At 44.3% G+C, this 144,179-nt stretch overlaps 4 protein-coding genes and 1 long non-coding RNA gene across 9 annotated transcripts; 2 read left to right on the forward strand and 3 right to left on the reverse strand.

Moving 5' to 3' along the window:
* Nucleotides 1-2,223: 2,223 nt before the first annotated feature.
* LOC147656637 (uncharacterized) lies at nt 2,224-2,545 on the forward strand. The gene is made up of 2 exons (XR_015294079.1): nt 2,224-2,354; nt 2,440-2,545. It is a non-coding gene; the product is annotated as an uncharacterized LOC147656637 (long non-coding RNA).
* A 3,025-nt stretch (nt 2,546-5,570) lies between these two features.
* LOC100870410 (uncharacterized) lies at nt 5,571-68,547 on the forward strand. Its single transcript, XM_086913975.1, has 2 exons — nt 5,571-8,139; nt 66,738-68,547. Exons 1-2 carry the CDS (start codon nt 6,720-6,722, stop codon nt 67,088-67,090), a joined length of 1,773 nt encoding a protein of 590 aa, XP_086770101.1. The 5' UTR covers nt 5,571-6,719; the 3' UTR covers nt 67,091-68,547.
* Nucleotides 68,548-93,404: 24,857 nt separating this feature from the next.
* Nucleotides 93,405-97,565, reverse strand: LOC100870890 (segmentation polarity homeobox protein engrailed). Its single transcript, XM_003698984.4, has 2 exons — nt 96,274-97,565; nt 93,405-94,614 (listed from the first exon to the last, which is right to left on the reverse strand). The coding sequence occupies exons 1-2, from the start codon at nt 96,974-96,976 to the stop codon at nt 94,262-94,264; spliced, it is 1,056 nt and encodes a 351-aa protein (XP_003699032.1). The 5' UTR covers nt 96,977-97,565; the 3' UTR covers nt 93,405-94,261.
* Nucleotides 97,566-137,918: 40,353 nt separating this feature from the next.
* Nucleotides 137,919-140,412, reverse strand: LOC105735482 (uncharacterized). 5 transcript variants are annotated; one of them, XM_086913971.1, is made up of 5 exons: nt 139,858-140,412; nt 139,426-139,650; nt 138,794-139,340; nt 138,616-138,718; nt 137,919-138,444 (listed from the first exon to the last, which is right to left on the reverse strand). In XM_086913971.1, exons 3-5 carry the CDS (start codon nt 139,327-139,329, stop codon nt 137,989-137,991), a joined length of 1,095 nt encoding a protein of 364 aa, XP_086770097.1. In that variant the 5' UTR covers nt 139,330-139,340; nt 139,426-139,650; nt 139,858-140,412; the 3' UTR covers nt 137,919-137,988. The 5 variants fall into 5 exon arrangements, with proteins under 5 accessions (XP_086770097.1, XP_086770100.1, XP_086770099.1 ...); XM_086913974.1 differs by having other exon boundaries at nt 138,794-139,344; nt 139,858-140,131; XM_086913973.1 differs by having other exon boundaries at nt 139,426-139,653; nt 139,858-140,092.
* On the reverse strand, nt 140,253-142,967 carry LOC105737024 (uncharacterized). The gene is made up of 10 exons (XM_086913968.1): nt 142,731-142,967; nt 142,389-142,574; nt 142,060-142,320; nt 141,866-141,981; nt 141,631-141,696; nt 141,477-141,542; nt 141,314-141,373; nt 140,973-141,223; nt 140,744-140,874; nt 140,253-140,659 (listed from the first exon to the last, which is right to left on the reverse strand). Exons 1-10 carry the CDS (start codon nt 142,731-142,733, stop codon nt 140,543-140,545), a joined length of 1,257 nt encoding a protein of 418 aa, XP_086770094.1. The 5' UTR covers nt 142,734-142,967; the 3' UTR covers nt 140,253-140,542.
* Nucleotides 142,968-144,179: the final 1,212 nt, after the last annotated feature.

The following is a 144,179-nucleotide window of genomic DNA, read 5'->3' on the forward strand; positions in this document are numbered from 1 at the left end:
AAAAACGGGAAAGTATCTAGTAGCGGTAGTGGAAATTAGTTGGCAGGATGGAATAAATTCAAAAAAAAAAAAAAAAAAAAAGGCTTCTCGTTCAAAAATAACGACGCGAATGAAGCGTTTGTAAACGATTTCGTTTACCCAACGATGATACGACGTCCATCGTTATTCCAGCCGATAAACTCTAATCGATAAACTCTCTCGTGTGTAAGAGTAAATACATTTTACCAGTGCAAATACTCGGCGAGCGTAGATAGCGAGCGAAATATGGCGATTCTCCGCGATTTTCACCGACAAGGACAATTTTTCCTCGACGAGTTCTCCGCCCGCGTTTACCTTTGATTAAATCATTTCATCAAACATGGTCGACTGGTCCCCGCTGTGATCTATAATCGAGATTGGAAGAGAGAGTTTGGAAGAAGAGAGAGAGAGAGAGAGAGAGAGAGAGCGTTCGAGTCTGGCCATCAGATAAAATCTGATGGATGCTCCTCGCCAATTCTCTCCGTGACGTATCTGCGGATATAACTCAAGGACTATCGCGTGATTTCGCACGATTGCACCGAGTGGGATAATCAGAAAGTCCTTTGGGAAAAATGCGATCAACAATTCGAAGTTGTTTTTGCTTTTGGAAAAAAGAAAGAAAGTTGCAGGAAATCGAGTCTTTTTAAAAATCAATTTAAAATTTTCTCAAGCTATTTTTCTTTGTAAAACTTTGCCCACGTTTTGCACGAGTTGTAAATGAATCACTCCTAAAGGAATCATAGTTACAACAAGGATGAAGAAAGAAATGGGGGGAAGAGGAAAGAAAAAAATGGAGAAGAATCAATAGAGGAACGTTTCTCCGCGTTGCTTCTGCGAAAAGCTGCTTATTAGAGGCAAATTGCCACCTTCTTTTCCAAGTTGATGCCGCATTGTTGCTCGATACTCGAGGAATCGATACGATACGAACGAGTTATGCTCTCGCCTCGACCAATTATTTAAAAAAAAAAAAAGAAAAGAAAAATAATATCTTTCAACGTGGAGAAAGAAAAATCAGTTCGTGTAAAATAATAATAACGTCAAGAGGATGACGTTGAAGAAAATCGTGACGCATTCGAATTGTTGTAATTTTTCTTTCTGACGAAAAGAGAGACAATTTTTGCTACGAAGAAACGTATGCCCCCCCCCCCCAAAAAAAAACGAGAACGACCCTCAGAAAATTGCAAGCTGTGAAAAATTCGTGGCCGACTCGGCGTAATTACGTGTCACTGGGTTGATATTATAGTTAAATACGAGTTTGAACGTTAATAAGTCGGTATAAAAACATTGATGGTAAAAAATGCCGTTCATAATCAACACGACGATATTTTCGAGTATGCGGGAAAAGTATGATTTGTGGCTTGTCCGCGCTGTTATTAATCGATGATTGCCGATTCGATATCGAGCCAGTTTAAATTACGACGAAATATCGTTTTTAATAACTATCGTGTTATTAAGAGATAGATATTCAAGCTTTTAATTTTTCAATTAAAATGCTAAATAAGAAAAAAAAGGAGGTAAAAAAAAAAGAGAGAACAATAAAATAAATTGAGAAAGAGGAATAAAGAAATTATATATATATATATATATATAAATCGCACGATTTATTTAAATCTCTGAATCTCTATCGTTATTAAATACCACGATATCTATCCAGATTTATTTTTCAAACTCTCGTATTTCGCTAACGAACCGCACACTCTAATTCCGGACAAAATTACTATTTACCACCGATAATAACCGATGCGTTGAAAACTGCAACCACTCATCGCATCACGAACTAATCCATCCACTGCTTTCAAACACCATTACCGCAAATTAGCCGGGAAAACAAACATTTAATCCTCTAAACGAGCATTCTCTCTCTCTCTCTCTCTCTCTCTGTCGTCTGGCTCGCGTTTATCCGGCATACAATTAAAATCTACGGGTCGGTTGATCGGTGTGGCTGGGTGTCGACCAAGAGAGGAACGAGAGCGGTTTGGCTACGAATCGGAATTCGGCTTCGTTTAATGCACCTACGCGGGGATACTAACAAGCACGTGGATGCTCGTTAACGCAGAGAATGCAAGATAGCCCGCGTTAACGAAATTTACGGAGGGAGTCGCCGGGGTAACGAGTTTGGGGGTATCGGCGATCTTGAGACACTCTTGATCATCCACGGATCTCGAGGTTCGATTTCGAGAGGAACGGTGGAGAACGTTCGACGAAGGATTAATTTCTTGATGCTGCGGAGATGACGTGGAAAAAAAAAAGAAAAAATATGGAAAAGGTGAAACGTTACTTTATAATCTGGCGATTTCCGCTCGATGATGAGATATTCATCATTTCACGCGCGAAAGGTGAGATGGCGTTTGTACATTTACTCGCAAGAAAGCCTACTGTCTTTTCTTTATTATACGCATCGCATTAATTATTTTATTCCAGGATCGGAGGAGAAATTGAGAAAAGTGATATATTACTTTATAATTTACAATTCGTTGTACGAATTGATCAGCCGTAAATGTTGCGAATAAATATTCCTTGGACAGTCGCTCTCGGCCTTTAATTTCTATAAATGACGTATAATTTCCAGCGGAGGAAGCCTTAAAAGGTTTTGCACGCGCCTCGCAACACATTGGCAAGATACCATCCTGGTAAGGTTCGATCGGATTAGCATAGGTTTCCGCGTTCTCCCGAGGAAAAGGCGCGTTGTGAATCCGGAATTAGTCGGAAATAAATCGCACTTTTGCCAATGGAGAAAGAATAATAAACGGTTAAAATAATCGATATTGCACGGGGAATCGAGAACTACTTCTACGCACAAACAAATTCCTTAAACGGCCAAATAAAAACAATTCAAATAGTTTCTCTAGCATACTGAATGAAACTATTCTATAACTTCATTAAAGAAACCCGTTGATTATTATCTACCTTGCGAAAGGTAGAGAGATCGAAACGTAAATGGAATTTCAATCTCGTCAACTTAATTCTTCGCTCTAATTCCAACGTCTTGTGAAATTATATTAAATGAAAATTACGAAGGAATGGCGATCGTCCAAATTTCTACCTATCCTCCCCGACAATTTCCTCGAGAGGACCGAGCTAAGAGATCTAAATCTAACGCGCGTGAAAATCGCTGTTAAAACTCGCGAACGAAGTCACGGATCGATGTTGACGCACTTTAACTTAACCCGACCGACGATTTACGAGCCGACATTCCCCTCTCCCTTTCCCCTTCCTTTCCTTTTTTTTTCTCTCCTGCTGCCTCCCTATCCGCTGAAAGATCGGCACATAATGAGGCTTAACGATCAGGCCGAGACCACGTTGACGCGCAACCGACCTCCTCACGAACCCGACGAAAAATGAATACTTGATTCACGGCGCGCATGCACGCCACCGTTCTCCATCGCGGAGGAAAAACCAGCGTGGGGTGGAATCGATATTCCCGCGGAGTTTAACGTCCCTTTCTCCGCAAGGCCGGACGCCTCTGCATCCCGCTCTTCCGCTTCCTGTTTGCACAACTCGTGCTGCGTGACGAATCGCCAATCTTGATCGAAAACGAGAGCCAGAAGAAGAATCGTTTAATCTCGTTCACCAGCGTTCATTGTTCATTGTTCGGCGAAATATTAATCTCGATCGGATCCGAGCCAGAAGAATTAATTTTGTTCAAATGTAGCAGGGGAACAAAATTCGTGACGAATCGCCAATCTTGAATATTTTAATTTCGCTATTGGAATAATATTTTTATCGTGGATTATAGATATTTTGTATATCGACAAAAGGTATTTAAAAAGATATTTTGTGAAGCCTCGATTTGTATTTTCAATTATGCTTCGAAGATATTATAATTATATAATCGAGTAATCAAAAATGTTTTGTGGATCTGTGAATTATTTCTCTGCCGAGATTCTTTTCCTCCAAGTCCCTTCATTAACCCAATTAGTCGCAGTAGTTTAACACTGAAATTGGCCCTATCTATCTCACCACTTGACCTTGATTTCTTTCTACGAGCCTTTAATTAATCAAGATTGATACGTGTGCGCGCATTCCATCGTTAAAATATCCCAAACAAAAGAAATGTTTACCCGGCAAATGAGGTAAAAGGGAAACATTCGTAATTCGAAATTAATCGGAATTACACGGACCGGATTCGAGCACGGAATTCAACAACCACGTTCCTCGTTTCCATTCGATTGAATATGTATGAGAGTAATGAGGAATTGCTCGAAAGAAAAAAAGAGGGAGGAGAAAAGGAAAAAAATTGGCTCGATCCGTGGTCGATTAATAATGCACGCGAGACTAGTTGGAAGGCATTAGCCCGTTTCTCGCCCATAACTCGCCGTTAAAGATGAAATCGGATAGATAGATAGATGATAGGCCTGTACAATGTATCGAATGGGGATTGTTACAACGGTGTATTACCGTAATAGCCTCACGATTGATTTATCCAATGCCCCGAAAACGATCACGAAACAACACGAAAACTTTGGACGGACGCTCTTGGGCTGTCCCCGATCGAGGATGATCAAAGGAATACTCAAGAGAACGAGAGAAGGTACGAGAACGCTGTGCGAAGAAGAAGAAGAAGGGAGAAAGAGAGAAGAGGATCGAATTGGCAAAGACTCTGTAGAGGTAGAGGCCGCCGGTGCGCGAGGAAAGCTGGCAGTTTCGAGCCCGAGAGAAATAAACGAAGTGTATATATAAGAAGGAACCCCGGGGGAAGAGAGAAGCTAAACGTGGTAGGAGCTAAGAGCCGGATCATCTAAGAGCCAGATAGAGGAATCAGAAAGAACAGGCGGAACGTGCTGGAGACAGGAGGAAAGAGAAAAGGAGTGAAAGAATGGAGAGAGAGAGAGAGAGAAGCGAGGAGAGGAGAGGGTTAAAAGTCGAGGAGCGGAGGGACGAAGACAATCTGGAAAGCTAACGCGATAATGTCTGGAGGGGATGAATCGAGCGCGAGGAGGAAGAAGACGAACGCCGTCCGACTGAAAAGGACAAGCGAACACAGGGGCAGCGTACTGGATCACCGGACGAAGCGGTTAGAGGAGCCAGAAGTAAAACGGAGAACGTTCCGTCCAGGTGGAAGGAAGAGGTGGTGGTCGGTGAAGAGGAGGGGAGAGAGAGAGAGAGAGGGTATAAAGGGAATAAACACGAAGAGAGCAGGGGAGAGCGGAGGTCTGCGACTACGGAAGGGGGGGGGGGATATACGCGATACGGCGAGATCGGAGGTGGAAGAGGAAGAGAGAGGATCGGGAAAGGTGTTGGGACGAGAGTAGGAAGGATAAGTTGGGCAGAAGAGGGGAAAGCGAGTCGTGGGTTGCCTATCAGCAGTTGGTTGCACGGAGTGGTGGAAGGTTGGGCGGTTACAGGTTGGCAAGTTCTCATTGCAGCCGGCAGATGTCGAGTGGTCGCGCCCCTAGACAGGGTCTTCACCCCTGAAAAGGTCAGCTCAGGGGCGTAGCGGTCGTGGAATCGACGCCCAGAAACGCCCATCGTCGACCCTCCCGCCGCTTCCTCGCCGCAGACGCTTCGCGGCAACCAACTGGACAACCAGCCCGGCCTGGATCCACAGCGTCGCACAACGGTTCCGTTGAAACCCGCGTCTACCAGCGCCGTAACAGCCGAACACCAACTCTCTCTCCACGTTTCGTCGTCGATCGTCCCTTTCGTCGAGCATCGCGTCCCTCTTCGTCCTGATTCTTCGTGTCCTCGCCACGTTCACGAGCCCCTGGCCTCGGGGCTCCCGCCTCGGTTTCCTCTCCTCGTTCGAACGGTGCGGCGTTTGGTGCGCGTTTGCTCGTCCCGTTCGTCAACCACGACTCGATCCTCGACTCTTTCCACGTTCGACCTGGGTTCAAGGGGCCAAGGAGGGGCGCGAAAGTGAGAGTGCGATGGGTTATGGACGTATCGAGAGGAGTTCAAGGCGGCACGACGGGTTAGTGATGCCTAGGGATCTCGGTGAGGACGATACCACGCCTCGTTCTCGGTTCGACTGTCGGTCGAAGTAATGAACTGGCGGCACCGGTGGACCGGTTCTTAGTGCGTGTCCCGCTCGAACAGGTAGTTTCGCGATCGAGATGGGAGATAAATACGAAACTCATCGTGGCAACCCGTCATGAACTGGGCTGAACAGTGTCCGTCGGCAAGATACCGGGGGAGGAAGAGTTTACGCCTAGTGATTGTAACAGAGGCGTAGAGTAACTGAAACGTGTGTGAAATATTTCCAAGTTTTCGGCAAATGAAAAGAAAAGTGCGTCTCTCTAACGGTAGAATTCTAAAATACTATGCGATACTATGCGATTGAAAAGGTATCCAAGAGTTAATGATCCACGGACGGCTGATGAACGGACAGGTGTCCCGTGCGAAAATGACGATCCCTCCTGGAAACGTGCAACGGACGGAATCCGTTAGGTAGGTAGTAACTTTAAACTTGTCCCAAACTTGTCAAACTTGACAAGTAGAACAAAGGGAATAAAACGAAGGGAGTAAGACGAGAAAGAAAAATCCTTGACCGTCGTGATGGGAGGATCAAAGTCGAGCGAGGCTTAACTACTATTGTTCCTTCTTCTTCTTCTTCTTCTTCTTCTTCTTCTTCTACTACTACTTCTTCTTTTTCTTCTTTCTTTCGATCGACTCGACGAAGGAGGAATTCGGTTCCAAGAGAGGAGGAAGAAAACGCAAAAAATAAGAGAAAGAAAAAAAAAAAAAGATAAACACGTAGAAACATGTCGAATACGCCACCGGAAGCATCCACCTGTTTAGATTCGAACGATCTCCACCACGAGATCAGGCAGAATCACCTGGCGACTCGATTGGAGCTCGACGAGTCCGAGAAACGCGATCAGATACGAGGAAGTGACGGCAACAACCCTGACAGCGATTGCGAAAGCGACACCAGCGAAGTGTTGAGCGTCGGTAGCGAACCGACGCCCACGAGCGTCGTTGGAATCCGTGGTTGCGGCTCGGTCAGGTATGACCAGGAATCGGCGAGCAGCCGTGGTGGTGACTTTCGCGACGAGGAGAACACGAGGACGTCGGCGACACCATCGCCTTCCAGCTCAACGAGCTGCAACGACGCGTTCTATCAGAGGACGACTAATCACGTCTCGGCACCAAGTCCACCGGCTTACAGTCAACCACCTTCGTCGCCCACGGCGTCCTCGGTCAGGTCACCGGCTTCCTCCTCGGCCACCGCCTCCTCCCCGGGTCGGCCCGAGGCTATTCAAGACGTCATAGTGCCCAGGTATCAGTCGAATCATCCGCCGCATTTGTTACCGCGTTATTCGTCCAGGGAGACCGAGATCCCCGATTATCCGGCTCGGGTCCAGCACAGCCTGAGTCACGAGATCGTTTACCCGTCCGTGGAGAGGTTGCACAGGACCCCGATCAGCGTTCCACTGGTCACCAGATTGTCGTTGTCACCACCGTCGGCCATGACGGTTACCGGCCTCCAGGCTACCACCCCTGTCCTCCATCCGACCGCGTGCAGGGATCCACGGGAAACGGCCTCGTTGATGCCGCATCCGGCCCAGCATTTGCATCACGCCAACAGCCACGTCCACCACCTTCACCAGACGTCCCAGGTGCAACACGTGCCCGCCAATTCGGTGCACCAGCACCGACTCTCGGTCAGCAAAATCCTTCAGAGGGAGCCTGGCAGCCCTGCCTCGCCCGGCCCGAGGGAGGAGAACGGGAGAACAGGGATCCACGGTGGCGCGAACGGTGTTCAGAATAACAATGGGATCAATAACAGTAACCATCATAATAATCACAACAACAACAACAACAATAACAACAACAACAACAATCTGCAGCACCAGGCCGGCTTGAAGTTCAGTATAGACAACATATTGAAAGCGGACTTCGGCAGAAGGATCACGGATCCCATTTCGTTGAAGAAGTCCCGGCCGAAGAAGGTGAGCTCGAGGCCCATCGACCTGACCAAGGACTTTCTAGAGTCGGCCACCGAGACGACGGAGAAAAATAGCTCGGAAACTAGCTCGACGACCAACGCCACGTCCGGTGGCGTCACGACCGCCAATCCTGCCTCCAACACGCCCGGCCCACCTGTAACCGATCCTGGAAAGCAGTTGCCTTGGCCTGCCTGGGTCTACTGCACCAGATACTCGGATCGACCTTCCTCCGGTGAGTTCTTGTCTTTTTTTTTTTTTTCTTTTTTTTCTTTTATCTTGTACACGCGTATCTTCGACGAACGAAAATATAACGTAACGCGAAACGATCCTTTTTTTCCCCAATAATCGACGATCGTTGAAAACGATGCGCGAAGACAGATATAGTGCAAAAGTATCGGCTATCGGATTTACACAAATTTTTTGAACAAGCGAAAGTTAAAATGGCCTCACGTTGCGTAACATTCGTACTCGAATCGATAGGAAGAGATATGCAACGTCGATCGGTCAACGAGTTTGAAAGATAGATTTTCCTTTGAACGGTGGAGATAAAGCAAATGGTATTAATCGGCGACGTTTCCTGCCTCTCGTGATTCGACATTTACCATTTGCGAATGTTTACAAAATCGACCGATCTTTCGAGTCGAACGAAAATTAGGAACACGAGAAAACGACTAATGGATCGGGCTGATAATGAAATTTCTCATTAGGCGAAATAGGATAGGATATAACACGATTCATAGTCGAAAGTTCATCGACTACGAAGAAACATTCAACGGTATGAAAGAATAATATATTTCTCGGCCTCGGAAAAGAAATCGTTGTTACGTAATGGTTCTCTCCACAGCGCTCTGTCACGATCTCGACAATTTTATTTAGATTATCGGCAATTGGATGCTTTTTATATATAGCAACGGTTAACAAATTATCCCACGGATTCTGGCAGAATTAAACTAAACGTTCGACATTTCGCCCCAACATAAATAATTCTCGTTCTCTCGACGAAACAACGATTCACGACACAATAAAAGATAACCGATTTTAATTGAGATATTAATAATTTATCCGTGATGGATTGGACGAAACACCGGAGAAAAAGGACGCAACACGTGTGTAACGCACAAGCGTGTAAGAGAGAGAGAGAGAGAGAGAGAGGAAATAAGTTTCCATCGTTGTTGCACGATCGATTGATTAAGACGTACGTTTTAATTAGCGCGACAACAAGACGTATGATTTCACGTAAAAATTACCATTCCATCCGAGTCCATCCCCGCTCCATCAATTTCTATTCCTTGAATATTCAACGAGGCCTTTCCAACGAACCGGCCCCACCAGACCCCCGGGATCCGATCGAAACTTCCTTCCTATTAAACCGGCTAATTAGAGATTTATTTTGTCGCGTAGGGAGCCGCCGTTGGCGGAATTGTTTCCCCGGTTTCGAGCAGATGGATGACCCTTTGAAACGACACAGGAAAACGTGTAATTACTTTACTCGCCGACCGAGTGCCAGCTTGATGAATGGTAGAAAACGTTCCTTCGTGTCACTCATATCTGATATACGCTCATTGTCAGGAAACAATTGTTAACCACTCGGAGAAATAAGCTGCTCTCTGCCCCATAAATCAACCGGCGATATGCAACCAACTATTTCTCTCTTATTTGCTTTCGTATGCGTAACAACAATTTCCTATAGGTCATTCAGTTGTCGTATTCTTATGCAAACCATCGGTAAATAATCGCACCCTATTAGATCGCTTTTCTCTCGCAATGGTCGTCGTCGATGCTCGTCGTCGTCTTTCGTCCTCCCTTTTCGCGCCCCCCTTCCCCCCACCCGTTCCCCGTTGAAAGTTATCGAGCTGTCCTCGGCTCGATCGCATTGTGTTAGAAAAAAATCCACGGTTAACACGATCCACGTTCGCCTCGCCACCCTATTGTATTTTAATGGTTAAAGGAGAACAAGGAAACGGGAATGCCACGAATTTCTCACGGATCATTTTTCCATCGACACACGCACTTTCCCGTGCGTTTGCTCCATATGTCGAGCTCTCTCTCTATTCGAAAGTTGTCCTGGAAACTTTGATCTTCGACATCTCCTCTTTTTCTTGATCTTAATCTTGAGATAAACTTCAACGTTGAGACACGATCATCGGAGATGATTATGCCTCAGGATTAGCTTTGTATACGTTTGTTTAAACATACGTACTCTCACGATCAACTTTACTTACAACTTTTTGTACAACTTTTTAAGTTTATTTTAGGGTCGGAAATGGAAAGGAAAAGAGGTGGCCAGTGAATTGTCATACTCGACAAAGACACTCGTCAAAATTATCAATCGGAAAACGCTTGATGAAAATCAAGACGGGATCTATCGATATCTATCCATGTACTTCGTTTCTCCACTTCGAATAACGATCGATTCGAAGATAACGTTCAGGATAACGTTGCTACTATTTGACCCGAGGAACAGCATGGACTCAGACGGCGATAAATCGAATTCAAAACGTTTCTCGTTACGATCTTCTCTATGAATGAAGTCGTCGTATCACGGCCGATGGAACACGTAAAAGTGCTAAATTCCCGATTAATAATCGGTAGTTTTTCTTTTTTCTTTTCTTCTTTTCTTTTTTGCGTGACCGGTTCTCCGCCACGAACAAACGACAACGATATTGGATCACGTTCCTATTATGTCTTTACAGCGCGTAATTTCGCGGCCGACAGATAAATAGTCCGTTGAAACGGCCACGATAAAGCTTAATCACTGTTATTGCACCGGTCGCGCGGCTATCGCAGGTTGGGGACACGATCACGGCTGTGTACACGGCGGTTCTTTCCGCACCCACGCGCCAAGCCCAATATTCTCTTGTCGGATGTCAACGTTGCTTTTCGAGGAAATTGGAAGGAAAATAAGGATAAATATACGCGAACATACGAAAATAAATGTAACGATAACGGGAAATAAACGTTACGTGAAATTTGACGAACAAATCCTATTCTACAAATTCTAATTAGAATTCACGAATTGTTTCCTTTTTTACGTAAGTTTTAAAAAATATGGTCGAGCGGTAAGATTGATCTGAAGAATGGAAACATAGTGCACGCAGTTTAAAGAACTTTCGATTTCTCGAGGATTAATAAGAATAACAACAATATCGAATCGAGAAGTTTGCGGATTGCACGCTACTTTTTCGCAACGATGCAAAAACAGAGAGAGAAAAAAAAAGGAATGTTTTAATAACCAAAAGCTTGTCACTCGCTTCTCATGCGACAAAATTTATTAACACCGGTAAACGTTGTAACCGACGTTCTTATATAATTCCACCGATAATATTAATTCGATCGTACGACGACAAGATCGTACGACTATCGATACACGCAGCCACTTTATGGAAGGAGAGGCTAGCGCTGTGTAACGAGCGGGATCGCGAGCGGGACGAGCAAGAAATATCGCGTCTGATCTGGTTCTCCACGGTGACTTTATAATTTAACACTTTGCACTCGGGTGAAAAATGGCGGACGGTGTTAATGGTGCTTTATTGCCGGTCAGTCAAATCGAACGAGATACGCTTATGAGGCGGCGCGCCGCGGACCACCTTATCACTCGGATAAATTCGTTATTAATTACCTCGACCGATCGTTTCACGGTCCCCGCGGGAGACAGGAGACACGGCCCTCGAGGAAAGCCGAGGGAACGACCGCCTTGTCGTTAAGTAGAATTAGAATTTTAGTCGAGCGATCGCCTCGATTAAATCGGTGTTTCTCGTGACTCGGAATTATGCAACACTCGCGATCCATACCAAATCTTTTCCAGCCTCCATTAAGCGACTATTAAGCGTGATTATACGATCCTTGTTAATTCCCCTTGTAATTATATCGCACGATCTCAACGGCGATCGATCGATGATCGAACGAAGACAACGAGATGTATATTATTATATCGAAGAATAATTCCTTAGAAATATCGAAAAAAATGTGCACAGCTAGGGAATGGCGAAGTCTTGTCTCCCGAGGGATACGTTCATTACCGCTCTACGCCGATAAAATTGCGAATATCTATACACGTTTGAGAAAAGTTATGGTTAATTAGCTCTCTCGATGTGTAACGGAAGATATTTCCATTAACGAGGAAAAGGGGGAAAAGATGGTTGCTGAAAGTCGTGGAAGAGAAAAAGTAGGGTGTATTCGTAGAGCGGGCCGATAAATGGCCGATATTCGCGACAAATGGGAAATGATTGCTCGCTCGGTTAACGAGGAGAAAGAGTCGCGAGCTTGTTTCGATTAGCGGGAACGGCTTAATGTAATGCGCGCAATTTTTAACGAGACGAAAATACGTTTGGAATACGAGGAAGGAATATTTATTGGAAACGAGGTGGAGGAATTCGCGTACTTTGTGTTTCAACACGATTTTTAATAGCTCGTAAATAACGCGCGCGCATTTCACTTGTGAACAGTGAAACAATAACGGTAGGATAAAAAAAAAATTGTTATTTATCGCAAAGGAGAAATTTTTAATACTTCCATCTCGATAAATCCTGAAGTGTTAAAAATTTATCTGTATTATCTCCCCCCTCCCGACCTATTTATCTACGAATCCTGTGTGTGAAACTCATTTCTGCATTCGAACAGAGCTCATTTCGGGTGAAACGAGGCTGAACGAAATAGCGCGCCGTTTAACACGGCGCATTTCATTCCTCTCTCCGATCTATCAGATCCTAGAAATCAGATTCTCCGATTGTTTTGAGTGCAATGCATTTAACACGGCACGTTTTATCAATACCACTTTTACCACCCGCGGGACAAGACGAGAAGAAGAAGAAGAAGAAGAAGAAGAAGAAGAAGAAGGGGGAGGAAGGATCCTGCGGAAAAGAAAAGGAGATTATTATTAGCTTCGGGCCGCGAATAAGATCCGTAACGGCGTTGCATAATTAAAGGAACGATCGAAGCCGCGGGCGATCGGCCGATAAAAAGGCGAGTCGCGAGGTATATGGCGATAAATCAACCTTTAACGAAATGCTCGCTACGAAATAAAGAGACATTAATTTGCAAGGCTGGTTCGCGTCGCTCTCCCTCTCTCTTTTTCTACTCTTTCTAACTATATATACCCTTGTTCAACTGATTGGACAAGACAACCGATACGTGTACACAGGATGAACGAGAGAAAGAAAGCGGCGAACTCGCGTAGAAATAGCCGGTATGATTCTCGAACTTTTCGATTTTATATTTTCACATCCCTTTCCTTCTCCTAACGAACTTTGGATGGACTCGAAAATCATCAACGATCTAACATTGGATACGCGAGATCCGTTCGTAAATAGAACTTATATTTATATTATATTTATATTCATCGTATAAATTGCATTATATAATTCGTTGCGAACAGTAGATTTTCTGTAACAGTGTATAAACGAGGTACGTATTTTCTTTTGTAAAAATAAAATTTATTTATACGCGACGAAAATTCGTCCACATTTCACAAACGGGGGATGATACTTATAGATGGTTTGAAGCCCAAACACTTCGAAAAAACGATAATGCATAATCTCTCGAAAATATTTACGATCCATCCGTGTTTTTCAATTTTAATCTTCTACGAAGTGAAAAACGCAACAAACGCTATATTTAAGGAACTGTAACGTATACATCTCTGAGAAACAGCGACCTCCGCAGGATTAACTCGCTCGTACTCCTGAATCATCGAGCGGTGTGTAGGAACACGTGTACGTGGATGCGCGATCGATCCGGCCACGTGTGTAAAAGCGAGAGGTTGCTCCATATCGAGGCAGCCTCGTGGGATCCATCCATCTTATTAAGGTTAAATCGAAGCTGCCTCCCGTTTCTCCGCGGTTGAACACGATAACAAAGGCAGGGCGGCACGCACGCACCATCCGTGTGTGCACAATAGCGGTCCTGGTGCGGCCTAGAGGCGGCTGCACAGAAACCTATGAATGGCTTCCGTTCGTTCCAGATATCGTAAAGTGTATTTTCAGATACCGCGAATCGGCTGAAACGATCGTTTTCGTCTCGCGTCGTGCTACAAATGGCGGTATTGTGTTACCCTGCCCCGCGTTCCACGCGGATTTGCTAAGAAACCGGCCTGAAACTCGATGGCCGACACGCGATGAGAAATCCTTCCCTCTTGGCAAACGTGATAATAAATAACGCGAAGATTTATCGATTCTGCTCCACGGCCACTGCTTACGACGGATAACGGGGTGACCGTTAATGGGTCGAACTTGCTTCCCCCCCTCCCCCTCCCCCCTCTTCCTCTCCATTTTCATCGCTCGTGATCGTGAAATCGCGTTATTTCCGCCAGCAGATCGATTCCATGATCGATCACGCGTGTTGCTTTCTTAAACTAGATCCCTTTGATTATTATTCTTTCGTTTACGTTTCATAGTTATCATCGCTCGTCCCTTTTTTATCAACTGTTTCTACTTTCGTTGTACCATGTATGTTCGCAAGTGCGTGCAACAACACTCCACCCAGGCCTGTAATTACAATCGAATTACTACCCTCCCCCGGTCGATTTGCATATCGGCGCAACTCGGTTCAATTTGACGCAATAAAGACGTGTTATTATCAACGTCGAGCTTACACGTTGTTGAATCACACCAACAACAACAACAACAACAACAACGTTTTTCCCCTTCCCTTATTTTCCTTAATAACAAGAATTCCCCGCCTCGCTGGCATAGTTAGCTACGATCTTCTCCTCGAAGTCGAGTTAAAAGTCGAGTTCCTCTAATAGTACGACATTATGGCAACGACACACGCACACAACGTGTGTCGAGGACGCTAATTACCCAAGTTGTAGAAATTCCAATGGACGTCCAAGCGACAACAAGGGGAATATCTTGCTCCTTATTCTTCTTTTTGTCGTGCTCACGTTCGACCGTTAAAATAAAATCACTTCTAACGATGTATTAACGACGCGTGTAATTATCATTCTCGTCTGATCGCGAGCCTTCGTCATCGTATCATCTCGACTCTCCACCCTCTCCTCTTCTCTCCCTTGATCGACGATTATCCGTGGAAAATCGAGATGTGTGTGTGTGTAAACGATGGAACAGATTTAACATTTTTATCCAAGCTGAATAGCTCGTATTCGCGGATTCTTCTGTTATTATTATCTTACTCGAACTTAAGACAATGTTTAAATCTATATTTAAATGCAAACCTAACGCGACGCGTATTACGACGCGAGTCGTAAAATAAATGCAACGTCCTCTCGAAGAAATATTCGAGACTGTTGAAATGGACGTTTGGCGCCATATATCGTCCAAAGAAATTACGCTGTCGTCGATACAGTTACGGAAACGTAATGACACGATAAATACACACACGCACACACACACACACACACACACACACCTGACATACCTGAGATAATTAAGAAGTCGCGCGCGTGTTGCAAACGACGCCATCATTACGCGCAATTACGGAAAATTTGCCAAAACATTTTCTCGATTCGAATTGTTGTTGTTCGATCGACGCGAAAAATACGCGATAAATTGATTTCATCGAACGACTAGCTAGTTAATCGAGTGGTAATCGCGAAAGAAATGGGCGACATCGAGGCGATGTTGATCTGTTGGGTTTCCCTTAGTTAGAGAATCCAGGGGGGGGACATTTGTGCGAGGCAGAACCAAAGCGAAACGGCACGTCCATTGGCCGATTAACAAGCCGGCGTATGGCACCGCGGGGGATCCACTTGCCGGGACCCAGAACGCTGCATCGCCTTTCAAATATAACCTGACTTATGGGCGTAACGCGCCACGGAGCAAACTTTTACACGGTCACTGCGCCGATAAGCACCGCCAACGCCATATTCCCTTCTCTCTTCCTGTCTTCCTTGCCACGAATCGAGAACACGAATCGAGATTATCTGGCATTCGAAACGGTTGCCGTTTGATGTAACGGCCGACGTTGAACATCGTGTTGAAGAGGGTTGGAGGAGAGTGAAATTTAGAATATTTTTTAATTTTTTTTTCTTCTTTTTTATTTGGCGGGGATGATGGTTGCAATTTATTAATAATTAAAAATTCGATATTCGAAATGGCCGTCACATCGAAAGGGAAGTTAAGTTGGAAATTGAGGGTTTTGGAAATTTAAATTAGAAGAAATTGTTAATTTCAACGTTTCAAGTTTCGAAGAAACGATCGTTACTTTCGGCACGGTTGACGAGAAATTGATAATCTCGATGTGGACGAATCATTTTCTTGATTATGTTGTTGTGTTGCGAAAAGATTTTATTCTTTGCAAGGTGATTACACGGTATAAGAAACTTATTCAAGGATTATTATGCATCAACTTACTCGTACATTTCTTATATATACCACGATCTCGCACTACAACATTTTTCACTTGCTTACTTTACAATTTCCTGCATTCTAATCGGACAAGCTGCGCTGGTATTATGCTTCGGCGAAGTATCGCGAATTTTATCAAAAAATCGAAATCAAGAAGTTTAATATGCATAAGGTATAAAGGAAGTTGTTGAAATTTTGATTTAATACCTTCATTCGACTCTTTCTTGGATGAATTACATCCTTGGTAATTGTGATGTATACCCGATCTCAGCTGTTAATATATTATAATTACATATTTCACGTTTCCTCCCATCTTATTGGGAAAACTCTTGAGCCGTGAAATAACAGAGACGGATACATAGTGAGAATCCATAAGAGAATTTCTTTTCGAAATCTCCATAATTTTCTTCTCGTCAACAATAATGGAAAACTCGGAAGATCGACGCGCATTACATTGCATCAACATCTAACATGACTAATATCGCGCGATGATTCGATTCTGCGCGCTTAATGTTGACAAACGATCCGAACAGAGATGGAGGAAGAAGAGAGGGTAGGAAGAAGGAAGCGGATCGGTGCCCTCGAGAGACTCGGACGACTCGAACCGATACAGGCGACTTTGATGAATCAGGTCCCTTCTTTCTTTGACGATAATTCGAAGGTAACAGCGTGAAAGATACGAGCGTAATATCGCGTAATTAATAACCAGCCCGTGTTTCCAGCTCCGGGGTTCCGAAGCATTTAACTTTTAAATTAATAATCGTGCTCGAAACCACGTACGCCGCTCGTGCGCGTCATCTCTTGCACGCTTCGTGCACGTTTTCCACCATTAATAAGCAAGATAACAATAGAGGCGATAGATGAGAATCCAACAGAATTTGCCAACGCGATTCGTGAACGAGCACGTCCAACCGTTTAGAAATCGAATCTTGTTGCGCTGTTCGTCCATCGAGGATCCATTGGTGAAAGGAAGTCGAGGGGGGGACGCGAAGTGGTCGATTCAGGCACGAAGAAACGCGGGGAATGCCGGTGACACAGGTAGAAGGATTACTTCACGATTCGAGTAATATGGCGTGGACGATTATCTCGGCTGGGATTTTCTCCCATTAAATCAATTAACTTCCCTCCTTTAACGAGCTATCGTTTTCGTTCCCTTTCCTCGCCGATTGTTTTCGATCGATTCGACCCCAGCTATTTGCCAATAAGTGATAATATAAAATGGTGGAACGGGCTCGATTTGTACGACAAGTCAGCGGCCTCGTTCATAAACGGCGGTTTCGTTCGAGACAATGATACACGTAATTGGCCAATGATAGGAGGAGCGAAAGGTATCGAGATATTCGTTTACAGGGCATGCATCGTGGGGAGAGGGATTTATGATAATTAGCTTCCGAGAAATTTCAACCGCCCGAGTCGACGAATCGAGTAGGTGGCCCCCGGAAGGAAGTTGATCGTCATCCGTCTTTACGAGCATACGATTAACCGGGCACATCAATCTCTTCGGGGTCACGAATGGGCCAAACCTCGGCCAAATTGATTAATTCTCGCGTATTCGTTGAAAGAGCAATCCTTGACGGACGGATACAAGTCCGGAACAAAAAGTTAATAGACGTCTTTCAATCCTAATTCGAGATACGACGGGTTAACTCGTAATCTCAAACTTATTATAACGAATAATTAATAGAGACGGGTGGAATTTATTAAACAACTATCTTCCCACCGTAATAGAAACGTTATTAAGTTATTTCGATTGGAAAGATGTGCGAACTCGAATCTTGTTCGAGTGGATATGACACGTTGGACAGAATGAAACAAATCAGAGGCACGAGGAAGCGTTTAATCGGCGAATGCGGGCCGGAAGTGGACCTGTCGCCGATGCGAACGACACGATGAACGCCTCTTCCCTCGTCGTAGCGTATACATCTCGAGTGCGCGCGCGGTGATGGGTGTAGGTGTATTATACACGATCCCCGTTGAAAAGAGGGAGAAAGGAGGGCAGGGGACGTTACAAGCGCGTGCGTGGGTGGGCCGCCTCGGATTCTTCTCTTCGAGGGATATTCCCTTAAACCGAGGAGGAGACGACACGTGGCACCGGATTCGGTAAATTATTAACGAGATTCTCTGTCCATTCTCGCCTCCATTTCCCCCATTGACGTCTATATTACCCGGTCGACACGAGGCATTCTCGCTGGTGAAATCGTCCATACATTCCTCGGAGTCAACCTCTTTTCGTTCATTCGTTTCTTCTCTCAGAGATGATTCGTTATCGTACGAAATTATCGTAGCACGAGATCCAACGTATATACGAATTCTTCTATGCAACTTCTATCTCTCCTCGTATTATTTATGCTTTCCTTGATCATCCACGACCGGCTAATCACTTTACTCACGCTACAGACATCTATATTATTATCGACGATATGTAATAAAGAAGTCAATCATCGATAACGAACGACACCATTACGCGGAAGATGGGGAATATTTATTGGAGGGAAGGGAGCAACCGGTCTGGCGACTCGTCTCTCGACGCGGTGTTGAGAGAGAGAGAGAGAGAGAGGAAGGCGCGGAGCCGAGTCAAAAATGTAGGGTGGCCGACCGAGAGGATCCATCGGTTTCATTACGTGATGGGTACACGTGTTGCGTGCGGTATTGTTAACGAGATTGAGGAAATTGTTATACAAGGGGGAAGATACAGTAATCGATGCTATCTTCGTTGCACGCGACCGTCCCTCTTTGCAACAACAATAAAATCTAAACTAATAATAGAAAAGAGCAGCGCGCGTGGATATATTTCTTCCATCGAAGAGGAGGATCATCGTCGTTGGGAACCTAGAATTTTGTTGCGCGGATTCTTTCCTTCTCGAGCGAAAGAAAATCTGAAGTAGAACGATGACGTTTCGTTCTTTTCTTTCGTTTCGATTATTTGAGTATAAAAACGTGGTAAAAAATAATAAGATCGGAAGTTGCCCTTCAATGAGCGCGATCGATTTCTCCTCGATCCACGATAAAACCACGACGCGTTGTCGGAAATCGTGACAAGGTTGGATGAGGTATTCACCGGGGGAAGGGACGGAATACTTGATGGAAAGGAAAGTTGCGATCGAGCAGGTTCGTAAAATAAAAAAAAAAAAAAGAAAAGAGCCAACGATCAGAAATATCCGATCGTTAATCCGTGGAACTGGATGGAAATTTGTTACGGAATCGTGTAATAATGGAATTACCCGCATCGCGTGGATCATCAATTCCAATTCCAGAATTAGATAGCAAATTAAACGCGAAACTCGTGGATTTCAATTTTCAAACAATCGAAAGAATACATCTCCTATACTTCTTTTCCCGTATTCTTGAAATTGAGAGAAAAAAAAGAAAAAGAAATTGCGAAACTACGACAGTATTATAACTGTATTATACGAAGAGATTAAAAGTGAGGAAGACGGTGGAAGAGTAGAGAAGAAAATAAAGATTAACAGTGTTCTGGTGAATTACTTAATAGGAAACACGTAGGCACGTACAAACGTGTGCTTTATGGTTTTATAACGTATACACGTAAGAAGATACGACAGGGCCACCCGCGATACCGGTGTCGAAAAACCGGATGATGCTCCTTCCGTACGGCTATAATTTATCCTGGAATGACTGACTGGTCGTTAGAAGGAGAAAGGGAGGAACGCGAGGAAGACGGAATAGAAGAGAGCACGTGTGTGCGCGTGCGCGCGCGCGTGTAACTCTTGATTGAATTTATTATTAAATATCCGTAAAGAAATATGCTTAATGTAAATGCTCGGTGATATTCAATTCAACAGATGGTGTGGAATATTCGAAGAAAAATATTATATATCCATTTCGTTTAACGCGCAATTCGTGCCATTTTCGATCGTCACACCACACGTCGCCACTCTTGATGCTACTTTAGTACACGCGACGAATAACGAATATTTATCGTGGCACGGCTACGTGTGTATCGAGGAATTCTTTGAAAAACTTATTGTTCTCGCCCCGGCGACCGGTTGTTGCCTATTATTTTCCCGGCAATTCGCCGCAAAAAAAGCATCGAGAAAAGATAACGATGAAAAGAAACACGAGCATCGCAATAAACTAGCGGCGAATGCGATGTATTTTAATGCCCTCGTTTAACCATCTGTTCCGACAATCGAACGAAATTCTTTTGGGCCGCTTCTTTACCGATGTCGCTTCAACGTGTATCGTCGCAAACGTATCGTCGCCGAAATATCGATATCGCGATTCAACATCATCTTTGGCCGCCTAATAAATTCTTGGCCTCGCGCCGCGTCGCCTTGTTAATCGGTAGAACGTATTATCTGATTAAAAGGTACTTTACAGTTAATTACTTTATCAAACTCTTAAGCAGGATTGCGTTCCCCCGAGTCATTCCCGGCGTTGCCTCTCACGATCGACAAAAGCCGTGTTTCAATTATAAGCGTTTGCCTACCGTGCATTGAGATATTAAATGAAATCCATAAATTCATAGACACGTCTCGATTAATCACGTGAGAGAGAGAGAGGGGGGGGAGGGGAGGGAGGGAGAGGGGCTCCTTACACGAGAACCGTGGAAAGTTAATTACACCGAACGAGCCGAGCCGAGCCGAGCCACGGCGCATAAGCGCGCGATTATTTCGCGATTATCTAATACGAATTATCTGCGGTACGATGCCGCAGCGATGCGTGGCGTACACACACGATCGTCAAATTAATTATCATGTCCGTCTCGGTGCTCCGCTCAACGTCCGTGAAGCTCGTTAGGTTTAAGAACTACACGGGGAGATAAGGAGAAATTCGTGAAAAATGCGTAGACGCGCGTCGAGAGCCGTTGCGCGACGAGTGGCTCGTTTGCCAAGCTTGTAAAGAACCAAGCAGATGGTCGTTATATTTTTACGCCAGTCCATAACGCAGTCCCATCTCGTTGCGAGCAATAAAATAATAACGCGATCAACACGCGTTAAACTAGTGTGAAAATTTTATTCGTCGCCTTCGGTTCCCTATCCTTACTTCGGATCGATTCGATTACGACTCGTCGCGTTTAAATCCCTGTACTTTTACGAATTATTCGAGGAAGAGCTACGACGCGCGGCCTCATACCTCAAAGAGGGAAAAGATACTTGCTCTTTTATAAACGATGCGACACATTTTGTCATAATTTAACAAAACTCGATTATTTACATCGAGCATGAAAATAAATAAATAAATAAACAATCTCTCTTAAAATAAGACTCTCTTAAAATACAAAATATAAGGTAAAGACGGGAAGAAAGCGTTTTAAGGGGGGAAGGAAATAAGAGGAGAAGGAGAACGTTTATTAACATCTCTCCGGAGGGGGGCGAGTCCACCCTGACGGTTTATTCGCCCGCGGACCCACCCTCGGCGCGAGGGCCCCCGATATTAATTACCAATTCGTCCCCGTTACCCTCGAAATAACAGCACCGCTCAGAGCGACTAATCACTCGATGCCGAGTGATTGAGAGAGAGAGAGAGAGAGAGAGAGAGAGAGAGAGAGAGAGAGAGAGAGAGGGAGTTGGGAAACGTTTAACGGATATCTGACGAGTTCATTAATAACCCCTCGGTAGGTAGGTGGATGGATATAGCTCTTCAGGTATTCACGTGCTTAATTGATTCTCTCTTACGTAATTACCGCCAACCCTTTTCTCTCTTTCGGGACCAGTTTCGTCTATGCATAGAAACGACCTGTTCCACGATTATTTTCGCCGCGGTTTCGTTCGGTTTAATTCGAAGTGGAATTATTCGGCCGGAATCGAAACGATAAAGTAAATTTTTACTTTGTAATAATAATTTAATTGAATTTAAAAATTTCGTTAAATTTTCGAATATGTCTGTTTAAACAACGAAGAAAAGATTATTATAATTGGAATGTAATAGCATTCTCTCGTTCGAATCTCCGAAGGGAGATTTCCAAGTCAAGGGATACGGATACCATATAAACGATAGATATCGTAAACTATTAAACGTTATAAAGATACTTGGTTGCATAAAACACGCGTCGTGTATAAGCTTCGTCATGCGTTACAATCTACCCTCGAGAATGTTTTTAATTAAATGTTACGTTCGAGAATGTGGCTGAGAAAAGTATGAATACGAGTATGGTATTTCCAGCTTGTAAAACCGCCAACGTTAAAGTGCAAAATCATTTCGAAACTTTTTGAGAAAACAACCGATTTACGTGAAACCTCTATAAAACAAGTTACACGTTTTATATTTTGCAATTACAATTTCTCGGTCGTGTGCAACAACAACCGTGCATGTATACACGCTTCTCCCTCGCCTGGCTAAGACGATTGAAAGATGAGACAGCCGAATGCAAATATCGCGGCTCGAGGCATGCAACCCCTGCGTAAACTCGAGTGATTCGATGTCGGCCGAGAAAAAAATTCTACACGCCCCAGCTCCCTTAGGCATGTTTGGAATTCGATTGACATCGTGGTGGTGCGCGACACGAAGGGTTGTTTTAATGAATTTATACGATCGGAGGGGAAGGTCCCCTAGGGGCAGGTCGAAAAACCCGAGCGGGGATATTTGGGCACCGGTTGGCAGGTCAGAAGATCAGAGAACAACTTGAAATTCTATCGATACGTTGTTTCAAATGTCGGCGAGAGGAATTTTACGCCCGGTCACGCCCGATTAAAGATGATTAAACTTACCCCTTGGTGCGAATCATCGCAATATCGCATAAAGTTTCTTCCTACTAATGTGTGTCTATCCTTCTAGAACAATCGCGCAGCAATAAGTATCTTTGGTAACGAATGAAAACAAATTCGACTGTGGATAGGCCGATAAAAGTATAGAAATATCTAAATAAATGTACATTCTGTATGAAATGTATCGAAGAACACTTTCTTCGATTGTTGTTTTCTTCAGCGCAAACGGTAGGCATAGTCTTTACAAAGGACGATGTAACGAAAGCTGACTAACTTTTCAGAGAAACGAGTTGGAAAAGTGAGTTACCGGATCGTTCAACCCCAAAGTGATGAAATGTGAACATGCTCGCGGCATAATAAAAAATTAATCAACGGTATAACCGGGTTAAGACCCCTTGGAATATAGCACAGGTCGATGATCGACCTTTCGACCAGCGGAGCACCTGTGATAGCCGCTGAATATCCACTTGTCCTTACCTTATATAAACCATTCTCGCGTGATTATCGAGGAGACCGAAATTTACGAGTGTTCGACAACAGGTTGCCGTTCGTCTCGAATTTAAATGTGATTCGTGCCGACGAATCTCTTGATAACATAATCATTTCCTCGACGATCGATCGTTTCTGGATCGATCCCTGCGCCTAATAAAATAACCGCCATCGATTGATTTTTCCAAAGAAGGAAAATTACGTATTATTCGTAACACAACTTTCTTAACCTCGACGCCTCGAAGCTAATTAATTATGCTCGACCCAACGTTATCGCCTCTGTTGCAATTTTTTCCTCGTGGAAATAAGTGGAGGGAAACTGGGCCAATTTGTCCCGAGCGGGGATGCAACAATTTTCTTCACAAACTCGCGATGATAAATGACCAAGGAAATGAATGAACACGGTGTCCATTCGCGTCGCGTTTTTGCCAATACACGAAAGAAAGAATCGCAATGGATCGCAGTGGCATTCGCCTAATTAGAGTTTGTATCGACGCCACCGGTACAACGGAAGCGCGAATAATTTTCGAAATCAAGGCTGCATCGTGATTTATAGTTGGAAATTCGGAGGGTCGCGTCAGTTTCGCGAATTATCGAGCTCGAGTGGAAGGAGGGAGGACGCGGTGAAATGGTAGGGGGACATATCCGCCTGGCGGAGTAGAAAGATTAGTAAATCCACATTATTAGCTTTAATGAGCCGAGACGCCGACCGCCTTCTTGCCTACGGCGAGATGCCGGCAAAGTGTGTGGCGAAAGTCGGCTGCAGGGTGGCCGACTCTGAATACGTCCCTGAATACGTTGCTAATAGATCGATGATCGACGTGTTGCGATCAACGCGCCACCCAAATTTCCCGATTTTTCAATCTTCGAGGGAAAGGGAATCGAGTCGAAAGTCTTCTAGATTTTTATTATCCAACGAGAAGATGCAATGACGAGAATCTACATTGAAAATGTGGAAGATACTTCGTAACTTTCTACTTGTATACCCTAAAATTAGCGCTACTTGCTGGATCAGTGTTTATTTCGTTACGTTCTCCTCTTAGAATTTAAAATATTCGAAGGTTTGCGTATATTTAGGAGGAACGGCCGTTAATCGCACCTGTCCAATGGCGAACGATAAATATCCCGTAAAGAGTAGACGAGGAGGAGACGATTTCATCGAAATAACGTCGAAGGAACGCGCGGTTTTCCAACGAAAAAGTTTTTGCTAAACTACTGCGTGGGCGGAATGCATTCAGAGTCGGGTTGCAATAAAGTAATAAGCCTCTATAAATAGCGGAGCCGCATGGAAGGAACACCATACAGGGAACCGTGGAAGCATGGATGAAGGAGCTTGACCGCGAAAGTCAAGAACATAATCATAGACTATGATCAACCGGGTTCCCTCTCCTTCCACTCGTCCTTCCTTCTCCTTCTTCCCTCAGCTGCTCCCCTGTCATTCCTTTTACGGCCTTGCCGACCGCGATGATTGTTTGCTGAATTAATTCGTGGCCTCGCGCATTCGTTCAAATTTGTCCCCCTTTTTCTCTTTTTTACGATTGATAACGTAACGAAAGAAACGAGCGAAGGTGCGAGAGGAAAAAAAGAAGAAAGAATTGGAAATCCTCCGTAATTCTTCCGCGCGTAATAAGATTTAAAATATTCGGCATCGAAGCCTGTCAATTGTAACGGGACCAACAATGAAACATCGTCCAACAATTAGCGAAGGGGGACAGGTGAGGCACGAAGCAACGCCCCTTCGATGTACGCGCAGCTTAATATTTTCCCTCTTCGCCGGCCGATCATCTCGTCGATCACCGATCTCTTCGTCGAGATAAATCCAACGAATTCCGCTATCGTGATTCACGCCCTCGAAAAAGAAATATTCCTCACGAATAGACAACTTACAACCACGATAAAATTCGTTCTTCTCGTTTTCGCGTGTAATTCAACGTCGTTTCAGGGAGTCGCCATTTTCTTAATTGAAAAGGGAGCGAGTTTAGGTCCGGCCGTCGACTGTATCCACTGACTGGATCGTTTAAAAAAGGGGAGCCTCCTCGTAATCCTCGCAGCGCACGAACGATAAAAACGGTTTCTCTCTCGAGACGATCGGCGGCCGATATTCACAGGGTATATAGCAATAATTATCGGGGGCCGAAACTGACGAGCAAAACTGGCGCACGAAAAACGGAGCGAGCAGCAGCTCCCTTCTTCCGGCGTTGAAAAACATTCGACACCGGGGGAGATCGTGGTTCAAGGAAGTCTCCAATGACAAAGGCCACTTTACGGCCTGCCTCTTCCCACTCTTTGCAACGTAACGAGTCTTCTCCTCGAGTACGCTCTTCGTGTTCCTCTTCGTGGTCGGGGGCTGCTCTCTCTAACGACCAGGTACGAAGATATCGTGCTCGATAATGGTTACTTTGGACCCCGACCTTATATAACCTGTTGTCCGAGGTGAGGGTCCCACCACCACCACGCACGCGTACCAACCTACGACGGCACTTTTTATCCCCGTGAAACGAGAGAACCTATCCCTCTGTCACTCGTACGCTCGGTCATGGTGAACGGGTTTCCCCTCCTGTTCCGGAAAATCGAGACCTCGATCGGGCAGGATTTCATTTCCACTCGTTTGGTGCGAGATCCGAACGAAACGGATATAATAAAGAAGAAGAAGAAGAAGAAGAAGAAGAAGAGGGGAAAAAAAGATATTCATCCTCTCGCGTGAATGATAAATCTTAGGCTTGGATCCATCATCTGTATAATTGATGATTAATGTGAAATGCGGTCGTTACCATGGGAATGTAGGATTAGTAGGATTAGTAATTCCAAGATTCTACTCGAAAAGATTCTTTCCGGGACGTGGTTGGATCCACATTCCTCGGCCCGGGACTGATAGAGCGATTTTGTCCGGTGCACGGTTCAAGTATAGGCTGTCCGTCCGACTTAACCGAATGAAACCAGTCCACCGGCTGACAGTGCAAACAGACCCACAATTTTCTCAATGACCCTGGTACTTAACCAAAGTAACCGTTGGCAATAAAGGACCGCGAGCTGGCGATTAAGCCAAGTATCACCCCCGGGGGTCTTCTTCGTAGTCGTCACTCGTCGGGGAGGATTCGTTCGATCGTCAGGGGGAAAGCGGCGGTGAAACGACGATGATTGCGCGATAATATATAATACCATTCCCCTTCTCGTCCACGGCTCCTCGCGTTCCGATTATTAGCCGTTGATTATTAGCGCGAATTCTTAGAGAACCGATCGGGAGAAAAAGAAAAAAAAAAAAAAAAGAAAAAACCTCTTCTCCGTGCACGCCAACGCAACACATCACGCGGGATAATCTACGACCGACTTTGGACCACATTCCCGCCTCTAAAATTGACCGGCTCTAACGAACGATCGTTAATTTCGCGTACGTAATACTTGGCGATTGGAAACACTTTGACCCACCACCGGTCGCGGACGCAATTTAAACGAACCGGTTCTATTCCCGGGAAAAGAGAAAGCGACCATTAAAAACCGAGGGAAACAATTCTTGGGCTTGAATGAGAAGAAGGAAACGGTGGAGGAAAAACGCGTAAAAAGATAGATGTGTGCCTACGCGGCCTCTCGTACGGAATATCGATGAACGCCGATTTTTCATCCACTCGTTCGAAAAGAAGGAATTTTTTCACCCACTCCTTCGAAAAAAAAGGAGAAAGCGACCATTAAAAACCGAGGGAAACAATTCTTGGGCTTGAAACGAGAAGAAGGAAACGGTAGAGGAAAAACGCGTAAAAAGATAGATACGTATTTATTTGCGGCGTCTCGTACGGAATATCGATGAACGCCGATTTTTCATCCACTCCTCCTCTCGATACTCTTCTTCTCGATAATCGAGGCGGGATTCAATCGATGAATTTCCCACGGATCTTCCATTACACAGTCCGCGCTATTAATAGCGTAATAAACGTAGCGGAGGTGTACGCGAAATAACACGATTCGACCGTCATTATATCATAGATAAATTATTTCTCGACGTGAATCAAGTTCTTGGACTCGAACGAATCCTCCTCCTCCTCCTTCCCTCTCCCTCTCCCGCATTAAAACGACCGACGATGATACAGTTTGATAAATTGTATTCGCGGATGCGAAATAAGTTAAACGTATAATATAATATAATAATAATATATCGGACGAAATGAATATTTCTTATCGCGTGCGTGTATTCTTACGCGTTTACGCTCGACGACGTTCGAAACAAAACCTCGATCGAGTTATAATAACAACGCGATAAGAGAGAAAAGGTTAAACCGCTGTTTCGAGACAAATAGAACAGTCGCGTGCTGGCTTTGACGCGCACTACATCGACTTTTCTCGCGATCCACGATCCAATTAGAGATCCCAAGCTTAATACGACGGGATCATTGTGAGTAGCTCTATCTAAAACGTATCGCGACGCGCTGTTTCCACTATAATTGCACACGTATGGGAGGGGGGGGGGGAAAGGAGCGATGAAAACGTTAGTCTAATTAGAGTTGCAATTACCATTGTTGGTACCAGTCACGAAAACACGGATTAGCTACTGTAATCCGTTTATCTCGTTTTTGCCTCCTTCTCTCTCTCTCTCTCTCTCTCTCTCTCTCTCTCTCTCTCTCTCTCTCTCTCATTCCAATTTTGATCACGATTGTATTAAGCGTTTCTTTGTTAGCTGCGAGAATGGGCCACCGAGTCACTTTAAAAAGAAAGTCACGTTGCGTATGCAACCGCGTTACCCGCCACATTTGTCTTCATTTAACTTCCACCGGTTTTTTTATCCTTATCTTATGCACCACTTCACATTTTGTATCCGTCCTCGAAAACTCTCCAACGCGTTGTTCACGCGTTTCTCCCTCGACAAAGCGTTTCGATTAATCGACGACGTTTTCAAAGTTAACGCGGCGATCGACTCGATCGATGGAGCATCTGGCGATGGCTTATTGTATCGCGTGCGTGTACGCTGTCAACTCGATTAGGCAGATTCGCCAAACTCTCGGCTGAGTAACAGCGGGAGTCATTAGATCGCGACGAAGCACGGCATTCCACGCCGCGTAATAAAGCGACACGCGTGTATATATATATATTGTGCGTGTGTGTGTGTGTGTGTGTGTGTATGCACGCTGTGACGGAGCGTTTAATCAGAGCGTTCCTTCGAAATCCTCGCCGTTGCAATCTCGCGCGAGCTACGCACAGAATCGACCAGAATTCGACTTTGTATCAATACGATTACACAATGGCGATGTCTTCGCTTGTTAATCGGATAAAAAAAATGAATGGGAGAGGACGATTTTAAATATTCAACGCAAGGTTTTTCCTTCTATTTGTATTTATAAATGTATTCGCGAACAATATCGCGATTTGCTTGCTTCGATGATGTATATTTATTCTTTTTTTTTTTCTTTTTCTTTTTCGTTTTTACTACCGGTTTCCCTCGAGCTGTATTTAATTATGATAATTTCGTAAACGGGAATTATAACGTATAATCTCTTTGATCTTTTAGATATTAAAAATATACACGAGCAGCTGGATCGACACTTACACGTGTAAAACTTGGATTTTCACGGTGGTTTTTTTTCTTTTTCTTTTTTTCCAAGAACCGACATCTCTTTATGCAAAGAGACGTATTGCGATTGCAAAGGCGCCGAATTAATCGGCTAACTCGTTTTCACAAGGCATAAAATCTCGTTAACTGTGATGGATAACACACGGCAAACTAATGACGTTACAATGTCCGCAAACGATGTGCTGGCAACACCTGCGCGAGCGGGGCGATCGTCGTGTATTCGTATTTCGCGAAATCGTGGCGTAATCAATTAAATAAGAGACGATCGGAGAAAAGGCGACGACGAGAGATTATACGCGATATTTCTGTGATTAACGAGGGCGGAGTATCGACGATACCCGAAGCGGGTGGTCTCCTCTCAGATCGAAACCGATTTTGCTTACTTGCTCGGTAGATGGAAACGCAAATTGAGGATTGAAATTCAGCGAGGAAAATTCTCGAGTTAACGCTGTTTATATAGAATCAATAAAAATTCCTTTCTTTTTTCTTTTTTTTGTTTTTCTTCGTTCTTCAACTGCTTTCATAAAAAGCGAAACGAAGTATTTTAACCCTTTCGCTACGGGCGACTTGTCCCGCTGAACGAGTCGCCGCACCAAAAACGTGCACGGAGAAAGATCGTCAGCGTTTACGCCTCACTGCAACCCAGTGAGTTGGTGTTTATTGAAAAAAAAAAAAGAAAAAAAAAAGATTGACGATAGAAACAAAATATCGATGCTTACATTTCCAGACAAGGATATACTCGACGTGCAATAATTCCAATCGTCATATCATACGAAGCATGTATACGAAGATTATAGTAATAGCGAAAGGGTTAAAAAAGAACCGAATGCACACGATATTTTAGAAGAGAAAATATTATCAGCTTGATAATCGGACAAATAAAAATCAATCGATTTGGATATTTTTCGTATCGAAGGATATACTTTTATCGGCTTTTTCAAGCAGCGACTCGGGTCAATAAAGCCGGTAAATTGGAGAGCGTTGGTGTAATTGTCACAGTTTGCGGGGAAGCAAACAAAGGGGACATTGAGGCGCGACAACGGTGGCGCGTCTCGTCAGAGCGAGATCGGTTACGCTCGAAAACGCGAGCGATCCTCCGTAACATGCCACCGGGATCGACCTCCAGCGACGAGGCGAGGCCGAAATTTATTCTAACGCGGACACAAATAACGTTAAAACGCTAGTCGGCCGTGTTTAGAGAGTAGTCTTCCTCGTCGGTAAGTACCGGCCGGAATTCAACCAGCTAGATTGAGAGATATTCCGGCCATCCACACACAGAGGTGATGGCCGATGCGTGTACGTACGAGACCGGTTGGCGCGGTGTGCGAGGGGCTGGCGAGCGATAGGGCCGACGGGAGAGACGGAGAGAGCGCGAGGAGCGACCGAGAGGAGAGGTTTTTCTGGTGGGGATAGGCCTCTGCGTGCGGTCCCTTCTTCGACGGACCACCCAAGTAGACCGGCTTACGCCGGCCATGCACACGGCTGTGTGCTCACCTACACCTACACACCTGTGCCACCACACGAGCGCGCCCTCGTTCACGCGCGTCCAGATCCAACCGACAACCCTGTGTGCAACCCGCACGAAAACGATCCCACTTATGAATGAACGAATCCGATCGTTTCCCGCCCTCTTCTCCCGCCGGTGCAAAAGTTGAATTTTTTTTAAGGAAATTCAAGTTTTTTTCCGTGCGATTTTTTGAAAAATTATATATACGAAAAATTGTCCTCGCGAAATTTTTTCACATTTTTATTTGGATTCGGAGAGCGACTAGCAGGAATACGAAGGAAGGAACGAACGGTGAACTCGAGCGATTCTCTGTAACGTTACGTTGTTTTTACAAAAGAAATTCGAAAGGCCGGTTTCTTGGAAGCAAAGCGTCGATTGCACGGTAAATCATTAGCGGTCGAACGGAAATTTCGTGCCGTCTCGTAGGGTACTGGACTTAACAGGTGTTACGCGACTTTATAACGTTCGAGGGAGCCACGTATCCAGCCGGTAGTAACGTACGGGTTTTACACAGGTGACCCCGTGATCCTCCACGCTGGAGGTCGTTGATGAGCCAACATCGTCTATACGACCGAGCGTCCGCTGCTCGGATCCCTCCTTTTTCACAACTCCCTCGCTCCTACACGTTCCGCTTCAACTTTCGTTTCTCGACTCTCTCCAATTCTAATTCTTATTCCGCGCAAAAATACTTTGTATCGCGCGTGTTCGGTTCACAAAAAAAAAAGAAGAAAGAAAGAAAGAAAGAAATGTTGCCGGTGAATGGATACGGGAAGAAAAGGACATACGATAGAAAGGAAACGATCCCAGATGAGGGAGAGTCTTGCCGCTCATTATTGCAATTAGCATGCTAATCTTGGGGTTGGGGCTTAATGAATATGAAAATGAGCGTCGAAAGCAGTGCGACAAGGTGATGCACGTGTAAGCACGTCCGTGAGAGACGTGGCAGTCGATAAAAGGAGAGATGGGTACGCGGCTGGTATACTCGTATATATGCGCCTATTATAATCTTTATGGCTTCATCTTCGCCCGATTCGACGATTAAACGGAATAGAATCGAACCAACCGCGCCGCTCGATTATTAACGGTAATGAGACGCACAGGAGACGCTCGGACAGGCTACCGACACCTTCATCGCGAGAGCAATCGCAGATGAATGCTGCAACAGCTGCTTTCCCGATGAATTATTATATCGATAATTCGTAATTTATTCGTCGCCGAGATAACGTAATTTCGTCGACAAGCTTCGAATATCGCTATCTCCCGGAAGGAGACAAGTTGCTAAAATTATTTCTACTTATTAAATTACCCTTACCCACAATCTTACGTGTACTTCGTTAATATTATTATTATCGCGATCGCGTTTTAAAGGGTACGTGGATCAATATCGCGAACCTGAAAGGATCGGAAGCGTGCAATGCACCGTTGTATGAAGAAGTCATGCAGCAAAAGGAAATTTCACACACGATTGACTCGAGGGTAGGTTGGAACAAGTTGGCGTATTTCATCTTAAACAGATCGTGCGGCTACGTATCGGTGTTGAACCGTATTTTAACACTTTCCGCGAAATTGATCTTTTATCGAAAAATTCTTCCATCAAATTAACGATATATACGATTTAGAAATCGGAAAATTTTGCCGTGTAATATATATTTATCGATTTATTAATTCCACTCTCGAACACGCTATTCGATAATTTCGTTTCTACTTTAATTCGTATAAAAAAAGAAAAAAAAAAAAGAAAAGAAGCTCGATCGTTTGTTAAACTATTTACCATTTCGCAAGAAGCGATAATGGCCGATTACGCCGACAACGAGTTAACGCAATTTCGGTTTGCAACCGGTGTAACGAATTCTCGTGTTAATTATGCGAATTCGGTTGGGCAACCGGCCCTCGCGGAACGGTTATATGCGGTTTAAGGGATCGAGGCGAGAACGTCGTCACGATAATGAGCCATTAAATGATTGTCGTAGCGAGGAACGGTTTTATTATCTCGCGGTCGGGCGAGATAACCCGCTACCGACAAAGCGGCCGCGAGGAACACTTCATTACGAACTTTCGATTGGCCGAAAACGCCTCGCAGGCAATTAAAACCGGTCTTAATTTCGCCACGAAGAACGTTACTTCGCTTAATGGCCACCGCAGTACGGGAATCGATGTTATCCCCGCTCGATTTAATTTTCATCCGTTCCTCCTGAAAAAAGTCGAGAAACCGAATTGTTTTTTTTTTAATTTACGATATGCGAATGATTATCAATCGAGTCGTATCTTATTTCAATTGATTATGATTATTACGAAGCTACCAAGTTTCCTACGGTATATCCTTTTAATTTTATAATCAAGTGTGATTTATACGAGAACCGATGACGATTTCACGGAGATTATTATTATTATTATTATATATATATATATAATCGCGAGGCAAAATACCCGATACGATTATGGTCGTTTCGCGGGTTGTTATTAATTATTACCGCAGCTACTAATTTGTGCTGTGTTGGAGAGATATGTAAATTACGGGTATTTATTTCTTGCTCGTTTATCATTCCTCGTATAATTCCTCGATATTAAATTACAACGCTATTAAGAATAATTTCAATCAATTTCTAAATCGAAGCAAAATTATTAAATACCAACGAAAAGAAGAAGAAAAACTCTGTCGTGTTTCAATCAACCGTGTCAACATCGAGAAGAATATTTCTCGAAATGTTCTCCTCGATCAATCCTCTCGGTTCACTCCTCGTCGGAATCACGCCAATCTCGAGTATCCGATAGAAAAGTTGAGGGATCGTGATAAAAAGTTTTCACTCGTTACAACACTCTTGCGCCCCGTGTCGACGTACTCCGAAGCAAGAAAATTCCGAACGGGAAAGAGGACGGTTGACACACTCGATCGCGTGCTGGGATCGCGCGATGAACTTTGTCTCCGTTTCCAGACGCGTAAGAATGCGTCGTGGGAGTTGACTCGGCTCTCAACAATCGTTCAACATCGAACAATTTCCCTATTCGCTGTAAATATATATATACGCGAATTAATTAAGAGTCGACACGCGCGTTCAACGAAATCCGGTTGCCTCGTTAAAAAAAAAGAAGAAGAAAAAATCGTACGAATCACGAAGAACGGAGGAAACGACAAAGTGGCTGCTCGCGTGTTTTCGTGTTTTCCAGAGAGGATTGGTGGTCGAGGTCGAAACGTTTTTCGAGATTTCGATTCGCGTCCTTCTGCCAATCGCGTTTCGTCTCGTTTCGCGAAATGTCGATCGCATCCGTTCCTTCGCGTGATCATCCCGTCTTCAATTGCGCGAAACGAGGGGAAAAAATTTATCGTGAAATCAAGTTGTCCAATCCCTTCCTCCCTGACGATCATCGCGATAATAATTAACGCTCGCGCGATTCAATTGTACCGCGAGAAAACGTAACAATTGGCAGCGAGCGGGAGCGTCGATGGTTGTGGCGCAATGGGAGAGCTGTTGTTACTTCAACGAAGGGGATAACGCCGAATACGGTGAATGGAATTTACTTTTTCAGATCGTTTTGTAATTCACCAACTTCAGTTCTCAGGCGACTCTTCGAATAAATTTACAAAAGACGTAAATTTACAGGAAGAGTTTTAGGATTTCGTTGGAATTATTTCCATTTCCATTGGGATGGACTTTTTATTTGATCTTAACGCAAGACAAACTATCGTCGAAACGCTACGGTTTCACCTGTAAGCGAAGACCAAACTTTGAATTTCTTTCGACTCGATTTCTTTCGATGGAATTTATTATCCGGTTTATTCGGGCGAGATACGCGTGTAATTCATAAAGCGGCCCCCACGGAACGAGTTCGCGCAAGGTTCGCGGGCGAACAAAGAGAGAAAAATGTTGAAGAGGTCCCTAAAGAGCGGCGCGAAACTCAACCGAGGCGTGCTCTCGCCTTGCCATTCGTCCGATCGTCCCGTTAATATCGCGAAATTAAAAGCCCATAATTTATGGCCCGTTTGAGGACTTGGTGCTATCCCCTGAATTATGGCTCCCTTAACTAGACTTGAGTTACGACGAGCCACACCGGGACCCGTCCGTCCCTCCTTCCACTCCTCTTCTGCTCTTTGAGATTCCCTCCCCCCTCGCCACCTCTTTGGCCCACCGCTCCGCGGCTTCGCTCCTCCATTTTCACCCACCTATTTCCGTCCTGCCACCTTCACCTCGGATACCACCGAGTGCCTTTAAACCGTTTCTCCTCCTCTTCTTCTCCTTTCATTCAACCCCTTACTCCTCCCCTCCCACCACGCTTCTTTTATCGTTCGAAGAAATAAGCCAGCTCGCGTCTCTAAAGGTGGATTTACGATCTTTTCGCGAGTAATGGATCGAATCCCTCTAACCTTCGAATCGAACAGTCACCGATTCGTTTTCCGTTTTCTTTCCGAATCGTTGTTTCAGCGAAGATCTCCCTGTTGCCGGAAGATGACCGTAAATTTCCCGACCACACCCACGAGACCGATCCAGAAGGAAACGGACGTATGCGCCCCCTTTTCCAGTTGCGGCCTCGTGAAAGGTGGAGCGATGAATTTATGGATTTCACCGTCCGAATGGCGGTTAATTATCGTACACGGTAAATCATATCTTCGCGAGTAGCGTAGCAGGCCAGTTGGAGGAGGAAAATTGATTCTCCTCGTCTTTCTTGTATCGTTACAAGAATGCTCTTCCTCAAATAGAAGACCTTATTATTTTCGACCACGATCTTCCTATACGGATATAAATACACGTCTAGTTTGGAGAAAAATGTTAACGGACGAGAGAGAGAGAGAGAGAGAGAGAGAGCACCTATTTCTGGGGAAAGATATACTCCTCCGAGAGATCTCGACCAGGTAGCAATTGTCCTTAAGTGGCTCTCGATATTAGTGAGTCTGTGAATCGATGCTCGACCACTGTACTTAAACGATCGAGAGAGAGCCGGTCCCGCGCGATTCGATGGAAAAGGAAGACGGGGAAATTCGTGGCGGGGCGTAACACGTTTCTATATGTCAACAGTTGGCAGGCTATGCTGGCCTTACTTAACAGATGAGCGGAAATAATGCTCGGTTTTTGTCGAGCCGTACGAACGATATTATATACGGTGAACGACGTTTTCTTTCTTTTTAAGAGAAAGTATTATAGCGTATATATACCGTGAAAACCGCGCTCCGCTCATAATTAGTCCTCGCCAACTCCTCGCTAGGGAAGTTTTCTTCGTGGCATTCCACTTTGTGTAATGGCCACCTTAACGGCCTCGACGTTTCGCTTCTTTTTAAACGTTTCCTCGTTCCCCCCCTCCCCCTCCTCGCGCGCGCTTTTATTCTTTCGAGACAAATTTGATAGCCGCAAGAAACGCCAGTTTCTTGCCTCGCGGTGAATTGCACTTTAGGTAATATTGCTCCTCGTCTCCTAAGACATCTCTCTCTTCTCTCTCTCTCTCTCTCTCTCTCTTCGGAGGAGAAGTTGCGCGAGTCGATCGATGATTACCGATATGGACGGTGCTCGTGAATCAAGCACCTGTAGGTCAGACCCATTTGTGACCGATTTACACAACGCTCTCCTCAGTTGCTTGTTGCACCGTTCGTTTCTTCTAGCGCGCCACGTTTTATACGCGAATATATATATATATATATACACGAGCATTTGCGAGCGAGATTCATTGGACGGTGCGAAACATTATATATCAAGAACAAAGTACGTTTACGATTCTTTGTCCTATTATTGCGCGAAGGTAAATCGTTGGAAACGATAAAGCTGTCGTCGGCGCGAACCGCAAAACTCGAATAGACATATTGTCTTTCGTTTCGAGAGACTTTGTCCGAGACTTTCGCTCGAGAATTTTTATCCTTTCCTTTCTTTCTTTCTTTTTCAAACGTCTACGTCTTCAAAAATTGTCTTTTCGAGCTTTTCATCGTGTATCGTGAGGATTTATTAAAACTATTATTAAACGTTTGTTTTTCTCGTTCACCGATGGATGAAATACGAAGACGTCAGGTTTTTTTTTTTTTTTTTTCTTCTTCTCTCGACCAATAACGATTCCGGTAGCCTCTATCGATGATCGCCTATTCTCACGAACTTAACACGTGTAGTTACCAGGGAGCCGTTTATGCCCGTTTCTACACGACCTACAGTTGCAGACACGCGTGTCTTACGTGGAGGGAAACAAGGGAGACGAAAGAGGGAAAAGAGATGGAGAAAGAGAGACGGGAGAGCGTACGTGCTCGTTGTCATACATTAGAGTTAATTAAGTGTGTTTAATTAAACTCGTTGCTCCCCTTTCGTACCCCACCTTCTCCTCCTGTCGCCACGAGAAAGAGAGAGAGAGAGAGAGAGAGATGCCCCCACACTTCCTCGAGCGAATCGTTCGTTCGCTTCCTTTCCACGTCTCTCTCATTTTCTCATCTCGTTACAATACGATCAACTTAAAAGTGTTAATGATTCCTCGATTCCAGGTACGATTGACGTTTCTCTCGATCGGTTTGCCCATTAACGGACGCGAGCCGGTGCTCGTTTTTCGATACATCGAGGAAGCGTAAACAGAGCCTGTCCCGCCGATCGGCTGAAGAAATTTTAGAAATTCGTATTATATCAGCGTGCCTCGAAAAATAGGAAATGAAAAATCGATCGCCTGTAACGATTAACGATTATTACATATCCCATTTTCTCGTTATTAAATTTACACCGTGTTACGAAGAGTTGCCAATATTTCACGAGAAGAACAAGCTGCCGCTATCTCGCTCGGCTTCCAACTCCTCTACTAGCACACCACACAACCATTAAGAAAAGAGACGAGAAAGAAAAAGAAATCTAAACTTGGAACCACGTCCAACCGACCGTCCGACCGTGCAAACCTTCAACCGCAACGTCTTAAATACCGCGGGTACACGCCCGCAACAGTACGTTAAGCTTCTCGAGGACGGGCCCGATCCTTAGCTACGATTCCCGCGAAAAGTAACCGCGACTGGTTCTCGGAATTGAATTATATTGTCACTCGGTAGCGCATCGCGATTAACAGTTAGCCGTTTTTCTCCCGGCTCTCCTTGAGTGTGCCCGGCATTCCTGAAGAAGCGGTATTGCACTGTCGATCGATATCCGCGAGCGGAGAACGCTGGCACGTACGCGTACACGTTTAACAATCGGACGGCACGAACACGTACGGAAAGAGAGAGAGAGAGAGAGAGAGAGAGAGACGATTCTTAGGAGACGTAATGGCACCCGTTCCATCGCGAGGGGGGAGGAAGGGGGAAATGGGAACGAGGATGTGTAAAAGGCAATTGCCTCTCTTCACTTATGGTCCGACATAGCCGGCGACTCGCATAACTTGGCCTGCACGGCCGCCGTACGTCTTCCACGTTAATGCGCCAAGCGTATCGTGCGTGTGCGTGTGCGTGTGCTCCCCCTCCCTCTCCCCGGATCGTGCCACCTCCACCCTTTTGTCCGCCCAACGGCGCAATTTCGCGGGGATAATTATAAAATACGTTACGCCGCGACCGAGACCTCTTTGTACCTGTGTCCCTGATAGTAAATAAATTCGCGTTTCAACCGGGGATTTAGGTGATCGTGTGCGGTTTTTAAGGGCGAGGAGAGTTATCAAGGAGGAAGAGGAGGATTCGTTTATTTTCTTCTTCGTCTTCTTTTTTTTTTTTTTTTTAGTACGAGATTCTGCGTCTGACGATGTTCGAGAGAGAAGGGAAGAGGATGTTGATTATTTCAATGGAAGGATAAACGTGAACGGATGGATGGTTTTTATGTCGTTACGAAGTGTGGATTTATTTGTGATATAACGGCGAGCTTTATGCAGATTATAGATAGTGGAATGCGTTGTGGAATGGTTGGACAACGACGACGAGATTATCGGTGAATGAATGTTTTGCCAATCAAACGGCGATCGAACGTCGATTGCTCGTGCGACGATAAGGATGCGATGTAGTTATTCATCGGTGAGATATTGGACGATGGGGATGGATAAGAGTATTGCTCGCTCGCTCGCTAATAAACGGTATAAAATGAAGTTGAACGGTATATATAAATAATTTTCTTATTTCGATTTTTTTTTTATTAAAGTCACGATGGAATGCTAAATTTTTAAGTCGATATTAAATTCTTTTTCTATTAACGAGAACGAGTTGTTGAATGCTTGCAACAATGCAACAATGTATCGTATAAGATGGAAATAATTGATCGTTATATAAAGTGAAACGTTCCCCACGAAAAGTCGTAAAACTTCTTTAACTTTTTTATTCACGAGCGAGCGGTCTTCTCATTAGCATACACACACCACGAACTCTCGTTCAAGGTGTATATAGCTTGTTGATCAAATTACAAGATTATTTCTAATGCATTATGCGTAATAAAACAGCGTGCTATCTCCCGTTGAAATTTCTTCAAACGGACAGGAAAGCTTGAAACGTTGAAGTGAAAGCCATCAGATTTCCCAACTTTCATTTTTTTCGAGAACAGTTGGGAAATTCGTCAAACTTTCAACGTAAGGTATTAATAACGCGCTAATAGATCTCTTAATAGTCAATTTCACGTTGTTAAGCACAATCGGTGAGAGAGAGAGGCAACATAATTGAAGAAATTCATCGAATGCCTTTTTTCTTAATTTTCGCTTTGCTTCGTCGTAATTTGAAACTGCATCCGTGTAATTAACCGTGGTAACTGCGGACTAACTTCCGGTTTGATGCGTCGATCCACTTAACGATTTTATTTTATTTTATTTTTTTTTTCCCCCTTTTTTCGCGTGAAATCCGAACATCAAATTTCAAAATCATCCAATATATTGTTGTATCCTGAATCGAAATTTTCTTTTTTTTCTTTTTTTGCAAAACGCCACATTTCATTAAGAGTTTCCTGAAGAGAGAGAGAGAGAAATTCGCTTCCTTTTAAGGGATGTTATTCAGGTTCGCGTGCAAATGGCTTTCGAAAGTCGTGATCCACGCAAAAACAAGGCAGAAATTTTCGTTCGCTGTTTCGGTACGGGTTCCTGTTTCCCGTAGACGAGTTAACTCGTTCAGTGGACCTTAAACGGGTAACCGTGCGTTTCAACCATAACAATGTTGCACGTCGTTAAGTCGATTGCGCTCGGTTTCGAAGCGCACGATCGTGTCTTCAGCTTCTTAATTACGTGTCGACTAATTATATTGCCGTCTTTATAAAATTGCCCCGCTCTTACGTACGTATACGTCCCATCGTTAAGCCAGAAATTTATATACCAATTAAACCGCATAACACGACGGAACGAAAAATCAAATTCAAAATTCGCACGATCCCGAAATATCGATGTCGACATAACAACGCTACGATTTAACATGTTTTCGACCATTATAAACTCTCTATTTATAAAAGAAGATTTCCTTCCTATTTAAGAAAGAGAGAGAGAGAGAGAAACGTTAGAAAGTCTTCGTAAATATTTATCTATTGTAAACGAAGGAAGAAGGAATTTCTACGAAATTTAACGCGTCCCTTCGAAAACAATGGCAACATACCGGGATTAACCGTCGTTAAGACGGGATATATCTTGAATAACGACTCGCGCGAAAAATCCGCTCGCGAAATATCGTCTTCCCTCCACGTTTCCGCGTATCACTCTCACGGAATCGAACTTACGTCGCGAGCGTAACGTAATTCGTAAAAAGGAAGAAGAAAGAAAAAGAAGAGAAGGCCGTTCGACCGCTTGCGAAACCCGCTGCATCGCGAAAGATCGAAAGACGTAGTCATATACGAGAAAGAGAAAGAGAGAATAGAGGAGAGAGGAGTAAAATTTATTCGTCACCGCGTCGATCAGGCTGGCGAAGGAAGAGAGAGAAGAGAGAGAGAGAGAGAGAGAGAGAGAGAGAGAGAGAGAAATATATAACGTCGGACGATTCTCGATTCATATGGGGCCCGTCACAGTGTCGGGCCACCATGTCGAAGGATCGTGGCACCCTCGTGATTTCATCGACGCGGGTTAAAAAAAAAGTGGCATCGACGCTGACGAGTCAATTCATCTCCCGTTCTACTGACCTCAAACGGTGGAGGTGACGTCAGTCGGTGCGTCCAACTCGGGGCCCAGACCGTCCCGATCTATTCGAGGCAACGATCGATGGATCGTGACTCACGTCCGACTCGAAACACGTCGGGCGGGACTGGCAGCCTCGTAATTCCTTTTCCACCCGGGGGATAATTCATTCCCCCGCCTCTGTTTTGACGCACCACCGCTTCGAGATCCGTCGTATCAAATCGAATAGGCCTCGATAGGCGTGCGGTGATCTATGATCGCCTCGGTGAACGGCCAATTGCCGCACGTACACGCCGTTTTCTCAAATTTCTCCGCATCTTCCGTTTCGACTCTCGATTTTTCAATCGAGAGATTTAAACGGAGAGAGAGAGAGAGAGAGAGAGAGAGAGAGAGAGAGAGAGAGAGAGAGAGAGAGAGAGAGAGAGAGAGAGAGAGAGAATTTTTTTCTTTATCTTTCGTCGGATCACAGCGAAATGAAAATCCAACGAAGCCCAGCGAAGCGTTCGAGCGGCGTTGTCGGGGACAGGCGGGCGTGGAACGACGAATTCCACGGCGTAAACCGGGGACGAGCAGGAAGACGAAAATCGGACGCAGAGCGTGTCGGTGCAAAGAAGAAAACGAGAAGAATAGTCGTGGCGTGCCCGGCAGTTCCTTTCGCGGCGTCCGTATCGAATGCTAATTAAACGGGTGTCGACTGTATCAAAATACCTAACGGCTGGCCCAGCTTGGTAGGCTACAGCCCGATCGGTAGAGAAGGGCCACGGTATAGTTTTCGGGGAGCCGTGGAGCCTAATGTATGCCAGTGGGCTAGCACGGTGGTCTCGCGGCACCGTGTGGGTGGTCCACGTTCTCTTGCCAAGGCACTCCCCTATGCTACGGGCACTGTTATGTGCACTATATACCCTTTCCCTCTCGCGCTCCTTTCCCCCTCTTTCCCTCTATTCGTCATAGCGCCTCGTCTTCACAATTCCTCCAAATTTCTCCTCTCTCTCTCTCTCTCTCTTTGCTCGAATTCTCTGATCGAAGTATCTGCGAGATGCCTCCTTCCTCTTTCCTCTTACGACATATCGTTAAATCGGTGTGGGAAGAGAAAGGGTATATAAATATTGTTCAATTACTATGGACCGATCAGGGAATAGAAATAATTTTCAACTTTGTACACGATATACCACCTTTCGCGACGAATGTAACAACGTTCCTTCGTGTGCTCCATCACGGTACGCGTGGGTTACGGACGTCGCGCGTCGTTCGATTACGCGAATAAACACAGACGCTTTATAGACGTTTCCCCACATTGCACCACACCGATCAAAACCTCGTATATGACCTCGTATCGCTTAACGCGCGTTACGCGCACACAACGCGTTGCATTATACACTATTTACACTCGACTCGTTAACCAACGCTTATTTTCGCGTTATCTCGCACGACTCGTGTCCGCGCATACGCGTTTGTTTTCCAATTATACGTGAACGGGCATGCGAACGGGTTCGCAACGAGCCGTCCTTACCCGTACGTATATATTTTATTTCCTCCTCCGTTTCAACGGACGTTTCATTCGTTAATACGAATCGCACTACCTGGACGAGACGTTGAATCTTCCGTTTTTATCGTTTAATTAAATCACGCGGAGGCGGATGTATTCGTTCCTAACGAACGAAGCGGAGTTGGATCGCACGTGCGAGCGGAGGCAGTGGTACGCGGCCCTTTACTTACCGCCGGTGTACGACATGCTTACTCGCCTACCGTGTACTCCTCGAATGGAGCGAGCAGGGAGAGAAAAGAAGGGTTGCTGAGGAGGCGCACGTGTGGTCGGCGACGTATCGCTCAATTGAGCGAACGGCCCCAAACCGGTCCCCGGGTTTCGGTCCCCGGCAAGACGACAGCCGAGTGTCACGCTGTTGCCGCGGCTCCTGCTTTGACTAATTTGCTGCTCGCCCTTCCACCCGACTCCGCTATTAACCCGATTCCCCGCCCTTCCATTTTTTCCCTTCCCATTTTTTATCCTCACTTTCGGTTCTTTAGATTCTCGAAAGACATTTTTCTCCAAGTTCAGATATCATTATCGTATAATTATTCGTTGGTATGAAACAAAGGAGTCTGTCCTCAGCCTGTCCCGATTATCGTCGGGAAATCCAAATCGAGAATAGCTCTGGTCGAGTCGTTGGGGGGGAAGAAAAATTGAACGCGAACAGGAGAGAAAGACGAAGCGCGAAACGCTTATATGAGAATAGTTTCGCGTGCGTAGGTCGCGGGGGGAAAAGAAAGGAGGAGGCTCGAGACGGGAGAGGGAGACGAGAAGAGCGAGAGAGAGATAACTGGGCCGGGTTTTATTAATACGCTTGAGGACAAATTAGCCAGTTGATTGCACGATTTAATTATAACCGTCTCCCTCGGTTTCTCGGCCAGCTTCGAACCGTCCTCTCGAACGACAGAAGGAGAAAGTGAACGAGAGGGAAAGAGACGGCCGCGGCTTTCGCCGGGTTCCCTGTCGAGGAGGCGCGGTATTAAAACGTCCACTTCTTTATTAACAGAGAAGACGCGTCTCCTCTTCTCTCTTCCCCTTCTTCTCCTTCCCTCCACGCGTGAACGAGACCATTCGCGTTATCTGGCCGTAAAAGTAACGGAGGGGCGGCCCTCGAACGACGAAATACGGGACGACGATCTAATTTTCGGATCGAGATAGCGCGAGAGAGAGCCTTCTCCTTTCGTGCGGATTTTTAAACCGACGATAAGAAGGGAAACGACTCGTATACATCTCGATAAACTCTCGGATCTCTCACTTTCGATTCCTCGAAGACTCCGTCCGTCGTCCAAGAGATTGGTACTTCGAAGAGCGATCGGTTGTGTTCATCGACAACGGTGAAGAAGATGGTGAACCTTGGGGAATAAAAATGACTCGAGCAGAGTCTGTACTCTGGTTCCAACCAGCCAACCGTAGTTGTCCGACGATAATGGCCGGTAGTCGAGGAGGGGTATTTTTTCCCTCCTCCCTTCGAAATAGACACGTTCGGCCACGTCGAAAAGCCGGGGGATCCGCGCTCTCGGTCTGTTTGCCGAGCCAAGAAAACATCGTGGAGGGCACTCGATGGTAAAGGTCCCACTAGAAACCTTTCGTGGAGAACAAGTTCGTCCGGAACGGGCCGTGTTTTGCTCCTTTTTCACCACTATACATAGTCGCTATTCATCGTTGCTATATAACCAACGGACCTACACGGTGGGAGAGCCGTGCCTCGTAATGAAGACGTTTCTCTAGGTTAGGGGAAGTTTGACGTTTTTATGGGTCAGCCTTGACTCCTCTTTTTTTCGGCTCACATTCTCTCTCTCTATCTCTCTTTCCGCGATGCACACAGGGGCAACGAGGGCCGGCTATTTCTCATCGTTCCACTCTTTCCGCTTCTTTCCTCTTCTCTGGATCTCGCGTTCCTCGAAGGACCGACCAACCGCTCGGCCTCCGTTATTCACGGGTCTATCATCTCGCTAATTCCGTAATAGGAGGATTTTTCGGGTTTAAATTCGACGTTAACCGAGTTAACGACCGGGCTTACGGTGCCAACGACCTTGCGGCGACCGATGCATTCTCGAGAAACGTTGTGTGTCGATTCGCGCGCAATCTTTTCTTCCCCAGAAGAAAGTTTTTTCCTTCCGTCCGATTTCCAACCGTTTCCTCTTTGTTTTTTTTTTCTTTCTTTTTCTTTTCTTTTATTCAGGATTATTCTTTCTAGGAAATATATGTATAACTGGGAATATATATATAAAACTGGAATCGCCATTTACAGGTTCTCTCAAAAGGTAGAGCATCGTTAGCTTTTTAACAAATTCCCCTGGCTGAACCAGCGTGGACGCTGTTATAATGGCCGCACGGGAGGAAAGAGTTAGAGGGCCTCGTTTCCGCGCTGAAATCGCAATTTCGCGCGCATCAGCGAATCGCTTCTTCTCCGCGAGGAAAAACCGGGATGGGCGTGCATTGGTTAATCGTCGGCTATCTCAAGGAACGGGGGTAACGATGGCGAATCCTCTCCTTTTTTCCCCTAACGAGATCTCGCGGAGAAAGAAACCGTTCATCTCGGATCATCGACCGACCTTTAACGACGACGACGACGACGATGACGAGACGTTAACGATTGAGGGAGAGGGGGATTTTCGAGCAGCAGATTCAAGAGTTTCGCGCACGAGTTTCGAATCGAAGGGATAATTGATACGTCAAACGATATTAACACGACACCGTTCAAGTTTATCGTGCAGGTAATTGAGAAGAGTAGAGGCATTCCTCTAACGATCTACATCCACGTTGGAGAGCGCGTAATTAAATAGGATAATGCTCGTAGATCATACGAAAGAAACGTTGTTGCGTCAACGATGATTTATGCGATCTATCATGGATTCGAGCGTACGTTCGATTAAATGAATAACGATTCGATTGCGTGCAACGTTATTAATCCGGCTAATGACATATTAAATCCTCCGACCGTGGATATGTATACGATTATTGACATGGGAAAATCGATAATTAGGACGTTGATCTTTCAACAGTGATAATGATAACGCCGCGTAACGAGGTAGAGCAAACGCAATGTTGCTCGGGGATAAACGGATTCAAAGTGATTCATAGAATTAGCGATGACGAGGTTTAATTCCCGATCAGAGGCGGGTATACGAGTTTCACGGTACGATAATCGCGGGATCGTGACTGTCGATCGCCAACCAACGGCTTCCAATACGCCTTTTACCCGCGTCTGTGTCGTAACGTGACGCCACGAGAGAAACGGGAAAACTCGAGAAGAAAAGAAAATTTTCGCTCGATTTTCGACGAAAGTTTCGGCCCTTCGTTGATCGAGCGAGTAGTTGGGCGAGGCTGATCGAGGAACAAAGGGCTCGGCGAAGGTGTCGAAACCGCGAAAATCGAGAACGTTCGTTGGTCCTCGAATGAAACCGATCCACTCCCGGAGCGGGGCGATGATGGTGGTCCTCGAGGTGTACAAAGGCCGCTCGTTTAAAGGACGCTCATTTTATTGGTGTCGCGCGATCGAACAGGCCCTTAAAGCACTTGGCTGCATTGTTCGTTAGCGTGGCGCCCGCAGAGTTGACCAGGCCTCGCCAACTTGACAGCGATAAAAAGTTTCGGGGGGAGGGGGAGGGGGGGGAAAGAAAGAAAAAGAAAGAAGCGAAACCATCCGTTTTTTCTTCAAACGCTTCGTCGATTTTCGAAATTTTTCGAATTCTTCCAACACCGTGCCGTATACTTGATCGTATACACGGCTACTTTCAAGGTAATTTCACGCAAATCAGGATATCACCGTTTCGACGAAACTTGCGCAACTTCCACGTATCCGTTACGTCACGTATCCAGCAAACTGGGATTTTTCCAAGAGTAGCCAGTAACAATTGAGAGACAAAGAGAGAAAAATTTGACTCGAATTTCGCGAAAAGTCTGCACTAGTTTTACGTGGAGATTGGATTCCATCACGGTCGTGGAAGATATTGATTCGATTCAAGCTGGTCGGAAGAAAGGAAGGAAGGAAAGAAGGGCCAGCAAGAGGGAAAGAGAGGAAGAGTTATTCGTCCGGTCGACGTCCTCTTCCTCCCATTCTCGACGACAGCTCTTTTTTTGGCTCGTTCCAGGCTGCGTTACGAGGTACTTTGCGTATCGGGAACCGTGTTGGTTCCAAGAGGATGTACGAGTCGGTGACGACCCCTAAGTGGCACGGGTCACCGTCCACCGGCGGTGGACACCTTTCTGCGGACAGGAATTTATTTCGTCGAGGTCGTCGCGGTAGGCTGTCAGCCGAGTCGAGCCGAGGACGTCTTAACTTCGACGCGTGGTTCGCCCCGATCTGTGTTTGCTCTCGAGTCGACGAGTGGAGAGGCTACCGTTCACGGCTACTGTCGCATGAATTTACGTTGCACTCGACGTGCTCGCCGCGGCCGAGAGAAGATGAGAAACGTGTACCGCGGAGCGCACGCCAAACACGTCCGTCCCTCTGTTATAATATTTGGAGGAATTTGAACAGAACCCTCCGTTTCGAAAGCAAATTATGCGCCGTTCTTTTTTCTTCTCTTTTTTTTTTTTTTTTTTTTTTCCCCTTTTCACCAGCGCGAATCGTTTCGATCGAACAAGGAGTTATATATATATGGAAGAGCGATAGGAAAAAAGTTGGCGATAAACGTCGAACGAGTTTCGCCGTTCCCCGAAGATACGGGGGAAAAGAAGGACGAAATCTTTAATGGATTTGGTGCGCCGTAACGCGGCCATAAAAGTCCGTTAGTGCCTTGGCTGTAGCAGAAATTCTTCGAGGCGTCCCGTGGCCGCAGCAACCCCGAGATTCCACGGGAATTCCAGGGACCACGGTCACCTAATACGCCGGGGCTAATCCTCCACACCGAGTGTGGAGCGTGATCGACGAAAGAAGATTAGGAACGAGACGCTTTGAAATTATGCCGTTGCGTGCTATAATATTTTTACTCTCGCGCGATCTCGAATTAACGTCTCGCGCGTTATAACTCGACGAAAGGTATTTAAGGTCGCTCGTTTCTTCGGTTACGGTGTGGCCAAACGGTTTTGAATTTAATATCCTGTATAAATACGTGATCCCTGAACGAACTATTTTTACCGATTCGAAGAAGCATCGAATACTTAGCCTCGGAATATTATTCGATATCGAAGAAAATACAAGAGGAGAGAATAAAGGAGTGATGAGAGAGGAAGAAGTAGTAAACGACAATGGACAAGTGTTTGAGGAATATAGGCTTTTGTTGCATGGGAATCGGGAGGAGAGAATAAGCGGTTGGTGGAAACGCATTTGCGTGCGGTACCAAGCGGCGTGTGGCGCCGTGCGTTTGTGCGTTCATGCGTGTCTCTGCTCGTAACCGAGGCTGCTCCAATTTGAGGCCCGCGCCGCCTATGCTGCGCTTCCGTCGACACGCGATATAATGTTATCCGGCATGCGAAGTCAACGTGCCGAGCGATATTCTTTCGCGTGCTTCTGTCGCTGCACGGCCTCCTATCAACGTGCGCTACGCTTCGACGACGAGACTCGCCATCTCAAATTGCCGGTGTTTTCCATCGCCGACCAGTTTCTCTTGCTCTTCGTTACGATCGACCTCGCGTCCCGTGAATTTACAAATTAATTCGTGGATAATTGGATTGAGAACAGAAACAGAAAATGGAAAAATAACGATCTTTCGTGAATTTAATTTAATTTTACGCGTCGATCATAAATTAATATAACGATATATATATATATATTTCTCGTGTAAATACGAGCTCGTAAATCGAATGTTCATTCGCCTGTATCGAAAAATATCAGGTCGGGTATGCAACGGCGTAGCGTTGATAAATTAACACCTATTCGGATCGTGGTTAACAAATATTTTCAGTGTGAAAATTTTTCCATCCTGTCTCTTTCACGCGCACCTAAGTAAATCTTCTGAAGAGTTTTTCTAAAAATTTAGAATGAGGAAAAAATAACAACCATCAAACGATTTCTTCGTATGTCTTTCGATTCATCGTCGATTCTTTTTCTTATTCCCATCGCGCGAATCGAGTCGATCTCGAGTTTCACGTCCAAGGTTAACTCGAAAATCCACGTAGGACGAGTTCGTGGACCGTCGAAGATAAATCTTGGAAGACTTGGAGTTCGCCTCCCCTCTCCACGTTCCAAACGCGGCAACGTCGGCGTATATATTAAATTCACCGTGGCCTCGCGCGAGGCCACGAAATTAAGCGATTTCGCGGCGCTTCAATTAAGGGAGCACCGACGGGATTATTAATTCCGGATTAATTCGCCGCGACAGCGTATATTTCCGCTCCTCCTTGGAGGGGATCCCCGGAAGGAAAAGCGGAACGGAACGTTGGCAAGATGTGTCGTGGCTATTTCTATTTAAACGCGCAAAATTGGAACGAGCTGATACGAGGAGGAGCCGAGACAAATTGACGGAGTCGAGGGTCGATTATCTTCTTCTCGGATATAATTTCGCGCGAATGTTCGTGCGAAATAATGATAAATGGGAATTGAAAAATTCGAGCTTAGTAGATTTTTGCGAATTAATCGGATTGCACAAAAATATTTTGTAATTATTTAAGAGGAGAAGGTTCAGCTTGTTTCTCGCTCGAGATATTAATTTTTACGATGGGAAGATATACGATCGTGCGCGATCAAATCGATATCGGTGAAATTATACAGAGACAAGGGTTAAATTCTCGTTAAAATTGAGTTATAATCGTACGGATCGTTGGTTTTAATCCCATAAAATGGTACAGGTTAGGCAATTCAACGGAAACTTACAATCTCGTTAGTTTCCTCCCACTTTATACGAATAACATAGTGCAACGAGATCGAACGTTCCTCGAAATCGAGTTCCCTAATCGTCGCGATTAATTCTCGCACGAAAGACGGAACGTTACGGTCACAATATATCTCGTTGTTCCACGGTTGGAAAGGGTTCCAATTCCGGAAAGTCGTCTCGAAATGAAGACGCTCCTCCCGAAGAGAGTGGAGGAGGAGGGGCCGGGTCCAGTTGTTGGCCGAAAAAAAACTGAGCCCGTTGCAAGTGTGCCGTGTAACAGGAATAAAAATGATATAGAGGCAGGCGTTATTGCTTTCCTTTTTATTCGGTGGGGGCCGACAGTAGCCTGACTGTCAGATGTTGTGCGGCGCCCCTCGTTGCAGGGGACATTATTTGATAGCGGATCCACGGAGGAATCTCCACGGTGTTGGTGGTCCACGATGGCGACTCGAAACAATGAATTTACTTCATAAATCTCAATTCAGCCGGGTCCACCGGCCAATTAAACTTAATCTCACCGACCACCGCCGTGGGGCCATTTGCCTAAGACGTATCGACGCGGAGGAAAAATGGAGGCCCACGTTTCGATATAATTGCCGCTTCCGACAAACAGCTGACGCGATCCACTGTATTTCATACATGTCTCTTTCTCTTCTTCGTATTTTTTTCCCCGAATCTTCGCCAAACCTTCTTCGTCTTTGTCCCGCAAAAACATCCTTCGAAAAGAATTCCGAGAAGGAAGCACCGCGAAACATTGTAACGGAGAGTCTCTGTCTCTCTCTCTCTCCTCTTACGTGTTACGTAATCGACCCGATTTCACGAATTTCACCAGCAATACGCGTTACGTGGCCAATTAGTTAGTTGAAAAGTTTGGTGAGAAGGACGCGTATCGAGGAGGACGACACGTCGATTGCCGTACACGTTCGATGATCGGATCGGATGGGTATGGAACCAATGTTTCGTAATAATTGGTGATCTTTTCGAAGCAACGGAGAGAGAGAGAGAGAGAGAGAGAAAGAGAGAAACAGTCTCTCTGGGCCGAAAAATCCGGGCGACGGGTTCCAGGAAACCTCTCCTCCCCGGAGTCGGTCTCGTGGAAACGTGGCTTCCACATATTAGCGAATCGTGGGATTTCACCGACCGACACACGGAAACATACCGACGACACGTGTTACTCTTGCGACAGACACCGACCTCTCTTCGATATTTTTGTCACTTTGGGAAAAAATTGTATAGAGTCGTAATTATATCGGTCTTTTGTGGTCATTCATCGTTCCCTATCCTCGTTTGGACACGGATAAATACGTGTTACACACGATCGTCTGCTCGCTTCATTGTGTTCAAGAATATATTCGGCATAGGAGGAGAGGAATAGCGAATATTCGAAACGAAAGAAGAGCGAGGTTTGAATGGTGTACACGTGAATTCGACGTGAGCGAAAAGCGCGACAGTAGCTGGAGGCGAGGGCAGGGATAATTAATAGCTTAATTTCGACCTATCAGGAAGTCGTTTCTCACGCGACCGCCGGCGACGCTTCGTTTCGGAGCTGGCTAAACGTCCACTTTACAGATATCGCCTCGACCCTCGAGGATACGGGTTTTTGCGTATAAAAGAAGAAAAAAAAAAAAAAAAGGAAAGGAAAGAAAGAAGAGGTGGAGTTGAAGTGGATCTTTTTCATTCTCCTTCAATGATAAATATCACAATTCGCTCGATCTTTGGAGCTTAACGCGGAGAAGAAAAAGCGAGAGAAAGATTGGACGATCGAAAGTTGGAAGAGAGTTCACCTCTTCGTTATCTATCGGCTGGTTAAACGAGCGAATCCTTCCGCGCGAGGCGGCGGTGCTTTTGGCAGGCAACGGAATTAAGATGTATCGTCGGAATCTGGTGCGGGTAATTTGCATCCGTCGCGACGCCTACGCGGCTTTCCGCCTCCGCGCTCGGGCCCACCCGTCTGCGCGGCCTAAACACACCCATTCGTTCGATTGTTCAGCAAAGTCTTTGAAATCGCGACCGATGCGAGCCTTGGATGGAGGGAGGATCCGCCGTTTAAATTGTTCTTCGTATTACAATAACGTACGTATGGGATTAAAACGATCACGGATCGTGAAAAATTGTAATGCGAATCGTGATGTTGTTTGTGTGAAAAATTGAATCGTCTGAAAGAGGAAAATAAATCTATTTGTTATGACAATAAATTTGAAAGGTAGATTTCGACACGATGCGAATCGTGATGTAGTCTGCGAAAAATTGAATCGTCTGTAAAGAGGAAAATGCAATTGTTCGATCGAAGATTGGATACTTTTTCGAAGGGATATTAATATTCTAATAAATAAATTTGAAAGGTAAAATTCGACGATGCGAATCGTGATGTTGTTTTCGAAAAATTGAATCGTCTGAAAGAGGAAAATAAATTTATTTGTTATGACAATAAATTTGAAAGGTAGATTTCGACGATGCGAATCGTGATGTAGTCTGCGAAAAATTGAATCGTTTGTAAAGAGGAAGATGCAATTGTTGGAAGATTGATCGTTTGGATACTTTTTCGAAGCGATATTAATATTAACATTAATATATAAATCTGAAAGATAGATTTCGATGATCGAGAATCGAGAAAAGAAGAAACGAAAGTTTTCGAAGAGCGGATTACTCGAATTACGGTTCGAGGAGAATATTTCCCGCTCTCCCTTTATATAGCTCGGAAATAAAAGGACGCAACACGACCCGGAACGCGACAACCGGATGCTTCAACCGAGTGTTCCGGCTCGAGAAGTGTTCCCCGTCATCGTCCAATTTGTGAGCCGTGATTTTTGTAGATAGAGCACGCGTGTCTTGCCGGATCACGATTTAATAGGGCGATCACCGTGATGCCCGGTGACGGATTTAAGAGCGGACAAATTTAGAGGGTACGTCACGGGCACCCGTCTCGGAGGAACGCTCGATATTTATTCTCATTTTTATCTCCGTGCTCCGTGGCCAATCCCTGTGTCCGCGTCTGTTGCATTGCATAAATAACACGACGAATTTAGAAAGATACGGAATGAAATTAAAAACTTGATGAGATGTAACAATGTGATTGTTCGATCATCGTGATCAAATTTAATTGCTCCACGGTATGTTTATTTATTTTCGTTTGTTTTCGAGAAACTAGATACGAGTTTTGACGAGAATTCGTAGAATTGGAAATTATTAGAATTATTAGATATTTGTTTGATACAGCGTAGATTAGTAGAGATTAGTAGAAAAAAAAAAAGAGAAAAAAAGTGGTACGTGTATATTCTTCTTTATTAAATTTTATCTTTATGCAGAGTCAATTTATACCACTTTTTTTTTTTTTTTTGATAATATTGCTTGAAATTACTTAGCGAGATGTTCATTCGTGTGAATTATAGACCAACGTACGGACATAATTTTCTTGTTAGGGAAGAAAGATTTGTTTCTAGAAGATGCTCGAAGCGTAAATAAAATTCCGGCAAACTGTTGGCTCGTTCAGGCGGTGAAGTGTTACATCACGGAGAACGATAATTCTGTAAAATGATGATTGATGCGTCGCCGTAATCTCTTCCATAGTGACGCGAAAGACAAATCTTGATAGCGATTTCATGTAAATGCGATTCATGCAAATTGGCCGGAATAATTCGCCAACTGCTACTATCTCGGTGCGTCGTCGACGAAAAACGGAAACAAAAAAAAAAAAAAAAAAAGAATCGAGATGTCCTCGTTTCGACGACGATGCACTTCAAAAACATTCATGCGACTCGTAAATGAAACATTTTCGAATTCCAACGCGTTCAAATAGTTATTACTATTATTATCGATTCCAGCGATTATTAAATTCACTTTCCCCTTCGTGCTGTCGAATTTTTCAAAATGGGCAAAATTATCGAGATCCACGATTATTAGATAAACAAATTGCATAAAATTGCATTCGTTCGTTACTTGCGGAGGAGGACAGATGACACGTAACACGGTAAACGCGTATCAGATTGTTTCCTGCAAATACGACAAATAATTTTCCCGCAACACCTGTCTTCGCCTCGCGTAAAATATTACATCCGACAATGTGTCGAGCTACATCCAATTTTCATAAAACGGAAATTCTAAAATAATCGCCTCGTACCTCCTTGAAGATTTCTTACGACTGTTCCAAGAAAGAAATATCGCGTATCGATGTTCCAATAACGATGGACGATGGATGAGAAATTAAATTCGAAAATAGAAGAAAAAGAAAAGAATTCGATTAAAAATATTCAAACACACCTGGCCGTCACGAAATCTCTTCTCTCTGCAGTTTTACGATTCTTATTCCATACGTTGCATAAACAACTCGATGACGACTCGAACGCGACTCGTCGTGAACGTGTTTAACCCCCATGAATACAATTGCGGCGATTCGAATCGGTGGATGGAATGGTGGCGTGGATCGGGTGGGTCGATTTTATGGCCTTGGCCAATGCGCACCGCGCCAGGGTACGTAGGCGCGTATCCGCCAATCCCCCCATACGTTATATTAACACATTAGGTCCGCTCGCGTGCCGAAACCCCGTAAGCAGTAAGTAACAATAAGCAAAGGGGGACCCCGTGGTCCCCTCTCGATGGCCGCGAGATGAGGATCGTGCGCAGAGAGAGAGGGAGACTTTCCTCTACACGCGTGTGTTCCTCCGCCTCCGCCTGCCTCTGTCGTTTCACGCCACTTTTCCTTTCGGCACTGATGGCTTGCCTAGGTTGGGAGTAGGCGCTTTGGGGTGAGAACCGGTCAGGGAATTGGAACGTTGGTATATTTAGAAAACGGTTTAGTTAGCCGTAGGACAAGTCGAATATTAGGTTAAGTTAACTTGCTTTGGGTTTGTTTCTCGTTTAACGATTCTTCTTTTCGAGATGAATTAGTTTGTTTGTGTAATAATCAAAACTACCAGTATTCGCAATACACAAACTGAAGCTTGACGGAATGAATTTCTGGAAACATTCTCGAAAACGCGTTTGGAAGTTTATCGTGCACGCTCGTTGTCACTATTCAACGCAGCCGGCTAATGCACCTGCCGTCCATCTTCCGAACCATTCCTCGAAACTTTGCATCTGACGCGCGTATACGCCACTTTCTCTCAACCCTGACGAACGAACGAACGAACGAACGAACGAAGAAACCCTTCGAGGACCCTTCGAGGATACGAAAAAAAAAAAGAAAAGAAAAGCGTCAGGAAAATTTTCGCTGTGACGAATGAATCGCGTCGTCGAATGTTCCATATTTCGCAAATAACGATGACTCTCTCTCTCTCTCTCTCTTTATAAATCTCGGCTCTGGTGAAACGAGAGAGGGAAGAAAGCGGCGGTTGAGAACCGCTTTGACCACACGCACACTCCTCGGTGGCTCCAATTAAGCGGGCAACATTAATTTCAACCACCCGGCCCGACCCCGCGGTTATCTCCTTCTCTCGTGCACCCGCCGTTTACTCGGCCCTCTCCTTGTCTCCCTTCTCGCCTCTCTCCTCGTCCCACCTCGCTTGCCGTCCCGGCTCGCTTCCACTCTCGCTCTTCCGCACGCACGCGCGCGCACACACGCGGAGAGAGACCTGGCTCACTCGCCGCGCATTTTTGCCTTTGTTAATAAGTGGACGTTGATAGTTCAATGCGATATCGTTGCGTAATCGCCTCGCTTTGTAGTGGACTGGCTCAGTGGTATTCAACGAGCTTGTTCCATTGATAGAACGGGCGGAGGGGAGGGGGATGATGAATAATTTTGTTTGAAAGGGAACGATTGTTGCGGATAGCGATCGAGTCAGTTGTACGCGGAAATTAAATATAGGCATCTGGGATAAGAAGAAAGTTTACAAGTTTCGGGAAGGGGTTGATAACAGGAACAGATTGTTATGCCAATTTTTATCTTCGAGTAAAATATTTATATTTGTGTATTTTCTCTTGCGAGAAAGTGATGTAATCTCTTAAGTTGAAGGATAGGTTAAATTTAAATTTGCTCGATTTCAAGTACGATCGAATGATTCGAATGATGCCAATTTGGAAAACGTTCTCGCTAAACAATTGCACCGAGGAAAACCACTCGACAAGTTAACCGAGCAAAAATACCAAACATAGCTCCTCCGCCAGTTCTACCCACGAGTCGAGTCGAGTTGAAATGAGTTACTCGTTTCCGGCCACGGCTCTTTCCCAGCTCCTCGGCTCGGGCGGAATCGTTTGAATGAAAGCGGTTAATAAGCGCAAAAAATTCATTGCTCCTTTATGCCAATTTGTTGGCGAGTTTTCTCGTTTGGGAGGGGGCCGCGGACGATTCCCGGGAAGCGTTATCGCGGGAAACAAATCCCCGATGAAAGGGGAAAAAAAGTTTTTCTTTCGCGAGAACCGTTTCCAGGTGGCCGATTCTCGCTCGAGGAAACGTTTATTGTTCCAACGAAACTTCTATATTTATCCATCGGTAAAACGAAAGCCTCGTATTTTGTTTCTATTCCCGTATTCTCCTCCGTCACGTCTCATTCCGGTTTTCCGTTTCTTTCTCTCTTTTCTTTCCTTCCTTCCTTCCTTCCTTCCTTCCTTCCTTCCTTCCTCCCCTTTTCTTTTTCTCTCCACACGTCCTCCTCCCAAGTTGAGCCGCTTTTGCGCGCAACACGAAGCCCGATACTCGCGATTTTCGCCGAGCCTCTCGCTAATTCGTCTCGGTCGGGTCGAGCTTCTGTACACAGAGGCGGGAGTGGTTTACTTTGTCTCGACTTTGGATCATCGACTTCCTCGAGACAATTCTCTCGAGGGAAAAGGGAGAGAGAGTATTATTGTATTTTCGAGTGCGAGGATGAAGTTGATTACCTAATGAGACTCTGGAACCTCGAATGGATCGTCGAGAAATTCGATCGAACTTTCATGTTGGACGGTGCGTCGTTCGAGGATCGAATGCGTTTGGAAGGAGGGAGAGGTGGTTTCGAGACAGGATGACGTTTCTAATGCTGAAACGGAGGAACTGGTCGCAAGCACAGTCTAATGAGATACTAATTGCACCGCATTCCTATGCTATTGACCTGACCGGCCGGGATCAGATAAGTCAGTCCTCGTTTAAGGGAAAGTGAAACGCGTTCCAACCGATGCATTCGCGAGATTCGTCGAAAATGTTGAGGAGTGAAGAGGGAGGGATCTGTCGGCGTGGCTTGATTCGGACAAGCCGAGTGGGGAGGCAAAGCCGTGATTAGTCGAGATGTTTGCCGCTTCCTTCCGCTTCCGCGCGGAAGGAATAGGAGCTATAACTCGAGGTACGATCGAGCAGAATTCGTGGTTGGTCGATAAAATTAGAGCGCCATAAGCGCGAATTAGAGAGAGGAGTGTGAGCTATTAATTTGGAGCTAATTTTGTCTGCTTCAATTTTCGATTTCGTTTGAAAATGTTTGTTTGTTTGTTTGTTTTTTGTCGAAATTGGACGAGACGGTAATTGGCCTTTGATCTTTTCTGGAGAAATAATAATGAGAAATACGACAAGGGAAGAGAAGAGCGAGGTTCGTGATCCAGGTCCTTCCCTTGATCCATTTAATCATCGTGATGGATCGATCCGTGGAAAATCTGTATATCCTTGGATCGTGAAAATCGTAATCGAGCTGTATCCATTTTCTAATTATTTCGTACGATTCCGTGCAATTCTTCCAAACGTTTTCATTAAAACGTCCGCTTATGTACACCGATCGTAATGTAATATCGGTTTCGCGCGGAATAAACGTGATTTATTGCGCGTTAATCCTATTAGACGGAACCGGTTAATTAACAATAATAGACGTTCGAACGAAGAACGTATTTATTTATCGAAAAGCCTGGATTGAGCCATCAGAGGACCATCGACCGAGCGCGATTTTGACGTCCAAATGGCCATCGTCCAAAATATCTGTTGTATTCTTTGAAGTCTCTCTCTTTCTTCTCCTCTATTATACAACGTGCTTATACATTAAGAAAGGATCGTCCGAATATAAGATCAATCGATCGAACAAGCAAGCAACGAACGAGTTTCGTGTCACGCGTCTCACGTCGCGTTTATATTTTATATTTCTCGAGTTCTTGGAGATCGTGCAAGATTTTTGAAATCTTGCGACGCGAGAAAACCATACATCGATGCTGGTTTTTCTTTCTTTCTTTCTTTTTTTAAGAATAATCGGAGGATCGTGAAATGAAAACGATCGTGGATAGAGAATTTGAAAGTTTTGAAAGATAAGAGGAAAATATATATCGTGGATTAATGATATAACGAGTGTTTTTTTTTTTTTTTTTCAGAACGTATATTATTTATAGAATAACCTAATAGATTTCCGTAAAAGCGAAAGCGCGAGCAACACATGCCGTCAACAGGCATGTCGGTGTCTCCTGCACGATTTGTAATTGTAAACGCGCTTAAATGGCCAGACGACACGTGTACACGTCACGAGTAAATGCATCACGTTATGAGGTACTCAAATTAACGACGAAGCGGTTAATTGATTTGTCCACGTTCGTCCACAGAATTCGATTTATAAAGTCGATGCTCGTACGTACGGCGCGAGTTGCATCACTTTATGCATTTCCATTATCGTAATAATCATTTTTATCTCGCGTCCTATGCGGTTAACTATTTTAAATCTCTGCGTTAGCCTGTGTAAATGAATCGTTAACGACCCGTTCTCAAGCCTCGTTTGTGCATTCGCAGATCGTAATTACGTTTAATCGCTATTCACGAAGAAATAAAGACTTTTGAGTTTTTTTTTCTTTTCTTTTCTTTTTTTTTTTTTTTTTTCTTTTCATGAAATTCTTCAATAATTAAACTCCCATCTTATCTGAATCTTCTTATATAACCATTTCAATTTCGATAGTTTTTCAACTTTTATTTCGAATAATTTCGCGTGTGAAAAATTTCAAATTTTTGAGGATCCCCGCTTTAAGAGGGGATACCCTGTATACCTCACCGTCACTCGATACGCGTGCGAATATATTTCGAAAAAGGAGCTATCTTCAACTCGAGAACTCGTCATTCGCCCCAAGATGGTATGAACGAGCGACTTGGATCGGCGAGCAACGCCCTTCAAACGTTAGGATTATTGAAAACGACGACGTTTATCGTGGGAACGGGTATCGGCCGATGTCGAATGGACAGCTATTCATCGTTCACGGAGAACCGTAATCGCTATGGATGATGGTTATTAATATCTTGGCTGGATAACTCGAACCGCATGATCGACGATATCGGTATGCATTATGATTTAGAAATCGGCCGTATCCCGCCATGGGATACGCGGGTAAAAGAACAATTCGATCGCGTGAAACGATCGAAAAGAATTTTCGATTCGATGTGGAGATAATACGAGTTTACGAATAAATGCATTCAAAAAAAAAAAAAAAAAAAAGAATAGAATATCTCTGAATGAATTCCAAAAGGCAAACGAAAGGAAGAGAAGATTAATAGAAGAATTACCTCAACTCGTCGAATAATTGGATTAATTTTAATCCAATATAACAAGGATAATTCGAATGGAAGCACGACACGTAACACCGATATCTTTTTATCGAACGATCAGATAAAGATCAGATTGTAACGATTCGTTGGACGATAACGGTCCAGTTTTAACGTAATAATTAATAAAGAACAACGAATCGAACGATTTCGCATGCATGGATCGAAACAATGTTGAACATCGTGCAACGCGTTGTGAATTGTCCGCTCTTTTATCTCTCGTATCTTTGATATTCGTCGCATACGGCGACGAAAGATCAACGTTCCGGCCAATCGATTTCAATGATACGCTCTATTTTTAGACACTGCGCGCTGTGTCAGCTCGCTTGATCGAACTGCGTCAAAACATCACCTCGAATTCCAAAGGGATTCTAAAGAGTTTGAAAATTCGAAATAAGGAATTAAAAGAGTAAAGAGTTTGTTCTTCTACTTTGAACACACACGCGCGTATATACGGTAGAAAATCTTTGAAGGCGGTTCGCAGTGGATTTCACACCGGAAGAACCGGCTCCAAGAAGCGGAGCCAAGAATGAAATCATTAATCGTCCTTTCGAGCAATATATTATTTACGAATTTCTATTCATCATCGTTCTTAATGTATGCCCGCTAACCATCTGCCCACTTTAAACTGCGAAATGGTTCTCGCGATCGCAATCGTTCCTCCTCCCCCATTTGTTACGTGTAAACAAATATCCGCCTGCCTCCGCGTTGAAATTGGCAGCCTCGCGAAGACGTGATTAAGCCGCCCGCCCCGATATTTCCGCGCCAACGATCGTACAAGACAATAACTAAGAGATCTAAAAATACTTTTTCCAATCGATAATCCCGTCCTTTCACCGATTTTAGAAACCCATATTTTCCCTCGTTAATTCCTTCTTCTCCGTTTCAATTCCATTCCCCTTATCTCTTCCCAGCTAATGGGTAAATTTACGATAAGACAAAATGGATTTTTATCACCCCGTTAAATTCAAATTAGCTAAGCATCGGTTTAATTTATTCGAACTAACGGGGTCGAAGGAAGATTTTTCACGGGGAAGATTATTCTCGATAATATTCGAACGAATCGAGCGTTGGCGATAAAATTGAAACGAGAGAATTAAAACGCGCACGAGCTCGAATTCCAAGCGTATTCGAAGTGGGGAGGAGGGGGGGGATTCGCGAGATAGATTACTGGAAAGAAAAGGCGAGGTTTTGTTATCCGATTTTTCTAAGATCGCGGGGAGAGGATTCGTTTGATCGAATCTTTATCGGCTCGAACAAAATGGAGGGAAACGAACAGAAGCGAGACCAAGGGAACCGCGCCTTAATGGAAACGAACTAACGACCCGTGGAAACGTAAACGCAGTCACGTAGCGGCGGGTAACGATCGGCCGGTGACCAATCAATGGTCATTATTTATGGTTATGGGTACGATCGCGGGGCACGACTGCTTTTCGTACGATTCCACGTACGACCCCCGCGTATTACGCCTTAACGAGTTGCCGTGTAAAAATGTGAGCGATCGCGTGGAATAAAATCGGCGGTTTACCCACCGTTTCCATCAAACCGTCCCGTTATTATTCCACCTTGGACGACAATGCTCCCGCAGCTAGATTCCAACCATTTGCGTGGAACGCGACTTTCGTGCGATCGAATACGCAGCACCGGTTTTTACCCGATCCTGATTCAACCTGTGTATCAAAGCAGCGAGTTTTCGAGTGTTTCTCCAAGAAACGAAGGCCAACGGCACGACTTTTCCATTCGTTATCATTATTTCCTCGAAACGAGTTGTTTCGGAAAGAAGAGAACGCAACGATCGAAACGGAGAAGGCGGGATCGTTGCCGATCGACGCGAAACGCGGCCAATCGTAAATCATTATCGTCGTTCCGTTAATTGACGTTAGGGCCGATAGGAGGTACGCGATAAATGCCCCCGCCGTTCCCTTCCCCCGTTCGAGGTTTATCGGCGGGGAACGGAGCGATCTCCACGCGAGAAATGGATAATTGATTATTATTAATGAAATGCTTGTCCACGATCATGCTTTTTTAACCGGTGTGTTTTTTCTTTTTTTGTTCTCAGGACGAAGTAAGTAACGAGCCACGACTGTTAAGAGGAGTGTACGTAAGCTCTCGTACGCTCTCGGCCTCTGTAGGCGGGACTATACTATGACGAAAACGGCACCCGGACGAACGTGAGCTTTCCCGAAGCCATTAATGTTCACGCTTGTTCCTTCAACCTTGGAACGACTATTATACTTTTCACGATCCATCGATCATTCGCGGCCATTCGTTTTATCCTTTCAAGCTTCTTGCGTCGAGAAGAGAGAGAGAGAGAGAGAGAGAAAATTACATCAAGATGCTCGGACAAAGATATATATATATATATATACACATTTATAAAATATCGAAAATAGTTTCTAGAAGCTTAAGTAAAATCGCGTTTCATCCAGCTCGTGAACAATAATTTTGAAAAATAATTTTCGGACGGATTACGTAATTACGCAATTTCGTTTTCAGAGAATCATCTCTTAAATTTTTTCCACCTGTATATATATATATATATATGTATATATATATACACAGTGATCGCATTATAAGATCTATACACAGCGTATACTTAATTTACCGGCCGGTAATTGAACCAACTTTTTTCCACCGCGTAATATTCCGCTCGCGGCAAAAAGCAGCCGACATGAAAATCACGGCCGGGACAGGTGGCCATCAATGGAGAGACGAAGAGATCTTAATTCCCCGAATGACATTTCACTCGTTTCCGCGATGTGAAAACTAACGAACTAACAGGTTCGAATTATCTTCGAATCTGACCTCCCGGATTGATATTGAATAATCTCGATCGGATGCAAACACGTCTCCGTCGAGATCCCGTCGAAAGAAACCGTCGATTCGAAGCTGTAAATACTTCTCTCGAAACGGGAGAAGAGAAGGCCGTGTCGACACACTTAGCCTCGTTTGTCCCGAGCAATAACTCAAACGAGGGCCTCGACTTGTCCGACGTGACGATTAGATTAGATTCGCGGAAACGAACGCGATCTTTCCTTTCGAAAAATCGAGCCAGTCAAAAAAATCCATTATTCATCGCGAGAGCTTGAAGAGTTTTCGAGGAAGGGTCTTGAATCGCGCATCGAAATGATTGCAAATCTGTATTCGATAGAATTATTCTTCTTATTTCTTTTCGTTTTGAACGAAGCATAAATATCCTTGTTGACTTCGTATACTCGGAAGAATCATTGAATCAGAAGCAAAGAAAAAAAGAATTCCCGATCTTATCCCATTCGTGGTCAAGAGAAAAAGGATATTCATAGGAACCAGTTATCCGCTCGAAAATTCCTTTGCGTGCGCGCAGAGATCCATTCTATCGGATTTCCCACGTGAACCGCGCCAGTATTCCCGATATTTCCCGTGCATTCGAATCCCCCCTGCGGCGATCGTTCCTTAATTGCGCGTTTAATTTCTCTCCACACGGGAGGCCAACGAAGGCTAATTAATTTTTAATAAACGCAAGGATATATCCGTTCGTACGTTTTCTTAAATCGTTAGCCGCGATTTAATCCAAACGGATGGAAAATCGGCCAAACCGCATAATCCTCCTTCATCCTTTCCTTCGCCCGATTTCGATTCTTTAACTCGTTCATCTTGCATTATTAACGACGATTATCGATTCGGCCAATTCGAATCGAGCACGATTGAACACGGGATAATACGGGATTCAGCAGAGACATCTGACCAAGGACGAGCGTCGTTTCTTTCGTTCAACAGGGATTCACGTGGAAGGCGATCGTTGGGAAAAAGAGATGGGTGACTCGAGTGGATAGTTTCATTAACGGTGATTTAAAAGAGAAACGAGGAGGCTGACTGGTAATTAAAAACAATAATGAAACTCTGGACGCGACGATCGTTAATTAGAATTGATAATTGCGAGCGAGGGATCGCGACACGCCGCGGGACAACGCGAAGGCTGGCCGGTATTGAGAAACTGTTCCTGCAAGCCGGTCTCTGTATAGAGCCGCGATAAATTTTCCGACCTCTTAATTGATTTCTGTTATAGGCAGAGCAACGTGCTACCTATAACCACCTTCCGATGGTATTTAAACGTTCGATACGAGCTTGTCCCTCCCCCTCCCCCCGAACAGCAGAAGAATCCCCTCTCGATCCAGGGAGGAATGATTTAATTCGAGTATACATTCGAAGATACATAAGAGAATGCTAACATAAACGAAGCACCGCTCCAATATAATCTTTTTTCTCCAATTTTCGCTAATGGACGAATTTCCAGAGCTGAATTTGATACTCGCAAGAAACTTGGAAAAGGGAGTGTTCATCCGTCGACATCGATCCCCTACGGACACCTGCGCTATTACAAAAAAAAAAAAAAAAAAGGTCTTCTTTTCAGAGTCCGCGGTTTCTCGATACGATACGATACCACCTGTCCCACTTCTGCCCCACTGGTACACAGCTCTCTCTCGTTCCACAGTATCGTTTAATGAATTCTTACCGTCCCTCCCTCCCCGCCCATCCGTCCTCGCTGGCAGACGTAATTAAAAGGAACGTGACGCGCAAGTTTAGTGGCGCTTTAAGACCGGGCTCGGATCATTGCACGTAGCCGCGGACCGCGATTCATAGCAGTGTGTACGACTCACTTCGCGCGGCCCCCGTCGATCCTCGCTCGATCGCGATCCGCACAGCTATTCGCGGCGATCGTGCCACTCGATCGTGTCCAACTTACGATCGTAATTATCGGCCGAGCTTTATGGGGTCCGCACGGCGTACACCGGTGGAATTCCAAGTCGAGAGCTTTCCTCTTCTTCTCCCCCGTGGATGGAAATGGAGGAGGGGGGTCGGCCTTTGAATCGCCGATCGACAGGGCAACGGTGACGATATACAATAGAAGTGTAATCGAGGATGGCCGATTACTTTCCATTCACCTTGGGAAAACTTGGAAAAAGCGTTCTGAAACGCTGTCCTCGTAGGTTCACGCCGTTCTCCGCGAGGTTTTGCAAGAACGATCGATAAATTTATGAGGACTCGCTTCGTTCCTCTCTTACGTTCGCTTCGAGGAATTCGCTGTAAACGGTCTCCTTTTCTGCCACGATTATTTTATTTCCCGAGATACGATACCGTAACGTACTCTGCGAGAGTAACGTTTCCAACACGTTCGTTCGTTCGTGGGGTTGGAGGGAGGAGAGGGAAGAAGAAACGAGATGCGTTTCCAAGATTGGCGCATTCTCTTTTTTTTTGGGGGGGGAATCGTGGAGAAAAACGCGGCACTCCTTCGCAAGAATTCGTTCGAAGACAATATTTGAATCGCCCGGTTTTTATCCACCCCCTCCCTCGAGAGGAAGATGATTTCGCTAAATCTAATGGTTATCGATAATGGTTAAGACGAATTATTTCCACGTTCTCTCCCCCCTTTTTCCACCAATCTGGAACGGAATTCCCATCCCGTGACAATCCAACAACCGATCGCCTCCGGACCAATTCGAATCGTGCCCCTCTCTTCTCTGGAGGACTGGCTCGCTCGATACCGGTGCAATTAAAAGCAACGTGACCGGCGAGCCAAGCAGCAAAACTGAAAGAGAACGATCCAAAGGTTTCTACGATTCGTTACGCAAAGGCTGGTTCGGAGGAAACCGAGTGTTCGAGCAAAGAGACGAAGGCGAGGCGCACAAAGAGGGATATTATCGGCCTAGCTGTCGCGGACGTGTGGGTCGTAGACGAAACGCCGTGGCAACGCCGACAAAACGTTCCGGATGACAGGACAATGATGAAGCGGTTTTAATTGTTCCGGACGAGTTTTTCCGCCAATCGAATCGCATCGGTAAAATTGCCGACGCGAATACCTCGAGGAACGTAAAAACCAGCGCCATTGTTCTTCTTCTCTACGCGGTGGTATATATAAGTTTCGATGTTTGCTCCTTTCTTCCTCGACGATTCAATTATCTTTCCCTTCGATCGAGCCGATCTTTTGCTCGATTTCGTCTCCTCCTTCGTCTTCGGACGACTTCCTAACTCTCCCGCGTGAAGACGAACTGCTACCGTTGTTCGGTGGTGACGACGAGTGACGAGAACTGACAATGACCCGCGGGCGTTAATCAAGGGTGGCGTTGAGAAACGTGGAGGAGAAACGACGAGAAGCGAGGTCGCGTCTTGAGCTGACGTCTAACTCAAGGAGATAGGAGGGGAGAGAGGAAATTAGTGTTCGTTCGTGGTCCCCGGTATGCGGGGTACTTTCGAGGGATGTACTCGCTGCCGAGTAAGAGGGCGTCTTAGCGTTATTGGTTTTACCCCTCGAGACGAGGAGGGGTGGTTGTTCCTTAAATGGAAACGGCGAGAGAGCGAGAAGTGGGCCCCCTGAATACCTCTTTCCTGCCACCGACAACGAGACTACTTCGCTTAAGTAATTAGACTGCCGACCGACCGTTCGTTACCTCGCTCATTTCCGAACGGAGAGGAGAACGAGAAACTGGCTTACGAGCCCTGTCGCTCTCTCGATCGCTTCCACGAATTTTTGTTGGATTGAAAAAAAAGAAGCTTCGTCTTTGGGGGGCGAGAAGCTTGAATTAAAGGTGGGAAATTCCGAGTTGAGATAGAGGTGCATAAATTTCATATCACGAAGATGATATGTATTTTCACCACAGCGAGAGAGAGAGAGAGAGAGAGAGAGATAGTCCATCATCATCCGTCGTTTTAAAAAACGATTAATTATAGGGAGAGTAATGATCCATCTTCACGCTAGAATCTGGAATATCTACTAATAAGCATGATCCTCCGGTCGAGGATCGGTAATTCGTGGAGATTTGTATAAAATGCATAAAGAAAGAGGTCGAGAGGCTTAATTATAATTCTTTATTCGAGTACGTACTTGGAGTCGATGCACATAATTTTTCCAGTTCGCGCGATCAAGGAGAGCGAGACACGGTAGACACGTTTAGACGAAATTGAAACTCTCGCGTATATATATATATATATGTACTTTTTCGCTTGGAACAATCAGTCGTTCCGCATGATTATCATCCCAGATTGCATCTCCTCGCCCCGCCCATAGGAATAATAAAAGTCGTGGCTTTCTCGTGTGTGTACGTGCGTGCAAGGTGTATAATCATTACGATATTTACGACGAGTTATTAACGTCGAATGGAAGCGTACTTATATCCCGCTTGACGTTCGATGAGCACGCCTATCCAATCGCCGTTTTGTTCCATTGTCTCGGGCGGCTTCCGATCGATAAATCGTATCGAAAATGAAAGAGATTTTTCTTTTTTTTTTTTTTTCTTTCGAAAAATTCCACGACTATTCACCACCGTGCTAGCCACTGCACTGACTTTTATCCAACGGTTTTCGTACCGTTAATCGGACGAGGAATAACAATTAGCACAGGTGAAAAAATAATTTGTTGCCTCTTACCGAGATACCGATTAATATCTCGAGAGTCGTAACAACACGTCCTAGTCGGTCTGGAGTACAACAACAATAAGGAGTTTGATTTACGATCGTGTTGTCTGTGTTAACTGCGCATGACCGGTGGTGGAGAGTACCGTGAAAGACTCTCGTGGCAAGACTCTTCGAAGACGGACGGAGAAGAAATCGCGTTGAGAAGGATTCGTGGGCCAACTCGTATTCCAACTCGTCGAGCGGACATTTATTTGGCACGGTGAAAAAGGCCACCTCCTCCTCCTCCTCCTCCTCCCTTAAGAACGAACCTCTCTTATTATTATGGCAGCAGTTGTACACTGAACGGGAAAAGCAGTTAAGACCGACTAGACAATAAAAGTTGTCGTAAAGTTTGTCACTAAGCGCGCGCCCATCCTGCCGCCGGTTCGTTAATTCCTCAGATTTATTGGCGCGTAAACTTGTTGAATCAATGTTCTTCGCGGCCACGGACGACCATTATGAGTCGTTACGTAAGAATAATTTTTTTTATATATTTATGTACGAGGAAAAATATTTTGCCCGAGGAAGTTTAGAAGAGAAAGGGTTTACAGGGATACGGTAGTCGACGCTTGTAACGGAAAGTCGAGCTTTTCTGGATGTTTTATTCGAGAGATTCGACGATATACGCAGTCGCTCGAAATATCTATCACTTTGGTAGCAGTGGCAATAATTGAACACATCTCTCGAAGGACGGATGCGACTTTTTATACCTCGTCGTCTCTAAACATAATTTAGCTTTTTCATCGCCTGTTTTTTCCCCTCCTTCATATTCTTTTCTTTTCCCGCTAGTTTCTCTAATTTGATGATATTTCAACGAGCGAGTTTTTGTCCTTTTCACCGATGATTCTTAATTGTAAACAAAGGGAAAGCCTCGAAAACACGAATAAAATAAACGCGTGCAAACGCGTTTAATTTTCAATATTCTACAAATACGCAGCCAACGCATTCTCCTTCGAAGGGATAAGATGGAAATTTTCTAAAATACTATCGGAAGGGATAATTAAAATAAACTCATAAGCTAAATGAATATTCGCGCGTCGCTGTATCGTTCGATTTTGTCCCTCTGACCGCGATTAATTACTAATTCTGCCGACATTTCGACAGATATCAGCTGACAATAGGATCGTACCGTGTTGCAGGTCCGCGCACGAGAAGGGTGAAGAGGTCGGACGGCCGTGGCAATGGCGGCACCCCGGAGGAGAAACGGCCGAGGACGGCGTTCAGCGGCGAACAACTGGCCAGGCTGAAGAGGGAGTTCGCGGAGAATCGATACCTGACCGAGCGGAGGAGGCAGCAGCTCTCGAGGGATCTGGGCCTGAACGAGGCGCAAATCAAGATCTGGTTTCAGAACAAGAGGGCGAAGATCAAGAAGGCGAGCGGGCAGAAGAATCCGCTCGCCCTTCAGCTGATGGCCCAGGGGCTTTACAATCATTCGACGGTTCCGTTGACCAAGGAGGAGGAGGAACAAGCGGCCGAACTTCAAGCGAAATGACGACAATAGGATCGATCGAATGATTCGGTTTAAGAAGATACAGAGTGAGATAGAGGAGAAACTTTGTTCGTTTCGTGATCTCGTGAGAGGGGATGGGATTTGATGATTTCTCGCGGTTGAACCGGTAGTAGGGGATGAAAATGGGTTTGTTATAAGGGAATGAACGTTGGTAGTTAGATAATTTAATAGGTTCCTCCTGTAAACTTTTTTTTTTTTTTTTTTGCGAAGGATCATCATTGATTGTCCAAAGAGATCGATACGTTTTTTCGTTTCATCGATCGATTGAGCGATAAATTCTTTCTTTCGGGTGATTGATTTCATCTCAGAAATCGTTAAATGAAAATTTCTCTTTTATCGATGAATAAATATAATTCGTACATTTATGAGTAAAATATATATATCGAATCGTCCGACGTTTAAATTAATTTTCGGAACGATACACGCAAAATAACTCTGTTTGGAAGAAACACGAGTGAATTTAACGTTCAATCGTTAGATACTCTCGATATTCTGAATCTCGGAAATGATCGAAGGATCGTTTAATAATGATCGGTCCGTTTCTATGCGATATACACGATTCGAGAATAATTTGTGGGAAAATTCAACGCCGCCGATCGAACGTTCAAATTTCATTTGTCTTCTGCAGCTTTAACCCGAGATTCTCTTTCTGGACGAATCGGGAAAGCTCACGAGTTTATCGGTTTCACGAATCGAATGATGGTGATCGTGCTCACGGTGATCGCAACGATAACTATCATTCGATCGACAAGCGAGGGGAGGATGAGGAGGAATCAGCACGCACGTTCCTATGAAACGAGTAAAAATTTCACGTATTTAAAAACCGAGCGATGAATGATGAACGGAAGAATCGCGTCGTTCGCGATTACGCGTGAATCGAGCAAGTCACGGTGAAATGGGTTGTACAGTGCCATTTGTACAGTTTTCTCGCGAACAATAGATCGAAGAAAAAAAAAATAATAATAAAACGAGACAGACAGTTCTTTGATAAAAAAACCCGGTACTCGAGGAATATGAGAAAATGGAGAAAAATCTTCGCTATGAATGCGTGAGTGCAAGAGAGAATGCCTGCGAGGAAGAGAGAAAGGAAATGTACGAAAGTTAGTTTCGTTCCGTTAATTTATTGTAAAAATTGTAAGATATTCGTACAATTGCGATGTGCAATAGAAGACGTTATACATACGAGGTATATGTACGAAGAGAAGTATAAATAGAAACGACTTATGTATAGGTTATATATATATATATAAATAAAAGATTGATAAATCGTCGTGTAAATAAAAACGCAAACTTAGCGAGAACGTCATCTCGATAGACTGTTTAAAAATAACTTAGTTATTTATTTACCTATGCTAATACGGAAGGCTCGATGCAATATCGGGCGCTTATACCTTGTAAGAATTATTTAAAGATCGAATTAAATATTCCCACTATCATGAGCCACGTATCGACGTGTTCACTATGTTCTATCTTTAATATCCATCCTGCTCCTTTGGTCCAGATAATTCGTCCGTCTATATATATATATATAGAGTTCGTTTACCGATCGGGATAAATGTTTTTCAAACATTCAGGCAAAGACACCGACGATGCTGTATGCTGATAAACGGTCGACTAAATAATTACGCGATACCAAGTAATTAACGCGGTTCCGTTCTTCGAATCCAAGTGAGATACGAGATTTTTTTTTTTTTCTTTCTTTCTATAAAATCCCACATTCGAGTTTACTCGAGATAGAAATACACCGAAACTTGGAATTCGATTATAAATTATACGCAAGAAGTTCTTCTGTTCAAGAAATTAACAAGAATGTGTTGCGCACATTGATTTATCGACGATTGCTCAAGTTTCTATCGACATACTATTTCAAAATATTCCAATTTTTATCAATTATTTTCGATTTTAACGATTTCAAAATATTAAACTTTTCCAATCTTCTCTGTAATCAACGATACCACAACACTCCGTTAAATTCCAAGGATTAACGAATGAAGAAGAAAAATAAAGCACAACAATGGAAACAATCAAAATATCTGTTAAGAGAGGGAACGAAATACAGGATGATCGCCGATCTCGGGAGCATTAACGCGATCGATCGCCGGTACTAGACGCGTGCTAATTAACACCGAGAAGGGAATCAATCGAGGCAGATGTTTATCGAAATCCATCGGCGCGACCCGTGGCGGGAGAGAAGGCGGGGGAGAGAAGGACAGTGGCGAGAGGCGATCGGTGTCGGGATAAAAGGTTTCGGGGCGGGTCGATTCGCATTCAGCATTTGGCGCATGCTTCCACCCCCGAGCCGTATTTCAGGCCCGTGCAAACCCCGTGAAAAGCCCCTCCTGCCGGCGTGATATCGATTGATTTACAGTCGAAAGGTGGCCATCGTTGATATCAAACCAGCCACGCCTACGTTTATACCCGTGAACGCGATACGCGTGCGTGTGTTGAACGGTGAGTGGTGTCGGTTAACGCACTTTATACATCATTTAACATTCGTTATTTCAATCCCCTCCCCCCCTCACCCTTATTTCGTCTCTCGCATGAATCGCTCGCATGTATCGGCCGTATTACGTACGAAGAATGAATAATTTGCTCGTATTACGGAATTATCGTTCGGTAGAAATTGAAAATTTCTTGAAAAGAAGATTGATCGATTCGAAAGACTCACCGAGGCAATGTTGAAATTACGTGGAACAACGGCCTTTGTTAGGGTAGGGATTTTGGAAAGATGGAAGATAGAGAAGTTGACTCGACGAATGAATAATTTGATCGTGGAAACCGACGTCCCTCCGATTTTTCACTTTCGACAACGGACTCGTCCTTGTCCTCGCCCCCGAAAGATCGTCCAGGATGTCCAGGGACCGGATGCGCCAAGATACCTGGTAAGTAATAGACTACATTAGTGTACAAGCTACGCGTTAGGATCCTCGTGATGAGTAATAAGGGGCGATTATTTTTTATTCTTATTTTTACAAAAGCTGCTGTTTCGAGGGATGGACGGAAGTTGGTTACCTGAACGAGTCCCCGCGATATTTTATTCCCTTCGAAAGCAACACCGTTGATTCGCTTTGTCAGCAAACGCTGGCGAAACGATCGTGAATAAAAACGCAACAACGCGAATAAAATTTCTTCTGCAATCTTTCCTTCGTAGGGCCAACATTCGTAATGGCCGGCCCACATTAATCGAGGGAGCGAAGAACCGATACGTCCCTGTCAGATTAGAATCGCGCCACTTGACAGACTCGCGCTTCTGTCCGTCCAGAATGCGCGAGGATCCGGCGGAGATTGGTTCGGGTCAAGCGCCGCGCAGGAGGCGTACAACAAACGATTTTTCGTGCCTCCTTTGTCCCGGAATCTTTACAAATGAGATACAAGAAAAGTGGAAGGCACGTGAGAAGCAAACATTAACCCTGTGACCGAGCCTGGTGTTCGACATTCCTGGCCGATCGTGCGCTTTTTTTCGTTTTCGTCCAACGCGGATAAGGAGCCACAAGGAGCTCGTTCGAAATTATGCATCCCCGTCTCGTAGCACACGTTAACGTATGCTTCGGAATAGCCGACGAAACGGACTAGATATCGATCTAGTAGGATTTTATCGATCGGATGATGCGCGTTCGAACATTATGCGAAACGAATAATCGGTGGGATCGTTCGTTTCCGTTTCGTGGGGACGATCTGATCCCCGAACGACACTTTTGTTTCGTCATCCGTTCTTTATGCATGCATGCGGCAAGCTTCTTTTCGTCTCGAACGGCATACAAATTCGTCGGGGATTACCGACGGTCCAGCCTCTGTTTACATACGAGGTCGACTCGGTGGAACGAGCCAGAGGCGGGTCTATCGGGTCTATCTCGCGCCATAAATCGCGAGGGGAAATCGCGCGTGGTCCACGGAACTCAATAAAGTAACGCGGAAGGGAATTATTGAGCTCAGCGTAATCAGCCGTAAATAAACGTGGTTGAATTCTGGCGTGGTTCGCGCGCGCCACGAACGATAAGCAAACCGATGGAGAAGAAAAGGGAAAAAACGTGGAAATAGTTTATAGATAAGGGGACGGTCGCTATCAATCGACGTTGCACTTACCGTGCTTGCATACCTCTCGTCGCGTTCTTGGCGTACCATCGATATATCCCGACTCTTACCCTTTCGTTCGATCGTATCTCAACCAAGTGATTTTTTTTCTCCACGTTATACCTCGCTTATATTCTGCCGTTTCCTTTTTCTCTTTTCTTTGTCCCTCCTCCCCGAGCCTTTTGTCAATGTTTCGTGTCCGTTTCTTTTCTCGCTTTTATCTCGTGAAAGTTGTTTTATCTCGTTTTCTTTACTTTACAAGGAAAATCTTTCTCGATTACGACTGATTTCCCTTTCCCCTCTTTTTCTTTGCGCGCGTGTATTTTTAATTTAATACTTTTTAATTTGTTCGACTCGAAAAAACGTCTCGAAACCGGGATCGGGATAGGTCGATGATCAGGTATGGAGGATTAAGAGGAGGATAATAATTCGTGGCGGCCGTGAGAGATCGGTAGAGCGAGATCTTCAAGGATGATCGTCGTTAGTGAACGGGGCATTAGTCGTACGGTAGCCGATGCCGATGGATACGCTCCACCGTCAGTGGGGAGCCAACGTGGAAAGCAACGTCGGGAGATCTGATGGTGACGGGTATTAAAATTAATGGTCAGCCGTGTACGCTGACGTGTCACCTTATACCTCCATGCGTCATTTTGATTGACCAATAAATTATCTCGTGGAAGGTCTCGCGCGTGCTTGGCCATCGCTGTTCTCGCGGTTCTTTGCTCGTTCGAGTAAAAGTCCGACCGTTGTGCAATTTGTTGCTCGTTTCACGCGGTGAAACGAAAGCATACTTGTACGAGCGCCAGGATTCGATAACAATCTCCTCCTCCCATATAGAAATTTCGAACGAGCGAACACTGTAACTCTGCGTACGAAGAGACGAGTAAAAAAAAAATAAATAAATAAAAAAAAAAAAGAAAAAACGGTGAAAAATCTATTACAATTACACGAAGGATATAAAGATCGAAAGAAGGAGTAAGAACGAATTTTCGGATCGTCGAAATCTCGAAACGAAAGCAAAAAAGATAGCATCGTATACGCGATGTAAATTGCATGCCGTGCAAAATAGCCTACCACTTCGAATAACATGAAATCCGAGGTATTATAGGTAAAAAGGATCGTGTAGAGATCGGACGATAAACGCGTGGCGACCGTTTGGATCGAAAACGGGCCAGACAGAGGGCCGACTTGCTGCGACAGAAGGAACAATAACGAACCCCCGCCCGTCTCGCGAATTTCCCCGAAACAGCTTGAAGCGGGCTTTAATGGCTCAATCCGCGTGTTCCGACAACTCGATGTGTGGGCCACCGGGTCGATGGTCCCCTCTGAAATTTTCTTCTGCTCCCGGTCCCCATGGAAGGCGCGTTACCGGCCACCGATGGGACAAAACTCGAGCGAGCTCCCTTGTTTTTAGTCGCGCCACAGGCCAAATGACCGGGACGCGGCACTCTCATGCATGAATGCAACGTCAGCTGCCATCCCGGGATATGGCGAACTCTTCATTAACCGTGCAAAGGGTTACGGGGAACGAAAAGTCGTCCTCGGTCGAGTGGAATGATTGCCCGATCTTTAATATCTCTACCTGGGCTGTAAATCTGAATTTTTAATTGCCACGCAACGAACACACGGGTTACAGAAAGTAGCAGGTTCGTGTCGAGACGTACGCGCGGTAGAGAAAGAAACCCGATTTCGAGCGAGCCATCCGCGATTTGAATTTCAATTTTGGAAGGTATCGGGTTGGTATCGATTTAACGATTTCCGAGAAATCCGTTGGACGAAGAATCAAGGCGACAACGCGAGGTGACGTTTTCGTATTTCGTCTAGGGATTTCCTCGTGAGAAATCGGGTCCAATTTATTCCGAACCGTCGTTACCATCGATGATCGACACGATCCACAGTGTGAATAGAGAACGAGACGAGACGTAAGACGATCTCGGGGCTGTCGACGATCCCCGATTCGGTGACTTTAACGAAAATTAAGTGAGATAGGTCCGGACGGGCCGATGCTTTTTGACAGCGGCCCGACTCTCCGCGGGAATCATAGGATCGGTCGACCGATATTTAGTTTCCTAGTGTCATGTCCACCTTTACGCGTCCGCGCCTCCGGACAAGTCCGAACTCCAAACATGTCTGCCTGTGGACACTCTCGCGCGTCACAGCTCTATTCGACGATCGGAACCAGTTTTAAAAGCTAAGGCACGCCAAGTTTTATGGATTATAAAGAGGTCGGCCGGGAGAAATTACGGCGAGGAGTCGTTTTGTTTCCAAGAATCTCGATTTCCTTCCAACCATCCCTCGTGGACGCCAACTTTGAAATTGGAGTAGAGTTGATCTTTGTGAATCGGCCTAATTAAAAAATTCTCCAAACTCTCCAGTTAATATCGTAAAATCGAGGCGTTGCAAGAGTATTCTAGTAAAAGTATTCCAATTTTTTTCAAAGACTCTGTTCCAATTTCAAAATTGAAATTCTAGAAAGCACAGAAGCACGATCGAAATACCACAAAATTTGTTTCCATTTTCGAAATTCGATTTAGAGATCATCGAAAAAGATTGCACGAACTAAACTATCGATCGTATTAACGAACCCCGTAAGATTAGCCGTGATCTCGATAGAAATCTGGTTGCGCAAAAATTCGCGTCAGATCGAGAAGCGACAAGGAACGAGGAGGAATTCCCGAATTCGTGGTAGCCTATAGGTGGATGAGTCACCACCTTCGGGATCAAGCGAAGAAGGTAAAGAGCCGCGGCGAGCACGAGAGGAGAAACAAGAGAAAAACGAACACGAGAGAAGCTGAAGAGAACCTCCAAGTGGTGGGGACATCGTGGTAGAGTGGTGGTACCGGGTGGAAAGAGTGGAAAGGGAGAGGTGGGATTCGAACCCCGGGACCACACACGACGCTCCACGCGTCTGCGACTCGGTTACATTGCTTAATTGTAAACGGCCCAGTGGTTCTCATGATCCAACTCTTTCCTCTGTTTACATTTCAAGTGTTCCCGGATTATTTCATCGAGAAAATTTTGGAATTTTTAATTTCTTCTCAACGTACGTCCCTGCGCGTGTGTGTCATTTTTTTAAACGTTCAACAATTTACCGATAATTTTTAATTGGTTTGGAATTATAATTTTATACTAAAAGAAAAATATAAACGTTATAACATTAAAGGAAGGAAGATAAATCTTATCGACGAGTATAATGATATTCGATGGATTAATGAAGAAATTTTAATTGATCGAGAAAAAAAAAATCATATGTCAATGTCGATTCACCGTGTTTATTAATTGATATTGGGAGGCAGGTGTTTATGAAGATTTTAATCATATTTGGTCGGAAAGAATTCGAGGAGAAGTCCGCCCCGTCAAAAATATTCGGGACAATGATTACGAACAAGAGTTCAGAAGTCTGATTTCTTATCTGCGACATCGTTAATGCCATCGATTGTTCCCTTGCGGCGGTTCCAACTAATTAAAACCAGAATCTCATCGAGCTTCCTCGCTCTCCTCTTTTATCTCGTGGCTTCCGCCGCTCGTGTTGTGACCTCTCCCTTTCCTCTACTTTTCGGCATTCCTCAAACGTTGTCCCATCTTTCTTTCTTGGATGTCTAGTGTTCGCTTAATAGGCTTACATAACGCTACCGAAAAAGGTCTCTCGACAAGATTGATTTTACTTTAATACTTGCACGGAATGAAGTATTTATCCAACAACAGCCAACGTATTATTTAAACAATTTAAACAATAACATTTATACACGTCGTATAAAATTATTTCAATTATCTTGACGATAAACAGATTAAATTTTCGTTAAAATAACTTTTGAAAGCAGTGCTAAAATACGACACATAACTTTGAATACGTATGTAAAAATGTTTTTGTAAATGGGAAAGAAAGAACAAATAACAGAGAACTTCTTTAAATCCTCATCCTTCCGTAATATCAAGTATCAACCCGAGATACCTTTCGAATTCCATCAAAGATCCAGTTAACGATTCCCAAGTGACATTTTTTATTAAACGTTCGAAATATTTGGGTACAAAAAACATTAGATTGATACGATATTTTACGATATTCGATTCTTAAAGTCGAAGTCAAATTGAATCCGCGTGATGTAAGAAAAATGTCATTATAGAATCGATAATGACATTAAAGTTACATATTTTATAATGATATTTTATAAAATTATTCGTTTAATAAATGTAGTGAAAAATTTATTTCTATTAAATTGAATTATTATTCGATATATAAATAAATATATAAATACGTATATATATATATATATATATTTTTTTTTTTTCTTTGAATTAAATGTATTATGTTCGATAGAAACAAGAAATAATTCAGTAAATTATTCATTATTCGTTTCTTTAATGGTAGCGTCACGAGGTTATGTCGAAAATTTAATGTAAATAATCATCTTCTTATGAAACTCTTACCTGTATGGTTGAGAAGTAACGTTGATTTTGATGAATTACTTTCGTATCAGGCACTAAAACTTGGAACAACTTTCTTAATTCACAATAACTAATATCGATTAAAGTCTTTCGAACTCGTTAAACACTTTCGCACAATAAATTTCCTCCATGTTTGCTGATTAATATTCTGCGCATCCTTCTGCGCAATTAGAAGCTCGACTTCGCGCCTAAAATGTGGTCTAGTTGCGTCGTCTATAGATGTCGCATTAATTTAACATAGTAGGCATACACGCCTTTACGATTCTGCGCATACTTCCGCGCATTCTTGTGCGCAATAATAGGACAATAAGATAATATTCTACGCATTCTTTTGCGCATAAAGAACCTCGGATTCGCGCCTAAAATGAGGTCTAGTCGTGACGTGTGCAAACATCAGTGTGTTCATTTACATATTTTCAATTATTTTATATTTATTATCATTATACTTATAGTTATAGATTTATATTTGTGCTTATTGTTATTATATATATATATTGTATACTACGCACCTCATCAATCGACGAATCATACGACGTATACCGAATCGCATTCAATTAGTGGAGCAATCGGAGCATGGGAAAAAATTATATAATAAGCAAGTTCGGTGAAAGTGTAAAGACGAGCTGTTAAATCGAGGAAAACTACAACCTGAAGGCCAACACTACCCATGGATTATGGATTCGTCATGCAGCCAACGGTGAGTACTGTTTTATAACCTACTGTTTACTGTTTACAATTTTCTTGACGACTTTACGAGGTAAATACCCGTCGAAGGGGTCAGAAAACGAAGGTAGTAAATATGGCCGTGCGTGCATTTTCACGTACTTTCGGTGTAATTATAGCAACGTTTCGCTTTCGTTTTTAACTCTTCGCAAGTTTACGATAGCTTACAACGTAGAATTTCGAAAAATATTCAATATTGTTCGGTCGATTGAACAATTTCCTTTCATATCGTGACATATTTGATATATATTCTACGCGAACAAATTTCTAACATATTATCTTTTCATTTTTACCTTCGATTTCTTTCTAATCGTATACTATGCTTGTTTCTTATCATATAATAATCATTTATTTATCGATATTTCCTCACACGATAATATTCAAACAACCGAATTTTGAAATAATCATTTTTCATAAGAGCATATACGTGTAGACGTTAGTTGCAATAAATTTCCCATAGTGCCTTGCGATTTAAAAGTTCTATATACATAGATATATATACGTATAGGCGTTAGTTGCAATAAATTTCCCATAGTGCCTTGCGATTTAAAAGTTCTATATACATAGATATAGGCGTTAGTTGCAATAAATTTCCCATAGTGCCTTGCGATTTGAAAGTTCTTATATATATATATATATATATACAACTATATATATACATATATAGATATATATATCTTTTAAATTTTATTTTATTCTTATATCACAATGCTATTATTTCTTTTATTATATCGTATATCATTATAGTACATAAATAATTTATTTATAATATTAATTACAGATCTTCAGAATTATATTAAGAAAAAATAACGAATTATTATATCTTCTCTCATAAAAATTTAAAGATAGGAATAATTTATGTAGATAGTTTACATCAAATTTCACTAAAAACACTTCACATCTTTTTCAATTCCAATTAATTAAAAAATCCTGTCGAAATAAAATTCTCAATACTTTCACAGTTTCATCCTCGTATTGAAAACGATCCAAATCGGCGTAAATCCCTTTGTTGTCATAGCAATGATCCTAACATCACCCAAACACTCACATTGTTGTACAATCCACAATGCTCCCTGTGTACATACGTATCCCCATAAACCTAAACTATCTCTAACAAGATCACTCTGACTATGAACCCGGTTCGGTGAAACGAGAGACGTAGGCGCCGGCGCCCTGGTCGTCAGGTTTCGTCGACGTAGATTCGTCGGGTGTGGGATCGACGAGGGCGTATCGAGGCCGGCGCGGTCTTGATATCAGCTAGGGCGAATGTCTTCGGGGTGGCTAGTAGGTCGCGTGTGACGGGAGGGCCACCCATGTAGCCGTTGTTCGCTCGCATCTATCATGGAGCCACCTTCTTTTCTCGGCAGCTTAAGCCCCAATAAAAGCCCCCGGTTCGGCCTGTGTCTCCGGATCGAGCAAAAAATCGGCCATTACCTCGCGATTTCTCGACCGGAGCCCCCCGATGGATCCAAGTTACTCGGGGACCTATCCGTTTCGATTCGCCCGCCGCGATTCGCCCCTCTCTCTCTCTCTCTCTCTCTCTCTCTCTCTCTCTCTCTCTCTCTCTCTCTCTCTCCCCCCCCCCTAATATTTGGCCGACGATTTTTCTTCTAACGTTTATCGTGCTTCCCGTTCTTCCGCGTCCCTCAACGTTTTTCTCAAAACGTTGCTATCGCGTTCGCCTGGAACGATCTTCGATTTCATCCCACTTGAATATTACGTATCTAGTTTTTTGTGATTTAAATCTTTGATGGGACGATTCATTAGACGTCTGTTTAAAAGGATAGTATAGGCATGTACATATTCCCAGTTTTAGCATGATGAAACGAGATACTCGTTTAACGACGGTACTAATAGAGCAAAAGATAATCGTTACCGAGTAGCAATAAAAAAAGAGGCACACACAGAACTCTCCTGTCCTTGGAGAGTTAATCGTTCGTGCACACAGAAGATTCGTAATTACCCGCGTATTACGTATGGGATTCAAGGTAAACTGACGTTGCATACGGTTTCGTACGGTTCTCGGCCGGCTTTGAGATCACGATCCCCCTTGAGATCGCGGATTAACGATGCACGCTAATCGCGAGCAGGTGTTTCCATCGTGGATACTTAGAAGTCCAATGCATACCGCGGATCGCTTCGAAAAAGGAATCGTCGCGCTTTTTGCCCTCGTGGTGATCGTTACACTAGCGATATCGTTTCCGTTGGTGTCGAGATCGAACGGTAGCATCGGGGTTAATTAGCGCGATTCGCGGCACACACGAACGAGATCGTGCGCGCGCACACATACGCTCGAGTGGAGGAGAACACTCGTTAACCCAGATTTTCCCGATATACTATATATAGAATGTCCCCGTGAAATGATTATTTCGATCGAGAATTGCGACTTCACGCTTCGATTTCTCGCCGACCGCAACGATATCTTTCATCCAATCGCTTTCTTTTCACGACGCGAGACCGATAGATCGTCGCGGCTTTTTATCTTTGAAATTGAAACGGTTCGAAGTACACCACTTTTCTTCACTCTTCGATGTGATGTTATTTATGGAACTTTTTCGAATCGTCGAGTGAACATCATTGTTGCCGTATAATGTAATATGATTGGCAGAGATTAAGCCATAACGCTTAGGAGGAGAGAAACACAATGAAACAATCGAGCTTACCCGTACCTTCTATTATCCATCATTGTGCCGATAATCTCCGATAGAATTCAGTCAGAGGCAAAATTACTCGAATAATAAAAGATGCTCGATAGAACATCGACCGATCTATCAAGATCAATCCTCGTGCAAATCCTCCGAGATTCGCAAATCTCCTCCATCTCCTCCTCAACCATTCCCTGGCCAACAATCGTAACAACGTGTTCCACAAGTTGCTGTTCCAAGCTTTGCTCCGAATAGCATCCCTCCAAGTCGGTGGATCGGCGATCGCAATCTATCGATACCACGTAATCGATTCCACATAGTAGCCTGTATCCGGGCCCTGGTTGCGCGCCAGATCGTCCTATCGTCCGTTCCTCCGTTCATCGCTTAATTATTACGGGCGTGCACATAGTACACGGCCGCGATAGCGCATAACCGGCGATTTGCTCCGCCGGAATTTATCACCTCCATAATTGGCAATCGTTTATCCGCGCAGAACCAGTACCACCGGTATCCACGGATTATCATCAAACGCTGTGCACGTCCGACTCCAATCGACCGCCCTCTGCGGATACCTACAATTCGGATCGTTAATTCGCCGCCCATTTACATTTTCAATTACCCCTCTTCCTCTACGTACAATTCGCAAAATCTGCTCCATCGAAAACGATTATCCCTCGAGTCGAGAATCGTTATCGGTCTATTTTGGCGGGAAAAGGATGAAAATACGCATAGGCGTCAACAACAACTCCTAGTAAAGTGGCGAAGGATGATCTGTCGTCGAGAGAAAGATGTTATACCGGTCAGCGGTTTCAAGATTAAGCTTGAACTTTAAATTAGATTCGATAATTCGTCATCTCGATGGAGCATAAAGAGCGAGGCGATATCGGATTCCACGAATACTGAGTTAGATCCTTCTCGATAGTGGATGGAAGTTCTGTGAAATTATCTCGGGATTGAGACCCGTTCCACACGATGGGATAGCGCATTTCGCAAAATCCTCGACGATTTCTAGACGAGCGCCGCTATTAATTCGTTCGAGACGAGTAGGAAACTTTGTTCTTCGACGCGTTTAAATCGTCAATGAGAAAGCGCATCGTTTCCTCCCGCGATTCATTTCACGATGCTCGATTTGACCGGTCGACATCCATGAGAATTTATTAACGTCCATTTTCTGTTTAATTATCCGTGTGCGGCATGGATTGCCAAGGCGTTCCTGAGAAGCCGACCGAGTCTTCAACATCGTTAAAGTTATCGGGTCTGAAACCACGCGGACAGAAATCTCGTGTTTAACGCAGTAACGTCTTATTCGTCCCGATTATCGATTCGAACGAAACCGCGAGAAGATTTGATTAGATTTCATTCTCGATTCGATCGCTCTCGGTTTTCCTGCCTTCCACAAGTTCATTTCGATTTTCAATTTTGATCCAGAGGAACGGGATATCGTGTCAATATTCATTTTGTTCTTTTTATTTCATTCGATACATCGGTGTACGTGTTAAAAAAAAACGTTTAGAGATATCTCAAGATATTATCGCGTCGACGATTATTTTCGCATCGTTTGTGCATTTTTGACAAACTATTACGCGACAGTCGCGTTTAACTCTCGCGTATCGAGATCAAAACGATGCATTCGCGAGTTGAATATACAGATCTCAGCGTGTTTCCTATCCTCCTATTTACGGCCTCCATTAACGTTTCGCGCATATTCCCTCTTCAATTCTAAACGTATAAATGTTGGTAAGATAACATTGGAAGAGACATTAAAAAAAAAAACGAACGATTAAGTCGTAGACGGAGAAAAATATCGTGGCCGATGCGTCGTTTCTCCTCGTCGATGCGTGTGCAGGATTCGTTTGAATAAGTCTCGCCAGTCGCAGAATTTTCTCGACCGTGGTCACGGAGCACGGCGACGACGAAAGAAGACGCAAAAGGACGAGGAGGAAGATGAACATTCCGATAAGTTTCTTTCGTGGCGAGCCGCCTGGCATTCCAGAGACCGCGGTCGGACACTTTCTTAATCGTGGCCCGTTCGTTTGCATGGAAACAATTCGGCTACCGACTTAGGTGACTCGAGTGACATTCCCTCCAGCTAGGAAGGAAGAAAGAGAAGCGGGAGTGATCCATGGGACCCCATGGGTCCCACGGGTTAAAGCCGGCCCTGTGTGCACGTACACGGTGCCGCGTATATGCGGGCCCTGGCACGGGGCCCAGTTGGGTGGTCCCATTCCGCTGACGCGTTCACAACACCCATCTCTCGCTATTATACCCCCTTGGTGGCTCCCTTACTAAGGACCTTATTAAATATTGCTACACGCGAAATCTCGTTCCATTACGCCCCTTACACCCCCACCAATGCATTCGGAATGTAACTCTCTTTCGGACTGCAACTCGTTAGAATCCGCGTGAGAATTTTCGGCCTTCCCTTTTATCCCTCTCTCTCTCTCGATACGATGACTCTCTCCTCTGCTCCGTCCTCTTGTCGTACTTCTCCGTTCCGTTCGTCCTCGTCGTCGATCATTTCGAACGATCGTATCGTGCATCCTCTCGCGTTCGTGATTTAAGACAGTAACTCTCGCGGTACTTTGTTGCCCGTTGAAAGATAAATAAGCTTGAAAAAGAGGAGGGAAAAAAGGAATTTAACCGTTTCGTACTCGTTAGAGTATTTCGTTCCAAATAATGATAATTTTCAATCGGAATCGCGGCGATCGATTATCGTTAATTATCCCTCGAGATGTTTGTGCCGTTCGTTGATGCAAACATAATTTCTTTCCTTTCTCGAAACGTCGTTCGATGACCATGTATCAAGGCAAAAAGCAAAACGTATCCGCTCGGAGTGAGATCGGATCCAGCGCCATGTTTCCCGGCGGTCGGCACGAATTAGGGGGTTGGCATTTCTTTCAAGGCGCCGCACGTTATCGCGCACGTGAACGAGCCTTAAGTACTGCCGATTACGGGTAATAAAAGCGTTCGAGTGTCATCCGGAGAACGTACGGCCGTTCCCGCGCGGAACGACCGCAAGAAACCGGCCGCGAAAACTCGGCCCGCCTCCTCGTCGTCGTTTCACCGTCCAGCATTACGCGATTCGAGTTCTTTCAACCGAGCGTAACGTAGGTCAACCAAGGCCTGGATTCGTATTCTTTCGTGGAAACACGGGTTTTGGAATTCGTATCGTTTTCTCTCGAGTTCGAAAGAAACGTATTCCGCGTTTTTATTTTCGCACCTCCTTACCCTTGTAAGCGCAAGAAGAAATTTATCAGAAGTTTGCCAGAAAGTTGAGGCCGACTCTCTCTTCAGGGTTTGAAAATAACCTTGCTGATTAATGACAGTGGTTCGCAGTGTATACGACTGTTCCTCCCTTGATAAGAGGCGCGCCCCGAAACCATGTATTCGAGATCGTGTCCCGGCATCGGTGACTCTGTAATGGGGTTAGATACGGTGGCCGCGTTGGCTAGGTTTCGCGCTATCGTGACCCAGCAACCATCGCGATAGATCATCCCGTCGGCCCCATAAACAATAACTTACACTTCACCGATCTGTAAAGCGCGGTCAGATCCCTTTCTTCTCGTGGTCAATCCGCCCCCGCGATTCCTCAAGGCAACAGTCCCGGCCAATTTTATTCCTTATTCCTTTTATGTATGCAGAGGAGAAGAAAACTCTGCCGCGTCCGGTGATAAGTGACTGACTTTCCGCATCTCGAAGGATCGCTATGTATTATATCGGGGAGGGGGGATTCCACGATCGTTTGTCGGCGTATGATTTATCTATCAGAGAAATTGATTTTCTCCGCCCGGCGTGCTTTTTTCCCCGCGATTTATCGCGCCGCCGCGAGAAGAATACCACGCTCCTTCTTGATTCCCCGATGAAAATCCCCGAAGTACGCTCAGCCGGGTATCTATCATCGAACGGGGTTGCGCCTATAGCGAAGTGTGATAAATGATGGTGCCTCCCCTTCCAGCTGGAACGATCGCTCCTACTCTCGCCGATTTCTTTTGACCGTTCTATCGAACAGATTTCGAGTATCCTGCTCGGAAAAATGGAGAATAGAGCCGCTTATCCCATTCGAACTTGAATTTCACGCCGCGGATTCTCGCATACGACACCGAAGCGATTCGTACACGCGCGATCCGTTGCTAATTATAAGCACGACAGTGCAATCAGGAACAAAGAGCTTCTTGCCCTTGCGACTCTCCGCCTAAGAGACGCGCGTGTAACCGAGCGCCCGGCCGTGTACACACGTACACGCGGAATGACTTACGAGCCTTAGACTCGGTTCCTATACCGCCTTATAACTCAGAAACCGGCGATAAATCTGATTCACCGGGCTCCTTTTTACCACCCCTCCATTTCCCCTTACCCATCCGTGCGCTCTCTCTCTCTCTCTCCCCCCTTCTCCTCTCGCCTCCTCGTCGCACCACCGTCTCTCTGTCTCTCGGTTCTTTCTCCCCGGACCGCGCGAAAATAATAATCGCCATAAATTATCGGCGGAAATCGCGCTGGTTTTGCACGACCTCCTCGATGCAACGCTCGCTCGTAAACGCGCCAGACGATGCTCTCGACGTATTAAACTCCTCCTCCCTTTTCCCCCATCCCGGACAAACGTCACCGGACGAGCTTTAATGGTTTCGCTACAATGTTCTCTTTGAGGACGCGTTGATTGTTGCACGCCTCGCGATGCGCCGAAGACTCGGAACGCGCGACGACACGCTTCGCCTCGAGAGCGATTTATCGCCTCGAACGATGTCGCTCCGTAAATATAAACGTTTTGTTCCGGCAACATAAGGAATCGGAGATATATTGGCCGAATTGGCGTGTTAAAAAGTCGAAGAGCGAGAAATATATATAATTTTGTCGGAACAGAGAATTTAAAGTAAAAATCGTTCCTTTAAAGTCGAAATAAATCAATGGAACGATCGTTTACGTATTTATTGAAAATCGTTCAAGGGTGAAAGAAATGGAAGCGGTTGATTTATCGTGAAAATTGGTATTAACGATAGCTAATGAAAGTTTCGATATTCCTTTTTTTTTTTTTTTTTTTTTTTTTTACGTTATTCGAATTCTCCTCTGTGATCGTAAAAATGAGAATCTGAATTCTTATCGTGAAAATTTATTCACAAGCGGAATTAAACTCGTCGAGAGACCTTTCTCGGTGTACGCTCGGTAAGAGGAAAGATATCGAAACAGATGCGGATTGATAGCCGACAAACCGGGGAACATGAATTTCGTTCGTAACGTGGAAATGTTGTTCGCTGTCGAACGTTCGTAGAAACGTGGACGTTCGTAAAATTCTAATAGTCGTATACCAAATTCTGTTCGGTGTCGAACATATTTAACAGATTATCTTCGCGCGAGACGTTTTTACGACTTCTTATGGAAATTTGTACGCCTTTCTTTCACACTTCCTTCAGATTTTACAACGCCAACGGCGTCGATCAAGTCGCGCCTCTAATGTTATGCGCGGCCGATTACTAAATCAACAGGATAAAACGAGAGATAACAGATGTAACGAAACGTAAACACGTATCCGATAAATTTAATACTATCGTTATTTGACGAATAACGAACGGTTTGAAAAAAATTCGGAAATTATCGAAATTCTCTGGGGCAAATCCACTTTCACAGTTTTCACGAACGTTTTCACGATCGTTTTCACGTTAAGCGTGAAGCAGGGACAGGGTGGATTAACCTCGAGGGGTAGCATATTGTTCGCACAACCTCAAAATGAATCTACAGAGAGCCCCAACTCGAACAAATCCCGACAAATGGGCGGAAAAGTAAGCGTTGTATCGTGATCCAACGTTATCGGCCTGTTTCACTCCCCGAAACAGTCGGCTCGCGGGGTGGCGGGCTACCCTCTAAGGTCGGATTCTGCGGACGAAATGCTTTCTATCCCTTCCGATTGCACGTGGGGGTTGAAGAAAGGGTCGCACCCTCCTCGGTTGTTAACACTCGGCCGGGAGAAATGTTTGATTAAATAACCGCGTCGATGAATTGAAGCTAGCGATGAAGCGCATGACTTGTATTTTCGAGGGGGTGCATTGCAATGAACCAGGGAAGTAAGGTAGTGAGGAGGGGGAAGGGGGAGGGGAGAAAGATTGGTTTTACAAGTATTTTATTTCCTCGAGATCATTGAAACGAGGGAAGAAGGGGGAATTTCATAGTTTTTCCTCCTCTCCTGTCTTTTTTGGCCGATTCAAACATTTTCGAAGTAAAATTGATTACCTTTTAAAATTCGAACTCTCTTCTCTGACGCGAATATTTTCGCCTCCCCCTTCTTCCAACATGATTCGACTTTACCGCTTTTTCATTAACTGCCTTAAGAACCCCTTGACGTGAAACGAGGGTGGCTAATCTTCAGATTCCAAGGAGTGTAAGTTTGCTCCTCGCTCTCTCGAGAAAGATTCAAAACAATTTTCATTATACACGATACATTGAACGAAATTTCACGGTGCAGATTTTTCTTCGTGAATTGTATATATATATATAAAATTTTACTCGCGTATTTGATAGAAATTAACACCCGTTGAAACGTATAATAAACATGGTTTTCGTGGGTCGATTTTCGTTCGTCGCATAAAAAGCGGCGAAACGATCGGATCAAAATCGTTGTTTACCAAATGGAAACTGAAAACGAACGGTGTCGGATTCGATTAAAGCGCGGTCTACTTCCGCATGATCGTTAATTATATGTCGGAACGGGTAACAACCGAAATCGAATGTTAATCTGCATTCGTGGAAAATAATTAAAAAAAAAAAAAAAAAAAAGTTGGCAGGAAAGTACCGCGAAATAAAATTGTACCCGACTCGTGCACGCGCCAGAATCTAGCAACTTCAACTTTAGCAATTCGCGAGAACGCTTTTTACGAGCAGTACGTGTCTATTAGTCTCATTACCAGCCCTTTACACCAACTCTGGCCCCGCACGAACAACCCTCTTAGGGTGGAGAACGACGACACCCGTTATATTACAAGCTGTTATGCTCCACCCTCGCCACGAATAAGGACGAGAACTTTTTTCTTTTACACTTATTTGCCACGATCTGGAGTTCGTCCAATCCATCCCGCGTCTCGTTGACGGCCAAACTCGTTTAAGGGCTGTTATTAGTTAAAAAGATCGTTCAAAGTTGTTATTCGAATGCTAAATTGGTTATCAAAGACGTAGGAATAGGAATAAAGATCACGAGAGAGATCGTTTCATTTCATATTCAAAGGTATATTAAAAATTTTGTATCGATCACAAGAGATTATCGAGATCGTCATCTATTTAGAAATACATGGGTGGTCATGGAATAATGGAATGATATTATTCTTTCCTTATGCGCCTGCAATGCGAGCCGAGCTTTATTCTCGTAGGCTATTAGTTTCGTGATTAATTAACGGATCCTGTAAATCAATTTTCTTGTAGAGATGTGTGTCTTAGTCGTGCATGCTGGCATGGATCCTATTATCTTCCACTGATTCGTCGACTTTTTTTAATTTCAACGGGTAATTACGTTTTTCATTTTAGTGATGGAAAATTACTGTTACTCTTTGTCCGTAGCTATAAACGGGTGGGGAAAAAAGTTAAGATAATTAAAATATAATATTTCTTTTATTGCATTACTCGAACAATTGCAATTCTTAAATTTAAAAAAATTAAAAAAAAAAAAGAAAGAAAGAGAAATAGCAAAAATCCTTGCAAAAAAAAAAAAAAAAATTCGTCGTATATTTAACTCGAAAACTTCTGTTGGGACAGAAGAGGAAGATTGCCAAGACTGCCGCTTTTGAATTTTCATGGGGGAGGGAATTGTTAAGCTGACTCCCCGGTGGATGTTTATTTAACTGAGAGTAATTTGATCAAAAATTTAATCAAGTCGGATTTTTGAGCGGCACCTGAAAGCGTGACGAATCAGTTACGCCGGGCCAATAAAACTCGAAAGTATTCCCTCTCTTTCTCCTCTCTCAGCTTCGTGCCCCGCCTCTCGTTCTCGCGTTTATGGCAACCCCCCTGATAGACAATTGTCGTATCCCCAATCCGACTCTTAACCTTCCTTTTCTTCTTTCTTCGAATCGGAAAAAAATCATTCCCCGCTTTCCACGAACGAACGCCCGGTCCAGAAAACAAATTCTCCAATTCATAATTTTACGCATTTTACGGTTGATTTCTTCGCCTTTTTTCAACGACTAATAAAACGTTAACTCTCGAAATTTGTTCGATCGAGGGAATAAGAATTCGCGGGGTGAAAAAGAAAAAAAAAAAAAAAAAAATTCGGCGTTAAAGAAGATTCGAAGGGGAGGCGAGAGAAACCGTAAAAGTTATTTTATCGTGAATCGAGGATTCGTAGGAGAGGAGAGAGATTTTTTCTCTCGCGCCATTGGTCAAGCGGATGGGATTCGATAAGGGTGGTTGCGTGATAATTGCTCCGACCTATTTCAATCGGTACCCTCCCTTCGTAAAAATGTCACGGTTCTTAAATATTAAGCAGGCGACTAAGAGGGAGATAAAAAGGAGCAACGAGGGAAGAAACAGGGGAGGGTTGAAAAAAGGAATATTAGCATGCTACTCGACGAGCTTTCCACGAGCTCCTTGTCCCCGCCCCTTAAACCGGGCCAGTTTTCGCGAAAAAGTGAGGAGGCGAGGGGTAAAAAGGCGGGGGCACGAAAGGAAGAAATTAAGGCGAGGGGAGAGGAGGGGAGAGAGAGAGAGAGAGAGAAAAAGTGGCGAAGGATTCGGCTCGATTACGGGCCGTATTCTTTTAATTACCAGAGAGTCCTTTGGGGCAACGAAACGAAACGTTTCCCTTTTAATTGCACGCTCCGTCCTGTACATTCCACGATCGTTCTCTCAAAGAATTTAATTACCGGCGCGTATGGCAGGTATCCTCGTTCCGCCACCCCGCCCGCTGCTCTGTTTTACCCGACGTTGCTGCAATTACGCATGAAATGGATACGACATAAAGCTTTATTTAAGACCGGCCTAGGATCATTATCATTTTTCCCCGCCCGTTTTTTTTCTCTCTCTCCCCCCCCCCCCCAGAACGCTACCCCCACTGTGTACAATAGAATCGCGAGCGAGCAGCACCTGTTCCACGTAAGAACCACAGCAGCAACAGCCCTGCCCGCTCTCTTTCTCTCGCGCCTCACGGAAGCCGTGTGAACGCGGTGTTTATGCGCGGCCATTTCTTTCACCACTCGAATGCGATCGGCGGCCGAGCGAGGACGGCAAAAAGTTAATTGTTAATTCCGCTAAAAGGTAAATTATCACTCGGATCCGAAATATCCGGATTTCAATCGAATCCACGGGGATACAAGCTCGTTTTTTTTTTTTTATTTTTTGCCTCGGGAAAACTCAAGAAACGCGTCGATGCCTGATTCGGAAGGTCGAAGGAACGAATCCAGCGCGTATGTCTCTATCATGCGCTGTATATATAAACGGTATATACACCGAATGTGAAAGGAAAATCGCGTGTGAAGCGTTTGGGAAGCCGTTCGATAATTAAGAATTGAGCGAAAAAGGAGGAGGGGAGGAAATACGAGCACGAGGAAGAGAGGAGAGATGCTTCCTCGCATCGGAATATACCAGTTCCAGCAGCGCGGTCCACTTTGCGGTCGCAGACCGGCGGAGGGAAGAAGGGGAGGGCAATCGGTCACTGATTTGGTCAGATCCATAAGGAGCGTGCATAGCGAGGAGCATTAATGACCCGACAAGCATTCCTTGCCCAGATGCCCGATCCCCTCTCGCTTCGCCTTTCTTTCTCTCTCTCTCTCTCTCTCTTTCTGCGTCGATCCACCTCTCGCGTTTTCTCTTTTTCTCCACTCGCTCCCTCTCCCTCCTTCCTTCTTTTTCTCTCCCCTTTTACCGTCGTTCCGCTGCGTCGTCTGTCTCTTCCCTTCCGATGATTCTCTCTCTCTCTCTCTCTCTCTTCTCCTTTTCTTTCTCCTCCTTGGTTCTCTCCCGCTTCAGAAGTCTCGCGCGATCGCGTTGGGTGGTCTCTCTACTCTTACCGACTCTTGGTCCCATATAGCCGAGAGACGTGCGCACGTTCTACCATGTTCGGGACCTTCACGACAGACAAACCGAAAGCAAACCTTTATGCCCTTATACCTTAAACGCGAGACGTTCACGCACCGTGGATAGCTGGCCGCGCGACAAAGCGCGGGGGATCGCGTGGGAGGCCGAGGTAACCGAATGCGTCGCACCAACACTTTGCCACCTTTTCTCTCCCGTTTTTCATCGGATAAGAAACGGCGTTACGCCTCGAGATATATTTTCGGCAATCGAGTTGTTGTTGTTGATCGATCGCCTCGATCTCGTTCGAATTACATCGAATAACGTGCGATAATGGTGGAATTTGTTGTGTATCGTGGGAATTATTCGATTCGATACAACAGCTGTGTATTTTAATAATCTTCGTCGTTTTGATAGTTCGTTCGACAACGGTGATTCGCGTGACGAGGCGAATTAGCGTTCTCGGTTGAATGAAACTGCGGTATAAGTAAAAAAAAAAAAAAAAAATGAGGCAAAACTCTTAATTAATTACAAAGTTGGGTCGGCGGTGGTTATCTTCGTTTCCGGACAGCACGGTTGCAATGCCGAAAGATGCGCTCCCCGGCCCGTAACGCGTAATTGGCCGGGCTGTGAACGCGACATTAGATCCTCGTTATCCTAACGAGCTGAAATAGCGCGCGGCCCTCGAGAAGAGTGGCTCGATGAAAATTCTGCGCACACGATCGCACATCGGCCATCCGAGCAATCTGCCGCTCTTTTTGCTCCACCAAGATTTAGAGTGGTCGAAAAGGAATGAATCGGGCTATTAATCTGGCCGATTGTACGCCCGATGGACTTTGTTCTCGTTTCTTTAATAATACTCGCAATTCGCGATATTACGTTTCATCTGCCAACCATACGTTTCTCGTGATTAGAAATTAGATATATTCTCTCCCCCCCCCTTTCTCTCTCTCTCTTTCTAATACGATCAACAAGGAAAACATGTCACGAGACGAAGGATACGTACGTACGTAGAGAACGATTACGTAGCGCGAGAATAGAAGTGAGATGAGATAAGGTAGACGGGATCCCGTATCGATAAATGTCAAACGCGAGAAAAGTGCGTAATGCATTGTCGAAGATCGGCTTGACGAAGCGATTGGTTTCGGTGTATGGATAACCGAGGAGGGCACAAGCCGAGGGATGCGGCATTAAACCGATCCAAGTGACATTTTACGGACAAAGAGTTTTCTTGCAACGTCCCCGATGTTCACGCACGCCAATAAAACGGTCGCCAACGTTCCCCGTCAAACGATTTTTCCCGCCGACAAAAACGATGCCAGCTACGATGCAACCGGTACCAATGACCCTAACGAGGCCCCTGTCTCGCCATGTTCGAACATCGAGTTTTCTTAACTTCCTACGTAAATCTTCCTACTAATTTTCGAATCCCTTACAAAACATTCGAGCCACGTTCTTGCCATGCCGCAGTTGACGTTTTTCCCTCCTCCCCTTACTTTATGACGAAACAATTATACGACGAGTATTATACTTTTTCACTCTCGAGTAATAATCGATCTTATATATCGCGAGACCATCCGATTTCCTTCCTTCCGTTTTCTCCTCGTGGAAATTCCAATTTAAAGTCAATTAAAATTGGACGAATCTCGATCCTCCAGATCCTCGCCAGAAATCTTTTAACGCTGGGGAGATGGGGAGGGAAAACGTCGCTACTCGTTACGACATAACTCATACGCGAGTTCTCTTTCGCGTCCATTGGCTGTGCTCGCGCGATGAGAGACACGCGTTCACAAAGCCTCTTTTACTCGCCACGTACGGGGTGATCTATTGGCGAGACATCTGCCGCCGTGTCGTCATAGAGACGACGCATTTACGGGGAGCTAAGTGGCCTTTACCCGCGCTTCCCGAAAGCGGCGCGATAAATTTCGCTTCGCCTCTCGCGCGGCCCGCCTCTAATTTGACGGGTTGGAGCTCGTTACTCTCGTTAGCGAGAGGAAATCGGAGGGCAGGGAGGCTAACCGTGGCGCGCTTTTGATCCACCCGTGGTGATCCAGGTGATCTCGAAAACAAATTTCATCTACCCTCGAACCTCGAAGTTGGAATTTCGTTTTCGATATTTCGATCTTTCGCGAAAGTGAATCGTCGATACTTAATTAATCGTTAACAATTTGATTATAAAGAATAAATCGCTCGAGGAGAATTTTTAACTCGTACGATATATTAGTTCGAGTTAACGTCGTTTCCCAATTTCTAGTTTGAAACGCGCCACAAAGTGGTAGTAGCGGAAGTAGCCGCGAGGTTACGTAATAGCTGATATTGTAATAAACATTCGGGCGAGGCGCCATTAATTGTGAACGTTCGCAAGGTGGTCGCGAACCGCGCAAGAAGGTGAAATTTAGTGAGCCACTGGTGGAAACGTAGAGACCCCTAATGGCCATTCCGATGACTATGCTTCTCGACCACACTGGCAGCTCCCTACCGCCATCCCCTTGGCTTCCTCTTAGGCCACCCTATCCGCTTCCACTCCAGGGGTTCCGACTCGTTTTCTCCACCACTGGCTGACGCTCTTCCTACTCTCTCTCTCTCTCTGCCTCGTATGTGCAACGATGTCCCGGCAATTACGCATCGTCGCAGTTAAATACAATGGCCAGGACAACGACTCTGTAATTTATCCCCGGTTTGGGCCACTATCCGTGCGTTTGTTTCCAACATTGGAAGAGAACACCGCCAACGTTTCGTTCCCTCTTTCTCCCCCCACGTCGGTGGCCGCCTCTCTCCAAGTTCTCGCGCCGTTTTACCCCGCGAACGACCGCCAACCCCGTGCTCGCCGCGTTTAAATTAATGATAATTAATAATGGCGACTCGAGCATGGACGCCAGGGTTGAAATACGGGGGGGGGACTCGTGTCTCGGTGGATTTATCGGGAATATTAAAGGTAGAACCGTTTCGTCGAACGAATTGACATACGTCGTTCTGGAAATCGACGCTTATCGATAATCGAGAGCGTGCCTCAGGATTGATATAGAGTGATAAATGTGATGATGGTGTAAGGGGAATGACGGTTTACGAATAAATGTCGTGAGAAAAAGTTGGGATGGGGCAGGAATATTTTATGCGAAATGGAGAGGAAAAAGGATCGGTGAAATCGAATTTAACTTTTGTACTCGAAAATAGTATCGTGGCACGCAATTACAACGGGTTCGCGATAGAATTACCAATTAGGGATCGTCACGTTCACAAATACAATGGCTAACGAGAACGACTCGGTAATTTATCCCCAGTTTCGGCCATCGTTCGCCTGTATATATATATATATATATATATATACATATATCTGTGTGTCGTGGTTGTGGATGTTGAAGCTCATCACCGGCGTTGCGTTTCAAATTAATGACAATTAATAACATTCAACTTGTCCCTTTTATTCGACATCGGCTGTATATATAAATTTTTCTTCAACTAAATGGTTTCTGCTTTTAATAAATCTCGAAAAAAATATTCTTGCAGCCAGTTTAATAATAGGAAAAGAAAAATCTTTTAACGACGGATTGGCCAATTTTTCTACATTCGATTCGAATGTTTATTCTTCTTAAATTATTCATTTCAATTGGAAACGTGAAATTTTATTATTAGATTTTCTATTAGGAATCTCATTCTTTGTATTCTTCTCCCTTCTTATATAATTAAAAACCTGAAGGTAAATATATATATAAAATCCTGAAAACAAGTGAATAATTCCTTAAACGTTTTCACTCGTTTCGAATATTCTCCACTTTCGTAAATCTGTTGGCGATCAGCCACAGTGCATTGCATCGTATGCTAACAGGTGCATATATCGCTTATCCGATGTCGATCGGCAGCGACATGTGCGCGAATGCGTTTGAACTAGTCGCGCACTGTCATCCTCGCCACGTTCCATTTGTCGGTCCCGCTCGGAATACCGGGTGGCTCGTTAATTTAGGATCAATTATCGCGTCACGCCGCGTCACCGAGAACGAGGCGTGTCCTAGTGGGATCAGTGTGTACAGACACGACCCTTCTCTTCCACGGTGCGCATACTTTTCAGCCACGTAAATTTTACTAATTACGTAGTTGCGTAGCTTTCGTTTCGAAATCGTCCATAAACGATCCTCCTTTCCCTATCTCGTTTATTTTCCTTTTTTTCTTAATCATTGTCGAACGATAAACAAAATTCCATCGATCGAGATGGAATATTAATTGTTGGACGAGAACAATTATTCCCGGATATTCGAGGAGAAATTTTTCTCGTTATTATTAATATAAATGAAATTTACGATCGAAAAAATCCCAGATTCGTTTTATTTTTTTTCTTTCTCTTCCTCTTCTTTGCTGCTTGTAAATCGAAGAAAGAATCGCGTTAAGGTATTCAGGAGTAGGAGAGGAGAATAATGTGGAAAGAGCATATATTTTTAATTCGATTTAATCGGTGGCAACATGTAAGCGGGTTACATAGATTATATCGACCACTGTATTGTGAGACACTGGTATATACGCATACTTTCCAAGTCTGTCTACACGGCTATAATATATGTATATAGTATATGTATATAAAGATCTACTATATATATATATATATATATATACGTAATTAGGAATATACAATGTGAGATCTTTTCGTATTCACGCGACCGTGTGCAGCTCCATACATACGCAATAATATAATCTTTCGCGCGGCAATTAAAGATTATCTTGTATCATACATATACACATTAACGACCGTACATTCGTATTTACAATTATATACAAAGAAAATAAATAATTTAAACGTCTAATCGATAATGATCGTACTCCGCGAACTCGTGTGTACTTACTAGAATCGTATCTATGCCGATATGCATATAGTCGATAAATATAATGGGTTCAGTCTGCGGCTATGACGATCGTACAAAATAACGAACGTCGAACTTTCCGCTTTCCTCTCTCTCTCTCTCTCTCTCTCTCTCTTTCCAATCTACAAATCGCCCGAGATTTTACTCGTGATTCGAGATTCATTGCTGCTTATTTATCGTTAAACTAATCGTAAAAAAGAAAATTATTTGGTAATCGCTAGTAATGCAGCTAAGAAGTAGACCAAGATCTTATCGCGTCGATCGGTAAATGTCGAAAACCAGTTAAAATATCGTTAAACACGCGTTTTCTACCTCCACTCTAGCCCAAGTTTCCAAGTTTTTCGACAATCATCGTGATTCCTTCTTTAATTATTTTGATCAGTTTGGAAATGAAAGTTTCTCTCAGGATTCGCGACCATGATTGTCTTGGTCGATTAATGCGAATGATTGTTTCCAGTCACGATTTCCTCCCCATCCTCGTCAACGGGGACCGTCGAGTGATTGTACAGGCCTTGGGCCATCAATTGTAGAGCGAGCGGATTTTTCTGCCCGCTCGCCTTTTTGATTTTTGCTCTTTTGTTTTGGAACCAGATCTTGATCTGCGCCTCGTTCAATCCCAGATCTCTCGAGAGTTGTTGCCTCCTTCTCTCGGTCAGGTATCGATTTTCCGCGAATTCCCTCTTCAATCTTGCCAGTTGTTCCGCGCTGAACGCTGTTCTTGGCCGCTTCTCTTCCGGCGAGCCATTCTTCCCGTTGTGCGACCGTTTCACCCGTCTCGTTCGCGGTCCTGCAAACCATCGATTAATTGCATCGATTAATCTACAATTATATCCTGAACCTGCAACGGAACGATTGCAGATTCAATTTTCATCGGATAGTAAATAAGGTGGGGATTAAGCATATATAATGAATTTCGAACACGTATCACGCTCGAATTCGCGCTGCGCGGCCATCATCCGTAAATCCTATTCCAAGCGAGCGATGTAATCGCGTGATGAAAAGCTCGAGCATTCATCAAACTAGTAATCTATCAATAAAATCTTGGCTAATAATTCTTCGCGCGATTACAGTTAAATAACAGTTAATTGTAATAAAATTGACGTCGACATTCTATCCCTTCGATTATCTCTTCATATTGCAACGTGTGAAAGTTACAACTTACTTATCGCGTCACATTATCGCGTTTTCGTGACTTTTATAAGTAACTATTTAAACCGCACGTCGTTTATGAATATTCATAAAGCGACGTATCATAAAATCTCGCGTTAATCTCTTATAATTTCTAGCAAAACAAATCGCCCGAACATCAACGTATCAGCAACAAATTACAAATGTTTCCAAATCGTTTCTTCGATCTTAAATGAATTCATCGAATTCCTCTCCTTTTCATTTTAAAAAAAAAAAAAAAAAATTGTCCAAAATTAATTCTATCTCTATACGCATTTCCAGCTAAAATTACCCGATTAAGATCCATCCATCGATCGCCCTTCAACGCCCTTTAATTACCCATGGGAGAGAGAGAGAGAGAGAGAGAGAGAGAGAGAGAGTGGAGCGAAACGTACTTGGATAATTAGTAATTATTATCGAACGATTAGATCGGATGTTAGAATCGCGGACCACCTCGATTCAACTGGATACGTGTCGCGTATCTATGCCTTATGCGACCATAAGTTGTCCCATAAGGCGGTTATAAGTTCAGGGAGAATCAAGTTCTGCGAACGGGTGCAGGTGGTGCCCTCGAAGTTGTAATGCGTTCATCCCGTACGTTCGAAACTCTCAATTACACATAAACTATGCAGCCACGTTAGTCTCGTTCGTTCGGATCGTTCGGTTCCATCCCATTCGTTGGAAAGTGGTCGCGAAACTGGTTGCCATTTCTTTGTGGAATCTTTATACCGAGGGGGGGGGGGGGACGCTGTAATTAGGCGAGTTTTATGCGGGGCGCGCGATTTTTCGATGGCGTCCACCACGGTAAAACGCGTGTTTGATTTACATAGAAACTGGTTTCCAGATGTAACGGTCGGCCGTAAGTAAATTGATTGAGCCGATAATAAGGGAGAAATAGTGGTACGAGAGTCGCGAGCTATGGCATTGCGTTCCTCGACTTCCGTGATACTTTACGCGATTAACTGAGATATATCTGTCCCGGGCGAGAGATACAGATACATTCCGGGAAATGATCTCGCGCGGACCACCCTGTATAAGCATCGATCAGTTTCGCGGCTCGCGATAAATTAGGGTTATTAATATTTATTATGTTATTCGCGCGTGATACGTGTACGTGTTAATTTATAGCCGAATAACAGTATATCGTTAAGTGTTCTTCTCTTTATCGCTAATGAATTCGAACGATCCGATGAATTTGTATAAAATTGTATTCAAGCATCTCGATACTTACACCGGTAAAAAAAAAAAAAAAATTTATTTAACATAACTGGAAACCTACCGGAAGATGGCCTGTCCGAGTATCTGGTACAATAAACCCACGCGGGCCAAGGACTCTGGCCGTTGAGCCCGGTTTGATTGGTAGCGGTATTAGACGTGCTTCCGGACGTGCTGTCTCCGCTCAAAGAGTCGCTGCCTATGGTGGAGGATGTGGAGCCCAAGGAAGGTGCCCCGGTTACCGAGCTTCCGGTGACGGAACTCCTACTGCTCGCTAAACTCTCGAGACTTCCGCTTCTGCTGAGACCGTTGCTGTTCCTCTGAAGAGGTGACGTGAGTCCGCAGTGGGACGAAAACAAATCCCTGTCTCTGTGCACCGAGAAACTGTTGGGTTGCGGCCTTGTCGGGGATAATCGGTTCGATGACAGGCTCAAATCACGTGGTAGAGAAAGAGGGCTGTGACGTGGAATCGGGACTGGAATCGTCGTGGTCGGGTGTCCGGACACCGACAGTGCGGTCTGTTTCGGGGCTTTCGTATTTAGAATCGCTTCCCGGCCGAAATCAGGTCTCAGGATATTTACCACGCTGAATCTTAACGGCGTTTCGATATCATCTTTGTGATCCTGCTGCTGATCCTGTTGGCGAGGGATCACGTGACTCTCGGGTGAACGTACCCGGTGATGGTGATGGTGATGGTGGTGATGGTGGCTGCCGATCCCAAGTCGAAGGCCGTACGCGGAATCCATTGTTACGAGAGCTACGCTCATTTTTCGATCTTCTTAATCGTCTGCACGCTTGCCAATGATAAATAAAAACTTCACTCGTGATTCTCGTGATTGGAAGGGATGATCGAGTTTCGACTAAGGTGTCTTTATTGTCATATTTGTGAAAAATATATGCGCGAAATCACATTCGTCACGTGTAGTCTATCTAGTCTATCGAATGTTCACTAAATTTGGGACACTGATTCACAATTTGATATATTTTATTCTATCTCGAATGTTTCGCTCGAAATGTTCACTTGCACGTGTCACTTCTTCACTGTTCTTCCATCGACACAGACCGTTGCTTCGTTGACAGCTCGTGTCACGGGCAGAAAGTTTCAAATGTCCTTTTTCCCGCGTATTGCGTAATATTTGCCAGGGGATGGTATCGCTCACGTGGCAACCTCTTTTAACCGCGAAACATCGTCGCATTTAATGCTCGTATCGCCCGAAGCGAGATTAACGGTTCGACTCTGGATCACTTCCAAGAGCGAGAAGTCTCCTTAGTATTGGCTTTTCTCGAGGTTTCCGAGGACTCGAGCGAGTGCTGTGACGGGTCTGACTGGCTGTCCATCCGTCGCTCAGTGATGTCTAAACTAGGGGACCTGTGGTCCCTACTTACCGCTTTCCCCTCCGTCCCCCTCGCCCCTTCACTCCTCCTACGCCCCAGTCTGGAGTGCAGTGCACTAGACACCCTCGATTGTATCTCTATTAACTCTTCAGTCATAGGCTCCGCCCACTGGCGTAAAGTCTACCCTACTCCCCTCCGTTCACTTCCCCCACCACCAGTGGCACGGAGAGTAGGGGGCTGGAGTTAGAGTTTACTACGATCGATGCTACTGCATCGTTCCAGTCTCGTTTCAACGTCGACCAGATTTTTGTCTTACTTACTTATAACTTTTTTCTTTTTTTTCTTCTCCTTCTACGTATCGCTGTTTTGGGAAAAATATGTTGTCAAGTTTTTTTTTTTTTGAAGACACGATTTTCCTTAGTAGGAAATACCCGACCATTTTTGGAAAGGATTATACAAACTGATTGCATCTTTGCTCGAGATAGGCATGGGATATTTCACTTTTTTTTTTTTTTTTTTTTCTTTAAAGAATTTTTTTTGAAACAACTAAGAGGAAACTTTAATTGCAAGATTAGAAGATAAATATGGCTCGTTACGATACGACTACTCAGGAATACTCGCAAATGCTTCCAAGTAATTTGGCAATATCGTTCCAAAAAACGAAGATATCCGCGCCACTGCGAGTGTCGGTAGAAACGCCAGCCTTTCCCCGCCCCGTTTCGTTCCCCCACCACCAGCTGGGACGAAGATCTCGCCCACAATCTTGCCCCTCCCCGGACAGGCCACGCCCACGTCACCTCCCCTCCCACTTTTCGTTATCCACTACTCCATACTTTTGTTCCTCCCCACCTAGATTTCCATCCGGAGGCAGCTAATTCATTTCTTCGAGTCGACAAGCGTTCTCTCACTGACGTGAATTTTATCGTTCGACGTTCAAATCGCTTTATACAAAAATTTATACCAGAGCATCCACGTTTACCGAGCAACCACCTCTCACCAGTTGCCCCCCTCCCCCCCTCCCTCTTTTTAAGGTGGAGCCCCGTGACGGTTAACGAACAAATATATTATCCGTGGCCAGATGCCGATCCACACAGCCTACCGCTCGTCTCCGTTTCTTCTCCCGTTCCTCTTTTCCCCTTCGCGTCAATCGATTGTTCGTTCGAAACAAGTATTCGGTAAACAAGTATTCGGTTCATCGTTCAATTTGCATCAATCCATTACGACTCACTTTTTCTTTCGTCCCCACGGATATCTTTCTCTTCTTCTATTTCTATCGCATCTGATAAAACGCTAAAGTTCTCAGCTTGCTCGATCTCAATCGCGAATACCTGTGTTCCTCGACGCGAAAGGGGTTGTTTCCCCCTACCTATAACTCTTATTACCGGTGAACGAACCTTTATCTTCGAAGCGATCTTAAATCGTTATGATTCTGATACATGTTGTGGACACTCGAAAGGCGTAATTAACTTCATTAGAAACAGCGACGACACACTCGGCCATTAACCAGTAAAGAGAAAATTACAGTCATTAACCCTTTTAACGTCTAATCGCATGAGATTCTCTTCTTCGGTGGAAGCGTTATTTGCTCACGACATGGAAAGAACGAACCTACGTATTAGGAGCACGCGAGACTTATAAGGAGCCGTCATTAAAATCCTGCCAATTAAAGCCTGTAACAAAACGTGTATCGCGATATCTACAGTGAGTCACGTGCAAACTAATATATTATCGGCCGGTAATTAATGAAAATTCGAAAATTGAAGCAGCAACTCGCAGCTGGATTAAAAACAATCCTTTATGCCGGAGGTACATAATGGAGATCGTGGTACTTGGACAAAATAGGAACGTTAATTCAAGGAAATAAACGTGATTAGTGGAAAGAGCGTGGAATTGAACGTTTTGCAAGATATAGCAGGCAAGTATAATGGGCAATTCTAGCGAAGATAATGATCATAATCGTTGAGTCTCGATTACAACGGAACGAGGGAATAGTATAATCGCGAAAACTCGACTCTTTACATGTCCATAAAATTTTCTACGTTACACAACACCTGTTCTCCGTGAACATGTTTACGAGCATAACACGTTTTCATCCGTGACTTTCAAAATTATATTTCTTCTAACCATAGTTGGATCGGACGTTGGAGCGAACGGAAGGCAATTCCTTTGTTCCGGCAAGCTGAAGTTTTTGCGAAAAAAAAAAAAAAAAAAAAAGAAAAGAAAAAAGGTAGCAACACGTAGCTGGAGTGCACGGTTTTATTAATGACCACACCTAGATATATACCAGCTGCTACGTGAACCACAAAGGAATCATTAGTTCCTGGTTAGATTCGTATAAGAACAATAATAGAGATAGCCGCTATAAATAACCATAACGTGTCTATCCATCAAGAGCGGCTTCGTCTGAGAACAGAACTCTACTCCGCTTTCCAGTTCGAACACTTTCGATTGGTGGGGATAGTCCTCTGAACTAGTTTTCAACGATGATCCTCCTTCAGCCTCGTTTAAAGCCTCGTGCTCCACCGTTATTTATCGAGGAAGAAAAAAAAAAGATCGATCCCGATAAATTGATTTAACGATTGATCCAAAGATTCGGCCGCGGGCAAATCGAATTTCGCGTGAAAAATTGCGCTCTATCGCTCCAAGGCTTCGATTCGAGTTTACATAATCCATTTTGCTTCGCAGAAGAATCTAATAAAACCACAAAAACTCGTATCTAAGAGATGCGTCATGCTATCCACGTTATTACCTGTAACACGAGAGTGTATAATTTCATTTCCTCCCTCGAGTTACATATTACATATTTCCAGTCCAGTCCAGTAAAGCTTGGCCATCCATCGAGGACAAAACCAAACCAGCTCTAAATTCATTCGAGAGATACCTCCCCACGATTCGGACGAGATTTGTAAAAAGAAGAACGGGGCCAATGGTTTGTCCACCCCGAAGCTTGACACTGTCATCCGTCTCTGGGCCGATTACCGTTCAAATGTATTCGAACAAGAACGGTATCGGATTGGAGTGTGGCCAGGCGTGGTTAATTCGTTCGTTAGGACACGTACTCGCATGCGGACACTCGAAGGGGCACGGTGGTCGAAAAGAGAAAATGCCTAGGGCGAGACCAATCGCGACGTCTCGTACGTCAGGGATTGATTGGGTTTTTCGTTCGGGTTGAAAAAGGAAGAATGAGAGACGCGGGATCTTGCAGCGACGATCATTATTCCTCGAACGCGATTTGTAAACGGGTTCTATTTATGGCACTGCAAACTCTATAATCAGCCGCCGCAGGGGCGACGACTTATTTAGAATAATTAATGCTGGTACGACCTCGCGAACCGGTTGCCGGCCAATCGCGATAAGCGCCTCCCCTCCACATCGCCCATAGAGGGGAAGCGAGGGGCGTGGCCAGCTCGCGGACCCGCCCACCTCGCTCGATCCACATGCAACCTCGCGTGCAAATTCCCCGCTTTTCCCCCTTCTCTTTTTCCGTGTATCGCCACTTTTTCGAGAGGCTCGCGATATTTTCTAGAGCAGAAGCGAAACCTGCGCGTAACCATGCGCGTCCGGACGAGCATCGCGCAACTTTATCCGTGGAAGTCTACACCAGTTTTCTTTTTTTTTTTCTTCTTCTTCTTCTTCTTTTTTTTTTTAGATAAACGTTTATAAATTGTGGACTAAAAGACGTCTTCTTCGAACGCGTTGCAACGCTTCTTCGCGGTATTCATTTTCATCGGGATTGGGTGTTGAATTTTAATACAGTTCCATCGATTTATTATTAATAATTCGATTAACATTCCATAATTTATTATTTACATTCGTACGAAATTTTTATACGAGACAGAAAAAAAAAAAGAAAAAAAACGGAGACGTCGAATAAAAAAATCGTGGTTCGATTCGATAGAAGGCACCCCGCGTCTCGAGGCAAAGTATATATAATACAATACAATCGAGCGCGTTTCGAACCAAAACAATCGGCGTAACGCGTCGTATCGAGGAGTGGGGACGAGAATAATAAATACGATCGACGGGACGCGCGAACCCGTATAACTACGCGATCAATCGAGCTGATTGAAAGTATCCGACGGGTAGGGCTGTCGTGCATCGACGAAAGTGCAGCACTTCCTCCTTCCCTCGATCGACAGACACACCCCTGCCTGCGAGACACCATCGATGATTCCCCTAATCCCGTTTATAAACACTCGACGACCACTCCCACCTCCCCTGCCGCGGAGGGATGATGCCATTCCTACCCTCCACACGCGAAACGTTGCCCGCTCGTTTTCACAGCCTGTTACACGCGTCCTCCGAGATCCTGCGCCCCGCTATATTTATACGTCGACCGAGATAATGCACACCCGGTACATACGAAGATAACCGCACCCCAGGGATGCGGTATGCTGCTTATGAACCGTTCTAACGCGATGGGGAACCGCAAAGTGTACTGATTTATCGGGCGGGGATGTGATGAACGAGGAAATCGTGCTCCCTCTCTCCCCCTCTTCTCTCTCGAGCCTCTCTCTTCCGCTCACGACGTTGCTTCGAAGAAGAAACAGTGAGTCTTTCATGGCTGAAAACTTGTTACGCCGTTTTTTCTTCTTTTCTTTTCTTTCTTTTTCTTTCCCCTCCCTGCACGGATCTAAATCTGTGATACAAAGTGAGCTGCTGGTACTCGGGGAAGAAAAACGAAGCGTTTTCTTTGCGTTATTTGTAGACAAGTATTCTACTATCGGAGAATAGGCGAGTAACGAGTCCATTCGAATGCCCTGTCCAATTTTTTTCTCTTCTCCATAAATATAGCACAACGATTACACGAGCAGTATTATACGTACACTATTTTCTTACAAAGTCGAGGAGGAAGAAGAAGCGAAGGAGAGAAATGAAGGAGAATCGCCTCGTCACACAGGCCGATTTCTTTTTTCCCCTAAGCCCTTATACCCTAACCGCATTCTGCCATCTTGTCCTCGAGGCAAAAGGGAACAATGAGAGAGTGCGGGGAGAGAACCCCCGACAAGAGAACCAATTACCGGACGAACTTTTTCCCCGATGCCCGTTAATCACATTAATCCATTTACGAACGAGCGAACAGGCCGTGTATACATCGTCGCCGGCTAAAAACTCACGAATACGATCCGCGATGCCTCCGAGGAAGCCGATGTAAAATTGGTACGTGTTCTGCGTAATCCAGCACCTCGGCCCGGCCGAATATGGCGTTGCTCATACCCCCCCCCTCCCCGCACTCTCCCTCTATTCTAATAGTACGTGCCCTTTCCACTGCTCGTCGACGAAACGAGACTATTCGTACTTACGCGAATCGACTTTCGTAGGAGAGACCACCACCTGGTTTCTTCTCGGCCTGTTTCTTCTCCAGGCCTGGACATATTTTAGAGGAAGATGTGACGGAGAAGAAAATTAGCCGCTGCGAACGTTGGTTGCTGGAAAAACAGGTTCCCCCTCCCGTGTAATAGGGGAGGCATTAAGCGTGGAAAGAAGTTCACGATTATGGGAAAGCGGGGATACATGGATGGTGTGCTGCCGCTTGATCGCTTACGGGACGCGTTAACTGCGTCGATTTAAAAAGAAAAAAAGTATTGAAAAGTTTGTTTGTTTTTGGATTCGTATTTCTTGATCAGAATAATATTTCGGTTTTTGTTTCTTCCCGTTAATCGTCGGTCTTTGTAGTTGTAGTTGCCGTATTTGCTGTTTGTTCGGGCTCGTTTTAAAATTCGCGTATTTAAAGTGATGAACAGTTTCGCGATTGAGGATTAATTCATTATTAAATTAGAAATTGTTGATCATAACAGATTTTACACGCGTATCATATTTTAGCCTGGTTCGAGACGAGCAGTGGGGCAAAAAAAGAACGAGTCCTCGGATTAGTCTCGGTTGAAAAACGAAGCACAGATGTCGAAAACTCGAAGAATCTATGTCTATGTTTTGAAAACGCGATTCGTTCCATCCATCGGATTGTTATCATCGGTGAATGTAATGTCCGGAAAGCGTCTCCATTTCGTCACGGAGAGCAAATCTTTCCAGATTTTTCCCTTCCAATCGTTCCCTTCATCTTCCAAACTTTATCCATCGAGCTTCCAAAAATCAATTTTGAACATTTTTGAACTCGGTTTTCACTATTTCGAACGATTTCGATGATGTCGAAAGTTATAACGCTTTATGAAAAAAAAAGAAAAAAAAAAAAAAAAGATTCTCGCGTATTTTCTTTTAAAAATTCGAAAAAATCGTGGTTCCTTCCGATTCGGAGACTGAGAAGGATGAGGTTAGCACGCGCACAAAGAGGATCCGTGTTCGCATTGTTCGTTGCGGTGAGGGCTCGAACAGGGCACCAGTTGGGAGAAGGAGCTGGTGGTAGTCGAAGAAGGGTTTGTTTATATTCGAGCTTTACGGGGGGCCTCATTGTTCGCTGTGACCAATTGCCCGCCAGGAGGCCCTTGTGGAGGCCAGGAAGCGCTCTTCTTTTTCATTCTTGGCAGAAAACGTCGGGAGAAGGTCGTGGAGAAATTGGGAAGGCCCTGTTTTTTTTAGAATCAATCTTCCATCACGATCCTTGAATCGTTTCAAGGATGACCGGCTATTAATTATTCCTCCCTCCCCTCCCCCCCTCCTCTTTATTCTTAATCTTACTTTCCTATTATTCTCTTTTAATATATCGGTTGTTAGAAGACTTGGAAGGATTAGGATCTTTCGAATTTTTTAACACGTTTGTAATGGTGAATAAAATTTTATCATTTAAAATTACGTAACATTTTTCTATGCAGAATTAATTCCAAATATTCGATATTTTTATGCATAGATTGTTATGAAAATTTATCTTGTAAAGTCCAAGTTGATATATAAAATAACACGCTAAATTGGGAGGGTAGAATAAGGATTTTCATTGGATTGATATCGGTCAGGATCATGGAAAAAGAAAAACGTGTTTCACCATCCGATTCGTTCCCGACATTTCACGCATCGAAAGGTGGAGCGGCGCGAAGGACATGGCGCGGAAAACGCTTTCAGGTAGCAGTTACAGGTAGACTTGTCGCGACTGTCCTGGATAGAGGACGCGGGGGGTCCTTTATCCTGCCGAGATAATCTGATTTCCCGTGACTGAGATGTCAAAACTGTGTCGTCCTTGACAACTCGGTTTTCGAATGGCGCTTCGAGGAAACGTGATTCGCTTCGGCCCCAAACTCGACTCGAAAATATTTTATGCTCTCTTCTGTGACCAGAGATAAAAGTTTGCAAGTTATTTCCTGAATATGCGTATATTGAAAGAGGAAAAAATTCGAAATAAATCACATTCGATCGAAGATTGAACAAATTGTTAAATTTCTATCCACTGGCAAAAATATAATAAAATATACCTGCGATTTACGTTATATATTACTTTCTCCTAATCTTCGACAAAAGGATTGTTTATTTATCGGTAGATTATCCGATTTAAAAAGTCACAGAACGTGAAAAACCTTTTATTCGTATAAAAGCAAACCGGCCATTCTACTCCGACTACTTTCCGACCTTAAAATAACACTCGATTTACCTGCGATTCATCATCCGCTTGTGCCAGGAAACCGTTATATCCCAAAGAAAATCTTTCCTTATCTTCAATTCTTCGTTTCTCCAACCGTCTCATCTCACCTCTTTTCCTCCTTCTGCTTTCGAAATATATTCTCAACGAATCGATAAAAATTCAGAAGAAAATTTCTGAGGCGAGGAATCGCAAAGGGTGTCGAATCGAGGCGTGTTCCTGGAAAATAGCGATCCGCTCGTTTAGAGGCGGAAAAGGGACGAGCGTGTCGAAAGCACGGGCCCCGAGCAAACAAGATTTGCCGATTAACATTCAAGTCGACCTCCGTGATCCCTTGGAACCAGCTACAAAGCGGGCCAGCCGAAGTCAGGGTCGACTTTTTGACTTTTCGACGCGGGCGAAATTTTTCGGACACCGAGTGGAACGAATCTCGCGGATAAACGCACACCTTGCGTTCCCAAGATCGTTCCCTCCCTCGAAAAGCTGGCCACCGATGTTTTACAACGCTCGTTTACGTCGCCCCATCTTGTCCCGTCCCCGCGAACATCGCTCCGTTCGACCGTGACTCGCTTCTGCGATTTCGTGAACAGGTTCGTTACCAGGATCTCGCGAAAATTTGAATTTTATTCCAGACCTCGAATCTTTATTTAACTCTTTATCTTTCTAAGAGCCCGCGAATTTTTATTACGAATCTAATTCCTCGAATTTCGTTCATTTTCCGCAAAACTGTGAATTGTGAAAAATCCGAAAAAGGTGTTTCGAGAATGAATAAGTATTTATCATAACAATTTTCCGTAAATCGTAAAACTATGAATTCGTATTGTGAAAAATCCGAAGAAGAAGAAAGTTTCGAGAAAGAATAAGTATTTATCATAACAATTTTTCATAAATTACTACAGAAAAGGTGCTACGAAAAATCGGAAGAAGAAAGTTTCGAGAAAGAATAAGAATATTTATCATAACAATTTTTCATAAGCTACTACAGAAAAGGTGCTACGAAAAATTCGAGAATTCAATTGCAAAAGAAAAAAAATGCAAAGTAATCTTTTCACTACGAGTGAAAAGATTCAGGATCGGAAAGAGAAAAAGTGGCGGTTCGCGTGTCGTGCCTGATATCCGTCATTGATCGCCACGAGTCATACGGGTGGGATATTTAATTGAAATAACGAGTTCTCACGAGCGTCTCTCCGACGAGAGAACGTAATTCTGTGCCGCGAAATAATGCGGAGCGATTCGAAAATAAGAGTAGAAGAGGAGAAGCATATATGCGCTTTACTTTATCGTTCAGATCGCAAAAGAAAAGAGCGGGCGCAGAAAGGCCAACATTTATCCACGATGAGAACCTGTTAAACGATGGTACTATTTTTAAATAAAACTACTTTACACAACGGAGTTTTTGCTTGGAGGATTTGGAAAAAGGAAATTGGAGAGTTCTTGTTCAGTCTGTAAAATCTTATACTCTCTAACAAGTCTATATTTCTTAACGACATCTCTTAAATATTAATATATAATATATGATAATTATGACAGATGGGAGAATCGGTTAAATAATCGTATGTGCTTCGAGCCTTTTGCAATTACCAGGCAAACGTCGAATAGATAGGCACTGCTGGATAGGTATATTACTCGTGAGGTTCGTTAGCGAAGAAACCGGCAAGAAAGGCAAACAATCGTTCATCTGGGAATAGGATAAAATCAGAGGACGTGGGAATTATCAGTCAGAGGAGAGATTACACAGGTATTGATGGCTTGTTACGAGGTATAGGTGGCGGCGCGTTAATTTTATCGCATATTTTCATTGCGCTTAGCCTGCGGCAATATTGAGTTATTTTAAATTTCAATTCGTATTTCTAATTTTTCGGAGATATAAATTCTACTATATTCGTTGGATAATTATTTTCAATTTCATTCATTTCGAACAAGTTTTTGTTCGAGCGTAAAAATTGGAGGATCATTTGGAATTGTTGCTGCTTATAGGGAAAAAAGAAGAAAGAAAAAATTAAACTTTTACAAAAGAGTTTCTCATTAGAAAAGAAAAAAAAGCGGTTCCAAATTTTCCACCTGCAATTAACCGTGGAGATTTAGTCATTTTTGGAGCGCGGACAACGTTTCAAACGAATGAGAAAGAGGATACCGTTCGATTTTGTCGCGAATCCACATTCGACAAACGTGCAATCGATGCCCAGGATTAATTTAACCGGGATGTCGAGCAATAAATCGTGTTTTCACGACACGCGGAGAAACGGTCACCATTAACCGCCCCGCCGTTGAAAATAACAAACGGACGTGAAAGATTACACGCGCGAGAAATTGTGATCGCGTTGCTGTTATGTTTTTCGTCCACGTCGAAAAACGACTCTGCCTCCCGAATAATCTGAATAATCGCGTGCTCGTTGGACTCGCGAGCGTTAATTGACGCGTGACACCAGGAATTAGCACGTCAATGAATTCGAATTCGCTATTGGAAAATTTGGAAAATTTCCGCGAGTAAATAGCAGTGGCAACGAAATACTGTCGTCGAATCTTACCTCAAACGCGTAACAACACGGTTCGATAATTTCGTAAAAGAATCATCGAATCGGCAATCGTGGAATCGGATTCCACGAAGAGAACCGATACAACTTTGAATTTTCCTAACGACAAAAGCTTGGAGAAAAGAAAAGGTAATGATGGCAGTTTTATTTTTTAAATGCTCTTATTGTACAAGAGGACGATATCCATCTGGTAGCTAAATGAAAAGGCTGCAATTACGAGTCATTAAGACCACGAGAAACGTTAATATTCCTTAAAGAAACTCGTAATTTTCATCGGGAACATGCGATGGTTTCCATTTCTCGTGCGAATTTCTCGGTGAAATTCTTGAATTGCGCCACGAGTTACGGGGCGAACGGTGAACGGTATTGGAAGAGGCGACGTAAAACAAGCGAATGGGTGTCTCGCAGTGAAATTTGGCACGTTGCGTTCCATGACGCTTTAATGCCATGCCCGTTCATCGATTCGGGAAAAAAATCCGAAGATATGTCATTAACTCGGACGACTTTCGTACTCCCGTCCAAGTGGCAATGGTAATTACCGGTTAATATTTGATTTCGTTTCGAGACGAACCTCTCTCGCGGATCGACAAACTGTTATTTTAGGAGAAAAACGTCTCTGATTACCGAGTACTTGGATGTATAATACACGAGGGAAAAAAAGAAGGGAAAGAATAAAACACGTTTGGAAATTTTATCGGATAATCGAGGATAGAGGGTTGATAATATCGATATAATTTGTTAAACTCGTGTCTAAAATATCCAAGACGTACGCGTTACGCGTACATTCTTTCAATTTTCACGTCTCGAAAAATCACAAAACCATTCCATCCCGTTAATTGGAATCGCGTGATACGATCAATCGATGCCTCTGCTGGGAATGCTCCATGCCATTGTGCGTGTCATCTAGTTCCGGATGCGAGGCCACCTGGTGAAACCCGTCATTACGCGTGCACTTTCGGATCTCATCTGAAAGAGATTCGCGAAATTGCCGGTGGCAGATTCGAGGCCGAAACGGCGAGTTGAGTTAAACTAAGCGAGAGAGGCTGCTCGTTGAGATTTTAACTGTCACGACATCGAAATATTGCTCCTCGGTCGCCTCCTCCGAATACGTGCGCCCGCTTCAACGGGCATAAATTGTAATCCGATGAGTCGAATTTGTCCGTGCGGTGTTTATTCTTGCGCGAGCAAAATATTCGTTCGGATTATTCCCTCCAAATGGGATAAAATATTTTAAGAATTTTTACGGACAGTAAAGTAAGTAAAGAGATATACTCGCCTTTACGAATGCTATTAATAAATGCTTTTGAAAATAAAGAGAGAGAAAAAAAGGATCTAATTTCTTCTCCTCCCGAAGCATCTTAATCTTTCACAAACGCAGTTTAGAAACAACTCGAGAAGAGGATGATCGCTGGCAACACGATACCCTCGACGCAAAACATACATACATCGCTTCGATCGTTCCCAAATCGAAAATCCGCGTTGTCGATCCCCAAGTTGAGAGCCACTCGTCGACGTGTGTGGTCCGCTCTAGCGGCGAGGTGCCGACACTCGAAGCTTCCCCCCTCTCGTAGTCTTCTTCTTCTTCTTCTTCTTCTTCTTCTTCCTCCTCTTCTTCTTCTTCTTTCTTCCTCGTCGCGTTTTTTCTTGTTTTCTCTCCTCTGCCCTTCATTGTTAGCCCCTCGCGCGTCTCGTTCCCTCTCGCGAGGAGCAGCTTCGTTTTCTCCTCTCTTCCCTCGTCCTCGCGCGCGTCATTATACACCGGCACGGTGCCTCGGCACGAATCTACTTTAGGAGGCCTCGTCCTGTCCTCCTTCCGCCCGTCTCGCGGCCCATGCTACCCTCTCTCGCCCTCCTCCTCGCTCGGCTTATTACCGACAACCCGTCCTTGTCCCACTCGTTACCGGGCTGGACGGGGCCTCGTTGGTACGCTCAGGTGCGCTCCTCGCATCGCCTCCTCGTATCTCCTCTCCTCTCTCGGAGTACGACCGGCTCCCGGATTGCTAATCCAACGCCGGCAAACCACCGCCGACCAAAATCAGTCGGATGGACGGACGATGGAAAAGATCGTTACCCGTAATGACGAGCTTTATGGCCTGTGTGCGACCAGCCAACGGATTCGCAATTAGACTTGGATGAAACGTCGAGAAGTCTCACGTAGGAGGTGACCGATAACCGAGGTGGTGGATAACCGTTTTGGGTATATACCGCTTTTGAAAAACCGTATATTCGTTTGTTAAGAAATAAAGGTGATCGCTTTCTATGAATTCTACAATTTTCGTGATGGATGAGAGTGTATTCTTATACATCATCTTCCTCGTAGGCGCAGTGGTTGCACGATTTCTCGGCTCGCTAACTCTTCTAGTTTCTGTCCGGTTTGCACGAGGAATCGGAAAAAGTTGGGGACACGGGCCAGGATCCGTATCTTGGGATCCGTGCTCCTTCTCCCCTTTTGTCGCGGCTCTTTGTGAGAGGTTGTCCGGCCGTCGTTACGTCACGCCGCCACGACGTCCCTCTAACAAGGTGCAGTTTTTACGGGCTCGCAACATAATTGGCCTCTCATTTGCATAGATTCGCGGTACGGGGGCTCGGGCTGAAATCGCCCGAGGGGCACATGCGCGTACGCGGGCCGCAGGAATCCGCCTCTTGCTAGGCCTCATTAGGAGGAGGATCATCCTGCAGCTCTTACTTTTCTTAAGCAATTTGCATCGCTCTTAACGCTCTAACGCGAACACCTCGGGATAACGCGAGCTGCTTTTGCTTTTTTCATTGATTTTTCGCGAACAAACGGACAAACGAACGAGCGTTGGTCGGTTCTCAGCATCGATAAGCAAGATTCTCTTTTATCTCTACTTTGTCAAAGATGATTAAATCTTGACAAGGATAAGAAATTAAATATAGCAAGTAATGTTATATTAAAAATCCAAAAATGAAAGGTGAAAAGAAGATACAAAAGCAGTTTAATTTTGTTGTTGTATCGATGCTCGTTGTTCAACGCACTAGGAAAGGAGGGAAGGATGTTTGCGAAAAGAAGGAGGAAGGGAGGAAGGAGGCGAGGGTGTCGAAAGGCAATGTCGAACGCTTTCTCAACGAGCTGCGAATCGAGTTAATATTTTCCGGGGATGGCGGAGGCGATGGGGGATGGGCAGGCGGGAAAACAAATCACGGCGCGTGTCTGGCATACCGGACCCTTCCTGCGTCGCACCCTTATGTAAAATGCCTAAGTGGCTCTCCCGTCGACGACGCCCAGCCCAGTCGAAAAATATTTGTCGTCGAATCATCCTGAGGTCAAATTGAATTCGTGTCCCCTCCCCCTTATCGCTCCGAGGATGAAAAAAGAAAAAAAAGACTTGGACCGTTTCTTCACAAATATCGGTGTTTTTTCGACACCGTAGAAATATATAACAGTAAACACGATTGAATCAGAAACGAGAATGAATTTTTAGAGAAACGTTTTTAACTTTTCTTGAAAGGGACGAGAACTTTGTCGAGGAAAAAAAACCTGTTCGGATCAGAGTTTTCCGAAACTTGGATAGAAAAGAAGAAGAGGAGAGGAACGACTCGAATGTTTCATGGCTCGTTTCATTCGCGATAAATATACACGAAGCTGTGCCTATTCCTACGTAACGTCAACGATTAAAAGAAAAACTTAACGAATCACCGTCCGCAAATCGGAATAGGAAATATTGTATAATTTCAATTTCATTTTAATCCGTGGAAAAATTCGTTGGTAAATTATATTCGACAACGAAGAAATTTTCCAAATGAATGGTCGATCTTTCGAGAGATCTATCGAACGAGTTTTTTTATCGCGTTCGACCAGTGATTCGGCCATATATTCAACATTCCCCTTGATACATTTTTCCGCAGTGCAATTACGTCCCAGGATGAAATCGTCTTGGCCCGGTTGTAGCGCAATTTCAAGGGGGTTGGAGATTCGTTGCGGGTCGCGTGACGGGCCGAGACACGGCTTACCGAGATAAGCCGTGTCGTCGGGCAGATTATGGTTTTCAACCCTCTCCTCTCATCGTCACCGGGATCGCCCTCTGGTTTCCAAGCCAACCTCCCCGATCGTTCCCACCCTGAAATATTTGCCTCGCTATCGCGCCATGCGACGACACGTGTTACGCGTATCTATCGTGCGAAATTTCTCGAAAATGGAGCGTTTTTTTTTTTTTTTGAGGAAACTCCTTTTTTAGGAGGAAAGTAAATAAGTTGGAAGGAAATTTATAGGGGATTTATTGAAATTTAATTTTTCATTCATTCACGAGGATGAAAGAAATGTTGCGCAAGAAATGTTATAATAATGAAGCTGTGCGCTCCTCGAGGAATGATTATATAGTTTCTCTGCGGTGCAGCTGTTAGCTTGATTAGGGGTTGAAGACGCATCGATGCGGACTTCAATAATTCTAACAGCGAGAACGTGGGCCCTGTTAAAAGCCCTGTGGGGATCTGAAAGTGGATAATCATATGGAAAACGCGAACGTTACGTACGCGATCGGCCGGTCTTATTGCATTTTCAGTCAAATGCAATAAAGACATAATTAAGAATTATAAATAAGAATACTGTTATTACGAGACGATATTGGAGGATCGGTGATAAAAAATCACGGCCTAACCGCCGTGTAATTCGATCGGCGTTGCAACGCGTTTTCCTCGAGACGTACTACGAGCCTTGCCTCCGATTTAAACGATCGTGAAATATTTTAGTAATGAATAGTATTTTACGTTAGAGGAATTATAATCCGGGAAAACGGATGATCGATGCCCATCGATATCGGACACGTGTTGTAACCTCGTTTCACCTCGCAAGGGAGAGGAAATTATCCCTGAGGAGGTCTAAAACGAGCGTTTAAGGGATTTTTACCACGGCATTTTACTCTTTGTAAAATCTCGCGTCGATCGATCGCATATCGACAAATTATCGCCCACGTATCGAGCATTTCAATCCCTACAGAAATGTTGAAACAACGAGTGTAAAATTTCCTGTATTTCAAACGATCGTTTTAGCAATTTTACGGCAAGTTTACGTGTCGAATTAACAGAAGCGAATCGATCCAGCGTTTCTAAGACTGCTCGAAACTCCTCGAAACCAAGAATCGAATATCGTGGAAACGTTAACTCTTCGTATCGAATGGTCGACGCGAGCCCATTGATTTTTCACACCGTGGAACCATCCTGACCCTCTTCGGCCGCCTAGTCGTAAAAAGCGAGACGAAAGAATCTACTTGGCGGGAGACGCTGCCGGTGTGGCGTTCAGGTCGAACTGCGCGAAATGGGCTCCACGAGTTTCTGCTGGCAGTGACGGCCTGACAAATCAAGCTGAAAATTGAATTCTGGGGGCGCCCGTGGCCTTGTGCTCGCCCTTATCTTCGGTGTGGGTGCCCGGCCGAACGTGTATACGCGCCACACATTCACGGGTCGGAGTGTGAGTGGGCGCCCCTTTTACGATTGTTTCTCACCACCACGCGGCATTCTTACTCTCCTTTCGTTTCGCCACTCCCTTCTTTCGGCCATTAAATAATAAAATTCCCCCGTTGCTCGTCTCCCCTCAACCTCGCCTTATTGCCAGTCTTTCTCAAGATTGCGAGAGAAGAATACTCATTCTCGCTGGCAAATTTCGAGATTAGCCATGGAGGATTTAAAAATAATTCCCTGAAAATGATACGATGATCGTTTCACTTTTCAATTCAAATCCTCCCTCCCTCCCTCCCTCCCTTCTTCTTCCCCAACGACAATCGATCGAGCCCGATCGAATTGGCGTGCGAACTTTTAAAAAGCTCTCGCGTAAATGGAGTTCCACTGTATCTGGAAACCCCTCCATTTCCATAAAATTCCACGAGAGCTTCAACCCCAAGTGCGCGACCAACTCGAGGAGGAGGGGGTGTCGATCGGCGGCAAAGAGGCGCATTTTCGCTGTTTTCATAGTAGGTAGGTAGGTAGGTAGGTAGGTAAAGGCAGATAGGTGGGTAGGTGGAGAGACGAGCAGACACGTTACTGCACTCTTGACCACGGGGTTACGACCGCTCGAGCCGCTCGTTTGCTCGTTATTTCGCTCCGTGCGCGGGCGAATAAGGAACGTGGTTTCTTGAGCGAGCGGGGCGCGGGGTGGCGTGAACCGGTGCGATAAACGAAGAGGCGGGGGCGGGGGGCTCGATCCACACACACACACACACGGTGGTCGAAGAAGGGGGGGAGTCACGCGAACGATCACACGTGAGGCGTGCAACGAAAAGCGTTGCACAGAAAACGTAACACACGCTCGAATCCGTGGGAGGAAATCGTAAAAGGGCCTCGCGGACGGCACGAGTTCGCCTTCCTCCCCGCCGACAGTGGCGGATTAATGGCCGGAGAGACCCTGCACTTCCATTAGACGGCGAGCAACAACGCATTTTTGGAAGGTGCGAGGCGATCGGTTATGGAAATTCGATACAAACCAGGCGAAGCTTGGTTATCCTCGCTATTCCAGATATTTCGATTCGTAGGAGGGAATAGTTTGATAGGAATACGCAATTGGTATCGATACGAGGAGGGATAATTGCAATTGGAATTTCATCCCTCTTTTCTTTACTTTTGGAGAAAGAACGAAAATTTTCCGGGATGAAAGTGTTTAACGTTGGTAGTTGAGATTCGATACTACGGAATGGAAGAATACGGGATGGGATATTCCAGTTATTTCGGATTAGAGGGGAATTTTGATAGGAATAATCTTGTAATATTGTAATTCCTTTTCCTATTCGTATAGAAATGGAAAGATTTCTTCCGATACGAGAGAAGACAACGGGATGGGATAATTCGATTAGCCTTTATTAACCCTTTATTGGTTCGCCTTTATTAGAAAATTTTCTCAAACAATTTCTCGGAAAGAAGAATATTATTAATATTCGTGTTATTCAATTGTAATATCTAATACACGATGATTAAGAATTTTTTAAACGAAGGGGAAAAGAATTTTTTCACGGCTGGCTAAATCGAGCGACTAGAGAGCTGTTTAATTAACTTATTCATTCCGGCGCGTTGCCCCTAATTAAACGTGAACTGTAACACCTCGGTGTGGCCGAGCGAAAGCCTTCATTGCGGTAAGAGAGATCCGATAAGGCCGTGGAAGCGGGTTTTAATGAATGGAGAACGCGCCTCACCTTTTGGTCCGATGCTCTCCCATATATATATACCTAACTCGAAACCATATACTCGTATCGTGTATACCCCATCGAAAGAAGCATCGTTGTTTTCGATTTTTCTTCTTCTTTTTTCTTTCCTTTTCTTTTCCTCCCCCAAGAGTTCAACCTGCCTCCCACCAAATTGAACAATTTTCCCGTTACTCCTGTTTTTCCGCCTCATTACTCCGTCTATTCTCCGTCTACGTTGGGCGATTTCTTCTGGATTTCAACCCCCTCCCTTAATTACTCTCAAATTCTGAATACAGTATGAAATATCTGAGAGAGACAATTCAGTTTTCCGAGCGATCGATCATCGACTTCTCCCCAAAAGATTAATCTTCGAGAGAGAGAGAAAAAGAAAAGAAAGAACCCTCGAACGAGTGGAGGGAAGAGACGGCCATGAAGGTGTCGAACTACTCCACCTCGTTGGCGAGAGAAAGGGGGGAAAGCCATTCGTTCGATTCATCGGAAAAGGCGTTCGAGAGAAAGAGGAAACGAAATGGGGAGATTGGCGTTCGAAAAGGCGTGGAGAGGTGTTGCAAGATAGGGGAGGGGGCAGGAAACGAGGCCGAGGGAGAGCGAGGGAGTTGAAAGAGGGGCTGAGAGAGGGTCAAACGGAGGAGGAGAGGAAGAAAAACCGAGAACGGGGGGTATATAGGCTTATCGATTCGAGAGGGTTCCGTCCCTCTCTTCCTTCCCAAATACTCCCTCTCTCTCCCTCTTTCCACGCTGTTGGCTTTCCATTTCGTAGCTTCAGCCTCCGTTGTGTGCGTATGTTTATGCGCGTTCAAGGAACACGTGTCAGAGGTTACGCAAACAGAATGATTGATACATTAGCCGGCTGGCTGCCCTCTCACCTTATCTTTTATTCCGTTCGGTGAATTGATTTCCCGCGGTGGAGGAGGGGATCTGGCAAGGGGGTGGCTGGCGCGTGGTAATGAATCGAGGATCCTTTCATTCCCCTTTACGATGATCCAGACCCGGCACGGTACGTCGTAACTCGCCACTTGGCCAATCTATCGACGTCGATAATTAACAGCCTGCTCGCTTCTGTCGCGAGTGGGAGTATCGGTGATTAAATCGAACGAGTCTCGGCGATTGCATCGAGGGAAGGATTAACGATGACGCGGTTATTTCAAATTTATTTGTTACACATACGGTGGGTGAAAAGTGTTTAAACGAGGGTATCTGATTTTTTTTTTTTTTTTTGGAAAAGTCTCGATTTAAAAAGAGGAAAAAGAAGAAAAAAAGGAATGGGGGAAGCGTTTCTCTTGGATGCGCCATTTGATCGGTTGGCCTCGTAGCGGATCGAATTACCCTTGATATTGCTGTTCGAAATAGAATTACAAAAAAAAGAGAGAGAGAGAAAGAGAGAAGTTTGATGTAAAACAAACAAAAAAAAAAAAAAAAGAAAAATACAGCGAATCCTCTCGACGATTGACGATCGATATGGGTTCCCATGGTGATTCCTCCCATAGTTATATCCGCGCATCGTGATCTTAAATCACGTTCATTAAGAGCGTCCATCTTTTGACAGATAACAATAAATGAAGCAATAACACTCCCTCCTCTTTAAAAATTATGTTATCTTATTTTAAACCATACGCGGAAAAACACAGAAGAATTTTCTTCATTCCCAAGTTTAATTTTCAACCACGGATAAATAAATAAATAAATAAATAAAGAAAGAAAGAAATAAAACGTGAAATTCCAAGTTGAAGGGGGGGGAGGGAGTGGGGACTGGAAAAACTGTTCCTCCTCGTCTGGAACTGACTGACGCGTGTAACGAGCCCCAGCCCGAAGGAATCGCCGTTCCCACTGAAGTTCCCCGCAAGAATGCGTGAGTTCGATCGGGTTGGTTCCCGTATCGAGGCAACGTTTCGAGAGAGGAGAAGCTGGGGAAACAAACGGGAGAGACGCGGTTCGGGAAGCGTCAGCGCGCGTTGCCGTGGCGGCGTGACAGGCGGACGGACGTGAAGCGTTTTGTTATTCAAATGGAGGCAAAGCGAAGCACGCGCGATATCTTTCCCGATATCGGCTCGTCCCATCTAGTCCACGGGCTATTTTTGCCACGACGCATCCGTGCACCGAAGCGGCCGATTCGAAGTAAGTAGCCACCTATGCGGCGTACAGGATCGATAGATCCTATCTGGCATCGAAGAGGAATCGCGTGGAAAGGAACATTCTTTCCTTCGATTCTTTCGTTCGATATCGAGTGGAGAGGAAAAAAAGAAAGAAAGAAGAAATGGGCCTCTTCTCTCGTTTCCACACCAAGGACCCGTTTAAGGCCTATGAATTAATTTTAGTTTAGGGAGATTTTTCGGGAATCGATCGATAACTAGATATATATATATATATATATCTTACGGATATTTTTCTCTTGTTTTCTTTTCTTTCAAATCGAGCGGTTCGTTAATTGGAATTTTAGTTTAATTTTAGATTCCTGGGTAAATAAAATATATGGGAACGTGGTAATATAGTTTGTTGCGTGTTCTCGATGGTTGCGAAAAAAGAAAAGAAAAGAAAAGAAAAATAGGGAACGGCGAAGGACGGTAATGAAAAATTCATTGGCGATAAGTTTTCTCTCGTCATCGGGAGAAGACGAGATTATATCGTGCGTTAAATTGATATCACCGCCGTTGAATGATCATCTCTCCCTCCCAGTGAGTTTAATTCCACGGGTATCACTCCGTTCGAGAGATCGCGGAATGCAAAGTATACGTTCCACGGGATTCTCTCCTCCCATCGCGGATTTCTTTCTGCCTCGAAACGGAGAGGCTGCATCGATTCTCTCACGAATCGATTTCACCATCGATTTATCGCCTATACTTAGTTGTTCATCGATCGGACTATTCATGGAATCATCAATTTCTGAAAGAATCATTACGGATGAGGGAGAAGGAAGCGGATGTTTTAATAACGAGAGCTGTTACTGGCGCAGCTACTTGTTCGAATGTGGCTTAAATATATACGTGCGAGGTAATGGTTTAACATGTTGCTTATATGTAAATGTTGACTTATATGTAAATTGAGCATAAATTACTCTCGAAGCTTTATATATCAATTTGGATGTCCTGTTTTTTTTCGTTAGCTCTAATGCCTTATATTTTTTTATCGTACTTAATACTCTTTCGTGTTTCGATTATTTTTAAAATTTTATTTCTTCTCACAATTTATCCAACCAATTTATCTCATCTTGAAAAACCTCTATCCGTTTATTCTCAAAATTCCTAAAACATACGAATCTTTCATTTACTTCCCAAATATCCCATTAATTTCCTGGTGCGCGCGCGCGCACTTCCATTTACCCCTGTAAACATCATCCGAAACAAGATCGCGGAATGTAAAGTACAACGAGAGAACAGCCCTGCTTGTCCTCCTTCTCTCTCTCTCTCTCTCTCTCTCTGGAGATTCTGCGCCGTTCTTCTCGTCGGATTTTTCTCGTCGGCGAGGGCACACACACACACACACACACACACACGGTGTGTCGACCCGGTCGTAGCCGACGACAGTGATGGACGCCCGTGCGGTTTGCTTCTCTATCACCGTGCTCGACGATGGCCGCCGAAGACGAAGAAGAAGAAGACGAGGACGAGCACGACGACGACGACAACACGGTGGAAACAGCAGCCACGGGGGGAGGAGTTGGATACGACGAACCAGATTGTGTGCACGAGGTACACGTCACCCGTACTAACGACTTCCCGATCCGACACAGAGAAAAGAATCGAGGGGGAGGAGGTAGGGGAGGGTTCGGCCGAGTGATGTTTTATTTAGTACTCGAATTCTTAAAAATCCAAAGGATCTCCCCTATCCCGAGAGCCGGCATCTTTTCGAGATCCAACTCGAAAAGAGTTCGGCCGCTTTGTTCGCGGAAATCTACCCCCAATGCACTCTTCCCTTTCCACGTTTCTTTGTCGGTGGTTAATTGAATCGCACAGACGACTCGAAACTCGAGGAATCCAAAATTTTTCCAAAATCCCCGATTACCTGCCCGTCCGTCGATTCGACGGCAGCCAACGCAGGGGGGAGAGATAGACGGAGGGGAGAATACCTCGAGAAACCGTGTCCTTTCGGCGCGAATAAACACGTCGCGCGACAAAGTGGCCACCGCGGGGTCCGATATCGCTTACGACTTCTCACGAGGTACGCGCTGTGAAAATGCAAATTTGAAGGGGAAGGACGCACGATCCGAAAGAGAGAGAGAGAGAGAGAGAGAGAGAGATAGAGGGAGAGTGGCCGTCGGCGCGCGTCGGTTGATCGAACGTGCCACGGCATTTGTTGCGCTCGCTTAAGAGGCCGGATAAAATCTTGGCAACCCCCGCGCTCGTCCCATAAGCTGCCATAAACGAGCCTTGGTGCCCGTCACACTCGCTCTCCGCCACGCGATGGCATAAAATCCTAATCAGCGACGTGGCTGAGAGAAGGACGAGGATCTCTCCCCTCCTCCACCACTCCTTTCGTTTCTTCTTTCCCTTGCTGTCATCCTCCTCGCTCCGGGAGGAGACGAGTCCCGCGGAGACGAGCGAATAACGTCGGGGACCACCCATGCCACGGGCGACACGCTGCAAAAAATGCCGCGATGGAAATGCCGGCCAATGTCGATTTGTCAGCCGCGTGGAAAGCCGCGTGAAGTCTTGCTTGCCCGGCCATCTCGCGCGGGCTGGATGGGAGAGAGAGAGAGAGGAAGAATACCTGAGTGGAAGTGTTGATCGGGCTCGCGTGTATCCGAGAGGGACGCTGACAAACCACTTTGCTCGTATGCTAAACTTTTCCACGGAGGGGACGACACGCTGGGTCTCCTCTCGGAACGATTCCTCGTAATCCTGTCAATCTGGAAACGAACGAAATAAAGAAAGGAAGGAAGGAAGCGAAGTATCGTCGAACAGTATCGGGTAACAGTGGCGACGGGATGGAATTAAGATGAGCGAAGAGACAGAAGAGATGATTAACGAGCTCTCCCCCAGCTCCTTTTTATCGAGGCTTCGTTCGAAGGCCTCGTGTCCTTTCAACACCTCGGGGGGCAAGAAAACTCGGCCGGGTACAAACGGTTCGTTTAACATCGCCGCGAAATCCGCGCTTTTTACCGCTATTAATTCAGATTGCGCGGTTCGTAAATTGCGAACGAACCGCGGCACTCGTAACCCTTTTTCCACCTGGCGACCGCGAGGGCTTCTCGCGCGGCATTCCGTCCGCCACGACGTGAAACGCGCCGCTCTCGAACGACAGGAAATTAGTGTCGAGGGGGCTGGAAACGCGCCGCCGCGATTTAATGAAATTAAACGAGCGGCCGATTCCTCGAATTAGAAATATTTCAATCCACCGCCCCTTCTTTCTCCTCGTCCCGCATTGTAATTCCCACGTGTTTCCGATTCCACGGAGTCGTGGAAGAAGGTTGTTGGTGGATGGTCGAAAAACTGGTGGAAACAACGGATCCCAAAGCGGCGCGTTCTCCACCTGCCACCTTTGCAGATTGAGATCATTTACGGGCAATTATGCGCCGGAGAGCCTGGCTGGCATAAAAAGCTTCCGCCTGTTAATTACGTTTTCGACGTGGACACGGATCGTCGCGCGTTCGCAGGTTAATTGCGACATTGTGGCGCGTTAATGGGCTAATGGTAAATAATAGGTGGACGATTTTACGTTAGATTTCGTTTGAAAATGATACGTTCTGATTCTTATTCCCGATATTTTATTTGTTCAACGCGGATGGAAGATGGACGGTCACGTTGGTTGGCCGATCGTAGAAAAATGATGGAGATCGAAACGAAAGGATTCGTTGGATGCCACCGACCGTGCATTCGACACGGACTAATTAGCGCACCGGTGCATTAACGTCCGGATGAATAATTATCACGGGGGCGAAGGTTGCACAGACATCGGTTCGATCTTGTCGTAGATCGGACGGAGCTTGCGTCTTTATTAATAACCCGCAACGACGTTGACCGATCTCGAGATCTCGCGTAATTATCATCCTCTCCACCTTCTCTTTCCGTGAAATTTTCCCTTTCCTCGAAATTTCAACCGAATTTTTCCTTCCTTCGGAAGAAGGAAGTTCGTCCAGTTTCTTATTTCGTCGATCGATCATATCGTCTATCGTTTAACGAGAAATACTGTTACGCGTATTAATATCTTTATAATTAAAGAGAGGATTTAACGGGGAAATTGCTGAAGATGGATAACTTATGAATCCGCACACCTGTCGCTAATTTACCATATTTTTGAAGTTGAACGGAAAATAGCAAGGCGTATACGAGGATGGAGGCACTCGATGCGTCTACGTAGCGCGATATGCATTATGCAACAAACGCCTTCTGCTGGCTTTGGATGATGGGCGTTTAATCTATTCTTCTTCACCTGTCCGTTACTATCGTGAGATGCGGTTTCGAAAATTTCAAAGATCTGTTTCTCAATCTGGAGTTTCCTCTCCAATCTCTTTCAACTCTTTTTTTTTTTTTTTTTTTTCCTTTCTTTCTTCGCCTCTCACAAAAATCTCCACAAATTACTTTATTCACAATTGTTATCGATCGATCATGGACACCCGGTTGTTCGATCCATCATCATCCAGGAGCCCGGAGAGAATCGATGTACAAACGATTCTCGATCACGCTCAATCATCGATTAGCCCCCTAACAATCGGGTATTCTTGGGTCAGGATTTCGCTCTGCGTAACCCGTTTGCGGTTCCTGCTTGTAAACGAACCCTCAAAGCGTCGAATCGATCGTCGAGCCTCTCTTTCTCCCTCTTTCTCTCCCTCCCTCTCTCTCCTACCTACTCTCCGTACTCGTGTTTCATGCATCGGCCGAGTCAAGGGTTAACTCTTTACAGATCCAGTGCCGATAGGTCGGTCACGCGAGCTATGGAAACTGTAGGCTAATGTCAATTAATATAATTGCGCCACAACGTTCTTCGTAATAATCGAATTAAACGGACTTCGTTTCTTTTCGCCTATTGTTCACCGGAATCTCGTTAACTCGGTGGAGAATGATGATGGGCCGAGAACGATATAACCAACGTTTGGAACCAACGTCGTCCTCGATGGGATTGAAATTTCTCACGATTCGATACATAAATATCCTATCCAATTGTTGTATCGAATGAGAATAATTTTCTCATTCGACTCGAAGAAGCAACAAAATATTTTTATAAAATTTCATTTTCGCGTTTTCTCATATTTATCTTTTTTAAATTTTCTTTTTTTCCTTTTTTTTTTTTTTTTTTCATTCGACGAAGAGAAACAAAAGTAAAAAATACGATACAGAACGAGTGGAAAAGTTAGATGACGATTAAAAGAGGATGGAGGATTACGTACGGGGCAGGAAGGATTCAGAATTCACAGCCACGAGCGTGACGATCGCGTTGGCAATAATTATTCACCCGATGGGGGAGATACGTACGATTTGGGATGAGCTGTGCAAATACTGCGTGGGAGATAACAGGCGCGTCGAGCTACTCGCCTAAATTAACCCTCTATTAATCCGACAAGTGGGGGTCGCTCGTGGTACATCGTAAATTATCGCTCACGAGGAGCCATGGTGTGCGTCTGTGACGTGCACGTACACCGTGACTCGTCGACTTCCATTTTTACGCCGTTTAATTGAATCCGTTGTTTGAACAACGCCCGGGCTAATCTAACGCCCCGGCCGTAGAAATTTTCATGGCTATAAGTTATTTAACTAGGTCGACGGGTTGAGCAGGTTCGATTTAAAAAATCATCACGTCGCGTCGTAAAATTCTATCATTTCGCATCCCTACTTTTTTTAACATACCGTTCCTTCCTAAGAATGATGTATATCTATATATATTTGATCGATAAAGATCGTATCTGGTTTTCGTCGATGAATTTTCGTTGGTTATGATCCAATTGTTCGCAAAGAAAAAAAAAAAAAAGAACCTGGAAAACAGAAACTTGTCAACTTGTGACAAATTTTTCAAATAGTACCAGCTTGGTACCGACCGACGATTATACATAAGAAATTAAGTTCGAATCGAGTTGAGCACCCCGTTGCACGGGACAAAACACTTGCCGCGCGAAAGAATTCTTTTCGAAACGAGGCTTATAACGCAGAACGCGTCGGGAACCGGTATTAGAGGGTGGCTCTCTAATTACGGGCATACAAATGCAGCACGGCAGGCCCGTAACTATCATACAGCCACGAAATCCTAGCCCCTCTTCGTCCCGCATTTCCATTCCAATTCTCCGCCAATTTCGACATCCAATGATCGTCGATCCATCTACCTACGAAACCTACGCTCCTGGAAAAATATCCCCCTCGCACGCAGAGAAAGAGGAAGAGGAGAAGACCAGATGACAGAGGTAACGACGGCTCGGATCGAAGGCTAATACGAGGCTCGTACGAGGAAAGAACGAAACGGCAACAAATCGGAGAAAACAGGTAAAAGAGAGACTGGTAATTCCCGTTTAAAGGGCCCCCGATGTCCACGATAATACGGGAACGCGTGCAAGAGCAAAGGTGGGCAAACGCTTATGGTCGATAGCTTAGCTCCAGGAGTGGCTCGCGGCTGGCGCGGCTTCCGTCATGGAGGGGGATACCGAGGCGGGAAGAGGGGCCCGTCGACACTGGCGGAGAAGGGCCCCGGGTGGAGTGGGGCGGGTGAAGGGGGAAGAGGGCCGAAGGGAGCCGATCTGACGAGGTGGCGGGGAAGCGACAGGGCCTGCTGCCGATCCTGGACCACCCAAGTCGAAATTCACTATAGTTTGTTGTTCGCCGCGGTTACGATACTCGTTTTCAGTCTACCCTTTCCTCCTCTCCCTCCTTCTCTCTCTCTCTCTCTCTCTCTCTCTCTCTCTCTCTCTCTCTCTCTCTCTGCGCCTCTCCATACGAGTCTCTCCTCGCGATTCGTTCGCTCCCGGATCGTGTCTTCCCTTTTCTCCCGCTTCTTTGTCTCTTTCCTTCTTTTCTTTTCTTTTCCACTTTCTTTTTTCTCTCCTTCTTCTTCTTCTTCTTCTCCTTCCTTTTCTCCTTTTCTGTTTCGCGCGGAGAGCCGGCACAAGCCGTGACAAGCGACGAGCACCCGACAACGGGAAAAAGTGGAGAGGTTCGACACGCTCGTTTCGGATAGCGGCCCTTTGCCACGGCTGATAACGATTCCGGTAAGCGCACCGTTCGAATCCGGCATGGAAGCCGCGGACCAGCGCCGTTTTTATACAGCGGGGCCCGCCAATACCCCGGGCATTCGAGATATTGCGATGGAATTTGGGGGAGGAACTCTCGGGAATAAGAGGATCCCGACCTAAGATCAGATTCTATCCGACCGTCCGAAATAATAATGATCTCGTCGTTTCGCGATAATTCCTCTCCGAAAATTTGATTATTATCTCGGGGAAGGGATTCTTTTCGTCGTCATTTTTGCAGCTTCGCCCATAAAAAGACTATGCGCAAAAGACAATTTTTGTCTCGTTGAAAGAGATCGATATTCCAATAATAATATTCGGAATAAAAATTCTTCCTTAATTCTCCCTTCCTTATCTCTCCTCAACCGACTCGAATTGAAAAAGCCAGGATCGAAGATGCTGATTGGTAATTAGATGGCATATCTTAGCCGAGGAAGAAAGCGATCGAAGAGAAAATCGTGGAGAATCGCGGCCCGATCTCTCGGTGCGCCGCGCTGAAATACGGTTATGGACGAATCGCGTGATTAATACGTACGGGCAGACGCGTGCACGGCGGCGAGGGGGGCTGCGTATCCGGCCGACGAAACGAGAATCTTCCTACCGGGGCCGTTCGTGAGAGAGATATTTCACTCGTGTCTCTTTTTCCACCGCTTATCTGCGCGTCGCGTTGGAGCCGGCTGTCGGCCATCGAGGAGCTGGACTCGAGAATAGAGTGTCACCGGTAATCAGCGGGCCCCGTGTAACCGTATACGCCCATTTCGAGCAATATTCGTGAGTGCATGCAAATTGGACGGGACACCCGAGACGTTGCATCGGCTGAACCGGCTCTCAACGATTCCTTCCTCCAGAGAGAATGTTTGACTCGGGATTAATTGAGCTCCATGCGAATTATTTTATACTTGCAAGTATCGAGTTAATCGTTTGAATTTCCTTTTTAATTTCCCTTCGATACGATTTCGCAATGGACGCTTTTATTACGAAGAGATTGATACGAAAACGCGTTTTATTTCTCCCATTTTTTTTTTTTTTTTTTTTTTTTTTTTTTTTTTGATATAATATCAACTCGTTCGCATCGAGAAACGATGTTGCTGCACCTTTTCGAAGAAGATCTAATTCTAATTTGTCTCGAAAGTTGGGTCTACTTGGGTTGGATGCGCTCGATGATTCCGCGGGATGAAAGCGCGTGTAAATTCGGGAACGGAGGTCGAAAACAACGACGAGATGAGGCACGTTAATTCAATAACGAATTTCTTCTCATCCATCATGCCGGCGGCTGCGACGATGTTTCTTCTTTTTGCACGACTAGCAAGAGGAACGCGAGCCGATTGCACGAATATCTTGGAGGACGAGTCCACACGCCGAATCCCAGGCAACCGTTCAACGACAAGAACGAGGGAGCCATAACTTTATTCGTCCGTCCGGCGAAACGCTGGACGACGTCGATGACAACGACAGCAACGAAGTCGTCGTTTCTTCGGAAGGGAATCCTAGCGATGGGCTTAAGAGGATTTGAAATTTCTCCTGGCTGTGAACAATTTAACGAGAGTTTAACGAGAAATAAACGAATGATTATGACGTGATGTTTAAAATAGCAGCATTTGATAAGCTTGTAAGTTATGATTCGACGATAATATATCCACACGAGTTTCTCGAGCTCGATAATGGAATGCTGTTAGATTTTATATCGCGCTGAATGTTCGTCGTATTTAAATATTTATGAGGAATTCAAAGGATTTGGAACTGCTTACGTATGTGTATACGTATAGATATCCGTTCGCAAGATTTGATAAGAATTACACTTGCGGATAATTTAAAGTTTAAATCAGCTAACCACTTATAACTACATCAAAATTATATTTATTAACATCATCAATTACACCTTCATTCGTTTCGATTTTCTTAAATTTCAATCTTCGAATTCCATCAAATTCTCTTATCTCATTAATCGGAGATAATCAACATTTCGTTTAACGAAATGAAAATTTCATTCGAGCAATTTTTTCCCCCCCTCGCCAGTGATTATACATTATACATTATTTAATTCCACGAAAAGAATTCCAATGATTTTCTCAATATTCTTTCGTAATTCCATTCCTCTTTTTAAATTCACATCTTCAATATTTATAAAAAAAATCACCTATCTACCTTCCCTTATCTACCACCGTATGTATTATTTAATAAATCCGATGCTTAACGGTTTAATAATCGAGAAATATCTGAAATCCTCTTTGCCCATCGCTAGATCTCTCGATATTCCTTCGAGTCGCCGCGCAGGCTGCCGATGGTTGGCCGATCTCTCTCTCTCTCTCTCTCTCTCTCTCTCTCTCTCTCTCTCTCTATTCTCTCGTACACCACTCGTCCCTCCTCTGTCCAAGCCAAGCCAAGAAAGAAGAAAGAAAGAGAAAGAGAGAGAGAGAGAGGATGAGGATGGGAAGGGGAAAGGGCCCGACAGATCTAAGGCCCAGCCTCGCTGCCTGGTCTCCGGGGCCTAGATCTGGTCCCGTCACATCCAAAGCGCCGCCCATTTTTTTATTCCACCCCGTAGAAGAAGCTGAAACCTCGAATGCTCTCGTCGGCTGGGAGCAACAGCGCGGAATTCGCGAGAGTCCTTCGAAGCCCTGTTGTGTGCGGATCCTGGAATGCGCTCACCCGGGATACACCTTGTGGCCAAGAGATTTTTCGCCAAGCCACGATAAGGGAAACGGGGAAAAAAGCCGACCGGCCTGACGGACGGATTGAAATCGTTCGATCGAGGAGGCATGACGTGACTGCGCTCGAACTTTCGCGCTTTTTGCCTCCCTTGATTTGATTCGAATTCGAAAAGGTGAAAGAGAGGGATAGCGAACGGGTCCGCAGTTTTTTTCAGTTTTAAGAGATGTCTGAGAAGATTGGATGGGACGGAAAGAATTTTGAATTTCATTTTGATGCGAAAATTTTGGGAGGAAAAGTATTCACGAGTATTTGGAATTGGAGGATTTTAAGGAGAGCAAGGAATTTCAGGAATGATTTGGTGATTGGAATTGGAAGAAAGAGATGGATGTATTTGAGGAATGGAGGATTGAACTCGAGGCTGTGAGAAACTTGGGAAAGAAGCAAGTTACTTCTGAAAATTACACTCGGGGGAATTTTCGATTCTTGGGGGAATGGTGGCTACTCTTGATACTTGTTACCATAAAGGAATACGGCGCGAGGAATATGGATGAATGGAAAAAGTGTCGTGAATTACGATTATAGGGAATAAAATATATAACGAGATAAGATGGCCAAGGAGACGGTTAATTGTTGAAATAATTGAAGGGGTGGGGAGGGGAAAAAAAACAGAACGAGATAAGAGTCAAAGCGAAATTGAACATTAGTCGACACTGACGAATTACACTTTAAAAGAGTGGAGGCTTATTCCTCATTTAAGATTGATTTAACGACTAATTAATTCCCGGCTGCTCGAACACAGACAACTAACTGTTGGCGCCCTGCTGGCTGTTAATAATCGTTGCCCACCAAAATTGTCTGGATGCGTTGTACGTTTATCTATCCATCGGCAGGAGAGCTAATTATTTTCTTTTGTGTCTGGCCTCGAATATACATGGGACTCCATGCGGAGAAGGGACGAACCCCCGTATCATTTCCTCCTTCCTAAATTGGAAGGAACAAAATGGTCCCCTGCTCTTCTTCGATCCTGAGCTTCGACCCGTGTCCCTCCTTTTTTTCTCTTTTTAATTAACCGTATCTTTTTAAGGTATACGCGTGTGTGATAAGCTTCTTAAAACGTAAAACGTTTTACGTTTCTTCGTTAACGAACCGAAGTATAGAAAGTATCTTTTACTCGAAACGAACCATTACGAGTTTTCATCCCTGTTCGTGTCTAACCAATCACGAGTTGAAAGATTAAAATTCACCTCTCCCCCCGACTTTTTAGAATAATTTCTAAAATTTTCAGCTTAGACACGATAAAATCTATGCACAAATCAGTACCGGAATTAACCAGTCTGGTTTCTGATCTACTGATGCAACCGATCCGACGTAATAAAATATTCTACGCATTCGGTATACCACGATGTTTATACCATACTCGATCTCAAAACGGATAAAAATCGTCCAATACAGTTCTCAAACGGATCTCAAACACGCGCCATTCGTTAACCGTTCGTCGAACAAGAAAACCAATAACCCGGACCATCCCTCGTAAATCGAAATCCTTCGTGCATATCTCGTGGAATCGCTTGCATCTTCGAGAAAGATCGAGAAAGGAGAGGGGAAGAAGGAAGAAGAAGAAGAAGAAAAAGAGGAGCTGACATATCTATGAGTGTCATTTGGGCGTTCGACAATGCCTGCCTTATGGTAAACACACCCATGGACGGGGGAACCGTGGACGCACGATGAGTCCATAAAACGGAGAAAGGCGACGAAGGGAGGAAGAGGGGGCTTGGAAGGGGGGAGGCAGGGTCGGAAAAAGACAGAGAATGGGGTGGAAAAGGGGGAGGAAGGGAGGAGGGGTGGCGGAGGGGAGAGGCACACGGGTGTACAGCACATCTGCTGTTTGCCATACGGCGATACCAGAAAACCCTCTTCTGGCCTCGCTCTCTCTCTCTCTCTCTCCCTCCTCTCAATGGCGGACTATAGATCGATCCTGCCCCATAGGAAACAAGAACGCCTTCCGCTGCGTTTGCCGCACCGCAATTCGTGCTGAGAAACAGCCACTGCCACCACCAGAATTTATATCCGTGAAGGGGATAGCAATTTTGTCCTTTTCATCGCTCCCCCTGCTCCCTCACCTTTTCAACCTCGTGAAACGCTCCACCTTTCTTTTCCTCCATAGAAAATGATCTCGTACGATTTTTCACATTGAAATATTTTATATATATATTTGAAATATATATTATAGAAAGAGAGAGAGAGAGAGAGAGAGAGAGAGAGAGACGAGTAAATTTTTATCGCTCGGAGATTTTCTTACGCGTTCGATCATGGTTGCATGGATGGGATGGACACCAAGAGGTTCTTAATTTATCGAGAAATACAATAATCGATCAATCTTCCTTCAATGATGAAAGCGAAGAAGTTCTACTTCTTTCGTTATTATACGCGATGGCCGGTTCCACGTTGAAGAATTAATTAGATCGCGGAAGGGGGGGGAGGGGATTGAAATTCTTCATAAAAGTTTCATCGCGAATCGCCATATTTGTGAAAATAAATGGCGCGGTTTTTTCCCATCCCTCCACGTTGGATGGAACCACGAGGAAGCGAGGGGATAAAGAAAATACGCGTCGACAATTACGAACGACTTTATTGTCGTGGATATAACGGTGAAATCGAGAAAGAATACGAACAAGCCTCGCATACAGATCGCAGATCGTTTACAGAGACGTTTAGCGCGAGATGTTAGCCGACCGATCGAACAATATAATTGTTCACGTCCACGTGCTGAAAATACTGCGGACCCGCGGACGTCCCTCGTGCTTGCACGTTCGTGAGAAATTATTGTGTCGAGCGTGACTGGAGATTTCTATTAAAAACCGGGCAAGAACGATCGAACGTCCCGTAAACTTTCCCGTATATCATCCCTCGACGTACTCGATCGATGAATACAGATTTTTTTCCCCCCTCCTCCCCAGTTTCGCCTCCGCCGGCGAAACATACGATAATTCGAAAACTCTTGTCGTTAGATAGAACCAGATATATAATATCTTCTAAATACAAGTGGAACAAGTGTATCACACATAGTTATTTTTGAGGTCTTTTCAAATCACGTTTAACCGTCGTACGATTCGATAATCTCTTTCTCGAAACAATATAGAATTCTGGAAATTCAGTTTATCGTATTGAATATGCGATATCGATTTCGATGTTTTATCGATCCGCAGGGGGATACAGAGGGCGTGTTTCGAGGATCATATCATTAACAAGAAGATCTACGAAATCTGATGGTGTGAGAGGATCGGTTTAGCGCATCGTCTAATCGCGCGGAAACTGTTAAGCAGGCAATTAGAAAAGCGACGGAAACTCGTGTGGCACGCTCGTTCGGATAAATTGCCTGTCAACTTTTCGAGCCAGCCTCGAACGAACGTTTCACGGATCGTGGCCCCATCCTCTGGCGTGTGCGCGCGTGTGTCAGCGGCGCCACGCGGATTTAACCTGCGCCACGGATGCGATTGCGCAACCCGCCGAGTGTCAGCGGGTTCGTCGAGGTTCGTTAACTCTCAATTTTGCGGCAGTCCGCACGAGTCGAATAATCGCGCGTCTCCTCCTCGCCTTCGCCCCTCCCCACGCCGACGTTTGCCAACGCCTGTCGACTGGAAAGAGAGAAAAACTATCGTTTCTCATCGATTCGACGCGATCGATTGTTGATCTTATATAATAATTCGAATTCACTTTGTTTGTTGTATATTTTCCGATGCAACTCGTGCGAGACAGGATCGGAAACGAGTTGTCGGGGTTTACTCTACGGTCTAGGAGTCTTGTTTTTTGAAAAAAAAAAAAAAAAAAAAAAAGATAAGTTTGGAAATAGATGGAAATTAAGATGAATATATTTGTATACGATAGTTGGTACGGAGAGGAGATTTATTTATAACCGTGGATACCGTTCGATGCACGGTTGATGAAAGATGGATCAAGGATTCGGAGGAAACGAGTTCAACAGGTTGGACGCGTATGATATATGGATCTCTCGTGTGTTCAACAATTCCTGCAAATTTGTTTCTTTGTTTGTTAATTTTTTATCACGGATCTTGACGGCTCTAATGGAAGGCTAATTACAGGATCGGTTGATGAGCGGTAATGCCCGTGTCTGTGTCTTGTGCGAGCACCTTCATGCTCGGAGATGTATTAATGGAAAAATGAATGTACGTAGGGTAATTTAGCGGAGGAAGCGAGCTAAGATCCTATTGAGAGTTAAGGTTTCCCGCTGTTAGAGAAACTGTTATTAGACAACCGTTGTACCCTCGTTCGCGCCCTAATCGCTCTCGCCCCATCCTCATATAATCCTTTTCGAATACACGTAACGCAACTAATTCCACATTAATTACGCCTTCTCTTCGATCTTCTTTTTCGATCTTCTTCGCCAATCGTAATGCTTCTTCTTTCGCGATCGGCACGAAGACGATCGACAAGAAACGTTTCCGTTTCAGAAGCCGCGCCTTCTAACCGGCGGTAATTCTAACGATGCGCCAACCGGGGAAAAAATTAATATTTCAAGACGGACAGACAAAACAGAACGCGCACGAGCGGGAACAATCATTGGCCCCGTGGGACGAGTTGTGGAGGGGCGTGTTCCAAAAAATTCGGTTAGGATTCACCTTTTTCACCTGGCAGGAGGAATTTCATTGGCAAAAAAGAGCGTGCACTATGCCCGTTAGTTAGTGGGCCCCGGATAAGCGTGGAGAGGGGGCGGAGGAAAGCGAGAGAGATAAAAGGGTTCGCGTGTAGAGAGAGGGGGGCCAGCGTGCTTTCTGAGAGAGTCCAGTTTGCGATGAAATTAGCCGTGTCCGCCGAGGGCTGAGACAAAAAGTAATGGCTTTCACGCTAGGCACTCGGGATTAATTAACGAAACGACCAAAAATGGCGGCCGTACGTGCCCGTTCCTCGGGGCCGTGCATAAGAACCGAGATCCCTTTCTCTTTCTCTCTCATCGCGTAACGAGCCCGCCGAACCAATCGTCACCTGCCATTCAAATTTTTCAAATTGCTTCGCCGTCCATTCCGATCGATTCGCGTCCCATCCTCGTAATCCGATTATTTCACCGAGTCGGATACATCTCTTCTTGCAAAAGAAGAATGAATTTAACGAGCTCTTTTCTTCTTTAAAAAAAAAAAAAAAGAGCTATCGTTCGTTATAAGGAAACTTATCTCGATGATCATTTGGACGACGTTGTCGTTTGATCTCTGCGTCCCATTATCGTGCACGATTTTTACAATTTTCTTCTCGATCGAATCAAAAACTTGCCTCTCCTCCGAAGCGGATGTTGATCGAATCGAAAATCGACTCGTCGTGAACGCTGCAATACGCAGGATTTCAAATTTCGACGGGATAATCGGCGAACGTTTCGAAGGAAGACGTAGGCGACTCGCGCGACAGCTTGACAGCCGGACATTAACGATCCAGGATGGGTCCAGGATGGGTGATTTCCATCAGAGGCGAGATCAGAGGTCTCGTTCGCAGGTGCGCCGGGGAAATCGAGACGCGAATCGATCCTGCGTGGATTCATACGAGGATTCATGAACGAAGATAAATTTCACGTCGAGGAGGAGGAGGAGGAGAAGGAGGACGTGATTTTAAGGCATGTTCCATGGATGAAAAATTAATCGCGCGACTGAACAACAATTTTCTATCTCATCGAGATCTATGGAAGGGTTTGAATTATGTTCGCGGATATATATCTCTCGCGTGTACTTTAACTCGAACGACACGTCCAAGCTGAATTTTCAAGCTTGATTGCGTCCATCGATTAAGACGTCGTAAAAAAGTTGACTTCTCTGATGGTGTACGGTACGGCAAAATGGCACCTTTCTATTATGTAGTCAATTTTGACGAAAGACCCGGGACAAGATGCTTATCTTTATTGCTATAAGTTATATCTTTTTAACGTGGATACGAAGAGAATAAATAAATCGGCACCACCCGTCAAACTCGTTTGCCGAGTTAGAGGAGTATATCGACAGAGATCCAATTCTATTGCGATAGAAAATTGAATATAATTTTGCATAAGAGAAATGATCGGTGGCTGCAATCGCCTCGATAATACCTCTCCTCCAAAAAAAAAAAAGAAAAAAAAAAAGAAAAGAAAACATCGACGCACGAACGAGCGATCGGGATCATCGATCAAGAGATCGAATTTCGCATTTAACATTTCCTTGAATCGAATTAACGAATGAACGACGAATACCACGATCGGTTAACCGCAAACCCCATCGAGCCACGGTTCGAAAACGCGAAGAAAGGGGCGAGGAACAAGGCCGAAATCAACACCAACAACAACCTCTCTCGCCTTGGAGGTACCATTTTTCATTCGAAATCGCGGATCGATTGGGGCGCATCCCCGTTGGCGCGCACACGAATTCGTGGCCCGGATCCGGATGATGAAACGGTGCTCGGGCCAGGGCAATTTGACTTACGACATTTTGAAAGCGAGCCGACCGATCGTGGGCGTGTGTTGAAACGTTGCGATGTCGGACGGGTTTTGCGTGGGCCTTGCGGCGCATTACATCTGGCCAGGCACTGCCGCTTTATGATGGACGAGACAGGTGATTATGCGTGTGGAAACCAGCATGCGAGCTCGCGCCGTGCCCCGGTGTGGGTGCTCGTCAACGGGGCCACGTGGACCTCGCCTGTGTGGGTGCCCGCTCCTCGTGTGTGGGTTCATCGGATAACCTCGTAATTCCCCGTTTTTTATCCACCGTCCACGTGACACTCGCGGAACGTCCCGATTCGTTTCCGCCTGTTTCTATTCGACCAAACTTTTTCGGAAAGTTGTTCGAAAGTTGCACGCGTTGGAATTTTAATTCGGGAAATCGAAATGGAAATTTGGAAATTTTTTTCTCCTTAATTTGATTAAAATATTTTGGACACGGAGGGGGAGAGAGAGAGAGAGAGAGAGAGAGAGGTTTCTACTTCTCGTTTTCTACTTCTCGTTTCCGCCGAGTTTTCGGATGAATAATCGTGAAATTATATTATCTCATAGAGAAATTCAATTTGAAAACGTTTCACGCGTAACGCGTAGAAATCGTTGTCGGTTTATTCCACGACTTTTATCTCGTTTAATTAACGAAGCTATGCGCGTAAATCGATCGGGTCGGTTAAAAGAAAAAAAAATGCAAAAAAAAACGTTTTATTTCCCCAGTAAACGCGAATTGATATTTTTCCTGTATTCATATCTGGAAGAATTTAATTGAACACGGTCGTTTTACATAAGTAAACAAATCGTGTGGAAATACGATTTCGAAATTCTTTCGATCGGCCGATTCCGCAATTTTCCAATTCAGCGGAATGCGAAGTAAATAAATAAATTTGAATAAAAATTAATTACAAGTCGCGTGTCGCGTAATGAATTCCATTTGGATCCGAGCGTTAACAGGTTGGAAAGACAACCGACTCGTTTTCACTGAACGTTGAGTAACGATCCGTGACGAATCCGATGGACGGAGGCCGGACTCCGGTTAAACTTTATTCGGTCCTAGTGACACCTCCTATTTGCATAAGACGAGGAAGGGAGGGAGGACTAGGGAAAAGCGTGAAAATTGCGGAACTTTGGTGTGAAAGGCCGAGGGTGGCCGGTCTCCCCCTTTCACAGCGGGTAATTCGGCCCAGATACCAGTCTCGCCGTCCATTGTTTCGAGGCTAATCGCGCCGCAAGTTTGTCCAACAAAGGGGTTGTAAACCGCAAGGGCAAACGCGCTTTGACCGTAATTTATCGGCGACCGTTCCGATCTTCACAAGTATCGAGGAATAGCGAAACGCGTCTAACGAATTAATTGCACGAGAATTGATTTTAAACTCAAAAAAATGATAAAGCACATCGCTTCACCCTCTTTCGTTTGTTCCGAAAGCTTGGCTTTCTCTCTTTTCTCCACCGGATTGTAAATAATTTGCTGGTTCGTGTTGGGGGCTAAAAAGTCGTGGATAGAAAGTCTATACGAATTATTAATACATCGTATACTTGTTTGTCTTCGACAGGTAGGGAAAAAAATATTCGACAACTTGAAAATTTAATTTAACGTTCTTCCACAAAGACTTTCAGTAGTTTTAGCTGGTGAGTGACTTTGCAGTTTCACGATTTATATAATTCGTTGCTCTTCCATGATGGAATTTTCTTTCTCAAAAAAAAAAAAAGAGAAAAAAGGAACAAAACCAACGTGGACATAAATTAAAGAGAGAGTCACTTTTTTTACTACCAGTTTTTCTCTTCGTTTTAAGATCTACTCTCTCGAACATTAACGCGGAACCGTTTATTTATTTGTTTTTTTTTTTTTTTTTTTCAGATTTCATCTATCAATGATGACTATCGTGAAAACGCTTTAAACTTCGAGTTAGGGCACGGGGAACAACGTGGTCGTCATGGTGAGTACCGCGAATGAAAAGGTGTAAGATTGAAGGCGAGGGCACGCCCATATCCGGCCGTGTATTTCCGGTCCGCGAAAATCACCGTGGCTGGGCGACACACGGGCTTTGGATCCGTTCGAGTAAACACGCGTGGACACGCCAGTCGCAATTACACGAGTGCCTGCAAGTATAATGAGGCTTGCGTCTCATTGTGATTTATGCCAGGTTGCCCCGTGTCGAGAAACCGCCTCCCTCGTTCTCCTTGATGTAAATTCGCGACAAACGCGAACCGCGAATCAACGTATCATCGCGATGAAACGTTTTTTTTTTTCTTCTTCTTCTTTTTCCGCGCAACAACGCAACGCGAGTCGAGAGCTTATTTTCGATCGATACCGGTTTCTTCTCGGATACGAATAGAAAATTTACAAATTAAATTCTCGCTCGAAAATTGTGAATGTAAATTTCGCATCGCGAATTGAAAATCGTTCCTCTCGGAATGAATTTTAAATTGAATCTCTTACATCTCTTCCTTCGTTCCGAGAGAGGCACGATTATCCAATAAATTTTCAACAAATTATTTCATTTTAGATATAGAAATTCATGCATACAGGCAATATTAATAAAGTTGCCGTTACTTTTCCATTAGCCGTCATTATAAATTCCATAGGATTTTACATCTACATATCCTGTGTAATTGCTTTATAATAACCCCTCCCCCCCCCATCCTCCCTCCCCTTTATCGTAAACTCTCTTCCTTCTCAACAACATTTAACAACCTTCCCTTGATATCTCTAATTCAATTTCGACGAATATCATTTTTAAGGTTAATCCTCGCGCCAACTTACAATCCATCAGCCGCTATACTAATTCCCCATAAATACAGCTTATCTCGGGCCACTGTCATTAATCGTCGGAACGAATCGAGAGAGAGAGAGAGAGACGAAATCGTAACCGGAACACGTGGTCGAACGTGGTCGATAAATCGGGCCGGGCTAAACAACTCGTCAAAATCGTGACGCATGACCCGCACGACATGACAGGCGTCGTGGGCATCGCGTGTCGCGCTCAGCCGCTCTAATACCATTCGGTTCCATGTATTATTCAATCAGCCAATAAGGAAAACACGCCACTCCGTGTGCCCGGCTCGTGATCCTCTCTCGTGTGTGCTCTCGTGTGCTTCGTGATACGCGTACAGGAGGAGTGGTGGGCCTCCTCCGGTTAAACGAACTTGCGATCGTGGAAAATTGTCCTCGACAGGGTCTGTCGAAGGTTAATCACTCGGATTGAGCGGTCGAACGTCGACAGACCCCGCAAAGAAACGCACGAGAGGGAATGTTAAAAGGCGTCTGTTCCAGGCTCTCGTTTCTCGACGTATTCTTTTTTTTTTCTTGCAATCGTTGCTCGATCGATAAACGTTTAGTTTAATAAGAGAGTACGCGACGAAAAATCGTGCACGTGTAGTACGTTGGCTTTTGAGATCCTTGAAAGAGATCTGACCGAGGAGAGCGAAAGAAAATGACTTTTTTCTAATTATTCTCTATTATATATAGTTGCGTTTACTCGGATTGAGATATTTAGCAAATCGTATTCTTTTCACATACAAAGAAATGAAGAAACTTTTCCCACGTTATCCAACTAAAATTTTCCAATTCTTCTTCTCCACCGTTGTTATCAGATCGTTCGATTCTTGTGTTTTATTTATTTATTTATCAAATTAATAGAAAGTTTCCACCGATTACTGCCGCCATCACCCTCGCGTCTCACTCGCACAATAAAATCCACCACTCATCAATCCCTCCCTCGAATTTACCCATTTACACATCGCCGTTTCCCCGGAACCATAAAGCACGGTGAATAAAGCGAATAAAGGGATAAAGGGAATAAGTCGAAAACGAGAGAAAAGGAAGAAAGAAGGGGAAAAGAGAAAAAAAGAAGAGAGGAGGGGGGAAAAAAAACTGCGTCGATAACGTCGTCAGCTCGCGACAGCTAATCCGGCGGCCGGTCTCGAACCGGCCATTACGACGTGCGCTGTCCATCGTTAAGAAGAAGTCGCGCCGTGAATGCTGCTCCCCTCCCCTCCCTCCGTAATAACGAGCTCCTTACATCCAGATTACACGTGCGCCACGGAACGTAGCGGCTTACAACGGCTATAAAGCAATAAAAGTCGATTTGCCCGGTGAACACAGGGCCGGGTGATATATCGCTGCTTAGCGCCCACGTAAACCAAGGAGCGCATCGACCGAGCAGCAGACGGGGAGGTTGCGTTTCTCCTTTCGTTCTTTCGTGCACGCGTCGCAGAGCGGTGTTGGCGGATGGCCAAGTCGGGCGCCGAATTATCGAATGATCGGGGCGGACGTTCGACAACGTTGGCCACGGCTCGCGCCGATATTCCGCCCGAGATTATCTCGCTCGTCAATCTCGCGACGGCCTTTCCGCCGACAAATTGATTCCCCGCTGATCACTCTGATCCCCCTCAGGCACGATCGCTTATTACGACGGGGTAAATACGTAATTGGCCGAGGAATGGCGAAGAAATGATGAGAGAGAGGGAGAGAGAGAGAGAGAGAGAGAGAGAGAACTACGGCTGCGTAGGATAAGAACTCTACTTTATTGACGTTTGACCGTGTGTCGGGTAATTTTTTTTTTTTTTTTCTATTATTGGGAAATAGTGGAAATTATTTATAAGGAGAGACGCGTGTATCTTTGTGCAAGGTTTTGGGAAGGGATATTTAGGAGGGAATGGGATAGGAATGAAGGGAAAGAAAATTCTTCTTTGCTCGTAAACGTAAAGTCCGTATTATTTATTTGTTTTTTCTTCTTTTTCTCGCAGCTTTTAAATTATCGTTGTATATATATATATATAAAGAGAGAGAGAGAGAGAGAGAGAGAGAGAGAGAGAGAGAGAGAGAGAGAGAGAAATAGAGATAGATATCAAAGACTAGCTTTTTTTTCTTTATCGATAAAGTTCTATAAATAAAGTGAATTTTGCGGTGTGTCTTGGTTGTGGCAAATTAGCTATAGAAGATTTTATTTCTGTCTAGACAATTTGATTCACTAATTTGCACGCTTATTTCATCTTAAACTTGTCCTCAGCTTTATACGATAAGTACAAGCTGCTACTTTCTTTTATTTTATTATCTTTTTCCGTTTTCTTTTCTATTTGTTTATTCACCATACTCATTGAACGACTACTCGAACAAGTACTCGTTTGTTTGTCCATACAGGTCATTCCAACAGCTTGATCTTTCACCAATATCAATAAGTCGTTGTCCGTCCCTCTGTCACAGGTTTGCACACAAATCACCTTGACATCTTCCTTCTTCTTTTTCGTTCTCTTTACTGGCTTTGGTGCTTTTTGACACTCGGTGAACAGCATCTCAGGTTTTGTGCACGAAGTTACACTGCATTCCATCAGAGTGCTCGGGCATTCTCTCAGGTCGCATTTGAATCCTATCGCTTTCTTCACCGTTATCTTCCTGCACATCTCTGTTACTTTTTTCATGAAAGATTTTTTTTTTTTCTCCTACAAATACACCAGAAAAGGGGGGAAAAAAATATATCATGCTTTATCGCGAGGCATTATGGATCGTCAGAATCTTCTTTCTTATTATGTTACGTTAGAAGGAAGAAAAAAAAAAAGAAAAAAGAAAAAAGAAAGAAAAAAAAAAAAAGATTGTTTTGCCTTGTCCCCCACCTTGACTTGCTCCGAAATATGTTGAATCTTCTTTTTACTCCTCTTCGTCCTATACGTGATCGCTCGTTTTTCTTTCTTCGGCGCGCACACAGTTAATGTGAAACTGAAGGATCATTTAACTCAGCTTATAAGCATCTAAAATTTGTGTCAATTTGCTAAAAGGAACAAAATCGTTTACCTTGGACAGGCTATGTCCCTTTTGTTACCTAAGCAATGTCTCGAGCAACCGCGGAGAACTTTCGGCTTTCTTCTACAAACATCGATTTCCTTCACGCATTTTTTTTCGGGTAAGATTTCTTCCTTCTTTGGCGGGATTTTCACTTCTGGTACGATCTCTTTTGGTACGATTACTTTTGGTGGGATCTCTTTTGGTGGGATCTCTTTTGGTGGGATCTCTTTTGGTATGATTACTTTTGGTGGGATCTCTTTTGGTGGGATCTCTTTTGGTGGGATCTCGATTGGTGGGATCTCTTGTGGCACGATCTCTCTTGGTGGGGTCTCTCTTGGTGGGATCTCTCTTGGTGGGGTCTCTTCTTTTCCCAGCGTGATTTCCAGCGTTGCTTGCTTCGTGATCTGAGGACGAGGATTGGAAGGCATCTGGTGATTTTCATTCTCGACAACACCCTCTTCATTCCCTGTTCCTTTCGATTTCAATATTCCTTTTTTTTCCTTTCTGTTCGTTTCGTTGTTGTCCTTGTTTGCCTTTTTAATCATTCCCTTTCATTCTATCTTCACCGTAATAATTAATCTCGTTTCGTTCACGTAATCGAGATTATCGTTAACACTTGTCGAAATTTCAAAACAACGTACCCAGATTTGTCTCAAATCTTCAACAAATTCAATGGATTCTTTTTATTCATATTCTGTGTAATCGTCAATTTCAATGGAATGCGCGCTTCCCTCAGTGGAACTGTCTGAACGTCGTATACGCATAGTGGCCCATTCGCGTAAAATTATTATAGTTTTCGTGCCCATTTTTAAGCCATTTTCCTGAGGAGTTGCTGGACACCTTGCTATTATGATGAGTCTATCATTCTGCTTTAAACGCAATATTAATTAAATTATGTTAATAAAAATAAAATGTTAATCTTTTGTGAATTCGATATTTGAAGGAAGTATAATTTTTTTTTTTTTTTTTTTTTCTTTTATTAAATAACGTCACGTCATCGGATACGCGCGAGTGAAAATTTTTTTGTACGAAAGTATCGATATATATATATGTATATATATATATATATTAACCTCGTTCTTCATGAATGTCCGTATTTTATACCAAACTTTTCTGAAGATTCGAAAGCTTTTAAAAAACTTGCAGACCAACTTATCCAATTATACGAATGAATATTAGAAGTCGCAGCATGTTGCGACAAAGGACAATTAAAGAAACGACTAAAATTTGCCCATCAAAACGAAAAGGTTCGTCTGATTTACAAGGGTGGCGCCATTTAAACATATGAACGTCGAGTTTCTTCTACACTTTTGCCTTCGTTCGTTCCATCCATCGTGGATCCAAATAGTCGAATATTTGACCAAAATTGTCCACCAAAGAGAGAGAGAGAGAGAGAGAGAGAGAGAGAGAGAGAGAGAACGAAAGGATAGAAAAATTGTATCGTTACTTATCTTGATTACGAGTTGGAGTTAGTTAACTTAATTTATTTTTTTTTTTTTTTATTGAAATTCCAACAATTGTTAAAATTTATGAATAACTATTTTTTTTTCGAAAGAAAGAAAGATTTGAAAAGATTTTTGTTAAACCGATTGTTTTCATAATTGATTGAATTCAGAGTGAATTCACAACGATCGATCAAGTTTTAGGCAATTGCGATGATATCTCTTTTTTCTTTTTTCTTTTTTTTTTCTTTTTTTTTTTTTTTAAATTGGATACATTTTATTTCCCTTATCTGTAAATCAAGATTCACGCAATCCGTTATTCATTAGTTTCTTTTCTCTCGTTTTGATTTTTGTTTTTGTTTGGATTATTTTTATTATCCTTAAGCATAAATCTTTTCTCCTGTCGCGGTGAATAATGTGACATTTCTTGGACCTAAAATAAATAATATAATTTTATTTATTAAATATTTCAATTAATCCATTTACATAATATATATATATATATGCATAATAATACCGGTTGAAATTCGATCGAGGTACTGATGTCGTTGAAAAGAATTTGTTTCCTAGCGGTATTCTCGCTGTTAAATGTTTGCGGTGATTCGGATCCGCTTCTGGTGTGCCACAAGCCTAACTGAGTCGTTCCCACTAAAATCGAAAGAACAATTAATATTAAATATTCATCGATCTATCTCCTGTTCGTAAATTCGTATTCCTTTTTCTCCTTTTTTTTTATCGAAATTTACCCGTGGGAATAGTGGTGCGAAACGTTTCATGACCGTTTTCTATAATAGATATTTCTTGGGGAGTAGTTCGATATCGTTGGCTCCTTCGTTCCTCGATTATTCGTTGATTTCGTGGCTCGATCAATTGTTGATCAATTATTCGTGGGGCCGGTGGTTCGGGTCTTTCTACTCGCGTACCGTTCGTCATCTGGTACGAGATCGTATGACCGCGTGGGAAGGATTCCTCGTATTCCGGGAGCGAATAAAATTGGCTGTGAATCGTTTCAAAATTTCGAAATTGATCATTATATCAATGACGATTTATCCGTATTTTTTTTTTTTTTTTTTTTTAGCATAATTACAGTTCTCTTTGCTCGGCGATCGGTGGAGGTCTTGGAGCCTCGATAAAGACAGGTTCGTCGCTGTGAATTTTGAACAAAATTTATATCGCGTTTTGATAAGAGTTTCGACAAGTTGACACGTTTAGAAATATTATTATCATAACTTCTATTAATTAATATTTACACTCGAGTTCTTTCCATCCGCGGTGTTCTTATCGGTGTTCTCGGTACTCGTTCAGGCGAATAGTCACTGTAAGTTTCGCAAGATTATAAAAATGATCAAAATTTGACGAGAAGTTTACAGATAATTTTTACAGAGGATCGTAATACACATTTACATTTCCCTGTCCTCTATCACTCGTGGCATCCTTGGCCTTCTCGGATGTTCGGCAGCCTCCATTTCCCTGTGTAAATTGTGCAAGATATGAAAATTAGATCAACTTTGGGGCTCGATCGAATCAGTCAGTTTAAAAATCCGTTTAAAAATTGATCAAATCGATTGAAACGATTTAAGAAAATTATCTCGTCTGTTTAAAATTTAAACATTTTAGTTTTTTTTTTTTTTTTCCTTACTCAAGTCTTCTGACACGTTCATCATCCCTAGGTCCATACGCTAATCCCATAAGGTGTTCTTGACAAGGTGTTAAAGGATCCGATATCCTGCGTTCCGGCGTTGAATGGCCGATAGGCTGAGATCGAAATATAATATACCGTAATAAATAGTTCATTTCTGAAGACATTTATGAAAATATGAAAGTTTCGTATACCTCTCCAAGCCTCTCCTCAAGAAATTTCAAAGTAACCATAGTTCCATCGAGAAAACCATGCAAATGTGGCATGTTCTGCTCGCAGCAATTAAAATCTTTGTCTTTGAAAACCTTCCACCAGAAATTCTCATCTTCTACGAATTTTTTCAATTTTCTCATTGAGACGATACAATTGTTCAAAATTGTTCGGAAGCTGTTCAAATCCGATCGGGTATATTCTGGCGTCTGACTCTCCCCATCCCTCCGGCCGTCGTTTTCCCTCTATTAAACGAATATTACTTATCATTCACCAAGAATCGAAATCTAATTAAAATCGATCGTAATCGTACCGATCTCGGATTCTGATATCTTTCCAAATTTTTTTTTATATGTTGAATCCTTTGGAGAAGCTTTTGATTGTTACCGAATTGTTCGTTTTGTTGTTTCGAATTGTAATTGCACTTTCTTACGGTACAAAGTTCTCTCTGAGGAGAGCTTGGACGGTGATTTGGCATACAACATCCTCGTTTCGGGTCCTGATAAAACGGAACGAATCGTTATTCGCGCTGATCGATATCGAGATGACTTTTTCTATTTTTCTAAACTTTATGAATTTATGAATCGCAAGGGAGGCAAAAATCCGGAACAACGAGATAGAGATGTGGTAAAGTATCGAGTATTAGGTTACGTACCATCCACAAAGGTGTTATCGCTCTTTCTATTCACCAAATTCTGCCATTGACTGTGGAGATGAGATGGAAGTTTTCTTGTTTCGGATTTAATTTTATCATTATTGTCTATTTATTTGTTGAGGTCATATTTGTAATAATTTTCATGGTTTCGACGATGTGTGTAAATGGTAGTTTCAAGTTGACAAAAATGCCATCTATTTTTCGATTTATTCACCCATAAAAATCGTTGGAACAGCGCTGTCGATAACATCGATCCGATCGAGCCTTCTCCCGAATAGTATAGTCAGTCAATTCAGTTTCACGGAAGAACACCTTCTCTTACGTATCGTTTCGCAAACATAAATAAAGAATCATGGCACATCGATCGAGTTGAACGAGAAGGAAAACGACTTTTAAACGGCTCGTTTACCATAACGCTTCGTAGAGAGAGTAGATCTCCCTGAAATCTTATGAAACGGCTCGTAGACCCGCATAATTGCATTGTGAGAAGGGACTCGAGGGGCCCGGGCTCGCATGGCCGATTCACAATGAGGAATCGTGACAAAAAGTCAACGAGATTGTCGCTACGGAAAATCAGGAACACCTCGAACACCGGTGTATTTTTCCATTCATTTGCAAAAGGGAACTCGATCTTCAGTGAGAACGCAGCAGCCATATTGTGAATCGAAAATAGGATTCATTCGAGGATTGCGAAGGATCGATCATTCTTCCATGATTTAATTATTCTTGTATTCTTTCGACAGATTTTTATTTAGTTGGAAGTTTATTATTCGAAAAATTAAGGATATATGAAAATATATAATCTTTTGATAAATTTATTATTCTAAAATTTATAGAACGTTGGAATATTTTTGTTGGATAATGAAGGGGACAATTGTGCTTCCAAGATGACAAGATGAATTTCGAATCGTAAATCTTTGTTTAATCAGTTGTTGGACGTTTAGACATTGGAATGGAAACGGAATAACAATCACCGAAATTGGATCATTCAATTGCAAAACAGGCAAGTTCGAGTCGATTTTTCAGTGTCATCCATTTCGTGCACCATTTTCTATCTTCAAACCACGAATTTCAATCATGTGAAAAGCGTGAAAACCGACCCGGCATCACCAATTTCCATTTGAAACGATTTTTCGGGGTGGCTTCACCTTCACGTTCCCCACAAATTCGACGCGGGATTTTCGGATTCTCCTTTTAAAGAATCCAGCCAAATTACAAATTCTTTGAATCTCTTACACTTGAAACTCTACAAAATTTAATTTATTCGAGTCTCGTTCACCTTTGCATCTAATCAAATTATCATCTTTATCCTCGCTTAATTTTTAAAATTCAGTTTAAAAATATATATATCCGTCTTTGTATTCTCTGCTTCTCTTTAAACTTCGTTACGAATTACACGTTCTCAGTCCCTGTTTCATTCTTCTCCTCACAATCTTCCCTAGATCGAAC

This window comes from Apis florea, unplaced genomic scaffold (genome assembly GCF_048593485.1).
Source record: "Apis florea isolate Af1SG1 unplaced genomic scaffold, ASM4859348v1 contig_3561_pilon, whole genome shotgun sequence".
NCBI lineage: Eukaryota > Metazoa > Arthropoda > Insecta > Hymenoptera > Apidae > Apis > Apis florea.

Excerpts from the sequence above, each read along its gene's own strand:
- LOC100870410 (XM_086913975.1), top strand. The coding sequence starts at position 6,720 with ATGTCGAATACGCCACCGGAAGCATCCACCTGTTTAGATTCGAACGAT. Across the intron at positions 8,140-66,737 it reads CTCGGATCGACCTTCCTCCG|GTCCGCGCACGAGAAGGGTG; the intron begins GTGAGTTCTTGT and ends ACCGTGTTGCAG.
- LOC100870890 (XM_003698984.4), bottom strand. The coding sequence starts at position 96,976 with ATGAGCGTAGCTCTCGTAACAATGGATTCCGCGTACGGCCTTCGACTT. Across the intron at positions 94,615-96,273 it reads CTCGGACAGGCCATCTTCCG|GACCGCGAACGAGACGGGTG; the intron begins GTAGGTTTCCAG and ends GATGGTTTGCAG.
- LOC105735482 (XM_086913971.1), bottom strand. The coding sequence starts at position 139,329 with ATGATTAAAAAGGCAAACAAGGACAACAACGAAACGAACAGAAAGGAA. Across the intron at positions 138,719-138,793 it reads AGGGACATAGCCTGTCCAAG|TTTCACATTAACTGTGTGCG; the intron begins GTAAACGATTTT and ends ATGATCCTTCAG. Across the intron at positions 138,445-138,615 it reads ATATTTCGGAGCAAGTCAAG|GAGAAAAAAAAAAAATCTTT; the intron begins GTGGGGGACAAG and ends GTGTATTTGTAG.
- LOC105737024 (XM_086913968.1), bottom strand. Across the intron at positions 141,697-141,865 it reads GAACGTGTCAGAAGACTTGA|GGAAATGGAGGCTGCCGAAC; the intron begins GTAAGGAAAAAA and ends CAATTTACACAG. Across the intron at positions 141,224-141,313 it reads ATCGCCGAGCAAAGAGAACT|CCAATTTTATTCGCTCCCGG; the intron begins GTAATTATGCTA and ends AACGATTCACAG.